The sequence below is a fragment of the Macrobrachium nipponense genome, chromosome 14 (genome assembly GCF_015104395.2).
Source record: "Macrobrachium nipponense isolate FS-2020 chromosome 14, ASM1510439v2, whole genome shotgun sequence".
Lineage (NCBI taxonomy): Eukaryota > Metazoa > Arthropoda > Malacostraca > Decapoda > Palaemonidae > Macrobrachium > Macrobrachium nipponense.
This window is the reverse complement of record NC_087207.1, coordinates 14,831,378-14,975,556: the sequence shown is the minus strand read 5'-3', so window position 1 is coordinate 14,975,556 and position 144,179 is coordinate 14,831,378. Positions and strand designations below refer to the sequence as shown.

The following is a 144,179-nucleotide window of genomic DNA, read 5'->3' as shown; positions in this document are numbered from 1 at the left end:
GGCACAGGGGAAAAAGTCACAGGGAAGAAAGGCACAGGAAAAGTCGCAGAAACAAAAATTCACAGGGAAAAAAGCCACATGAAAAAAGGCACAGGGAGAAAGGTCACGTGGGAAAAAGGCACAGAGAAAAAGTCACAAGGAAAAAATTCACAAGGAAATAAGCCACGGAAAAAAACTCACATGAAGAAAAAGTCGCAGGAAAGTCACAATTTTAGCTAGGAAAAAAGTCACAGGAAAAAAAGTCACATTAATTTAAGGTGGCAATGAAAGCATTTAAAGTAATGAAACTGAGGATCTTTTTCAGATAGTGCCCGCCAACCGCCACCCCGCCCCCACACCAAGGGTTTTCGGCAGTCGTTATCTTAGACTAATTTCTTGGGGGTCATTATCATTAAAATATTTACAGTTTTGTTTTTTCTTTGTTTTTACGACAACTAAACACGTCGCAAAGGTTGATACATACCGGGTTAAAACCCTTTGGGGTTGCTACCTATGAGAGATTAATGACTTTTTTTTCCGCCGTGTGTTTTTTCCCCTGACTTTCTTTTGTGGAAATTGCGAACCGACACTTTGGAGTGTTGTGCGAATGTAAACGTTTTCTACCTGTTCATTGACAATAATAATAATAATAATAGTAATAATAATAATAATAATAAGAATAATAATAATAATAATAATAATAATAATAATAATAATAATAATAATAATAATAATAATAATGGAGAAGAACATTCTGAGGGCAGTGACTTTGCATAGAATAGCTGTTTGCTCGATCCGTAATTTGAGCATAGCCTTCTCTTGCTCGTTGCAACCTCTTGATTATCGTGTAGTTGGTATATTAGGTTTCTCAAGGTCATGGAAAGATGTTCTGTTTTGGTAGTTTAAATATTTCGATTTTATGTAACCAGAACCAAGGTTTTCTTAAATCAACATAGTTTTTAAAACGGGTAGGCCTATGGTATTGTAAAGAAACACACATACAAAAACTCGAAAAACCACCCTCCATTCCAATCAGGGTCATAATTATAAGAAAGAAAAAAAGAAATACGTTTTTCTTAACGAATTTTAACATCACTGCGGAAGCTTTGAGCTTCCCTGAGAGCCAAAACGCCAGAGAGAACTCTCGACGTCGATTGAGACTTTCAGTTTGAATCAACGTCAGTCAGAGAGAGATAAAGTCCCCAGTGAAGGGTGCTTCGACCTCTATAGCTTGAAGACACGGAAGAAGGTCAATCTGCAGACACTTTTGAGTGTTGAATTCGGAATACCTTACCAACACCTGAACCAGCACTTCCGTGAGGGGTTGTTATCCCCCCCCCACACCCCCCCACAAACACACACCCGCTCCTCCCCTCCTCCGCCAACGCCCACATTTTTTAAAATTCTTCTGGTGGTTGGCTGCACTTGTGCAGGGTGGTGGGTGGCATTGCCATATATCCCTGCCCATATGGTGAAGGAAGGAAGGAATAGGAATTTTCAGTCAGTGGACTAGCGATGGGACCTATGAGGTCATTCAGAGCTGAAAGTGAAATGAACAGTAGAAAGGTTTCAAAGGTGCAACACGGGGGAAAACATCGCAGTTGCACTATGAAACAGTATACAGTTAGGAGAGGGTGGACAGCAAGATGGAAGAGAGGATATGAGTGGAGGAGATACAGTAAAAGGAATGAAAGGGGTTGCAGCTAGGGGCCGATAGGACGCTGCAAAGAACCTTAAGTAATGCCTACAGTGTGCCACGTGAGGTGCACTGTCGGCAATACCCCACAGCGGGAGATAAAAGGATAATCTAGGAGACCAGCTCTGTAGATCGAAGAATCTCTGCTTCTTCCATGTTCCTTAACAAAGTTGGGGCGGAGAATTAAGGCTGGTTGTACTATAAGTACGTATAAGGGATTAGGGCTTTGCTTTGTCAGCTTCTGAAAGTTAAAAAAAAAATGGAAATGGGGCGGGCTGGTGTCGGGAGTGGAATAAAGGAAGAGGAATTGAGTAAGAGGGAAACTCAGATGGTTTTGAAGGATTTGGTCAATGAAAACTGCGATTGTGTGCAGGAGAAATCTACCCCAGGGCATAGACTCGTCCCCAAGTTCATTTTGGATAGTTTTGCATCGCCATTCCTACCACTGATTATGCTATATATCTCTCCCAATCCCCGGTAGGAATCGGTGCAGTCGGTTAGGCCTTTCCTTCGTAACTAAAACAAATTGATGCAATGAGCTGTTGGAAAAGGCTCGTTAAAAGCTATGACCGGAGAGAGAGAGAGAGAGAGAGAGAGAGAGAGAGAGAGATAATCATCCCTTTGGTAAAATGCATGCAAGCGCTAATACCGTTTAATTCTATTTAGCTACTGAGCGGTGTTACTGGGCGAATACCACAATAATATCACAGTAATTTAAGGCAGTGTGTTTTTTTTCTTTATAAAATAGAATGAATTTAACCATTCCATATTGAATGAATAGGTGTGTGGCAAACGGTTTGGATCCAAGATTTAGAAACGGGAGGGAAATTAAAAAATACGCCTGAAAATTTTTGCAAGCGGTGCGTGTAAAATTACTAAAGTATCCTATAAACTAAGATTTTATCGTTTTCTATTACTCGTGTTCATAAGAGAAAACGTTATTAGCACAACTATTTTATACGTGTAAAAGGAAGAAACTCTCTCTCTCTCTCTCTCTCTCTCTCTCTCTCTCTCTTCTCTCTCTCTCTATCTCTTCTCCGCTGGTGCTTTTATTGATGTTGATAGGGGGATTTTTACGTGCTTTTGCAAGTTTATTTATTGACGTTGGTAAGAGATTTGCAACTGCTTTTCCAAATGCCTTTATTGGCACTGCTAGGGGGATTTGCAAGTTGATAGGTGGATTTGCAAGTGCTTTTATTGACGTTAATTGGGGGATTTGCAGGTGCTTTTATTGACCTTAATAGAGGATATGCAAGTGCTCTTATTGAAGTTGATGATTCTAGTACCTGAGAAGTTTCTGGCCACGCAAACTCATGCGCAAGATGTCCAATAATAGCCCAAAGAGTCTTTTCAATGTGAATCACACACGGGACTGTTTTTGCAGTGGCAAGAAGTGGTTGTCTGCCAATGTGACTGGTATTTATTTTGAATACTGATACAATCATTGTCTTTTCCACAAATTACTCAGCTAATGATTCATTATTTATTCATGCTGGACTTTTAACTTGAAACCCCTATTCACTTACTCTGACAAGGGCACTTTATGTATTGTACTCCTTTTCATCTAAGTTTCAAATATCCTTCAACCAACAGACATTATTGAATTTCTGATGCCCACAACGCTTTTATAGTGTCTCTGGGCCTGAGCAAGACTGGGGTAAAGTAATTACAAAACTTTGACACAGTATGTTCAATAAAAGATTTTTGGTACTGAAGCTTGCTTTGCAATGACTATTGCTGAATAAACTGAGGCCAACTCTATTGATGCCTATACCAGCAGCATCAGGAGACCATTACCCCACATCGTGAGCACCCACATTATCTTTTCACAGCTTACATCACTTGATAAAACCTAGGATGGGTCAGAAGTAACTGTGATATTGGCTTCCAATGCCGGTGGATCCAATCTGCTTATATCGCTCATGCTTAAGCCTCTGGTGGCAGAAATCTTCAGAGCAACCTTCAGTACAATGACTAATCCAAAGTTTACTTGACAAGGAACAAGAACATTGTTTTAATCTGCAATGTGAATCAGAGAGGGAGACTGACAAATATATTTTCACTGCATCAAGCTCCTGAATCTGTTACTCCATGGAAAAGCACATTAAAATCAAGTGCTTCTACATGGAAAGGAGTTTGTGGAAAAATCATTGAATACCTGAAATCAAAATAAATACCAGTCATGGTGGTAGACCAACCACTTCTTGCCACTGCAAAAACAGTCCAGTGGACTTTTCTGAGTCACATTGAAAACTCTCAGGGCTATTATTGGAGATCTTGTGCATGAGTTTGCATGGCCAGAAACTCTTTGCCAGTACTAGAATCATCAACTTCAAAAAAAAAAAAAAAAAAAAAAAAAAAAAAACTCTTACAAATCCCCTTATCAAATTCAATTACAGCACTTACAAATCCCCTTATCAAATTCAATAAAAGCACTTACAAATCCCCTTATCAAATTCAATTAAAGCACTTACAAATCCCCTTATCAAATTCAATTAAAGCACTTACAAAGCCATCCTATCAACTTCAATGAAAGCACTTGGAAATCCCCCCTATCAACGTTAATAAAAACACTTGCAAATCCCCTTATCAAGTTCAATAAAAAAAAAAACTTGCAAACCACCTTATTAACTTAAAAAAACACTTGCAAACCCCCCTATCAATGTCAATAAAAGCGCTTGCAATTTCCTTATCAACTTAAATAAAAGCACTTTTAAACCCCTCTATCAACTTCAGTAAAAAGCACTTCAATAAAATAATTTGCAAAACACTTGCAAATTCCCCTTATCAACTTCAATTAAAGCACCTTTCTCTTTCATTTCTTTTCTATTATTTCACTATTTTTATATATTTTCACATATTTTATTTTTCTCTTTTTACTTATTTTTCATTAATTTTTATTTTATCTTATTGTATCTTGATATATCTTCTATTTATTTTCATTTATTTTAGCTGGAGAATAAATGGAACCATTTGGCAAATAATACAACAATTTTATGGCCTCTTAGGAGTGCCAAAGACTGATACATTCTAAATACTTGTGTATATGTGTGGGTGTGTCGTAATATAATGGAAAAAAAAACTATGCAATTGTAGTTGTGCAACTTTAAAAACTTTGTGTTTCTTTCTGTACTAGTCTTTATAAGGATGAAATAAGCGGTAATAAAGTTAATATATTTAATGTTAGCAAAATAATATAAACATGGAGCTGACTAAAATTTAATGTTCAAAATTCGTCTGCCTTGCGTAGTAGGAAGACTGGTTATTCTTTTTTAATTACCAGTCATTGAATCCTCTCACTTTTACTGGAAGCGTTTCCATGAAAAGTTTTAAAAATGCGTCTATGTTAACTCCACTCTTACGGTTCTGCATATCCTGTCAACACTGTAACATTAAAATCGTGATAATTATAATAAATTCTATATATAAAAATTGTTATGCTATTAACTAACCACAAAGTATTTTTAAATCGTCCCGAAATAAGCGAAAATTTCCCGAAATAACGTCCACTCAAAGCCAAAGACAATACACAGTAACATTACTGGAACCTGGTCACGTGACTGAAGTTGACAGCAGTCACAGCACTGATGTTTCTGAAGTTCTGAACTCATTCTTTTTCCTGAGTTCCTGTAAACAGCCAACGCTTCTTGACATATTTCGGTTGTCAATTACGGCTAAAGTGTCGTTTATGCTTGCTATGACTCGTGTATATACGCGATTACTTAGCCGTAGACGTTAAGTAAACGTGAAAGTTTTAAAAAAATTGTTAGTTGTAACTTAAATTGGAATTTTAGTGAAATCGCCTAATGGCAATTGGGAGAATATTTAGCCAGCTAGGTATAACATTTCCCCTTTTATGTTGGGCAAAGGATAATGAAAGACCAAGGTTGGATATTTTTTATAAAATTTGTTCATTTTATTGTACGTCTTTTACTTACTTCATTATTAGATTTACCACCATTTCACCATTTAAATTTCAAGTACCCTAGTATTTAAGTGGACTACTGGGCTGGGTAGTATAGCAATAGCGAGATAGGCTAAGGTTACTATGTCATTAGATTGAATATTTTACGGCCTGAAAAGACATAACATTTTTGTTGAACTATTCCGAGGCATTTTAATGTTAATTCTAATTGTTTTTGGGGGGGCTAATTCTAAGTATTAATTCTGCCTGTAGTATGTTTACCTACGAAATTTATTTTTCCCACAGTTTCAATACTTCTGATGAATTAGTTGTAGTAGATAACCTATCTTTTGGCGGTCAACTGCTATTTACCTCCTTCCTATCTTTACCCAGCAATGATGGGGGACTTTGGAAATTCGGGGTTATGGTAGGGGGAGAACATTTAGGCTATAGTAGTAGCAGCCATTTTTGTTCTGGAAGAGTTCAATGGATACGCAAACCATCGGGGAGCCATGTGTTACATATCGGGAGAGGTTAAGAGAAGGAGAGGAACGGTCTAGTTAGAGCGGTATGGGGGCTTTGCCCCCTTGGACCCTCCTTAAAAGGAAACATAAAATAAAGGTTACCTAGGTATCATGCAAACCTAACCGAACCTATCCTAGTAGACCACGTTACCTGGTGTAGGGATATGCCCTTTTCAACCTCCCTTTTAGGGAAACAAAGGTTATACTAACCTACACTACCTAACCTGATATTACCTAGTACACCATGTTACCTGGTCAGAGGCTTTGCCCCCTTTATAGAAATAAGTGCATGAAACACTGACTGTAATGGAAACAACAGAAAGAAAGGTCATCAGGAAACATAGATGATAATTTACGAAAAATTGAAATGTTTGTAACTTTGTAATATCAATATATAGTTATTATTGTAAGATGATTGGTTGAAGACGTATTTATGCACCTTTGTTCTCCCTAGGTCCCTCACCCATTTGCTTCACTTAGAAGTTGGTCTTTGTACCAAAAGCTCCCTTATAACAATGCGCATGTGCAATAGAACAGAATAGTATTAGTGGTAGTAGATGGGATTTGCCTTTGAAACGGCTACCCTTCTTGTTTTATTCCTCCTTTTTTTGTGTTTGTTTTTTTGTCTTTGTAATGTCATATAGAAAAAGAAATGCCACAATAACATGCTATCACCTTCTCCAGAACTTTGCTTTCCCTATGGGTCCCCTACCTTGAAGGATAGTAACAGAACCAATAAGAGAATCGGCCTGTTCCCGTGGTCTACCCTACCCAGAACCCTGCTTTCCCTAGGGGTCCCTTACCTAGTAGAATGATAACACGGACATGCCTGAATCAGCCTATACCCAAGGTCTGCCCCACCCAGAACCCTGCATTCCCAACACACCCCTTGTTAGTTATGAAACATACAAATGGATTAAAAATTTGTCATGTTAATTATTGTTGACCTCCCAAAAATAACAGCAAATTTGCAATAAACAAGAAAAATACTTTAGGAAAAGTTATCTTCTTTTGAAAATAACTTTTCCAAAAGCGGAGTTGATACTCAGTTCAACTGTTTGTGATAAAATATTGGTAAAAGGTGCAGTGTACCTATTTCTTAAATTGAAGGGTTTTTGAAAATTATCTTGTCGAATTTTGGTGTTGATATGATGTTGAAATGGTGCAGTGTACATTTCGTAAATCAGATTATTTCTTAACATATAAAATTATTTTTATTTCAAAAGGTCATGCCTTTCGAATGTCTTTTATAAACTCATTACATATTGATATTGTTTCCATTCTCATCATATCACTGAATAACCCTATGGGTCCCAGTGCTTGGCCTCATGCCGAAATTACGTATATTTCATTGCAAAGGTTACACTGATATTAAATGTGTACAAAATTGTTGTACAAAGTTGGCTATAGTTAACCGTTGTGAGGACTAGCCTTATATGAGCCAGTTTGGTGTTGAATTCAGCCGTGAAATTATTTTGGTGAATTTAGGCTGTTAGAACGTAGGCTATTAGAATTTTGGTTAAAAATGAACTATAAATGAAAAATATCGCAACCAAACCTCTTACCCTTAACCTGACTTGACCTAGGCCACTGTGCCCCATTCTGCCCAAACCTACAAGATTTTCAGTGTTTTTGGCCTTTTCTGAGATGTTTTATACCCCCTCCCCCGCCCCCACTCCATTTGTAGTCAACTATTGGTTTCTTACTAACCTTGTTGAATTTACTGAACTTAACATACTGTATTTGAAGAGCTAAAATATTATGGCTATGCTGGATAAAATATTATTCAGTGGCTAATATACTGTTTGATGTGGCAAAAGTAATGAGTTGGTTAAAAACTGCTTGTCAAGGCAATATTATTCTGCCCCAACATATGTTAGAGTATTTTGTTTGACACAGGGCTACATTATTGTGCCCCAAAGGCTACAAAAATTAACTGAAATAAAAATGTCAGTGAAATTCATATTTAATCCACATTGAGGCCCCGAGAATTATTCTTTATATATTCCTGTTTTGTACCATCGGATCTTATGTGTCTTTGTCTTTAGTCCCATCTCTTGTACTTTGCATTTCTCATTCTGATCCTCCCTTGTTTTCTTGCTTCTAAGCCTCATTTCTGCCACTGACTTGAAATTCAGGCTTCCAAAGAATATGGTGTTCAGAATTGCAGACAGAATAGGTCACTTATTGAAAAAGAAAAAGTAAATTAAATGAATAGTTAATTGCTGTTTGGGTGTACATTCATCTTTTGATTTATTTGGGTTCTAAATTTAATCAAAATTGCTCTTAGTTTTGATCAAATACTGTATGGACATTCTTTCTTTGCAAGTTTGCACAATATAGTGAATGACCTTTCTATTTCCATGAGAATGGTTGCCTAGTGTTAAGAATAGTATTAAAGTGAAATCTATACTTAATTCAACTTCAACTTAGAGATTTGAATGCACAAAAGGAAGGTGTTGAATATTTTGAAAACCTTTTTTTTGTAATACAGATCTCCATCCGCGAAGAACCAGTTGGACAAAATTCTCAAGATGTTTTTAGACTCAAGACTGAAATGTTTCAACCGTAATCAAGTGGATACAGTTTTCTCTGAAAACTCTTCAGACTACAAATAACTGTGGGGACTTCCAATGTTGTTTGTTGGAAGTTTAACATAAGAATATGTACGTATAGCATAAAAGCTTTTACGCAGAATTGTGCATTAACTAGAAATGGTTTTGACATTACCCAAAGAAGGGTTGAAATCAGAGTTCCAAAGCATTGAGATACTCATACCAGGGGGCCCTTTCTACTTTCATTTTCATTAAATTTAATAGATGCGCTCCCGTACTAGAAGTAACAGAAATAACAAAATTCATTCCATGGTTATTTGACAACTAGTAATCTATTCAGTTTGGCTTAGCACCCAAGTTTGAAATTCCATATCTTATCAGCTTGTATCAAGTATCGGAAACATGTCAGATCTTCATTTTCTATTATCCAGTTATTATATTTGGAAGGAGTTGCAACATATTGAGGCCCAATGTAGTGAGAGTTAATGTCAAGTCAGTGGTTTGGTTCAACTATTCACATTACATAGTACTAATACTTATCATTGAAACCATCGATTTAATTCTGTTCGTGCATTCACCAACAACATTTGCCCTCCCATGTCAGCCAAACTACAGTAATGTCCTCCACCGATATCTACCATCACAATCATTGTACTACTCCCCCTCTTTTTATAGTGAGTGGAATCATAATTATAATGTTGAGGTGACAATCTGAAAGATTGTTATCCTCTCAGTCCATCTGTGGTATATTTAGGCTTGGTTTCCATTTAATTTAGATAAAGCATAAATTATAAAATTGCTTTCGATTTTGTTAAAAATTTTACCACATTACAAGGGAGAATTCTAGTTATCATTCTTTATTGTAAATTCACCCACAATGTCTTATAAGGGTTGAGGGGGTTCTGTTCATTATTGTTGTTATATTATATATTATTAATAATAAGTAAATTAGCCAGACTACTGATGAGCCAACATATTTAGCTCTGACAGGACTAGACTGAAGGAGTTGTCACTATTAATGAAAAGGTTTGGATTTGATTTATTAAATTGGAGACCTCTGTAAAATTTTATAATTTGGTTAATTGAAAAAAATTAAGATTCTGACAGAATTTTTAACTGCAAGAGGTTATTCTCCAGTATGTACGCATAGGAAAGGTTTTTATTCGTGATTGTTTTGCGTATTGATTTCGGCAGCTGATGTACAGTAAGTTCCAGGAGTGAAGCAACAATTTTCAGAGGATTTCGATCGAAATTTACTAACTGGCAACTTCAACACGTAGCTGAAAAACTTATTTTTTTTCTACAGTGAAAGCTGTATCAAGCAAAATAAAGCTAACATATGATGCACAAATATCAAATCTATTATATTTATAACAATCATAAGAAAAAATTACGGTAAAAGTATTTCAAAGTATAGTAATTACTTCAAACTAAACAAACGAAACAATTTTCGTTCAACACAGGATTACCAAACCAACAATACCATTGTATATTTCGAGCAATGTGGAAACAAATATTTAATATCATAGCGAAGATGAATAAAACCATGCAAGTATCAATAGAATGTATAAGGAAAATCTCCGCAACATTAAACATAATCAACCATGAATGTACCTAGATTCAACAGAAAAGTTGGATGTGGTTGGTAGTTCTGATTTTAGCTTCTTTGACCGAGAATAAAACACCACCTTCGAGAAAGGCTGTAACTGCTGCTGCTACCTTCAGCAGGTGACTAGGCCTAGTTCCCGGCATAGCAAGACTTACAATGCAGGGCCACTGTCTGTTATTTAGCCAAAGATAGAACCACTACGGCCGACACCAGGACCTGTCCTTGCACCTGGGAAACAGACTCGCTATATAAAAAATAAGAAAAACGGTCGCAAGCAACCTGAACACCCGTAAAATCACCACCTGGTTAAATAGGGAGACTACAGACCCCAACCAGCACCCCCCCCCCCCCCCCCCACCCCCTCTACCTCTACCCACAATCCTAACTCCACCTTTTTCACTTCAACCTTGTACCTCAAATCTTCTAAATATATTCCAACCGTGAAATTTAAGACTGAACTTGCGTAAGTGTCACCCAAATTCATATTCCACGGGCAACCAGTAATCAGTTCGATCCAGTCAAGCATTATTGTATAACAGAAATTCATGAGTTTTGGGGGGATATATTATATATATATATATCTATATATATATATATATATATATATATATATATATATATATATATCTATATATATATATATATATATATATATATATATATATATATATTATATATATATATATATATATATATATATATAATATATATATATATATATATATAATATTATATATATATATATATATAGATCGAAACCCGAGCATGACAAATAGGCCTAGTGCTCGATTCTTAAAACAGGCCTCTGGTTATTCTTGACTATTTTTTTTATAGATGAATAGGTCCTCTGAGAGAGAGAGAGAGAGAGAGAGAGAGAGAGAGAGAATAACAGGAGATACTCGAATTAAAATAATGCTTGCCAAGCATATTCACACTCCGGATCGTATGGACAAGAATAGTCTCACTTATGTACTGGAAAAAAGGGGCGGAAACCTACGATAATACTTGTTTGATGCGACCGTGAACACAATTCCACATGCAAAAATTTGCAAAATTGAGGAATTCGATGAAATTATTAAATAAGCTGGAAAATATATTTCCTTGATTCTTGAAATAGGCCTAACCATATAGCTATAATGCTAATCGCGCATATAAATAACTTGGATTTCGTTTTTTTTTTTTTTTTTTTTTTCACACCAACTTGTCTTGTTTATATTTCATGCAATCAGATACTAAACTTCTTTCTGCTTTATCAAAAGAAATCATAACTTTCGATATGACGCTATAAAAGTAGAAAGTTAATTTACAAATCACATAAGGCCAATGCTTATGCACTCGGTTCCTGCTGCCACTCAATGGTGAAACACACGATATCACACATTGAGATCCGCAGATGTTTCTATTGGGATTTTTTTTTTTTTTTTTTTTTTTTTGAGGGGGGATTATTTTTTTTTATTTTTAATAGACAGTTATTGAACTAACATTGACCATTCTCTGGCGAAATACCTTCTGTGGCTCTACATTTAATCACTGACACCTATTATCAGATAAAGAGGATGACAATAATTGGAATAAAATATGCTAACTAGCAACCCCACGAGTTTCTAAAGAAGTACGATCAATTTTGAAGTTTGTCGCTTCACTTCTAGAACTTACTGTACATCATGAAATTGTTGGAAAACTCTTAAGTTCTATTTAATTTCTTATCTCTGGTCTTGGTGTTCATCTCTGGCACTGTCATTCATTTGACTCACTGTGCATACTGTATCAAATTTTCCTGATAATGATCATCATTTTCATCGAGATCTAAACTGTTAATTCTAAGTCTTGCCTTTTTTCTGGGAGGCTCAGGACGACCCATATGTTCTAGTTCTATTCCTATTATGACCAAAGTATGGAATGATCTAACTAATCCTACAGTCAAATTGTTGGAACAGAAATTCAAACTAGAGGCAAGTACTTTTGTGTTGAGCTGACATAAGTCTCACCTCATAGTTCATTTATTACATATTTGTCTTATTGTTTTGTACTTTGTTGTTTAGCCTCTTTGTTTTTCTTTGTTGTTTCTCTCTTTTAACATTTTTTTTTCTATTATGAGCTATTTTCCAACAGGAGTCCTTGGAGATGTCTTAAACTACTGCAATGTAAACATGGAACTAGATTGGATCCCTGCCTAAGTGGGCAAAAATAAAAGAAAGGGTGATGCTCGAAATTTTTCTGCCTAGATTTAAAAAAAAAAAACATTCTTATCAATGAATATTTAACATCACTCAAACAGCATCTCTTACAGATTTTTATGGTGTCATGAACCGACAATAAATGAAAACAGGTCAAACCTAATGCAGGATTATGACATGGTCAGAACTAAGAAAAGTTCCCCAGAGAAATTCTACCTGTCTTTGAATTGGTCACACTCACCGGAATCGTGAATATTTAATTTGATAAAATAATGAACATGACTCAGTCCCTTTATGGGTGAGTGCAGGCCTATTTTGACAAACACATTTTCTGTAAATGCCAAGACTACAACCAACAGCAAATGTCAAGTTTTGGAAGCAGAAAACTTGTCAATGTTCATCAGCTGTAAGTTTGCAATTGCATACTTTTTAAAGAACTGCAGTTTATTACATAAAACTTGAATTTTACCATTAATTATTATTTTTCAGGAGACAAATTACAATTCATGTGCACCAAGCCCCTATAGTGGCCGGTTGATTTGAAATTCAAACTTCCAAATTATATGGAGGTCATTTGAAAGAAGTAACAGAATGTAATACGAAATACAAAAAGAAGAGATCAATTATTAGAATAGGAAAGGTAAATTACCGAATTAAAAAGTGAATAGATAAAAATGTAAAATTATTACAATTATTAAAATACAAGAGGAATTATTCTAGGGTGGTAAATGAACCTTTTACCCCAAAAGAGTTGAGAATTTTGTTCTGTGAATTTGCCCAGTCTACCTAATACGTAGTAGTACTTTACAGGTTGTAGTACTAATTCAAAAACTTTACCCCAGGGCATGTCCTGGGAGGGTCTAGCAGTGTGCCCTTGTGTTTTGGTTATAGGCTAAGCTATAGTACGTATACGTACTATTATAATTGCAAAGATGCCTTCTCTAACATGTTTGTGATGGAATACCTGTAGGCCTATTATATTTTGTCAATATTTTTGTTAGTGCAATATCAAGAGCATTTTCTCATTTTTGTGTTAATTTTTAATGATTACTTTTTGTGTGGGCACTTCGGTATTATCTTTTCACATTTTATTTCATCAGCCGTAATAAATCTTAAGTTTTGTGATTTTTTGGTAAGTTGTGTACATACTGTACATTTTCAGCTTTGATGGTTTGTCAGCTGTATATGTGTATGGCATAATCCTGAGTTTATCAATAATTATGAGTTATAGAACACTTGTTAACTGTCAAAAATGGGTCAAGGTATGTACAGATCTTTCGTGTGCGGTTTTAACATTATTTCTTTGAGCAATAGCAGTGTTATCAATGTCTCTCTATTAAAATGTGGTATTTGTTTAGTACAGTATTTACTTTTGATTACTGTTCACAAATGCATTACATTGTTCAGGCCTTATTTGTAAGACTTTTTAGACACTATAATCCACTGTGGACGAGCAAAGAAAAAATACTGGGTCTTAGTAGCTGACTTATGTAAGCAAGATCCTGCAGAGTTAATATTATTGCTTTGCTGTTTTGACTGTGTGGCGGGATAACAAGAAAAAAACAATCTGGCAAAATCCCCCCCACATAAACCTAATCACTCCAGCTGCCCAACTCACCCCAGTCACACTTTCCTCTTTACACTACAGCATACACGCAGGACAATTGATCTACCTACACACAGAACAAAAACACAAACTCAAAAAACAAAAAACTCAAAACACATGTACTTACCCAACTCCAGATACTCCAGGCTATCCTGTGCTGTCTGCTGGTCGAGGTCGCTGAAACATTAACAACAACAAACCAAGAACCACAACCCAACAACTCAATATCCAAGGACTGCAATCCAACAACTCAACCACAACTCAACAACACAGCAAACAACCAAGGAACACAACCACAACCTAACAACAGAGCAAACAACCAAGGAACACAACCACAACCTCACATACATCAACACAGCAAACAACAAGGAACTCAACCACAACTCAAGACCACTGCACAAACAATCACCAACACAAAAAACAACAACACAAAAAACCAACCGACTTCCAATGCCTCCAACACTACTTCTTATCACAGGCTCTCACCCTAGACTGACCAAAAACATTCACTCAAAACACAGAACTCTAACAAGAACAGCACCAACAGACAACCCAGAACTCTCTAACAGCCAATCCAACCATTAACCATCCAACCACCAATTACTCTCTCTCTCTCTCTCTCTCTCTCTCACAGACATTGTCAAATGGAACTTTTAACTCCTCTATATTTCCTCCCCCTACATTTGACAACGTCTCCTTACACTCACAACACCCACACTAAATAGCCTTCCGCAACACCCACAGATGCTCGGACACAGGTCCCCTGGATCTTGTTAGAGGGCCCTCATACACACACTCAGTTACACCACCATCAACTTCTCCCAGACCACTTCCAGTCAGACTACCATTACCATCTCCTTCACTACCATCCTCCCAAATCCTGTTCACTATCTCATCTACCCCCTCTAACTCTTGTCCGAACATCTCTCGTAACTCCGCCACCAAATCACTTACCTCATTTACACTCCTGCCAAACTCTCGAAGAGACTCATTCATACTACCAACTACATACATCCTAACCACCTGATTCCCTTCCTCGTGAAGCTTCACCAATCCCTGACAATTCAAACCCACACACACTATACATATCATTCCTCCCCTCAAAGTCATCTGTATTACACGCCTTAGCCACCATTTTTACCCTAACACTAACCCCTCTATCATGCAGCTCACATTTCTCCCTTTCATTCCCTTTCCTTATCTTCTTCTGCTTTCTTCCATACTCAACCAACACCAACTGCCGATCTTCCAGACCCATTTGCTCATTGATGCTCGGCTCACATTTATTCACCCCAAACCACTCTCTCAACACATTCTCCCGAACATACTGCTGCACACTAGAGGACCCACCCAACTGAATCCCCTTCTCACCTAGTTTCCCAAATTCCCAGCCAGACTCATCCTCTTTTGCCTACACACACTCGCCATGTGACCTTCCATTCCACATTCAACACATTTCGCACGCTGTTCTTTACACATCCTAGCATAATGCCCGTTCTTCCCATAGTTGTCGCAAACTATGTTCATACGGGTACCCCGACATCCACTAGCTATGTGCCCTGCCTGTCCACACCTGTAATACTTAATATCCCTATCTTTCTTACACTCACTCAGTAAATGCCCCGTTTGCCCACAACCGAAGCACTCTCCTAACTCCCACCGACATTCATTCTTCCTGTCCTGGCTTACCACATCTATAACACTGTTGCTCTCGCTCACAACTAACTGACCCCACTCTTCCAACACTCGCACTCCTATCTCTTTTAGGGCTAACTACACTCACGTTACTTCCCCTAATGCTCCTCTCTACCACTCGCTCTGGCATTCGCCTCGGCCCTTCCAAAACTGCCTCCCTATAGCTTTTAAACTCTGGTACAACCTCAGCTACTTCAGTCCTAACACTAACACTTCTACTCTCTTTCATACACCTATCTAGCTCGCAATCTTCTACTAATTCTAAAATGTCGTTCCACGTCAACCTTTCATTTGTATATCACATCTTCTCCTCACATTTTAGATTTATAAACTCATATACACTCTCTGGTATAGTCACCAACAACTTTTGCACTAACTCCTTACACTCATTTATCCCTTCGTCCCCAAACTTTTTCCTGGTTAATGTCTCTAACCTACAGACATACATTGACAACGACTCACCAACATTCATTCTTGCCTCTTCAAAATCTTGCTTTCTCCTATATCTAACGCGACTCTTTATCCTCTTTGCCTGTTCTACAATCCTAGCTTTTACACTTTCATACGGCACATTCCCTACAATCATCATTACCCCATACATGCTCAACAAAAATCCCGTCATAAAGCTACCTAACTCTCTTGCCCAGACTCTCTTGTTATCCCCATACTTTGCCTCACAATACCTCTCAGATCCCTTAAAAAAGTCCCCTATGTCCCTACTACCATATTCCTTGTATTGTGCACATCGGGGTACCTCTCTCATATACACAGCCTTTCGTACTTCCTGCTCACTCTCACTTTTGCTACTTCCATTCTGACCGTTCTTTCCCTCTTCCGAATACAGCGAATCCACTTCCATACTAACATCCATACTCTTGACTACACTCTTCTTACCCTTCTTCTTTTTACCAACCTGTTTCCACTCACTGCTATCCAAATCACTCTCAGCCCTTTCCCCAATGTATTCTGTCCTAGTCTCATCCTGTCCATCACCCTTACTAACCTTCTTTCCCTTAGTCTTCTTCTTTTCCTCAGCCCCCTTCTTATTCTTGTCCTCAGGTTTATCCTTATCCTGTGTCTTCCCCTTCTTTCCCTTACCTATCACAACCAAATCACCTTTGTCACTTGTACTCTCATCCACTCGCTCTTTCACTTTCTTTACCACTCCTGGCCCCTCACAAGACCCGGTAGGCCTACCTCCTACAGCTCCCTCTCCCATGAATCCCTTCATCATTTCCTGCATCATCTCTTGCACTGCATTCATCATTACCCCAAATTTTTCGTCCATTTTCTTAACCATTCTCTCTTCCGCTCCTTTCACCTCTTCTTACATTTCCACTTTCGCACTCCTTAGCATTCCTCTCATTTCCTCTAACTCGTTCTTCAGCTCCTCAGACTCTACCCTCAACCTCTCATTCTCCACTTCCAACCTTCCCTTAGCTTCCCTCGCCAACCTCAGCTCCTCCTTCAGCCTCTCTATCTCCTTCAACCCTTCTATCCTCACTTTCTCCACCAATCTCACAACTCACTAGCCCAATTGCCCTACAGCTGCCACACCAACAGTCCCTGTTCGGGCGCCAAAAAATAATGTGGCGGGATAACAAGAAAAAAAAATGAGCTGGCAAAATCCCCCCCACATAAACCTAATCACTCCAGCTGCCCAACTCACCCCAGTCACACTTTCCTCTTTACACTACAGCATACACGCAGGACAATTGACCTACCTACACACAGAACAAAAAAACACAAACACAAAAAACAAAAAACTCAAAACACATGTACTTACCCAACTCCAGATACTCCAGGCTATCCTGTGCTGTCTGCTGGTCGAGGTCGCTGAAACATTAACAACAATAAACCAAAAACCAAGAACCACAACCCAATAACACAATACCCAAGGACTGCAACCCAACAACTAAACAACAACAACCAAGGAACACAACCACAACTCAACAACACAGCAAACAACCAAGAAACACAACCACAACCTAACAACAGAGCAAACAACCAAGGAACACAACCACAACCTCACATACAACAACACAGCAAACAACAAGGAACTCAACCACAACTCAAGACCACTGCACAAACAATCACCAACACAAAAAACAACAACACAAAAAACCAACCGACTTCCAATGCCTCCAACAGACTCCTCCAACACTATTACCTATCACAGGCTCTCACCCAAGACTGACCAAAAACGCTCACTCAAAACACAGAACTCTAACAACAACAGCACCAACAGACAACCCAGATCTCTCCAACAGCCAATCCAATCGTTAACTCTCTCTCTCTCTCACACACACACACACGTTGTTAAATGGAACTCCATAGCTCCTCCATAACTGGAACACATGATAATAGATAAGTAGTAGGCCTCATGAACCCAGATGCTATAGCTGCTAGGTAACCTCATGGCTAACTTCTGATTTTGCCTTCTCAGATTCTCTTCAAGTTTCTACTGCCCTTCAACCCTTTTAAAAGGCATATTTTTTTTATACATATTTTTTCCAGAAAGATTCAGTTATCCACTTGTTTTGTAAGAATTACAGTCCGGCTCCTGACCCCTTTTCCCCTTGAAGTCAAGAGTTTCTTTTTATCTCACTATCCAGGGATCTACATTGGTCTGTTCAGGTCCCTTGCACTTGGTCGAAATTATAGCTGCTCAGCAGTCTTGCACATAAGATTTTAAGTAGTAATATATTAAACAGGCTGTAACATATTTCATCAAGAAAAGATCCTGTGGACTAGTCCTTTTTGTTTGCATTTGCCAACCTATGGGACCAAGCTGTCCCTTTTTTGTCTACAGTGTATTATGGTGTCTGGAACTTGCACTGCATACGAAATAGGCCAGGTTAACTTACTGGGTTAGTGTAGGAAAAATATTTCCCATCCTCTATGGATGACTCGTAAGAATATTCACGGGTGTAAACGTACATTTTAGCACTGCTTTCAGTTTTAGTTGGCGATTTCTATTCTTGACGAGTTTCTCTCACGTAAGCGATAAAGCTAGGGAGAAGAAGACGAGTTTCTCTCACGTCTTATTAGAAAATGGGTTTTTCAGTATCCGCATAGAAAACAGAACAAATAAGGGAAAGACGGTAACGAAGATAAATATATCTCTTACGTATCAGCAATCTGACTGACTTAATACCGGATAAAATTCTTGACTTCAATAAGGTTAATTCAGGCTATTTTTCAAAGGTGTGTATATCTAAGTTAATTTAATTTTTTTAACGTGCATTTGACTGAAATAACTTTGTACATTCTAAGTGTCTCACGCTGCCTGATAACTTGACATGCTTTAGCATTTTGACATCGTTTGATATGAAAATGTCAATAATGGTGGCTAAATTGAAGTTTAATCATGAAGTAAAACACGAAACTTCAATTTAGCCATAAATATCACCATTTCGATGTCAAAGATAAGGTCCTGTTAACACCTCATCCGATGTAGAAATGCTCTATATGCGTAACTTCAAATTCATTTATTATTAGTCTCATTTAGCTGAATCTTTAAACACTGAAATTATTCATTTTTACTTATTTCTGGCATTAGTTTTCGTTCCTTCAAATGCAATTGCCTGGCGAATCTTTTTATGTAAGTTTAATACAATACGTTCAATCATAACATAAAGCACCAAATTCCATAATTATAGGGGCGTTTTTTAATAACATTAAATCGTTTTACATAAACTTTCAAGTGACTTTTTGGTGATAAGTTTCAATTTTTGTCAAAATTACATACTTGCTGCATCTTCGTATTCTATAACTTTGCTTTAATTCTCTCGTTGAAAATTTAGCCTAATTTCAAATTATTTCAATGGGATTTTACTGGATTGGCCAAATTACTTGATATGCACCAGAATATTAAATTATCCAAAGCTGAATTTCTATTGAACTTCAAATTCTCGTCAGTAATTCAAGACATTTTTTTAAAAGTTATGGTTATTTTGGAGCCATTTTCATTTTACATAATGTTTTCATCTACAAGATTTATTTTTAAAGCATAACCTATTCGTTATATTATGAGATGTTTCTGAGCAAAAGAATTTTACACGAATTTCACAAAGATACCAACGAAAATGTAATTAAGTTTATTTTACTTTGAATCACAAGTCATCCTCCAGTCTTCTGTTACAACAAAAGCAATTAATTACACCGAGACACATACAGTCCCCCAATAGCCGACAAGTGACCCAAACCCCTTCAGGTGGAACAAGCGTGCCTTGAGGCACTCCTCCCTCCCAAAAATACCACAAATCTGTCTTACAGACCTAAAATACCATTCAATGTAAGTGATTGAGTCGGGTAAATGGTCAGAGACGTGCAAAGCTACTATCCTCCTGCCCCGTTCTTCCTCCCCCAGCAGGACAGCAGGTCGGACTTAACGTCAACCTTCATCGTACACGTGGACCACCAAGCCAGTTTAGTGTCTGTGTAATAAGCCTTACAAAAATCCACCCCATTGACAGTAATTAGGGTTAGGGTTAGACCACTCGACTAAAAAATTGCCTAAAAATGAAAATTGCTGTTTGATATGACACATGAATATATCGAATTACTGTTTCACATACCAGAACAGGACAAGGTACCGAAAGCTGTAACTGTATTGATCGTCTGTACAGGTCTACAGAATAACTGACATTGATGTTTCATCTTGGACCATATGGAAGAGCTATCATTGCTGCAGTCACGCCTGATGAGAATTCCAAACTATTAGTTTTAGTAATTTTTTTTTTTCAGGTTCAAGGTTACTCTAAATCTTAACGTTTTATCTTATTCTTGGTGAATTGGTCATCTTTTATATCCAGAATTTTCAAGTGAATACTAAACGTCTAGTCTTGCGAGTAAAGCTCAGGCAAAAAACACACCGTAACTTAGTTTCTGCGCCTAAAAAACTACATTTTCTTGATATTTAAAAAAAAATCTCTCCCATCTGTCATGCTTTGTAGTAGCCAAAGATCTCAATCAAACAGGCTTTCTATACAAAAACCGCACTCCAGGTAAAACCAAATTAGATTTTTATAGGCAGAAAGCTGGCGAAGTCACTTTTTTTTTTTTCTTTAGACAAGTCTCACTCTGACTCTGACTCCCGAGCTGACAAACTTGGTAGGTCTATAAACACAACTTTCTGGGCAGAATCAACTCTGGCTCCCAAACTGAAAAATTTTGCAGGCCTATAAACTCCACTTTACAGGGCAAAACAAAATTCTTCCCATACTAATAAACTTTTCAGGCCAATAAACGAAAACTTTTAACAGCAAAATAACCCGCTAAGAAGACTTCCTTAGCAAAGATAAAGAATATGTTGATACTTGGAAAACTTGCATACCAACAGATTTCCAGGCAAAAAAATCAACCAAATAATTTCCAGTTAAAACAAAAAGCTATGCCTCGAATCACCAGACTTTCTTCATTAAAACCTCACCCAAACAACACACTTTCTAGGTAAGAAAAAAAAATACTTCCAAACTTATAAGAACTTACAGGCAAAACACTTTCAAGAACTTTCACCAACTTCTTATCTCAAGGAACTAGAAAAAATAAAAATAAAACAAAATTCCTATAAAACTACAAAACTGACCCATAATCATTTGAGAATAGCAGAGAAAAGGTAAACTAGTCATCAAAACTTCAAAATTTCATAGTAACAAGATGTTTTACACAAATCTTAAGAATATCTGAAATAAAATGCAATCTTTCACAATTGGAATGGAATGAGATACAGAGTTCAGGCCAAAGGCCAAGCACAGGGACCTATGAGGTCATTCAGCGCTTGAAAGGAAACAAGAGTAAGTAGGTTTGAAAGGTGTAACAGGAGGAAAACCTCAAAGCAGTTGCACTTTGAATCAATCGTTAGGAATAGGTTTATAGCAAGATGGAGGAAAGATAGTATGAATAAAGGTATAGCTAAAGGAATGAAAACCTTTAGTAATGCCTACGGTACACCCCGTGAGGTGCTCTGATGGCACTATCCCGCTACGGGGTCCTTCATTATTGACTGCATACGATTTAAAGTATTTTCCAAAAGGGTAAAACTTGAATGTTAAATTACCCTACAAACAATAACTTTTACTTCAAGTGCATCACTCATGATTTTTGACCAACAGTCGTAAAAATAAGATTATCAACATTTGATAAGAGAGTGTTTTAAAGCAAGAAGAATTTTGTACCAGCAATGCCAATACGCCCTTTGTTACCGAAATATTTTGTCCAGATATCAATAACGAAGTGATAAAAAAACAAAGTTACCCACTGCATCAAGTGGAAAAACTCCCAGTGCAATTAAAACACTTAGAAATCTAACTTCACATTAACTGTGCATGACTAACATAAACCTTGCAATTAATTTATCACAATAATTCTTTTCCTGTGGATAATTACACACACAAACCATGAAAGCAATACCACCACATTAGATTAATCCAATATTCTACTTTTTTTTTCTTCAAAAAATCTTTTGATAAAACCAACATTTGGTTGAAATAATGGATACTAAAATGGTGGCACACTATTTCTTCAGCTCCATCCAAAACTCTTCGAGAATTCCTGCAACAGATCAGTATTCATTATCATGATACGCTGGTTTCCATTGCTGAGAGCTAGACTAATGCACAAATAAAGTATATTATCGCTCAAATAAAGTATATTTTCGCTATTCATATCTACAGTTACACTGTATGTAAATCACATGCTTCCGTATCTTTGATCTGGCAAAAAAAAAAAAAAAAAAATGTAGTATACACATTCCTTACCGTTCAGAAGTCAAAGTGGCCACACGATGGTATTTGTCGTAAGAAAATCGAAACGTGAAACTGCGTTGTAGCGGATGTGACGTCATCAGTTGTTCGTTACGCACAGAGACCTAAAGAAACACGAGATTAATCATTAGTTTGAAACTGAAATTGACTGTAAAAGATCTGAATGGTGTATCAGGAGGAAAACCTCAAAGCAGTTGCACTGTGAAACAATTGTTACGAGAGGGTGGGAAGTAAGATGGAATAAAGAGAATATGAACGAAGGTACAGTAAAAGGAATGAAAGTAGTTGCAGGTAGGGGCCGAAGGGGCGCTGCAAAGACCTTAAGTAATGCCTACAGTGCACCAAATGAGGTGCACTGACGGCACTACCCTCCTACGGAGATTAATCGTTAGTGGTTTTAGTTAAATCTATAACTCAATGCATAGTAGAGGGATCAGACCGAAGTGGTATTTAGAAGTCAATCATCTATGCAAATACAAGAAAATTGTGCCGTGGCCCATGTTATTTCTCTGCATGTTTTAGAAGAGTGCAACGCTAAGAGCTGATACTGGACAAGTCAAATAGGCTGACTATACAATATACGACACGTGCAAAGCAATTATAGCACAGTTATGTTATAGGCGAAGATTAATTCAGGAAGAAGTGTCACTGAAAAAACACAACTGGACTTCACTGACAGATGTATAAAGCCGCTTCCACAAGAGGGGCAAAGACACGACGGGCACTCTGATTTGCCCGTATTTCTCTCGCTTTTAAGCAAGTGTTACCAGATGAAAGAGTTCAAGGCAGGCAGTAGATACAGGTAGGCGAAGCTATGATTTGGACCACACTGGTTTTTTGGCTGTATGGTGCTTTTACGTTGCATGGAACCAGTGGTTATTCAGCAACGGCTTTACGTGACTTCCGAACCACGTCGATAGTGAAATACAGAAATACACATCTCTCGCTCCTCATTGGAATGGCGACCACCGAGGTAGGACGGCAACACAAAACCAACCACGCCACTGAGGTCTTGGAGTCCAAGTGTGGTCCAAGTCAGACTTGGACCACACTCGTGGTTGCCATCCACCTGCAAAATTGGCAACAGTGCATTTACCCCTCGTGTGGAAGGGGCGGGGCTTAAAGAGTTGAGTGAAGGAGGGTGCTACTTAGCCTATATATAATAATATGATTAGGGATCTGCAGGTACTTTGAAGAGCAGCTGTCCCAAAGGGGTTCTTGGAACCTTTCAGTAATGCAACAGAATCCTTCCCAACACTGCCATGACTTCAAAGTCTGGTATATCAGGCTTACCTTCGCTCGGAACAGAGGTCTTGCTATCTCTGGAAGCCAACCGATTTCCAGTTTTGTGTTAATTTCCTGCGAATACTTAACTAACGTTATTTAAGTTACGACTGTATAATTTGACATAACACCTCTGGTGAAAAGTTGAGACTTCAGTCCCGCGCAAATGCTATTAAATTATTTCTACTCAAGGTTCGTACTTTTACATAGGAACTGTATATATCAATGTGTTGCAGAGTTGGTATTTATGATGAATAATATTTACGTTATTTTTTACAAATTCTATACGATTTTGCACTCGTATCGACCCCTTTTGTCATCGACAGATTAATTGGCTACTTTTAAATTTAACTACATAAAGCAACTTACACAATTTACATATCTTGAATTTATATATTTTGAATACGGCAGTAATTAACAGAGAAACAGGACTATATAATTCCTTAAATCAATACGGTTAAGGGGCGATGAAAATCACTCAATGGTTTGTTACATTACAGAACTGAGCTATTCTTAAGAATAAGAATGACCTCAATAGTGGCTCTAAAATGTTGCACTATATCACTAGGCAATAATTATAGTTATGCCGTCCTCTGGTACTGAATACGATTCGAGTTTAATGGTGAATATTCTGGACAAACTGACAAATTCCTTCATAATTTCTAAAAGCAATCTTAATTAACCTCCCGTGTGCCAATATTTGACAGTGTTTATTTCAGCGGCCTAATGTAATGATAGGATATTGCGTAGAACATTAAATCCCAGTCAAGGAACATCCCTGCGATAATAATAAAATTCATTCAGCAAAACATTTTGCCTTTTTCTCGAGGTTGTCACAGCAAACAGTAACAGTAAATAACCGATAAGCCGACAACTATGGATGCTCGGAGAAAACGCCCGTTAAGTTGGTATCGTGGTATTTATGGTAATTTATAGGAGTTGAAGAAATAGTAGCCTACTTACTGCCTTGTGCAAATGCATTAGTTTCTCTTATAAGAATGTCTATAACTATTTAGCTTTGTGATAAGTAAATTCGACACGTAAATAAATACAGAAGCTAACGTTCAGTGTAGCTAAGTAAAACATCATACCCACATGGTCTAGACATTACCGCCACTTAAAACGTGATATGCAGCGCCATTTCTCTATCAACCGTCGAAATGCCTCTTGAAATGTATGACTAAGATACAGTTTTGGAGTTTCAGCTAACTTTGTGAAACATGCGGAAGAACTCCTGCGTTCAGCTCAAAATGTTTCGTGAGCGATTTCAATTAATCCTCTGCCGTGGGTTAGACCACGAATGAGATTGACTTCGATTGATAACGACCTGATTTCAGTCCTAATGACTTTTGTAACTAATAGGAGTTATTCACTCTGTCTACAGCAAGATTTCGGAATATAGCTGAAATCAAAGTGTCGGCGTTATTCTTCACAATTATTACACGTTCCCACTCCATGGTTTTTGTTGTTGTTGGTGTTGTTATTTTGTTTTCAGAATTAAACTTACATTCTTGCCTTACTCAAAATAATGATAAGTCTCCCCTCATGCGTAAAATGACGCCAGATAAAGAGACCTGCCTGTAACGACAGACAAGCCTGGTGAGAGAAACTGCAATATTGTGACAAATCCGAAGTACAATTCCCCATTTTAGAAAGCAAAATACCTAAAAGACCAGCGACAATCAGCATTCTATGACGAACTAAAGCAATGGTAAGGAACTAATTAAGTTAGTTTCATTTACTTAACATCCGAGGTATATACCATCGTTGTGAGAAGTTAGAGTGAGAAGTAGAGTGAGGGAATTATCTCAATGCTACGGTCGCTACCCAATACTGGTGTAACACCTTCAGTCTGGGAAGCAAACCGTGACCCTATCATTCCTCTGACCCGTGACCTGGAGCCGAACGCTGTTTACAATCTTGATTGGTTACCGACATTCAGTGTGGAGCAAATTATTCCTTTTCTATCGATAATAGCAGTCCTAAAAATGAATCCCTGCTTGTCTCCTGCTACCAGCCCACTCCGTCAGTAAACGAAGTATTCAACTCACTATAAATTTTAGTCCTTCGTATTCGAGGCTATTTGTACACATTTCAAGTTATGACTGCCAACTAATAAACCGCACTTTAAAAACTGGTAAAAAGACTGGTCAGCTATGCACAAACAATTACAGAACCTATAGGCCTTACAAGCAGTCACCCAAAGGTATAGGATCCCCGCTGAAAACCACTCATATAATAATAATAATAATAACAATAATAATAATAATAATAACAATAATAATAATCATAATAATAATAAATAATAATAATAATAATAATAATAGGTCTTATGAAAGATATTGCTGCACCAGCTGCATTCAACTTGTAAATAGTGTTCTCTATTTTTCTAATAACTGCTTTCTCTCTGCTATTACAACTGGTGAGTATTGTGCCGATATGATTTTTCTTAAGCAATATACCTGAAATTGACTCCTCTTGATGAATCATATCGGCGCATTAGTCGCCAGTTGTAATAGCAAAGAGAAAGCAATTATTAGAAAAATAGAGAAGACTATTTACAAGTTGAATGCAGCTGATGCAGCAATATCTTTCAATAAGGCTTGTTTGAAAGAGGGTCTCCTTCCAATAATAATAATAATAATAATAATAATAATAATAATAATAATAATAATAATAATATTCTTTGGAGGCTTGAATTTCAAGTCAGTGGCCCCTTTGGGGGGTTTGTTCCATAGGACCTCGGGTTCATCTTCTGAATAATAATAATAATAATAATAATAATAATAACGACAGCTTTTTAACCCACAAACAACGTACAATAAATCCAGTTCCCAGGCGAACAGCAATTCTAGGAAAAAAAGTTGTAAAACTGTGATAAAAGACTCTGAGCTTATCTATATTCCAGTTTCAAAGGCGACTGGCAAGTGTCAGTCAAACTGGAACACCTTTCCGTGGAGTACTGTATTCTGTTCACCTTTTTACCGGACTTGACAGCACAAGCAATGGGCAGTCCTGTTTAACCGTCCATATAGCATTGTTTCTTAAAGTGAGGTCTGTGGAATGTTGCTGCTGACTTCTCTAAAATTTGTCTGCAAATTGCAAAATTAATAAAGTTGTGAAAGTTATGTTAAGTCAAATGTAAATATTTATGTTGAAGATAAGCCATTCATAAATAATTCAGTAGCAATTTTAGTACTATATATTATGCTCTGAAAACTCTTTTAAACCCAAGAGGGAAATAATCATAATAAGGGGTCTGCTGCAAGAATAATTTTAATAAAAGGTTGTCCGCTGCACAAGAAAGTTTAAGAAACACTGGCCTATAGCTACGTTCCACAGTATTAGTACTGTGGAACGTAGCAATAATCATCGCAATAATTATAGCAATAATCATCGCAAAACCTACCGCTTCATTTCTCATCACTGTCAATATATAGAAGCTTGAATGACACCAACATTCATGGTGTTGTCATCTTGAACAGCCACAGAATAGACAAACAACTTCCTTAACGATATGGGCTACCATAGGAACTTCATATCACGCCAAAGATACGGGATTCACTCCATTCAGCCATATCATCCCAAACGGAGGATTACTTAATCAATTTACCTTAGATCGTTGTGTGATAAAGGTGGTTAGGTTGAAGGTCAACTGATAAGATTTTTCTACCCTTTGGTCAATTTGATGGATACTGGGGCCGAGCACATGGTATCTTGATCATTTACTTATATTTTTTATTTATCTAATTGTTAACTTATGTTTTTGTAATTATATTTTCCCTTTACCCTCTGTCACTTCTTTCGAGTAAACACCTAAATATTCTCTGGAAGCTTCAATTTAAAGTCGATGACCCCTGTAATGCCTGTACTGGGCTTCTTCCATATGAATCGGGTTCATCTTCTAAATAATGATAATATAATAATAATAATAATAACGTTGAGATATCGTCTTAACAGCAGCTTACTGGAGGTCTCTTGGTAACCATAGTCTCTCTCTACCTCTGGTCTGTCAGGCAATGAATGGCAGAAAGGACACCTTTACAAGGAACAGAATAATTACCGACAGAAACAAATTTGTTTGTATGGTGTTTTTACGTTGCATGGATTAGATTAGATTATAAAATTTTTGGCACATAGCCAAGCGCCGGAGCCGGGGCCATTCAGGATATATATATCTTTAAAAAAAGACTATCGCACAAACAAACATGCACACAACCGACCTAACATACAATTCATTCATTCATAAAAAGTCGAACAAGAAACCTAAAACAATTAAGAGATTCATGAAAAAAGACCAATATTTTTTTAAAATGTCATAATTTGCTCTTGCCTGAGCACCTTCACCTAAAATATCGGCAAGAGTCTTATTTGCCAGCAAACAAGCTCTACGCTGTTTTCAAAATGAGGGCACTCCACCAAAATATGCACCTCAGTCAAATCCACATGACAGGTGGAACAGCAAGGAACCTGCCTATCCGCTCCACTCATCATTAGATACCCGTGAGTATATTTAGTGTGGCCAATACGCAATCTAGCTAAAACTATCTCGGACCCTATATCCATCCGGCTATGAGGCCAAGGATGAACAGTAGGCCTAATCGACTTTAATTTAAGATTATTATCTAAAGTAGACCAGTGGGCCTGCCACTGGTCTCTACAATAAAATCGAATGGTACTTTGAAAATCAGAAACAGGGACGTCCATGTTGGAAATGTGCCTAAGCCTTAGCTGCAGCATCGGCTCGCTCATTCCCAACAATTCCAACATGGGACGGAGCCCAACAAAACCTAACAGAAAAACCTCTTCAATTAATTAAAAGATAAAACCAATCTTGTACTTATTGCTCTAAAGGATGGCAAGAGACCAGGCTTTTAAGAGATGATAAACACTCAAAGAGTTGGTAAAAATGGTAAAAACCTTGTTAGTACAAGAACTATAAAAAATATATTTAAGAGCAGTCAATTAGATGGACGCTTCTTTTTAATGATATTATCACTTGTCACTACAGAGCAACCAACAACATCAGAACTCCTGGAGCCATCAGTATATTCATGATAAGAATCACCATGTTTGGAAGCATGGTCCAAGAAACTTGCCCTCAACTGATCACCAGAACTGTTGCTCCTGCTGTCCCTAATTGGGCAGATCTCTAAGCATGGTCTATTCCAAGGAGGAAACTTCGAGGCCGAAATTTCTGCTACTGCAGGAGGTAGCAATCCCACCTCCCTGGCAGAGCTTGCAAATCGAACTTCAAGCGGCTTTGACAATCTAGGTCTATTTGGGGCTCTATCACTTGGTTCTTTAACGTACTTATAGTTGGGGTTCAGCTTTGACGCAAGTACTCTTGATATGCATCTCAAACCTAATTCCTCCCTACGGATAAATAGTGGGGGAAAACCTGACTCAACATATAGGCTTTCTACTGGTGAAGTTCTATAGGCTCCTGTACAAATATGTAAAGCCATATTATTGACAACATCTAATTTCTGCAGTGTTGTCTTGCATGCACAACCATAAAAACTTGACAACCATAATCAATTTTGCTTAGGCATAAAACCTGGTACATCCTTAAAAGGGTGATTCGATCTGCCCCCCAATTAAAATTTGACACAACTTTACGAATATTAATACAAAGCTTCACGTTACACACAACTTCCTTAATATGTTGAGTAAAAGTTAATTTTTTATCAAATGTAACACCTAGATACTTAATGCTATCTTCATAAGGTAAAATGGAACCATTTAAAAACAACGTAGGAATCTCTTCCACTCTTCTTAATCGACAAAATCGTTTAGCTTTGGTTTTTTCTGGTGAAAATTTGAAATCTTTAGCACTGGCCCATAATGTTGCAGCATTAATAGCAGTCTGGATCTTTTGACAAGCTTCAACAGCTGTAGACTTACTAGAGATTATTGCATAATCATCAGCAAAGGCCAGACCATGCACCCCAACAGGAACTTGTTCTAGTAGACCGTTGACAGCTACATTAAAGAGTGTTGGACTAAGGAAGCTTCCCTGAGGTAACCCTTCTTCTTGAGGGTAAGCAGAAGACATGTAAAAGCCCACTCTTACTTTCAGGTAACGTTCTGACAAAAAATCTTTAAGACAATAGAACAAATTACCCACAACACCCTAGTCAACAAGTTGCATAAGGATGCCCCCTCGCCAGGTAGTGTCGTAGGCTTTTTCTAGGTCAAAGAACACTGCAATAGTCTGGTTTTGCACGGCAAAAGCATTCTGTATCTCATGAGTAAGGAACATCAAAGGGTAAGAAGTACTTCTATTTTTCTTAAAGCCAAACTGCCGATTAGATAAAAGATTCTTTGACTCCAAATACCACACAAGTCGAGCATTGACCATCTTCTCATATATCTTGCTAACACAACTAGTTAGAGCAATTGGCCTCTAGTTCTTAGGAAGGAAGGAATCTTTAAAAAGTTTTTAAAACAGGCACAATAATAGATTTCTTCCAAGACTCTGGTGAAGTTCCTGAAAGCCGAAAACTATTTAAAATGTCTAAAAGAAATTGTTTTGTGCTTGTAGGCAGATTAAAAATCATTGTTTACAGTATATCATCTTCCCCAGGAGATGTTGGGGAAGATAACGAGATTACATGATCTAATTCTTTCATGGTGAAAGGAAGATTATATGACTCTGAATTTAAACTAACAGGAGGAACAACCGTGGTACCGTCCCTAATATTCCTGAATGCAGGAGAGTAATGTAGGGCACTAGATATATTGGAGAAATGTTTACCAAAGGTTTCTGCAACTTCTCCAGAATCAAATATGAGGAAGCCATCAATTTTCAATATAGGCAAGGGAGGTGGAGAAAATTTCCCTTGCAACTTTCAGATTCTGTTCCAGACTAATGACATAGGGGAATCATATTTCAATTCACTTATGTATCTAATAAATTATTCCCTCCTTGCTTGCTTAAAGATTTTCTTTTGGTTAGCAAGAGCTCTTTTACAGATAATTTTATTGACTAAGCACGAATATTTACGATATCTCTTGTAGCAAGTTCTTGTTATCTTTCGGCTCAAGGCACATGCATCACTCCACCAAGGTACCACAGGACGCTGAGGTTTATCAGATGTTCGAGGAATAGACAGCATGGCACCACACAGCAATATACTGATTAAATACTCATAAGCAGATATTGGGCTCTGAAAATCATTTATCTCCTGATCAACTTCAGTAGATTTTTTTAATAATCCCCAGTCAGCCTCCCCTACCTTCCATTTTGGTAAACATGGAGATGGAATATATTTCATACACTTTCAAGTGAAGGGGCCAATGATCACTGCCATGATTATTCTGGTCTACTACCCACTGGTAATCTAACCTCAAAGACGAAGAGCAGATAGTGAGGTCAATGGCCGAGTTAGTATTGTGAAAAACATCATGTCTTGTAGGGGAACCATCATTTATTAAAGTGATGTCATTTAAGTCAAGCAGCTGTTCTATTATTAAACCCCACCGGTCGCAGTTTGGCTCTCCCCAGAGGGTGTGCTTGGCATTAAAATCCCCCATCAGAATGAAGGGTTTAGGAAGCTGGTCTATCAATGTCTGTAGATCGTTTAATTTTAGCTGACTGGGATTACCCTGTGCATCATGCAATCTATTTTCTAATGATGGATCAAGGTATAGAGAACAAATAGTGATCCATTTATAACTGAAAATTTGAACAGCACAAGCCTGCAACACAGTGTTCAATTGAACAATCCTGTGATTAACAGACTTGCGGGCTATGATGCCTGTGCCTCCTTGAGCATGTATACCTATCAAGAGTGGAGACCTATGAAAGGAATAATTAAAACCCAAGTTGGGAGTGTGCTCTCCCAACTTTGTCTCTTGTAGACACATCGTAGATAGATCATGTTTTTAAACAGAACCCGAACTTGCTCTCTATTTGGTATAAAGCCACGGATGTTCCACTGCATGAGAGCCATTATTTAGAGGATGAAGGGATCTTAAAATTCTCTACTAATTTAGAAATTTATGTCCTGGCGAGAGAGATCTTATAAGTTTTACCAGTACTTCTTGATCTAGATCTAGGTGTTACAGATCTTTTAGATGATGGGCTTTCACTTGGCTGAGTGACCGTGAATGAGGCAAAGAGGGAGAAGGGCCCTCTTCTGACGAATAAAGAGGGCCTCCATCTCCTCAGCATTATCTCCACGGTGCACTGTAATGTCAGGATCAGGTGAGGGCTCAATGTCAGGCAATGTCCCTGACAGAGAGAAGTCGTCAACATATTGAGATCTGGCTTGAACCCTTGAAGGTCCCCTGGCTTGACCAGAGTCTCTGCAACATGGAAAGCCCCACCAGAGGGGGCATGGGAAGCCCCACCATGGGTGGCGCAGGGTGCTCAACTAGAGAGGCGTAGGAAAACCCACTAGGGGGACCCCGGAGAGCCCCACCAGAACGGACCCCAGAAGTAGCAGTATTCGATTGTTGTTCCTTCAAGGCATCTGGATAAGTTTTCCTTGCCAACAGCTTCTTGGCCTGTCCCACACTGATGTGTTCAGCAATAGATTTTAGTAATGCCTCTTGTTCTTTCTTGAATGCACTACATTTCATATCACGGGCTCGATGTTCACCCTTACAGTTCACACAAATTACCAGTCCAGAACATTCCTCATACTCAGGCTGGCCACACGATTCACAAAGTTTATTCCTGGTACAAACATTAGAGGAGTGTCCAAAACCAAAACATTTAAAGCACTGGAGAACTCTCGGTCTATAAGGACAAACTTTCATAATTTCACTTTCAAGAACCATTTCTGATGGCAAAAAAGAACTTACAAATGTTAAAATAAGCATCGATGAGCTGGGCACTTTGAAAACCTTCCAAACCACATCTGGACACATTTCCAAAATTTCCTCCTCGTCCATTTCATGTAAATCTTCATTGAAGATAACACCTTTCACATAACTAAAATTATAGTGAGGTTTTACCTCTTTTATTATACCCTCGGGATCAAGCTTCAAATTTAGGAGCATTACCGACTGAACATCTGTCCTGGTATGAACTAAAAAACTATTACACCCAAAGCGAGTTACTTCTGGGCTCCCAACATTGCCGATCTTCTGGCTTACCAACCTCTTCACCTTGAAGGGGTTGCCTCTCTCACCATGCATTGTAATAATTAACCACCTAGCTGGGTCTGGTGATCTGGAGGTTTTACTTATTTTACTAGGATCTTTTGTTTCATTTGGTGGTCTATAAATGTCAAGATACCTAGGGACCTCTTCTGCCTCTACAAGTTCAACACTCATAGAATCTGACCTGAACTCTCTGTAGGCTCTGTGAGCTTCCGATTCATTGTTGAAAAATATCCAGAATTCAAAAAAACCATAATTTTTGTCAAGTCTATTCCATATTTCTTTAATGTTCTCAAATTTACAAAATTCATTAAATAGTGTGTCATAATTCCAGTCTAAAGGGACTGGTTTCACATACAAAATTTTAGTAATAAGGAGCTCATTTGAAAAAGGCTCCAAAGTCACAATGGATGAATTACCAGAATTTTCTTTGTCCTTATCCTTGCCTAAGTCATCAACAGAAGGTTTTACTAATGTCTCCATAAGACGAAGAATTGATGATTTGTCCTGCTAGCACCCCACCCACCATGGAGCCAAATTTAGAGGGCAGTGTTATCCCATACTGGGCTGCCCTAGGAGTACCACCTCAGTGCTTAAGGTGTCATGATGTCCGTCGAGATCAGGCCCAGCAGTAAGAGCAGGGTTTGAAATCTAAACTTTCCCCTCGCTTGACCACGTTAAGTACTCGAGTTCTACGGGTGAAGTGTCATGCCAACCATCCTCACCCTCCATCAAAACCAACGAACAAGTTCAAATCATGTCCAAAACCAATCCAAAAGTCATCAACATAAAATCCATACCTTATAGGGGGAGGAAGCAGAAGGATGAAATGTTTTTGGTAGCAGGAAAAGGGCTGACTTATTTAGTTGGATCAACAGCTGGGCACCAAGGCCCAGCGAGAAAGCAGTTCCCACCAGGCATCAGGGCCCGGCTGCTGAACCCTAAGCCCCCCATCCTCGGCAAGGCTTGAGCATCTGGGGGGATGTTGCATGGAACCAGTGGTTATTCAACAACAGGACCAACGGCTTTACCTGACTTCCGAACCACGTCGAGAGTGAACTTCTATCACCAGAAATACACCTCTCTTACCCCTCAATGAAATGCCCGAGAATCGAACTCTTAATCACCGAGGTGGCAGGCCAAGACCATACCAACCACGTCACTGAGGCGCTCAGAAACCAGTTGATATCCTATTTAGTTCACTTTGCATGAAAGCACTAAACCGACCTCACTTTTATAAACAGGTATCAAAGACAAATCAGAATCACAGGATGAATAACCAGATAAAATCGACGCAATGCGTCAAATCTACTACTAAGAATGAAATCAGAATCCAAGCTTGAATGGAATTGGGTTTACGAGAACATTCCTGACCCTGTCATTGTATGTTTGAGAAGACACTAAGTTTCAGACTTTGTCCAGCGCAAACTTATCAGTCTATTCCTATTATAAAGTTCATACATTTATATACGAAGTATATGAATTTTTATCACATCACCGTGATTCATATATGTGCATGAAGTTACAAATTTCATTTAATATCCAATTCGTTCTACCTCAGAATTAATATATTTTCATATATGTTAACCGAACGGGAATTTTTTAGTTGATGATAATTTCGTCCTCTCGTGGATTCGAACCAGTGCAAAGAGGAGAAATCAGGACTTCAGTGACGTCTTGAACCGACCAGGCAAGTTGTATCTTAAAAGGAAAATTGTGGCTTAATGCATAAACTATATATAAAACATTCAGTAAGGCGGCAAAAAGAATTTAAACGTTTCTTATTAAACGTTAATATTTGAGCATTCATGTTGAACACCTTGAGTTCTTAACAGATTATTTGGCTCTTCTTGGGGATTATCTAACCAAATGAAAACCTTACCGAGTTCAGCGGTCGAATCCTGTCTGCCATGAATGTTGAATAGCATTTTACCATCGGCGTCAGCTTCCGTACTTTGGTGTGAAGTTTTGTTTGTTTGTACAGTGTTTTTACGTTACATGGAGCCAGTGGTTATTCAGCAAAGGAATCAACGGCTTTACGTGACTTCCGAATCACGTTGAGAGCGAACTCCTCCGTCGTTTAGGTACAAACAAAAGTCGTTTCAGTACATCCATAAAAACAGTTTGATACATTTCAGCTCGTTACTAGCCAACCACCGAGATTGATTTCTTCAAACATTTGCGAGTTTTATTATAGAAAATGTCGTATTTGCGTTATATCTCTATAGTCACTAATCCGGCACATACAATTATATCTCTTGCAACGAAATCGAAGTTTGTACATTTCACTTATCTAGTTCGTCTCGCAACTCTGATAATTACTCAATTATTTATTTTGTATTACTCTTCATTTAGTCATTCCAATACAACTACCTTAACATGCAGTGTTGATTTCGCAATGTTAAATCTCTAAGAGTTTAGTCCATCTAGTTATTTGATTTCTCGATACTAGCTTACTAACCAAGCCAAAAGATACTACGTAAGTTAACAAGCTTAGCCAAAAGGTTCCAAAAAGCTGACTGACGACAAGTTATTGGCAATAATACACCAAATTCGCTTTATTGGGAGACATTTATTAGTAATCTCGATTTTTCTCTCTTATTCAGTAACTAATGACTTGGAAGATCTAAATAAACAAATAAAAAAAGACCCTTGAGTTATATCGAACTGTTTTCATGGATGCACTGAAAATACTTTATTTGAAATGGCCGTAGGCCCCTTTAGTGACACCTCGTCTGTAAACGAAAATATGTCTACGTTAATTACTTACTAGGAAATAAGTTTGATAGTACACATAATTATAGATAGGCCTAAAACTACAAAGGAATTTTACCAGTGCATTCCTCAAGTCACATAAGTTTAGATGCAACGAAAACCATAAAATTTCTCCCTTTACAATGCACGACAGGTGTTGGGCAACGTAATATCAGCAATGTTTTAAATGCCATCCAGCAATGACCAGTGCAACTGATTAATTGTTCTGTTGCTAGTTCCTGACATTCTACACGGCTGGCCTATCTAAAAGAATGGTAAGCAGTGTGCCATTTCCTTCTTAAAATGATGCCATAGGGCATTTTTTAAATCCAGTACGTCAAGATTGAATTGCGTTTATATAGAGTAGTACTTAATATAATAAAATGAAACTAAGCACGTTTCACATTCAAACATTCACTCACCAACAAATCATGAAAATTCTCTTTTGATTTTTCCTTCGCTTGGCAGTCAAAAGATAGTCCCCCCCTCTCCGCCCCCCTTCCCCCAAAACCAGCGGCCCCGGCCCCGAACTCCCCCCATATTTTGATGCTAAGTTTAATATGCTCATATAACCTGGAGACCTCACTCGTGACTTGGAATACTGTAGACGAGTTTATCATTGATCTGAATTTAACTGTAACAAATACTGAAATAGACGCTTGTCTATTCAGTCAACTGATAAACCCCAAACCCTTGATACTTCAACTTAAAAGCTAATACAAATTCTTGTCCACTCAGCCAACGCTGGATAGCATTAATTTTCATGGAAGCAAACAAACTCCAAACCTTAATATTACTTTTGACTTGAAAAATAGACAACTTTGTTGGTAACGTTAAGTTCAGTTATATTTCATTCCACGTTTCACTCGTTCCATTAACAAAAAAAAACGGTAGTTAGAGTTAAAACAAAAATTGAAACGTAGAAAACACTTTTACAGCCAATGTGGCAGTACATGCCAGAAATAAATTAAGTTTCAAGACTACAGCGTGGCTGAAATCTCTTTATAAAAACATTATATATCTCCTCTTAACACTTGAAACGCAGAACGATGACTTGACTAACCATCTAACAACCTCACGTTTATTCATGTCGATTCAGCTTGGTCTATTGACTCAATTAAACTGAGCTGGACATTGCGAGCACTCGCTTAAAAATACCTGCGTTTTTGCCAGGACCCACTTGGTCCTGGTACTAGTCAACCTCCTTTCCCATAAATTCCAAGACCTATGTGCTTTGTTTGGACTAAAACAATACGTGTTCATATCTCCTGTCCTTGGCAGCACTCGGGGCTAGAACTAAATAAAAGAAATATGCAAGAATCACTACACCTGTATTGAAAGTCTCGTCTACATCTTCATGTCTAGTTTATGGCATTCAGTATCTTCTGAAATAAACTTACACTCTCGCCCTGCTAAAAAAAATATTGCTTTCTTGTTCTCCGAGTGTTAAGATGGCGTAGAATAGACCACCATTATGACTCGCACATTATAATTCTTCTTGTCTCCTTGTGTCATAGTAATTGTTGTATAGCAAAGAAAGATAAAGAAAAGGAAAACGCATCTTCGAGAAGTTCTGCAGCACGGAGGATTTTGCGCATGTGTTGGAGGCGCCTGTTCTCATGATGGTTCTAGAATCGGCAGGAGTGTTGTGGAACTTGAGAGGCGCCGATGTGACGTGAGGAACGCCGCGATTTCTGATGCAATACTTCGTCGAGATTCTTCCAAGAAGTTCCGGTAATCTCGGGAGTCTGTGACATTCGCTGGTAAGCCACGCCCCCAGGTTGCCGTATAAATACGACAGATCAGATCATCAGTCACAGATCAAATCATCAGTGAGAGCTCAGCAGCAGAGATCAGAGATCATCAGAGAGAGATAAGAGAAGAAAGAACAGACAAAGGATCAGAGAGGAAAAGGTGCTCGAGAGTTTGGTCGAATTCTGGTCAAGTTGTCGTCAGGAGTGGACGACCGAGGTTTTTTCGACGTTGAGTAAGCCTTGAGAGAAGAAAATTCCTACAAGAGGTTTCGAGGAGTTCCTGCCCTTCGAGTATCAAAAATAGACATTATTTTCTGCAGTACGGAGTCAAGAAGACGACTAAAGTTCCACCGTTCTCCTTTGTGAAGCCAGCGCTTCGAGTCACAAAACTGGCCAGCAAGTATTTGAATTACTTCACTTCTTCCACAGTTCACGCATTGTAAGATTTTACTTGTGGTATGTAAATAGGAGACACCATTCTACATTTATCTTTGTTAGTAAGCTTGTAAATAAACCTTTGTACTGTTAGTGTTTCTTTATATATTCGTATCCCCAGTTTCAACTGATGGTGTTGAATTCTTTTTGTTTATCATAATATCGAACTTGGAGCGGACCTCTCTCTCGGGGTTCGTAACACCTTGCAAAAGTATGTGACAAATAAATGGGTGGGTCCTTCCTCATCTGTCAGGTAACCACAGATAAAGCTCACGCAATACACACCACTCTATGGTAAAGCTCACACAATACACACCACTTTACAGTAAAGCTCACACAATACACACCACTCTACAGTAAAGCTCACGCAATACACACCACACTATGGTAAAGCTCACACAATACACACCACTCTACACAGTAAAGTTCACGCAATACACACCACTCTACAGTAAAGTTCATGCAATACACACCACTCTGCAGTAAAGCTCACGCAATACACACCACTCTACAGTAAAGTTCACACAATAACAGACCAAACTCTAACCGTAGAAAGTTTCCACGAAATACACACCACTCTACAGAAAAGCTCGACGCATACACAACCACTCTACAGTTAAATGCTCACGCAATAAACACCACACTCACAGTGATAAAAGTTCACGCAATAACACAACCACTCTACAGTAAAAGCTCACGCAAATACACACCACCTCTACTACGTAAAGCTCCACGCAATACCACACCACTTCGAACAGTAAAGTTTTCACGCAATTACACCACCACTCTACAGTAAAGAAGCTCACGCAATTACCACCACTCTACCAGTAACAAGCTCCGCAATATAAACACCACCCTCTAAGGTTAAAGCTCATGCAATACAACCACCAATCTAACAGTAAAGTTGCCACACAATACACACTTCTACAGTAAAGCTCAACGCAAATAAACACCACTTCTACGGTAATAGCATCAAACAACAATTAACACACACTCTATCCAGTAAAGTTCACGCAATACAAACCAACTATACAGTAAAGTCCACGCAATACACACCACTCTACAAGGTTAAAGTTCCACGCAGTACCCACCAATTCTACAAAGTTAAAGCTCCACGCAATACCCACCACTATTAAACAAGTTAAAGGTTTCACGCAATCCCACCACCACTTCTTACAGGTAAAGTTCACGCAATACCCAAACAAATCTACAGGAAGTTCACGCAATAACCCACCACTCTAACGGTAAAGTTCAACGCAATACCCACCCACTCTACAGTAAAGCTCACGGCAAATACACACCACTCTACCAGTAAAGTTCACGCAATACCACCACTCTTACAGTAAAGCTCACGCAATACCCACCACTTCTACGGTAAAGTTTCAACGCAATACACAACCACTTACGGTAAAGTCCACGCAATACCCACCACTCTACAGTAAAGTTCACGCAAATAAACACCACTCTTACGGTAACGTTCACGCAATACCCACCACCTACGGTAAAGTCCAACGCAATACACACCAAAACGCGCCAATACCACAAACTTCTACGCGTAAAGCTCACGCAATCCACACACCACTATACGTAAACCTACGCAATCACAAACCCTCTCGAAACAGTAAAGTTCACATGCAATACCCACCACTCTACAGTAAAGCTCACGCAAACACACTCACTTTACAGTAAAGTTCACGCAGTACACACCACTCTACAGTAAAAGCTCACGCAATCACACCACGCTACAGTAAAGTTCAACTGCATACACACCATCTAAGTAGAGCTCACGCAATACACTCACTCTAAACAGTAAAGTTCACGTAATACACACCACTCTACGGTAAAGCTCACGCAATACACATCACTCTACGGTAAAGTTCACGTAATACACACCACTCTACGGTAAAGCTCACACAATACACACCACTCTACGGTAAAGTTCACGCAATACACACCACTCTACAGTAAAAGCCTCACATCAATACCACCCTCTACAGTAAGTTCACGCAATACAGTAAAGCTCACGCAATACAGCACCCACCTGACTCTACAGTAAAGTTCACGCAATACACACCACTCTCCTAACGGTAAAACTCACGCAATACACACCACTCTAACGTAAAAGCTCAACAGCAATAAACACCACTCTATGGGCTACGGAAAAGCTCACGCAATACCATCCACTCTATACGTAAAGGCTCGACACGCAATACACACCACTCTACGGTAAAAGCCTCCGCATAAACCCACTCTACGGTAAAGCTCCACAATACATACCACTCTACGGTAAAGCTACGCAATACCACCACCATTCTACAGTAAAAGTTCATGCAATACCCACCACTCTACATAAAGTTCACGCAATACCCACCACTCTACGGTAAAGTTCACGCAATACCCACCACTCTACAGTAAAGTTCACGCAATACACACCACTCTACAGTAAAGTTCACGCAATACCCACCACTCTACAGTAAAGTTCACGCAATACACACCACTCTACAGTAAAGTTCACGCAATACACACCACTCTACAGTAAAGCTCACGCAATACACACCACTCTACAGTAAAGTTCACGCAATACACACCACTCTACAGTAAAGTTCACGCAATGCTCACCACTCTACAGTAAAGTTCACGCAATACCCACCACTTATACAGTAAAGCTCAAGCAATACACACCACTCTACAGTAAAGTTCCCGCAATACACACCACTTATACAGTAAAGCTCACGCAATACACACCACTCTACAGTAAAGCTCACGCAATACACACCACTCTACAGTAAAGCTCACGCAATACACACCACTCTACAGTAAAGCTCACGCAATACACACCACTCTACAGTTACAGACTGCCACTGTAAATATGTCCAAATTACCGTTCCTCATCTGTCAATGAAACCAATTAGCAGAAATGAGCTTTCTACAACCGATTGTTGGCTACTAAAACTGGGGCCACAGTATTGCACAAGGAACTGAAGGAATAGCAATGTACTAACTAACTACTGTGCATTTCAGGGTCGTGTCTAATTGATTTTCGTCGATAAAATCTCACCAAAACATCGGATATGGATCGTATTTTGGAAATAGCTATTTGAAGCCACAGCCTAATTAGCAAAAATATGCAGTGATGTCTTATTTTGATAATTATGGCACTTATCAGAGTAAATCAAAGAAATTTAAAGGGAAACTTAGCTAAATCTAGCAGGCTCGTACATAGAGGCTAGTATAACGTCATTACTAAAGACCCTCCCACTCATTGATACTGTAGTGACGTACGTTACTAGATACCCCGCCCTTATACTTTACGAATGAAGACTCAGTGTTGGTAGTAGTAGTAACAGTAGTATATGGAATTCTTAAATTGTTTCACACATTCAAACTCCCAAGTAGAGTACAATTAAGGAATAGGCATTGAATGAGAATATTAATTTTGTAATGAAGTTCCATGGCGCAATCCACGTTTCTGTTGATTTGAAATATGCACCAAGTCTCACCCACTCTCTGTGAAAACCATTGTTACCCTGAAGTTTCAAGGATACGTGAAGGATCGTTCTGATACCAGCGAAATTTGCCAAACGGTCTTAGGGTCTATGTGGATAAAGACCAGCATTTACCCAATGAATAAAAACGCATTATTTAACATACTTTGTTTTTCCTATGCACACGGGCCAGAAAGTGTTGATAATGATATTATTAATCATAATGATAATAACATGAATATTAATTTCTGTTATCATTATTCTTGTTATTAATATTATAATCATCATCATTATTATTATTCATACTTCGACATCAGGGAAGAGGGTGATAGATCATACAAATACATATCCCGTATACTACATACACATACAGATATGGTACATAAATTAATGCATAAACACATAATACATATGAAATATAATATAAATAATATATATATATATATATATATATATATATATATATATATATGTGTGTGTGTGTGTGTGTGTGTGTGTGTGTGTGTGTGTGTGTGTGTGTGTGTGTGTGTAAGGAGGTCAGTAGAATAGGCAAGTTGTTAAAAATTTTTTGGTCGTTGCAGCAGCCAATCAGTGAGATAGTTTATTAGTCAAGCAAATTTTGCCATTGTTTAATTCTTGGCCTTAAAAGTTAGAAATACGTTGATATAAACAAAATGTTTGTATATATCTCTTTTTCATACTAGTCATTCTAGTATTATCCCTATAAAGGTCCCCTTTGTCCCCTTGTCTAAATCGTTTGGTGTTTGTGTATAGCCATATTAACCACTTACCTGTTAATAATTAGCATATGAAGCATAGGATTATTTCTTTGTTGCATACTGCAAAAAACACGCAACACGAAAGCAATCTTGAAGCCATGAGGACAATTTGCTAGGCTTGTCATAGGTGAAGCAGCATAACGTATACCCTGGCTTTGACCAATGATGATCGGCTGCCCTCGCTCTGCTGTCGGCGATATTATCTAAGGCTGCCAGGTACTACATTAGGGCAAAATATCGTACCAACCACCTCTAAATGATCGTGTTTTCGTTTCAATATGATTGTATTTCACCAATTCCAAAAGTCTTGTACAGCTGATAGTCAAAAGGTAAATAGAAATAGTGTTATAACTGCTATGTATTCCTATAGTCAACATAAAACTGTAAAATGAAAATGTCGGTATTGCCATATGCATATTTACCAAATCCCCTTGCTATATTATTGTCATATGTATAATACCAAATTCTTATTCAGTACCGTGGTATCACCAATGGAAACCGTAATATTATCGTCATTCTCAACAGTGATTTGCCTAGCCTTTCCTTTAATATTTGTTTTAAAAGAGGGTTAATTATTTGTGATTCACACTACTGGGAACCCTGCTATTATGTCTGATGTCATAGTTTACATCACAACTAGCCTCTCTCTGGGTGCCAATTAAATTTAGCTAAGTTTCCCTTTACATTTATATGATTTACTCTGATAAGTGCCTTAATTATCCACATTAGACACTACTGCATATTTTTGCCAATTAGGCCGTGGTTTCAAATAGCTATTTCCAAAATACGATCCATACCAGATACTTTGGTAAGATTTTATCAACGAAAATCGATTAGACACGGCCCTAAAATGCACAGTAGGCTGCATTCACGAATTATCCGAGATCCCGTCGTCAACTTATTATTATAATAACGATTTGAGAGGGATCACATCGGGCATTCTAATTTTTCTGGAAAACTTTTCGTACGGTTTAGTGAGCAATGAAACTATTGTTATTCTCACTCGTGAGATATCGAATCCTAATATTTTTACCATTAGGAATGTACCATAAAGTTGACAGTCTTTTGTATGAGTGGACACCTTTTCCAAGCTTCGACTTCCGTAATCGAGCCTAAAAGGAACTTGGAATGTCTGGTAACCATGCTGAAACGATTATGTGTTATGCCATGTCCTTTCAAACAAACGTAGAGAGAGTATTGAAAGGCCGATTTTGAAAAGGCGGTAATTCTAGGCAATAACTCCGCGTTAAACGTATTTCGACGTGTTTAGTACAGGCCCCTGGGGGTTAATTACAGTCGACCCTAAAAAAATAAGGGTAAATTGTTAATAAGCAACCCAAATACTATAGGAAACTGTAATTTCTAAAAAATACCCGGCGCGGAGTTATAACCTACATTTACCAAACTATTTTTGAGTGATACAGTGAAAACCATTTATATCGATATCTGGCTCGTCGTGTATCCGTTCAGCCCAAGATTTATTGAAATTGCAATCATGCAACATCGAGCAGCGCTGAATGTTAGATATGATTTATCACCAAGTTTCGGTATTACTATATAAGTATTCCGCATCGTTCGTCCCCGCGAATACGAAAGCCACCAGGAATTGGGGTGTCAAATGTATTTCGCCGTGTTTAGTACGAGCCCCTGGGGGTTAATTACAGTCGTCCGAATAAATATTACTTAAAATTCTTGTTCAGGAAGTAATACCGCATATGCCATAGTCTAGGCCGCCGCGGAATAGTAATATAGATCTACCCAAGTTACAATCATGTTTCACTTGGGAACATTTTAATTCCCCAGGTAAAATCCCTCCTTAATTACCAGATCATGTGTTGATTCTGCAATCATTCAACATCAAACAGCACCTGATAACATATTCCTAAATTATAAACACACACACTACTAGGAACACCTACTTATCAGAGAGAGGCCCTAGTAACCAAGTCTTGTCACTTTCCTATGGACGAAGAGGCCAGTATATCGCAAAATATGGCGTTTACCAACTCCAAAATTTGTATGAACTGGTCCCCACGAACCTTGACATTACAACGGCCTCCTCAAGACTGAACTACTAAGCTTCTAGGTTCTCCACCACTGGCTGGTTGTAGGCCAATTTCTTAGTGATGATTGATACCTTCAATGTGAATAATATCAATTATACGAATGGATAATCTTTCCATCAAGAAGGTCGAGTATTTAACTTGCCAACAAGACTAAGGATGCATTCTGAAGAATATTTTAATAAATATACGTTTTTCTCCATGTATTGAAATATTTTGTTGTTTTATACACACACACACCCATAGACAACATATTTACGTACACATACACATTTAAATTTATATGGTTTCACTAAGCGCACATCACAGGCACATAGAACACATGCATACATGCATGCATGCACAAGCAACCACTACACGAACAGTTTTTTTATTTTTATTTTTTTTTAGTCATACTAAATTCCAACTCGAGAGCACCAGTACTGTATATCATTGTTTCTCAAAACTTGAAAGATTACTGCCAGATATCTTGTGTTACTCCAATTTCAACTTTCCACCTCTGATCTCTTTTTTAATCTTATGAAATCTACCAGAAGTAAAATAAAAACAAATTTGCTACGTACGTAATTTGTGGTAATGAGGCCTCTGCTCAGACATTTGTTGAATAAGTAACAGAAAAAAGGAGACTTTTTAAGCTGCAGTTTATTATGAAATATACAAAAAGATTTTGACTGGATGCAGTTAAAAGTTTAAGGCGAGAGAACTGAAGTATAAGCTAACGTAGAGAGAGAGAGAGAGAGATGGCACATTTATAAATGCAGCTTGTCTACTTATTCCCGCATTAAGTTACATACAATCAAGATTGGACCAATTTAGTCTGAAAGTAACCCATTTAATGGTGATCTCTTCAGTTCACCGCAAATATATATTATTAAATTATTTGCGCCTGAAATTGGTAATTTTGTTAATCTAGGTCCGAATGTCACCCTTGACTCGAGTGTTTGAACCTTTCTCTACCCCAGCGGAAGGGTCTTATAAAATGCCCACCACTATTGACAGAAAATACCCGCAAAAGTTAAATGGTCATTTTTATCTCTGGAAATATACAGAATCTTCTTCAATCGACTGAGAGGAGCATCATAGGTCTTCTCCGATAAGGTGCTCTCTGCTCGGTGATCTTACACTGTGCTAAGCTTCCAGATAAGTATGGCATCTTAATATCCCACTGTGACTGCAATTATGAACAAACTAGAGCTACCAAGAGCATCTACGCAGAGCTGTACAAACACAATTGTAGGTATCATCCTTATGTAAAGGGGACATAAAATAGAATAAGATATCAAATTTAGGCCAAGGACCAAGCGCTGGGAACTAACAGGTCATTCGGCGCTGAAACAGAAAGTGAGAATAAAGATTTTAAGGGTGTAACAGGAGGAAAACCTGGCAGTAAATATTACCATTAACAGCCTCTCTAGAGTTCGCTGTGAAAGGGTAGTCTCCAAAGGTATATGTTACATATTGCCAGGGTAAACAGTAACGCTGGGAGAAGCGCAAGCGGCGCTGGGCCGTGAGTCAGCACACGACCTTGACGATTGAGCATCAGCTGAGAGTTCTTGTGTAGCAGCAGCAGCTGCAGTTGTAGGAGGCAGTGTCGACGACATGCAGACGAACAAACATGACACATTACTCACACGACCTGAGAATTTATACCCTTTCTTCGCACTAGCAATTTACCAATCCTTACTAAATACGTATTCACCTGCTGCTTCATATAATTGACTCACTAGTGTTTTTCAACTATCATGTCATTGAAGTTTACCCTATGGTATTCTTTTCCAAAAATGATGGGTCATATGTATACAGAAATTATGTTTGATAAATTCGTAAAGTAACAGTCTACGGGCATAACCAGCCTGTTTTAGGGAATCCCTTCTCACCCCCACCACTTTTGTAGGGGGGGGGAGGTAGGATGAAACCCCTTTATAAACCATCGTGGGGGTCCCCACTATAACCCTGCCAAGTTTCATGCCCTTCGGACCAGCCGTTTGGCCGTGATTGAATGACAGACGGACGGACAGACATAACGCCCATTATAGTATAGTGAGATGGGGGAACCGTAAAAAAGAGACTGGGAAGTGTTATGAAGGTGCGATCACGACAGAAAATGAACCTTTCATTGGCGGGTGAATGAAATCCAAGTTTTGATTTGCCATCGTCCAACCCTGGGGGGGCAGCTCTCTCTCTCTCTCTCTCTCTCTCTCTCTCTCTCTCTCTCTCTCTCTCTCACTGGCTCCTACGTATCCGGATTAATTGATATGATGACAGCCATTGGAATATTGTAATGACAACGGAAAGGCTAGGCTGAGAAAAATTCCAAAGACATGTGGCAGTAGAAAAACAAAAATTTGAAATACTTTTATTAAAACGCACGAAAAAGTAAAAAAAAAATTGAATTTAGAGACAATCCAGGATTTTCTGACAATTAATCATGTCTACAAAAATAAAAGCGTGGACGCCAAACATGGAAGGGAATAAATAGTATATTGGGACATGTCATGATTTTGGTAGTTGATGCAGCTTTTTGGGCCATATATGAACAAGAAAGAGCATTGATGTGCTTTAAATAATTTAAAGATCCAAGCAATACTGAGCAAAAAAAAAAAAAAAAAAAAAGATTCAGGAAATGAAATACAGTGATTAAGAACTCAGATACACTCAAATATCTAGTAAGTATATTTACAGAGGTGATATGAACAGTGAGGAAAGCTCGGGGAACATATCTAATGATGACTGACACTTATGCACCAAAAGACGTAGAGAAAGCCATATTCGAAGGATTCCTCCAATGATGGAAAATGAAAATGATGAAATGAAATCACAATTAAAATGTTAAAAGAGAAACCTGTCATAAACTAGATGTTCAATCCTAGATCATCTTAGTTTTTATTCAAACCTCTCAAAAACCTCACTATTTCTGGAGCAATAAAATATTCAGAAGCCTTTTCTGTATCGCCTCCGAAATAAGCCTTGACAGGTTTTGGATATTGGCCATCGACTTCCATACCTCCCACCAAAGAACGCTGCTCTTCTATCAAACACATTCTCTCAAACACTGACTTGACTCTCTTGAGAATCTTATCCTTTGTCCATTCCTCTTCGTTAGTAATACTCTCAAGTTCCTGGAAAAAACAGTTCTTTAGGGCAAAGCCTCCTTTTGAGTGGAGAGAAAACATCCGGCTGTCCCAATACATAAACTGATTCTTTATTTCAGCGGGAACCCAGTTCTCCGTTTTGAAAGCAGCCAAGATCATCTTGCAAACCAGAAACACATCTCTCTTGTTAACACTCAGACCTCTCATAATCTTAGTTTCTGTAGGACCAAAAGATAGTCTCCATTCGTCTTCACCAACATTGTTCAAATAAACCTCCTTCAGGTGACGCCTGTCTAGACTGCAGTTGGGTTTTGGAAGACCCTCTGGCCATGGGGCTCTCACAGTAGGAACGAAATCTATGTCTATGAAGAGCATGGGGTATTCGGTACCTAACCACAGGAATGATAAATTTATACCAACTTGTGTTCTCTTAATTCCTGGCATTATTACCTTCAACTTGCCACCATTCAAGTCCATTTCAGTCAAAGATTCCCTGGCAATATTATAAAAACTATCTAAAAAACAGGTTCCTTTCATCAAACTTCTGAGATCTTCTCTGACTGGCTGTACTTTCAAAGACTTTTTGTGGCCATATTGTATGGCCTTTGCTTCATCAAGGTCAATAACTTCAGCTTTCATTTCTCCATCTGGATATGCACTGATTTTCTTCAAAAGCAGATTACAGTCGTACTCATCTGGACAATATAAGCGAACGTTATCTTCAGAACTCCCGACAAATCCTATATCTCCTTCAAACATCTCATTCTTTAAAGATATTTGTTCTTTCAATAAGTAGAGGAACTGAGCTACAGCGTCTTTGATTTCACGAGCCTCGCCATCTGTATAACTGACAAGATTTTCTGTTGCGAAATTTTCCACGCCTTTCTCTACCAATTGTTTCTTGATATGATCAAAACATCTAGTAAGCAATTGCTCATATGTCTGAACATTCACATACCTTGAATTTCCAGTGTCACCACGACTGAGGCCATAAGAGTCTAGGTACTTATCATAATATTGTGAGTAAGTTTCTTGTAATTTCTTTTGGTTGTTCTTTTCACTATCTGTTGCCAGTTTGCTGATGAGGATATCTCCTGTTTCCCCGTGACTAAACATAGCAGCATACTGAATTGGCAAAAAGCCTGAGCGATCCTTGCTAAGAGGAGATGCCCCGCACTCTAGCAAATATGCAACAGCGGAAGAATTCCCACTTTTAGCCGCATGGTGGAGGGGCCGAGATTCGCAAACTTCATTCAGTATGTTCTCGAGATTAGGACTTGTAAGTGACGTCAAAAGATGTAAAAATAATGGCAAAGGCTTTTCACAGCACACTTTCAAAGCCTTTAGATGCAAAAGATTTGGATCTTTAAGATCTTTATCAGAATTGAAGTTCTTAGGTGTTGGAATCTCAGTTTCACGAAAATTAATTTCCAGTGTTGAAAAAAGAATGCAGAAATAATCATCTGTGCTGTCTAAATCAAGTTTCTGTGGAATTTCATCAAGTCCAATGTCTTTCTTGATAAGCGAAATCTTTGACTCAACATTTTCAGGCTTCTCAAATTTGATTCCGTTAACTCCCTCATCTACAAGAACACTGCTGAGAGAAAGCATCCACTTACAGGATGAATACAAAGTCTCCTGTCTCTCTATCCTTTTGTATGCCTTCAGCACTAAGTCAAGGAAGGATTTCCATCTGTTAGAACTGATCGAGACACCACCAATGGTATACTGAAGGAAAAGCACCACAAGTAAAAGGATGATTTGCTGAAGCTCTCGTTTATCATCTTCATCTTTGAATTTTTCCGCCATCTTGTCAAGGGCTCGATAATCCTTCCCCAACATCACCTGTGGAAGAAATGCGCAAAAATATGAAAAATTATTGCAATTGCCTTAGAATGTTCTTTTAGCATTAGCTGTACTTACTAAGGAAAGTTGGATATTTTCGAATAATGAATATTGGTAATTGTCTTATATGGTATAGCATTAGATTCCACTACATCTATAACACTGGTTTTCAAGGTCTAAGATATAATACCTGCTTTTTGCCCAGTTTTTTTGCACTGAATTCAAAATTCATGCTCATTTTACTCAATCAGATCAAGTTCATGAAATATTAACACATTAAAAATATCCTAAATTCCGATCTATTTGTCGGTGAATGAAACACAATATTGAAAATATTAGACCGATTTATTCACAGAAGTCTTACAAAATATTTTGAATAGATAGCTAGAAGAGTATAATGAACTAAGGAAGCTACTCATGGATAGAGCGCTCACCCTGTTCTTCACTGAAGTCTCCACAATTCTCTGGAAAATAGTCCAGATGAGACTGGAGGAAGTGCATTTTCACTGACATGCACGCAAGAAGTTGGCAGAAATTCTCGATTAGCTCATCAATCACCTTCTGATACTGGGAACTTCTGTGGTTGCCAAGGAAGTTTGCAATGACTGACTTATGGGACAACCAGGCAGAGTTCAAAAGGATTCAGTGCATCATCAAAATTGGCATCCTTGATGAGTTCCCTTATTTGAGGACCATTAAATATACCTGCCTAAAGTTTCTCCATGCTTTTTTGTTGAAACTTCTGATGGAGGAAAGCAAATCCTCTACCTTTCCTGCCCAATGCCTTTACAAAGTTCTTCATGAGAACGAGTTTGATGTGGAGAGGTGGAAGCAATATCTTGCTCTGTTCAACCAGAGGGTTGGACAGAAAGTTGTGTGACCCAGGTTTTAATCCTTGCCTAGATGGCCACTCTTGTCTGACATAATGCTGGTCACCAGCACGGCTATTCCATAAGCACAGAAAGCATGGATACTTTGTGTAACCACCTTGAAGTCCCAGGATGAGTCCAACAACTTTAAGATCTCCACAGATCAACCATTTATGTTCCAAGTGGTTCAGAGCAGACAACAGACGTTCCATGCTCTTGTGGGATTCTTTCGTTTCAACTGAGTGCCCAGCAGGGATCGATGAAAAATTATTTTCATTATTCAGGGGGACTGGCTTTATAGCAGAAGGAACATCAGGGTATTGAACATGGTGCTTGTTCTTGGAATTGATGCCTTTTAGATTTGTCATGCAAAAGTAGCAGTCAGTAACGCGATCTTTCCGTTCCCTCCACACCATTGGGACACCAAATTGCATACTCTTCCTGTTCTGGTTTCTCCAATCCCGTTAGTTCTCTACACTTGTTTTGCAGCAGATATGGGGAGCGAATGGCTTATCCTGGCCCCCTAGTTTGACTCCAAAGTAAGCTTGATAAGCCTTCTTCACAAAATCCCTGATTTTTGCTTGACGGTCTGGAAGAAGCACATGTCCACAGATGTAACAGAACCTATTAGGATGATTTTTACACTTCCAATCCATTTTTATACATATCTAGACTTGAAAAGAGAAATAAAAATAATTATTAAAGGTTACCCACGACCCGAGTTTGCAAAAACAAAGCCCATAAATGCTTGGATGATTGCGATATTTTGGAAAAATATGCTGGAATAGAAATAGACTATATCTTAGAAACCAGACCTGACCCAAGAAAATGAACTGTCTTTTTGAATTCAGCATGCAAAAAGGGTCCTAAATCAGTTGGAAAACCTTTGACCTTTGTAAAATAGCTTTGAAACGCAGGCGAAAAATATGAACGTTATTATTTTGCCCATTGGCAGTACCCAACAATGACACTTAGGATGAAATATGAATGAGCAATTTGTATTCATGAAAAAAGATTATTACTTAGACCAATAATTATATCAAACACTAAATATTAACCCTTAAACGCCGACTGGACGTATTTTACGTCGACATTTTTTGTCTCTCGGGTGCCGACTGGACGTATTTTACGTCGACATACAAAAGTTTTTTTAAAAATTCGCGGAAAAATACTTTTAGGCCTACCAGCCAAAAACTCTTGAATCACGCCCCTTGGGGGATGCTGGGAGTTCACGGATCAAGGTGTTGTTTTGTTTACAATCATTACGCAGGCGCGCAAGCGCGAATTTCTTTCTTGCCGCACTAAAAAGTATCTGTGACACATCTCTGAAATTATTTCGTCACTTTGACATAATTTTTGTACCATTTTAAATTAGCCGTTACATGGATTATTATATATGAAAATGTGCGCATTTTTATGTAAAATACAACACAAAAATACTCATGATTGTAGCTTTTATCAGTTTTGAGATATTTTTATATAAATAACGATAAGTGCCAAAATTTCAACCTTTGGTCAACTTTGACTCTACCGAAATGGTCGAAAAACGCAATTGTAAGCTAAAACTCTTATATTTTAGTAATATTCAATCATTTACCTTAATTTTTCAACTAATTGGAAGTGTCTAGCACAATATTTCGATTTATGGTGAATTTATGAAAAAACTTTTTCCATATGTCCGCGCGGTAACTCTTCCGAAAAAAATCATACATGCGATTGTGGTAATGTTTGCACCATTTTAAATTAACCGTTACATAAAGTTTTATATATGAAAATGTGGGCAATTTCATGCACAACACAACTAAAAACAACCCATGGTTGTAGCTTTTATCAATTTTGAAATATTTCCATATAAAAAATGATAAGTGGCAAATTTTCAACCTTCGGTCAACTTTGACTCTACCGAAATGGTCGAAAAACACAATTGTAAGCTAAAACGCTTATATTCTAGTAATATTCAAGCATTTACCTTCATTTTGCAACAAATTGGAAGTCTGTAGCACAATATTTCGATTTATGGTGAATTTATGAAAAAAATAACATTTTCTTTACGTCCGCGCGGTAACTCTTCCGAAAAAATCATACATGCCATTGTGGTAATGTTTGCACCATTTTAAATTAGCCGTTACATAAAGTTTTATATATGAAAATGTGCGCAATTTCATGTAGAATACAAAAAAATAATAATTGAAGGTTATAGCTTTTCTCATTTTTGAAATATTTGCATATAAATCACGATAAATAGAAAAAAAACCACGTTCGGTCAACTTTGACTCTACCGAAATGGTCGAAAACGCAATTGTAAGCTAAAACTCTTACAGTCTAGTAATATTCAGTCATTTATCTTCATCTTGAAACAAATTCGAAGTCTCTAGCACAATATTTAGATTTATGGTGAATTTAAAAAAAAAAAAATTCCTTCCCTCCGCGCGCGGATTCTCCGCCACAAATCTCCGAAATGCGTACGTACCATTCTCGGAATATTTGCTCCGTTTCATATTACGCATTTCATAGAGTTTTATATATGAAAATGTGCGCAATTTCATGTAGAATAAAACGAAAAATATTTGAAGAATGTAGCTTTTCCTATTTCCGAAATAGTTGCATATAAAAAAAATATATATAAAAAAATTTGACATTCGGTCAACTTTAACTCGTCAGTTATGGTCGAAAACTGCATTTGTAAGCTAATACTCTTACAGTATAGTAATATTCAATCATTTGTCTTAATTTTGAAAGAAATTGGAAGTCTCTAGGACAATATTTAGATTTATGGTGAATTTTTGAAAAAAATATTTGTTTACGTCAGAGCGTTACGAATTCATGCATTATTTTGTGATAATATTTTCTCTGTGTTGCTTTTATCGTTTTACAATGTGTTATATACCAAAATGATCGCAATTTAGTGTACATTACAACGAAAAAAAAGGTAACTTGTTACCTTTAACCGTTTTGCGCACAGCGCGATTTGAATACAATTATATATGAAATTTCGTTTTTGCGCTATCATATATCGCATTATTTATATATGATAATGATAATTTTTTTCATTTCTGATGGTTGCATACTAAACTTCAGCCAATGACAAAAAAGGAGCCAAAAATGAACTCTTAATCTTGAAAACTAAGCGCGCTGTGATTTTTTGAAAAAAATATTTTTTCCGCTTCCGCGCTCACTCTGAAACACCTCCGGCACATGGGAGACATTTTTTTTTTACCGCTTCGGCGTTTAAGGGTTAATGGGAAGTAATAGGGACCAGAGAATTGCAGAGCTGGGAACTTTAATTTTAGTTTGAGAAATTCCAAAAGCCAATACAAACCTCCAGGAGATATACTCGTAACTTTTCAGGAAACAAATCGATGGGAAGTTCTTGCCCTTTATTCTTCTTGAGGAAAGGATTAGCATCCATATCTAGGACTAGGCGTAATGCAGTTGAAAAATGCCCTCCATCCAGAGCTGCCTCTAAAGATGTACAGTCATAAGGCAGCTCTCTATCATAGTTGCTTCCGCCTGCCTTCCAGATGTACCATGCTGTTAAGGTAGCACCATATCTGCATGCTGTTACGTACAGCTGCGTCAGTGAAATAGCTTTTGAACTAAACTGAGCTTCCCGAGGCTTCTCTTCAGATAATTCAAGTATCAGCTTATTCACATTTTGTGTCAAGTTAACGAAAAAAGAATATGACGTTACTACGTTCTCCAACAGCTTATGTTCATACCTGAGAGTATTGATGACAGCCTGAAATCGTAAATCCTATTACTGAAAATATAACTCAAAGGCAACATTATTAAGGTTTGGATTAAGACAAGTTTTTCTATGAGGTTTAGAGACTGGTAGATTCCCAGACAGTGTTGGATGCTGAAGGATGTGGAAATTTCCATAAAATTAATTTTCATCTAAATCACTAACTGAAGTACTGTTCTCTGTGAGAGTTTTAAAAATCTGCTTTCATTAAGAGACTCAAGTTGCAGGAAAAGAGACTGTACATACATTTAGTGTGGACTGACTCACTGTTTAGCACTAAAATACATTCATTTCCTATTTACTTCAAATTTAAACTGACTAAAATGTTTGTACCCACTCTAGTTGTATGTATGTCAGTCAATAAGTCACAGATTTATGCTGTAAATAAGATCATAGGAAATAAAGCATACCTGTAATTAAATATTAGAACTACATTTTATATGAAGTGGAAATCAGTTACCCTATAGAACTTGAAGCAGCAATGAAATTTGTCTCTGCAAGACTTGCCAACTATAAGCTTGTTTCTTAACTGTCTCTAACGCATGATGACACTAAGCTTGCATTAGGCACATATGCTTGATTGTGGAATTTAACCTTTTTGAAGTACAAATAACATCTTCAGAAGGAAAACCAAATTTCATTCAAAATGGCAGCTCAACACCAAACTTTAAACAATATAGTTACTCTTGCTTCCCTTTGTGGGTGTTTTTGGCATCTGGTGAAAGTTTAATGGGGAATTCATCAATTTCCATGTCATGGCGCACATGACATGGATCTACATAAAAGAACTGGAGCATACACAAGAAGAAAAAGCTGGGTATTGATATTTGCAAGAATTCATTATTCATGGCGGTAATGAAGGTAAGCCCCCTTTAAATTTGCATATATAATATATATATATATATATATATATATCTATATATAAATATATATATATATATATAAATTACTAAACTAGATAACAAAATCTGCAGAAACACTGGCAAAGATTAATCTTTTGGTTTTTCTCACGAGATGCATAAGAATACTTCACTGAAACAATAGGTAAATTGCACAAAAGCAGATAATCGCCATTAGCGTTATTTGTGCATCACTATGAGACCGCAACCAAAAGCTTTGAAAACCCTAACTTACAAACTAAATGTTGAGGAGCACTTACCCTTGTTACTATCATTCGAACCCAAATGCCAATATCAGGGGTTAACCATACTAACTGGACAAGGCCAAGTCCTGAGTCTGCAGTGGTAAGTGGAAACCCAGCAGCCAGGAGCATTGGCAGCAAAGTTCTGTTATTGGTTGTAATCGCCAGTGGCAAGATGAGTCTCTGGCAGCTCCCTAGACGCTCATGAGGCACCCCCCAGGACAGCAATCTACCCACACTCTTTGTGACCTGTAGTTTCCATTTCTGCACCATTCTACTGTCGGCAGCATCAATACCAATAGTTTGGGCAATGATATTCAGCAGAATCGAATACAGTTGTGACCTGCTTCTGCTGTCTAGCTGAAATAGTAAGAAATAAGTCTTTCAGTTTAACAATGGAAATATTTTTCAGAGAAAAGAAACTTTTGCGAAAAGTTTTCTCACAGGTGATATCCAGCTTTCCTAGTTTCAAGAGATTAAATATTCAGTTTAGTGAAAATAGAATATTATCAACTAAAAACGCACTCTTCAATACGAAATTATTAGATATTGCTCTATCCAAATGCTTATATTTAATTACCTGATTACAAAACTAGACTACAAAAACTCTCATCGTAGTCTATTACATAGTCTACAGCTTTTCCAAGCTTGATTACAAAGGCAGCCAAATTAGAAGTGAATAAATCCCCATAGGATTGGGTAATCTTCACCAACATTGAGTTTCAACGGCTACATGCTGAAGGGAATACTGAATATAAAATGAGTGTTTTGGAATACACCACACTAAAGAAAAGAATTATAAGTCAATGGTAGAGCTGCATAGGTCTACCTACTGAGGCCGCAACAGCCATTACCTTGCTCTCCTAGTTCTCATTTGAACAATCTTTAATCTTTGAACTTTTTTATATGAATAAATATTTAGATGTTTGTACTGACTACGCCTACAAAATCTCGAGACTCACCCTTGTGTCTGGCTTGTCAGGCAGATACTTTTGTAAACTGATGCCCCTTGTGTCGGCAATATTTCTCGGCGTCAGATTCCTATAGTTTCGCGCTTCCAAGAGGGCTCCATCCTCGATAAGAGAGGCCACGGTATCTTTATTACCACTTCCTACAGCTGCATGAAGGGCAGTGTTCCCCTGTTCATCCATGTAATGCAGTTCTATCTGTCCTTCTTCAATATTCTGCGGCGCTGAAGATCCTAACCAATGACCTTCTCCAGCTTCCTTAATGATTCTTGACTGCTTTTCATAGACGCTCTGGCAGTATTTCTGAGAGAGAAAAAAGAGGGGTAATGCACAAAACTCGCAGAGGTAATCTATTGAAAGTTTCAGATATTCTTATTCTTATTAAAAAAGCGCAATAACTTGAAGAAAATACCTTAATATATCGAGAATTCTTTCACATTAAAATTCCAATCACATTTTCAGTAAATCAGTTATACGTTTTAATTATCAAGATGTCTTTGCATCAATAACATGCTTGTGAATTTTTCACACTCAAAAAAAAGTAAAAGCTACGTCAAAACCAACCAAATCAAAGATTACGTCAGAATTGATATTTATGCATTAAACCTTAAAGAAACCATTAGTTTGACTGAAAGAACCACTTTAAATTCCATTACAAAACATGACATTGCTAACCTTTTGAAATATGCTTCGTAGACCACACCCATATCACTGTCATAAAACCTCATGTCCTCTAAAGACAAATGTTATATCAGCGTAACTACTAACTAGCAGTCAACTGCGCTCAGCTAAATAAATAATTTTGATTTTTTTTTATGGTGACCAACAATTACTTCGTCAGTTGTAGGAGAAACTCGAGTCTTTGTGCTTTGACCTCAAAAGACTACCTTTCTCTTATGAAAAGACCCATATTCTGAGGAACGTGTGTGTGTGTGTGCGTGTCTAGTACAGGTTCAAAGACTCACACTTATTTGACAGTAAATCCTTTCCCAAAACTTTTACGATCTGGATGATTGCAGTTTTCTAATAAACTAACCTACGGCCTACAAACTGATATCGACCACTAATATTATTTTTTTATCTCCCAGTGAAATGATTAACATAAAAGTAATACATCACAATTTCATTTACTAAAAACTTTAACAAATAAGTTAATAAGAGAAAGAAATTAAAATATTTGCTAAAAATATTCCGACCAATTGTTGAGTGGTACCACTAAATCATAATATTTGTAGCCAAATGCCTTTTAGTTAACTCTAACTTCCTATTACCTAAGGATTTCTATCTTTATTCTTACAGTTAGGTTTTAACCTTATTAACTGAATATTTCAACTAGAAACGCTTTACCACATTTATACCATATTGTTTTTAAATCTAGCTCCATACGTTGGTTTATCATCACATCAATTTGTTGTCTTTGTCATCTTTGATTACTAAACAAGAAGAAAAAAATTGGCTCGTGTCTTTCTGAAATCCTTATATTTGTTGTCTTGAAACCACATAAAATGAGCACAAGGTTCTTGATTTAATGGCATTTGGTCTATGTTTTCCAATACCAATACTGAAATTTGAAACTGGAAATTAAATAAAGAAAAGATACTGCCACAGTTAGACTTAAAGTAATGTTGGGGAGTGCAGATGATGGCATTAGTATTGGTAGCAGTCAGTGAAAGAGGCAAAATCACAAGTATTGTAGCCGATACGGGAATTTAACTGTGCAACTTAATCTTATAATAGATACGAAAAAAAGCTAGAGTAGCAGAATATTTACATAATGTCTGGTACGAAAGTGCATGTAATAAACTACATTGTACATTATTATTGTTTCTTTAATACTTACCAGACGACTTAAGGATGAGTCACATATCCCTGCTTTTTTAGAAATTTTCTTGATTAGCCACCATGCGCACACACTGCTACCAACAATACTTGCATGGTCTGCTACCATGAGGATCCTGTATTCTGACAAATGCTCGATTGTATGGGGAAATTTTTCGAAGATAGCTTTAATTGTGTCTAATCTGTTTCCGAAGGCTGCAGCCTCCAACGCATCAAAGGTATGTTCAGGTAGATGTTCCTCGTGTTGACGATTCAAAAGCTCAATTACAATATTTGCCTGTCCACAGTAAGCAGCGTACTGAAGAGGAGTTTCCCCATTCTCATTAGTAACATTCAAATCCACATCTTTATTGATTAAGAGTTCCACTACTTCTATACAACCACCCGAGGCTGCTCTATGAAGCAATGTGTGTCCCTTTTCGTCTTTGCTGTTTATGTCTAGCTGCCCTAACTCGAAAAGATTCTCCAGGAAAGCACATTCCCCACTGAAAGCTGCTTCATGAGCAGTCATACGCTTAGCTTCAGACTGAATATCTTTCTCTTTCTTTGCAAAATGCAAAGATGTGATTTGTTCTCTGTTCTGAACATTCACTGCACCCCCATCCTCAATGAGTTTAACTACTCTAACATTTTGAGACCTGATAGCAGCATGCAAAACCGTGTTTCCCATGTCATCTTCGGCATTTACATTTGCCCCTTTACTGATCAAGAGATGCACTAATTTGCTGTGACCTTCCTGAGCTGCTAGATGAAGTAATGTACAGCTAATTTCATTTCTGCAGTTCACATCAAGTCCCAACTCTAAAAGAACCTGCAGACATTCACATCGCCCACTGGAAGCTGCTACATGTGCAGCCGTATTGCCCCTGATGTCTATGTGACTTATATTAGCTCCAGCTAGAATAAGCTTATGCATTTTACTAACATTCTTACAATCTACTGCCAGATGCAAAGGAGTTTCTTTGTCCTTATTCTGAGCATCTACTGAAGCCCCTATGAAGAGGAGTTTCCAAACTAGGAATTCGTCACCTAACTTAGCAGCAATATGTAATGCTGTGTTGCGTTTGTCATGTATGGAACGCATATAAGCAGCATTTTCGATGAGTAGCCTCATGACACTTGTATAAACATACCGAATTTCTACAAGACGTACATTGCAGCCACATGTAGTTCTGCATTTCACACCAAATTCCGACTCTAACGGCTCCATCATATCATAAACTCCCCCATTGCAAGTTTTATCATGAAATAATTCATCTTCATATACGTCATCATTGGCTTGAATAATTCTTTTCTCAACAGGAATATATACCCATCTTCTTGTAAGATGGAAGGGTTTGGGTTTTTTTTTTACTACTGCGTCTGCAACCTCTATGAGTAACTGAACATAATCAGCGTCGTTAAATTCAACATTACTAAATAATTTTTTCTTAAAACATTTTGTGAGTGGCTCCATGGCATATTCAAGAACTCTCAAATCTTGCACAACGAAGAATGAGATAATATATCCTGCTCTTCATTTTTCTCTGACTCATCAGTAAACTTGTCGACTTCATGTGCAATTGTTCCAGCATCCAGGAATTCCTTCACAGCTGCAGTATCTTCTTTGTAGATAGCATTAGGAAGGTCCCTGTGAACTACGGTGAAAATAGTTAGATTAACATATGATACAGGTTATATTACTTATGAATGACTACAAACTATACATTTGAAAGCTCTAGTCTCAAAAGCCTATTGCAAATCTTTTAGAAGAGTTATTTTATGTTTATGCCATATAAAATCAATGATTATATGCATGTAAAATTGTTTATGTAAATGTTACAAGTCAAAGTTTTTTTCTGCTTTTTACGGTTTCAGTTCAGGCCATCACTGTTCTCATCTCATTTATGTATTGTAGCCTGTTACACTGCTTCCTGTTACACTGCTTCCTCAGTCAGTGACATTAAAATTTCCACCCAACTAAATACTAATGTGAGTGAAAGCACATTTTACTACTGAAGAATTCAGGGTTATAATATTTTTTCACTGACTATAAACTACCCTAACAATATTATGCTCTAGTACATTTTCCAGTTGACTCTTCCTTTCATGAAGTAAGTTTTCCACAAACTACCAATCTACCATTTAGTTACTAAGACAAGTTTCTCAAACTAAAAATACTGAAATATGCGAAACAACATTTTATTCATGGAATTCATTAAAACAATGCATAGTGGCAAAAAGCTTCTTAATGGTTACACATGCGTTGTTATATATATATAAAAAAAACTTTAAGTAAACCACATTACTAGAGGTGTAAGAAACGAAAAGTGTGTAGTGTAAAAATTAGAACAATGAATGACACCGAAAAAGGCAGAGCTTCAAATCAGTCACAACCTCCGGATAGTGCTCAGATGGTGTTTCAAAAGCTTTGGATATTATGTAAACTGGAGCCGAACAGAAAGAAGAGGTGACAGGCAGTAAAATGAAGACTGTCATGGAAGAATTGGCTCTAAGCATTGCTGGTTCTCTGCCTAAGAGAGAAACGCTTGGACGAATGGTAAGTGAAGCGAGCAGAAAATGTTGACGAGAGTGAAGACTTGTTCAACATGACAACAAGTACAAGTGGAGAAAACTTTCGGCTCTATGAAACTATCGCTATTACTATTTCTGCAGCAGAGAAGAATTTGCACTTGATTTTTACGTGTTCACATTGTAAATCCAGTAAAGCAATCCATTACAAAGTTGCTGTACTTATACCTGTAATTACCTGTTTCATTTCCTTTCATGTTCATGTCTGTCCGGCATAATAAGATTTAAACTGCATATCCGTTCGACGTTATGTTTGTTTCTATGGTGTTTTTACGTTGCATGGAACCAGTGGTTATTCAGCAACGGGACCAACGGCTTTACGTGACTTCCGAACCACGTCGAGAGCGAACTTCTATCACCAGAAATACACATCTCTAACCCCACAGTGGAATGCCCGAGAATCGAACTCGCGGCCACCGCAGGTTACGTTGAGGTTTCCTGAGTAAGAAACAAATAATACCTGCACTCATATGTTTACCAGTGTTGCATTGTGCATCAAATATAAAATAAGTCAGTACTATGATCTTCCACCCTTGCTAAAGGTGATTGCATTGTAGCGCAGTAATTCAACTAAGTGTTTGGTACAATGTACTATTAAGCACAGGGCAACTGGGAGTATCAACACTGGAATTTTGCAAAGTCATTGTCTATACTGAGCAATGCATTTGTAAAGCAAAACTCATTCATACACAATGCCATTCAGCTACTTAATTAAAGAAAAATTCTCACGCTATCTCATGATGTCTTGCAGTATTTCTTTGTAGAAAACACCCGCAAAGAATGTGACCTAGCAAAGCAGGTTGCAGAGTTCAACCACAACCCAATACCCTCACATCTCAACTTAATGCTGCCATGCTCAAAATATTTTTAACTAATTCTTTTTCAAATATTTCTGTGGAGGAGGACACTTTACTTCTTCAGAATCTGCGCAGTTGGAACCTCATTTGACGTCGTCATAATCTCCAAGAATTAATTTTCTATTGCATATAAATGGAAGCTGTTATTGGAGGGTGAATCTTTGCCTCCACTTCCTCATTAAATTTGCTCACCTGGAAATTTCTATATACTTTAAAAGCTCTGTTTGGATACAATAATGCTTTATTATCAAGTGATTTAATCCGTGTCACCCAAAATTAGCATTACTTTCATGGTTCTGGGACAAATAAAACCGGAAAAGGAAAAGCTCCAACACAAAACTCAATGCTCTTAGAAGCAGTTTCATGTTACTTACTTGGAAGTCCAACTGGCTGTTCAGTGTGATGACAGTTTCATCACACGCCAGTACTAGAACTGTGCTGAACATCTTGCTATTCTTTTTCAATCTTCTTTAATCTAGAAAATCTAGACAGATTCCTTCAGTACCCAAATGCTCCCCTGCTGAACCGGTTTTATCTCCCTCTTGTCAAATTTCCGCAGTCATCAGGACGCCACTCAACACACGAGTGCTATAATTTTCAAAGTCTTTAGTCATCTGTGAATTACACTTCCCTGAAACGACGCCTCTTGTGATTTACCTACAGTCCTCATATTTCCTTAAACCTTCACTTAATAACTGATTTCCAAATTTTTCATAGTGACTTATTTTCTGGGTTATGTTACATAAATGATTCATCGCTGAATAACCTTCACGTTGGTGAAGATGAACATTAGAGTAACACCTACGAGAAATGAATTCATGAGATACATCAGTTGACTTTCTTTTCACTCTGCTTCATTTCGTTCACAAGGAAAGAGATGTTTTGAAATCTTGTGGAATGCGGATATGGTCATTTAAACAATACAGGCAACGATGCATTTAATTAAAAAAAAAAGTTGCAACGAAAAAAAAACTTTATACAAAAAATCAAGTAAATAAATAACCTTGGGCACAGTTGCCATCACATATTGTGTGTGATTATGAGAACAGTTTTACTTTTCACAACAAAACTTCTCAAAATCAGTGTCATTAACCGGTACCGATGGCAAAATGCCTGTCGACGTAACACAGTTGTTTTTATGGGTATTATAGAACAAGCCGTTACAGGTGATACCACACCTACTACTACTAAACTGCTACGCCATCTATGACAATCCGCACCGTTACTTGTCACTGACTTGGCCTTCAAGAGGATGACGCTTCTTGCTCTTCAATATTTGTCAAAAAGACATAAATCATAATTTCGCCTTCATAAGAAAAAACCCTGGGAAATGTTGGAGTTGCACTGGCAGCCACTCAAAGCAAATGTCAATGTGGGCCTTAATTAAGGTTCTTTGCAGCGTGCCTTCGACCCCTAGCTGCAATTACTTTCATTCATTTTATTGTGCCTCCGTTCATTTTTTCTTTCTACCATCTCACTGTCAACCCTCTCCTAACAATTGTTCCACAGTGCAACTGCGAGGTTTTCCTCCTGTTACACCTTTCAAACCTTTTGCTGTCAATTTCCGTTTCAGTGCTAAATGGCCTTAGTTGCCCCAGTGCTTGGCATAATGCCAAAAAGTCTATATAAATCAAAATCAAAATCAAAGCAAATGTAGTGTTTAAAATATGTCAAGACTTATTCAGCTTTCAAGACAGGATGTCCACCGCCACCACCATCCTTCGTTTCCGGTGTTAACAACAATAAACCACGGTGATCTATATCCATCTATATATATGTGTGCGAGTATTTATTAATTTACACGGAGAGATAATTTGCATCCAAATGGCTATTATATCTATAAAAGGTCCAAGAGAGGAGTTAGAAGCCCTTGGGAGCAACAGGGTTGTGTACGGCATGACAAGAAGGGGAAAAATAGACTCCAGAAGCCATGACGTCGAAGGTCACGTGATCGGCCGGGAGCCCTGGGCGTGGGCCACAACAGCAGTGTTGCCAAGTCAATCGGGCATCTGTTGCTAGTATATCCCTACGCAGAATGTGAAATGTCCCTATGTTTCTAGGGATTTTCAAAAGAATGTCCCTACGTTTTTCTTTGGCATAATCGACCAAAACCATTAGTTTGCACATTGTTTTACTTATAAATATTAGTAGAAATAGATGAAAACGTAATGTCCAAAAATATATTCTCATACTGACAAAAAAAATGGCATTATCTTATTTTCACTAGTACTACATAAACAAATTCACAGAAAAGAAAAACAAATGAATTTTCAGATTTGAAATGCTAAGTAAACATATACTGCAAAAATAAACATATATATATACTCTCATTTTCAGATCCTAGAATCTTGGTATGAACTATATATATATATATATATATATATATATATATATATATATATATATATATATATATATTCAGCTCTTAGAGTAGGCTCGCATGGAGACACAGAAATGCACACGTTGATAACATCTTTGTTGATTTAGCTTCTCCTGAGCTGATCCTGAAAAATGTCACAGAAGCTTCTCGCAACGGAAGTTGGTTATGCGACGGTTGGTTAAATGTGCTCTGTGCTGAAGTTGTACGGAAGTATGTCACGTACGAAGTTGGTTATGGGCGTGCTGTGCGTGAGTAATTGGTAGAGTTGTTAAATGGGCGTGCTCTGTGCGTGAAGTAAGCACGGAAGTTGGTTTGATGGGCGGAACGAGTGAAATAGATTTTGATTTCTGAAACAATTATGATTATTCTGGGAAAAACCAAGTCCAGGTCTCGGACTCCTGGCGATTTCCAGTAAGGTGAGCCACGAAACAAACACTATTTACATAAACCATTTGAACTTTCTCATTTTTGTCACAATATATATATGTATTATACAGTGATCTTTTAGTATTATTTGCCATATATGCATAAATCGGATCTGTGTATTTTGCAGCAATTTTAATCCTTATATTTCTCAGGTTTTATTCTTGTATATTTTATTTGTGACTAATGTGGGAAAATCCCAGTTATTATTCCCTGTGCATATTTCTAAAAATGTTCTCTCTCTCTCTCTCTCTCTTTGTGTCTCTGGATGTCAGTGAGAGATCACAAGTATACAGGGAACATTGACATGTCAGACTTTTGTGTTGAGTTTTTGGACTTAGGTTTTATGAGTTTGCTTATTGGACTTAGAGGCATAATGCTTGTAGTGAGGGGGGTGGGGAATGACTTATGATTATCTCATTCATTACAACTGAACCATATTCATTTCCTTGTTGGTTTGTTTCCTGTACTTCCTACTTACGTTTTAGAGAGAGAGAGAGAGAGAGAGAGTGTGGAATGGTAGACTTGGAGACTATATTAGTTGTTAATTTTTTTCCCTTTGAGAATCTGTGCCGAGGTTAGAACCTCGGTAACATCATATATATATATATATATATATATATATATATATATATATATATATATATATATATATATGTGTGTGTGTGTGTGTGTGTGTGTGTGTGTGTGTGTGTGTGTGTGTGTGTGTGTGTGTGTGTGTGAAATTTCTACTCTTTTCTAAATCCAGTTTTCCTGGAGGAGGTTTTTCACTTTTTAAAGTTCACCTCTTCTCTGCCTTGTTTTTCTTACGATTACTTGGCCCAGCTTCAGTCATCGTTATTTAACACAAGATCTTAAGCAAAGTTCTTTAAATCAGAGCAGTGTAAGAGGCCGAGTATCAAGCCAACTACAAGCACAAGAGCTTCCACACAAATCACTGTATAACCACACATTTTCATTATAACCGCAAATGAAATATGCCCACATCATCTCTTACTATATCTCGTACTATACAGGTAATAATGCGATATTGCTTTTTAGCGTATCAAACTACTCATTACACAGAGAACAAGCTGTCCTTGTAAAAGCAACGTTCAGGAATAGATTGCTTATTCATGAGCGGAAACAGTAAAAATTGGTACTATTCCTGTTTGATTCTTGTTCTCTGTAATATTTTCTATTAAAGAGTGAAAGACGTCTGTGGTACTATGGCGACGTTACTGTCACAATATAGGCCACATGATATCTTTTAAAAAGGATATTATTATAATATATTATAAAGTTGGGAAACTTGACTAATGTCACTACGTTTTTGCCATAATTTATTTGGGCGTTCCTACGCTTCAAATATTTGTCCCAAGTCCTTAAGGGCACCATAGACGTTACGACCGGCGGATCAGGTTCCGTTCTGTCTCCGGCATCTGTGTTGCCCATAGACGTTCAGATTCACTTCAGTTTGCCGAAATCTGGTAGTGACGACATGGCCGCTCCGCTCAGTGATGACAGCTGAAATGAAATGAATTATCTCACAATTGTTTATTTCATTAACTGAAACTTTACCCTGGTGACTGGTTCGATTACCTGGAGGAGCAGACCGACATGGAATTATTACATATAACGAAAAAGAAAAAAAAACCACACACACACACACACCACAACCAAAATCATTGTACGAGAGGTTGCTGGACACACTTCGCTTACACGCTACAAGTCGTTCCTTGGGGCATAATAATCCCAGAGATATGCATAGCAATTATTCAGTTATGCAACACGAGTTTACAAAGATAAACAGTAACTATGTTGCATACACAGCATCTTTCATATTCTAGTGGTATACAGCCTGGTGTAGGTACAGTGGGTCTAGAGTTCCGTTAAAGCAGAGTAGGCCCTTTAACCTACGGTTCTGTACCCAAGTAAGAATTCAAATTTCAGATCTTTTCTACACATTTGTGCGACAGATAACAATGTAATTTAAACAATAATACTAATACATACTGATATAGCATACAAACACAATACGTAAATACATAATATACTCACACACATGTTATACATACGTATATATAATATATAATATATATATATATATATATATATATATATATATATATATATATATATATTAGGGCTTGTGCCTTGTATGATAAGGCGCCCTATGAGGTAATGTTAGACTAGCGATAATCTATACGCTAAGTCGGTTGGTATTGCACTTCCATCTTCAATGGAGTGTCTGGGTTTTGTAGATCACTTACGAAGTCGGTATTATCTTTACGACGATGTGTTGAACTCATGGTTCGGTGAGGTTTCTTGTAGAAAACACAAGGTATAAAAATAGTATATTCTTCTGAAGTTTTACATGATGAAGATCAGGTATGATCGTACAAGTCTTCTATAGGACGATAGCTTGATCGCTTCTCTGCCAATGATGATGGCTAATCCTATCCTCTACATGATAAAGCTTAGGTAAAGAGGTACAGGTCTTCTAAAGACGATAGCTCACTCTGTTCTGCCTGTCTACCATCTCTGTTACAAGTTATGAAGGAACAGACAGTAGTTCGAACATATGAACATACAATCGAATGAGACACGCTACAGATCACGTAGGCCGTTTGAATAATAGGTCGGGTAGTTGTCTCAAGCAGGGAGCTTGGACTAATGTATAAACAATTGAATGACTACAGGTGACGGCATGTTATCTTAGCCTACATACTTATTGTATACGTTCATCTTTAGCGTCTCTAGTCTGATCACATTCCTGCAAGCAATCTGGTTGACCTCTTAGTTTTTAGTTCTTTTGATATATATGGACTAACATTCCATATTTTTTATTATAAAGAAACTTACATCAGCTCGGTCAGCTACCAAAACCAACCACTGAATATACTCAAACTTGACTTGCATTTGACTTATAGGAGTGTGATACAGACCACTATGTGAATATATATATATAAAGTAAATAAAAATTCATTGTGTACATGAATTGATTCAAGTAATAAAATATAAAACAATGATATGGTAATAATAGTGATCACATGATATATATAATGATACAGTTTTTCACTTCATCTCTTTAAGATACTTATGCTACAGAAAATACTAATGTACTCTGATAATTGCATAGAATGAAGATTAACATGATAAAAAATCATATTTTAAACTGATAAAAATATCATATATGAATTGATAAAATTATTAATGTTTATGCTGTATTGATTCGTTGATTTTTATGCTAAATGTTATATATCTGATTCATTAATCAATATACTAACTCATAAATACTGCAGATATGGTAAGAAAAAAAAGGTCAACAGATTGATTATAGGCTACCTGATTGTTTATTACATATTTTGTATATTTTGGGGGATTCATATAATAATGATTAATATATGTGCACTTTAAATAGATTCCTATTGCTACAGCAAAGATATATTGATTCGTTATTTATGACATTTATATAAGAGATTCCTATGCGCACGCAAAAAAATATATTTCGATTCTGTTATTTATGATCATTATATATATAGGATACATGACCGAGGTTATACTACTCACATTTAACTAGCTTTCGAACCACTTTTCGTCCATTACACAGTTCCAGACAACCACCTTTAGCCACTGAAACGGCCTTTTTCAATGGCTTAAAACAAGGGGAAAATTTGCCTGGGCGGGCCAACGTTCTATTTGCGCTCATACTTATTCTCTGCATCCTAAGCTACACGATTCCGTTCGATGAATAGATCATCCAGCACGAGTCCTTCGCCAGCAAAGTAGAGTTGAATATCCTTCGGGTCGTAATTGTCGGAAGTATGTCCCTTTTGTAGTCGAATTCCGACAGCCGCCGGAGCGTTCCGCATTTAAAACGAGATTAACGACGAGATACGGTGTCGGTCGAAGAAGTCCATGAAATCCTTCCTTTCACATTGTAGGCGGTTGTTACTTGACTGTAGTCGTCCGCTGCGACGAACGATTTTTTGAAGTTGCGATGTAGAAAACTCCTCGTACTGCAGGATACTGTAACCAGTTCCATTAATCAAGCCTGCAAAGTGAAAATTATACTTGTCACAAGGGCAAAGTAAATTCAGACGACATCCAAATACAGGGGAGGGGAGGGGAGAGAGCCATTTAGACCAGACTTAACCCACATGAATTCGCTGATATTTCGGAATTCAAAGAGTCCGCTGTACAAACTTTTTTATCCATGGCATTAATAATGAGTGAACCTATCCAGGTCTTATGATGACTTGTAAAAATATCCAGAATTATAAAAAATAAAATAGATATCATACGAATCTCAAAGAAAATTCGATATTACTGGTAGTAAGTTACTAGACAAAGAAGTGGAAAACGGAGCTAATTGTAAGATTGCAGGCAACATAAGAGTCAAAGAGAAGATTAATCATGATTCTATGTGCCCTAACAAAAAGTTTCATATTCAATTTTCTCGTGCGCATCCTCTGAGGTTAACTTTTAAAAACATTATTAATAGGTAGGAGATGCAACGAAAAACCCACTATGTAACTAATTTCTATATAAACTTTGGGTTTTTCAAGAAAATGTGACATTTTCCCATGATTGAATTGTAATAGGCTAATGTTGCAAGTAAATATTTATTATCCACAACTTGATAATTCTAAATGTCCGTTTACCCCATGTCATAAGCTGAATTATTGACTCTAATTGTCTATGAGGTTCAGAAAAAAAAAATTAATTCATTTTGTTGTTATAGAAATCTATTTGCTTATATTGTTCATTAATTTTAAAATGATTGCAAGTCCTTAACTACTTGCATTACACACACGGATAAGAATATGTTATGTGGCCGTCATGGTGACCTATGAACCACATGTGAAGTTCATGAACTAAGCATTCCTTTCTCCAGTCAATCTGCTTTTGCAAGCAGAGACGCACACAGATGAAGCTGTGTAAGCAGATTATTGAGGTTAAAAGGAACAAATGCTGATACGGCAATGATGACGTCGTCACTTGGCAGGAGATTGCTCTCAGCCAGCTAAGAGTTACGTTACTTGCTGTAAGAGATACGACTTTAGTATTTTCAAATGATATTTTAGTGTTTTAATTCTCCACCGCATGAGAAGAATGTCTGAAAAAAAAAAACAGTACCGAAAATTGAACAATATATTAGTTTCATGTTGGCATTATGTTAAATAAAATATTCCTTATCAAACTATGAAAAGGTTTCCATACAAATTCTATATATATTATTAGCCCTGTATAAGATTCATATAGGATTATTTCATAGATACATTTTCACTTCTAGACTTCCTGACTTTAAAATCTCTTTTATTTTATTTATTTATTATTATTATTAGTTTATTTATTTATTTATTTATTTAATTTTTTTTTTTTTTTTTTTTTTTTTTTTTTTCATTGACTACGATATAAATCACCGGGGACAGACAATATGTCAGTAGGTTTTGGATATGTGTTTGAACTTTTAGCTTATTTGTCATTACTAAAGCGTTTAAGTTAGAGTTCAAATCTTTACGCATATATATTTAGATATTTAATTAACCTATGGTTACGTTTTGCTTATTGATTTTATCGTGATTCCTTTTTTATTATAATTTGTAACCCTTCCGACTTTCTTACGGAGTGTATTATATTGACTCCACTTGTATCCATATTTTATTTTATTTTTTTTTTTTATATTTATTTATTTATATATATATATATATAAATTAAATGGTTGGCTTGAATATGTGGAAAAGTGTTCTAGCGGCGTACCGTATAAGGCTACTTGCGGCATCAATTCTATAGATACATGATATAAATGATAAAGGTATTTTAAAACCGCGAGAACCGCTATAATCCGGTCGGATCCAAATATCACGAGTTGTAACTCGTAAGACATTGACACTTCCTATTTAATTATCCGTTATTCTACCAAACCGATTGACTCTGGGTGTATAATATATTATTGGTTTTCTTAATGGAAAGGAATTCACACAACGTGTTAAGGAGATTATATGATTTACACCACCCGAGTCACAGATTATTATGTGTTGAATTCCATATTTATTGATTAGCACTCATAAATATTCGTAACGCACTCAATTGCGGTGTTGTTTTTAGTGCTATTAATTCTATATAACGTGTCAAGGAACTATTAACACTAAGAAGTTTATTCCCTCTGTCAGACTCGTAATTCTGTTAATAATTCTACGTATATTCTTTCAAGGATTGATTTGGCACAGGATAGGCTCCTAAACTGACAGGTGTCTTAGTGTATACCCTTGTTTTCATGACACATGTTACAATTAGTTATGTGCTTTTTATATCTGTAAGCATTGTAGGCCAGTAAAATAGTGGATTTGGACTTTCTGTGACATCTATGGAACCCTGGATGACGGAATGCAACCAGTTTTATGACGATTGGTATTACTACCTGGTCGTTAGTCATCTGCTGTGTTCTTCGGGTTTTTTTCCTCGTCACAGACCCTACATATAATATTACATTTGATTACTTATTCTGATACACATACTTTTAAATGTACTTTTGCTTTAGGGTTTCTGCTCACAAAAGTGTTTATTGTTTTTGCTTAGCCACTGACCCTGTTTCCGTTTCGAAGTGTTTAGTGTTTGTGTTTATTGCTGCTGACTCTGTTCCGTCCGAAATGTTTATTGTTTTGGTTATGTCTGTTGACTCTTGCTTTGTTCAGTTTGTAACAGTTCTGCGCTCCGACCCAGATATTCAATGCTCGCGATCTCTTGGGTTAAGGAATTTCTTGTTTAGATACGGTTTTAACAATAGGTACGGATGTTTCTATATTCTTTTAGTCTAATTAATGGTCTTTGCTGTATTGTGCGGGATTGCGGGATAATGCGTCAGCTATGATTATTGCTTTCCCACGGTAGATATCTTATCTTGGCTCCAAAAGAAAGACCTGAATGATCATTGTCACCGAGTTCCTTTTGGACTGTGATTAAAGCCTTTGAAAAAACTCGGTAAAGGACTCATGTTCAGTAAGGGACTTATCAGGATAGCCATAGATTATGAACTTAAAGATGTACTAGTGAGTTTAAAGATACCTAGCCCTTCCTTGCCTAGTTACTGCATATTTACTTTCAGAGGGCTTTAGTTTACGTGAATAAAAAGCTATAGGGAAGAACTGTTTATCATATTACTGAAGTAGTATCCTCTTACCCCTTGGTCTGAGGCGTCTGTTGCAATAAAAAAAAAAAAAAAATTCCTTATTTAAATCAGGATTTTTAAGTTAGGTAAGCTGCATTATTCCGCTTTAAGATATCGAACGCCTGTTGATGCTTTTTAGACCATAATCAATCTACGCTCTTCTTCGTAAGATCTGTTAAAGGAGCTGTCATGATTGAAGAGTTACATATTTACATACGATTGTAATACCCACTACAGCGCGAAAGTGCTGTATCCCCCTTTTACGTTAATAGGTACCGGAAGTTATGAATAGCCGACACCTTACATGGACTACTTTTAAGACCTGACCAGACACATAAAACCTAGATAAACATGTTCTTTTGGTTTTGAAAAAAACTCACATTTAGATATTTTACTCTGAGATTATTTGTCTTTGTCTCTGTAGCACTAGCTCTACTTTATGTGAATGTACTTCTAAGGTATTAGAAAAGATTACAAGATCCATCCATATAGGCATGTAGGTTATCCCCTATAAGTCTCCAAACACTATATTGTAATTGGGGCGCAACGTAAGCCGGAGGCATACGTAAAAAATTGATAATGTCCCCTGGGGTGTGCTGAAAAACGGTGTATGAGGTACAATCACTTAGGTAATGGTATCTGGTAAAAGCATTTAAGTAAGTCCAAGTTGGTAAAAAAATTTATTCTAACCTAACAGAGATAAGATGTCGTCGGTACATCGCACTGGAAACTAATCGGAAGTCGTTTCCTTGTTTAAGCGACAGAATCTACGCAGATACGCCAAGTCCGATCCTTTATGACATGACGTTTGAGAAGATTATATGGGCTATTTGATTTCCTAATGACTCCTATTACTAACATTTTTCAACGTCGTCATTTATTTCTATTTTGAAATTTCATTGGGGTTCTACACGAAGGTACGTATATAGCTTTATGTTTGTCCTTAGACCGTATTTTTGTTTTCAATGACATCCGTTTTTCTCCAGAGATCACTCGCTAGTGGAGAAACTTCCTGGTATTCAGGTAGAAGATAAAAAAAATTCTGCTGAATCACCTCTGCTTGAATGACTTTACGGATATTACTTTAGATAGATTATCAGAGAGATTCATCCACGACTGGTTGGGCGTGATTAAAAAACTAGCAACAAAATAAAAAATGCGATATTTATAACTTCCGTATCCACGATATGTATACTTTTTAGGGCTTTGTTCGCGGAAATCGTTATATTTCAGAGTGTCGGGAAGGATTAAAAATTTCATTTCCCAGCAAAGTCTTTTACACGCACTAAGACATTCGAGGGTTGCATGCTTCTCGAGATTTTGCGTGCAAAGTACGACTGCGGTTGTGGGAGAATTCTGTTGGGTCATTTGAACAATGTTTACGATTTATGAGACAAATGTATAGTTCCTTTATATAAGTTATTATTTGTTTAACTGTCTCATTTTTGTTCAAACGGATTTTTTAATATGTTTGAAGGTTTATAGGATTTTCCTTTGATAAACACGCCTTATTTTGCAGGATGTAAGATAATATTTTGTATACCCCTAGATGAATCTTACAATTACACTAGATACAGATCAATGTTTTTTATAACTATAGAGGTATCTGGTAAACGCTCGCTTATCCGGACTTCTCATTAGGGAAGTTTGAAGTTCGAACAACAGACGGTGAGTCCGTAATACTGGTAATTAATTGTACTAAAGGAATAAATAAGATATTCTAATTTTTACGGCGCGTACAGTCGGGCTTAATCCACCACTACTCATAATAACTTATGTATTAAAAAAAAACGAAAACCTGCTCTGATTACTTATACGGTCGTGTGTTTCATAGGAAAAATCCTTTTTAATTCAAAAAGATATTGGTATGAACCAACATCGCTTTTCCCCACTCTGCTAGAGTCGCTTATTGTGTGGAATTTGCTATGCTTTGAACACTTCGGCAGTTTTTTGACTAACCTTGACCGCTTGACTAGGTGACACAGTAACCGAGTTTGCTTGTTTGATTCTGAAAGGCTACTGTTTCTATTTCTTATTGAATAATTAGGATCCTTCTCTTTATTACCATCGCAACGTATGTGTGTTTTTAGCATTATGTTGCTGGTTACGTTATACAGGCAATGAATGACGAACTATTAGGAACTGAGCGATTACTAATAAGACAAGTTATCACTACTGCATACAATTTTAACTGTTTGTACTTCATTCTTTGCTAAAATTTGAAATAGTGAGGGATCCTGGTCAGCGCATTTAGCCTGATGAAAGTTTTTTACAGACATGTTATTCCTTGCAATCCAGCCGTATTTTTAAAGTTAAGTTGAGTCATTGAGGTTCGATATTTTATATAACTCAAAAACTCAAGGCTAAAACTGCGATCGGGACTTTGTAAAGGAGCATTTATTGTCATGACCCGAAATAGTGTTACCTCTAATTTATAGATTTGTACGGGTGTTCCACTTGTGTTTTTTGTGTGTTTTCTAATCACTACGGTGCTTAACGACCTATCATGCATCTGTATAAATACAGACGTCCACTGCGTAAACGCATATTCACTGTTTAATATGATTTGTTACGTAGGGATTAATAATCACCCAAAATGATAAAATTAACATAGTATATGATTATGATATTTCAGTAGAACTTCTGGAAACAGACACTCAAAGATAAAAACTCGCAGTAGCGAAAATCTCAATGATGTAGATAATTTCTGTAAAAAAGTAGATTAGAATGTCTCGTAACTTCAGCCACAGGAATAAAACGAAATTCGACCTGCAAAGGAACACTCAAAGTTACTCCAAATGAATAAAAAAATTGTACTTAGCTTGCTTTTGTGGGAGTCACGGTGTTCCGATAACGACACACGGCCCTTGGTCCTCCTCTCTATTTTAGCGGACGACCTGGTTTGGCTTCAGTTTCCCCCGTGCGCGTTGTTTCGATGATTCGAGCCCTTGAAAGATCCGATGCTGCAGACGCGTTCGGTTTGTTTTTCTTGCAGTGCCGGAAACGCTCACTAACGATGTTTTCTTGAATGATTCTAATGAGAGACGAAGCTTCCGTTGCCGTAGGAAAAGGACACGTCGGTTTTGTTTCTTGAAGTTATTCACTAACGATGATACTAAGTTGCTTGACGAATCTTGTTGTTTTCTGAAGTCGCTCACTAATGATGATACTAGGTTGCTTGAGAATCTGCTGCTTTCGTCGTCGTTGACTTCATGATTTATTATTCTGTTTTTTCTTCGTAGGACGTTGTAGAGTTCTTCTGGTCCGCTGGCCACCAAATATTAAGGCTTGTGCCTTGTATGATAAGGCGCCCTATGAGGTAATGTTAGACTAGCGATAATCTATACGCTAAGTCGGTTGGTATTGCACTTCCATCTTCAATGGAGTGTCTGGGGTTTTGTAGATCACTTACGAAGTCGGTATTATCTTTACGACGATGTGTTGAACTCATGGTTCGGTGAGGTTCTTGTAGAAAACACAAGGTATAAAAATAGTATATTCTTCTGAAGTTTTACATGATGAAGATCAGGTATGATCGTACAAGTCTTCTATGACGATAGCTTGATCGCTTCTGCCAATGATGATGGCTAATCCTATTCCTCTACATGATAAAGCTTAGGTAAAGAGGTACAGGTCTTCTAAAGACGATAGCTCCACTCTGTTCTGCCTGTCTACCATCTCTGTTACAAGTTATGAAGGAACAGACAGTAGTTCGAACATATGAACATACAATCAAATGAGACACGCTACAGATCACGTAGGCCGTTTGAATAATAGGTCGGGGTAGTTGTCTCAAGCAGGGAGCTTGGACTAATGTTTATAAACAATTGAATGACTACAGGTGACGGCATGTTATCTTAGCCTACATACTTATTGTATACGTCTCTTTAGCGTCTCTAGTCTGATCACATTCCTGCAAGCAATCTGGTTGACCTCTTAGTTTTAGACTTTTATATATATGGACTAACATTCCATATTTTTATTATGTAAACACTTACATATATATATAATATATATATATATATATATATAATATATACTTGGTGTGTGCGCGCGTAGTACTATTATTTAAATTACATTTATTTTCCACACATAAAATAAAATAAAAGTCTATGACAATATATTCAATAATATTTCAGTGTTCCATGACAATACCTTCAATAATATCTAAATTTTCCTTGGTTAAATAAAGAATTTTGTGTAGAAAAGATCTGAAATTTGAATTCTTACTTGGGTACAGAACCGTGGGTTTAAGGGCCTATTCTGCCTTAACGGAACTCTGGACCTACTGTACCTACACCAGGCTGTATACCACTAGAATATGAAAGATGCTGTGTATGCAACATAGTTACTGTTTACCTTTGTAAACTCGTGTTGCATAACTTGAATAATTGCTTTACATGTCTCTGGGATTATTAAGCCCCAAGGAACGACTTGTAGCGTGTAAGGGAAGTGTGTCCAGTAACCTCTCGTACAATGATTTTGGTTGTGTATATATGTTTTTTTTTTTTTTTCTCTCTTTTTTGTTTTTTTTTTAATGTAATAATTTCATGTCGGTCTGCTCCTCCAGGTAATCGATCCAGTCACCAGGGTAAAGTTTTAGTTAATGAAATAAACAATTGTGAGATCATTCATTTCATTTCTTCAACCAGAGTTCAATTCAGGCTCTTCTTTGTCGCTGGGGGTTTCTAGTTTCAGCTGTAATAGCGGTCTATAGCGTCAACACTGAGCGGAACGGCCATGTCCTCACTCTACCAGATTTCGGTAAACTGAAGTGAATCTGAACGTCTATGGGCAGCACAGATGCCGAAGACAGAACGGTCTGAATTAACCAATGAGCACGAGGACATTCACAATCAGAGAGAGCTATGGCGTGAAACGATTTCCTAGGTGAAACTAATAGTGAACACACGGATTTTCCTGAACGATTTGCTCACAATATCAAGCGCACTCCGGACCACTGTGACAGTCGTCTCTCATCTTCCTCTCGGCTCTCTTTCTGACTGAGGCAGTGATGCTAACCCCTCTAACCCTATGGACCCTACAGAAGACAAGAAATTACCCTACATAACTGGAAATTACCCAACTTTCTGAGGTTGTGATCATAAAAAATAATACTAATAATGATGTTGATCAATACAGGCATTGTTACAATTACCCTACATTTAAAAATATTGCCCTAAGGTCTAAAATATTTGGTCCAATTACCCTACGTGTAGGGGAATTACCCTGCGGTTGGCAACATTGCTCTGAGCCGTGGAGAGAAAACGAGTCGCTAGTCACTCGCTACCGGAGTACTTAACGTGACTAAGCAGTTCTGCCGAAATTTTCCTAGTTGCACCTACATTTGCACTATTTAACCGTATATTTTGTTATATATATATATATATATATATATATATATATATATATATATATATACATATATATATAAGAGATCCCCACGTGAAAATGAATGGAGGAGGTACCAAGACTTGCAACTTTTATTCCAAAAACCATATTCTTGGTACCTCCTTTCATTTTCACGTGAGGATATCGCATATACTTCACCCACGGGACCATTGTGGAATTGCAATATATATATATTATATATATATATATATAATATTAGATAATATATATATATATAGATAGATATTATAATATATACTATCTATATATATTATATCTATATATTTATATATATTATATATAATAATTATTATATATATATGTGTGTGTGTGTGTGTGTGTGTGTGTGTGTGTGTGTGTGTGTGTAGTATTATTATTTGTGGTAGGTCCTAGCTATCAAACTATTTCTTTATGTTGTTTTGTTTATTGTTATGTTTTCTAATGTTAATGTTTTGTAGCATGATTGTCATAAGTTATGTGCTTGTGTTCATGTGTGCATGAATGTTGTTAGTTATTGTTGTCTGTTTTTCTATTTCAGATGTGGTAGTTTGGTAATGTGTTGAATAAAGCTTGGAATCTGTCACCAAGTGTTTACTTTCATTACATTTTATTCAGCAACACTACCTATCATGGCCAAGCTGCTGAAGCCGTCCAGACTGACACGATCCCAGCTCACCCACTGCAGCCAAAGAATGGAAGCACTGGCTTAAAACATTCACCAACTTCATAGAAGAAAGTGGAGATGCTGCAGCAGACAAGTTGAGGGCATTAGTGAATTGTATGTCCCCGAGTGTGTATGAACTCATTGAAGACTGTAGTACTTTTGAGAGTGCAATCGCCAAACTGGAGAGTGCTTATGTCAAGTTGCCGAATGAAGTTTTTGCTAGGTATGTTTTGGTGACACGACGACAGCAGTCAGGAGAATCCCTTGACGAATTTCTGAGGGAACTACATAAGCTAAGCAAGGATTGTAACTTCCAGGCAGTCACAGCTGAGCAATATCGGCAGGAGCTAGTACGTGATGCATTTATCAATGGTATTGCCTCAGCATTTATTCGTCAGCGCCTACTAGAAAATAAGTCACTGAACCTGGAGGCTGCACACAGTCAAGCTCGTACATTGGATCTTGCCCAGCGTAGTGCCGACGTGTATACATCTCCACCCATTCCTCATACTGCTGCTTTAGTTCCAGAGCGGCAGGCACAGCCCAGTGGTGACCAGCAGCAGCCCAGCCAACAAGAAGAAGCAGAAAGAAGTTCACCTGGAGATTCAGCTGTTGCTGCTGCTTACTTATCTAAGAGGAAAGGCTATTTTTGTGGTAATGCACTCCACAGTATAGGTAGAGTGAGTTGTCCTGCACGTACTGTTAAATGTAACAAATGTGGTAAAACAGGTCATTTTGCAAAAGTCTGTAAATCAAAGGCTTCAGGTAGTACTACTGCTGCATTGTATAGCCCCACTTTGCTTACAATAGCTGCCACTTATCCAAAGAATCTTTCACATGCAGCTACAAACATCACTGTAAATGGCCATTCATTGAAGGCACTAATTGATTCTTGTAGCTCAGATAGTTTTATACGCGAGGAAGTAGCACAGAAACTAAATTTGACAATAGTTCCTGTAGGTACAGCAGTCTCAATGGCATTAAAATCTTTAAATGCTAGTTCCCCTGGGTTTGTTACAGCAGACTTAGTGCATCTTGATCAGAGATATCCTCGTATCCAGCTCGGGGTCCTGAAGGATTTATGTTGTGATGTTATCTTAGGTTATGACTTTCAAAAGCAACACCAGAGCGTAACTTTTCAATATGGAGGGAATAAACCAAGTTTAAAGATAACTGGAGCTAAACCTGTCTGTGTATTAGCAACAGCTGATATCGATGAACCGTCATTGTTTCCAAATTTGCCTCAGCAGTGTAAACCCATTGAAGTTAAATCTAGACGCTATAGCCAGGATGACCAGCTGTTTGTAAAAGACCAGATATCACATTTACTATCTGAAGGTATCAATGAGCCAAGTATATCCCCTTGGAGAGCACAGGTTGTAGTAGTCAAAGATCCACTTGGCAGGCACAAAAAGAGACTTTGCATTGATTATTCCCAGACCATTAACCAATACACAGAACTAGATGCATACCCCCTCCCAAGGATAGAAGATATGGTGCATGACCTTGCAAAATATAAGGTGTTCTCCACATTTGACTTAAAGAGTGCATATCACCAAATCAGCATTAAAGAGAGTGAGAGGAAGTATACTGCTTTTGAGGGTGCAGGGAAATTGTTTCAGTTTTGTAGGATTCCATTTGGTGTCACGAATGGTGTAGCTGCATTCCAAAGAGCTATGGACAAACTAGTTGAAGATGAGAACCTCAAAGATACTTTTCCATATCTAGATAATATTACTGTAGGTGGATTAACTCAGGCTGAACATGATGAAAACGTTCAAAAGTTCTTGGAGGTGGTTCGGAAACGGAAGCTTACCCTCAATTAAGTGAAATCCGTTGTGTCTGTTCCTACAATCAATGTTCTAGGGTATTGTGTCGGTAATAATGTGATAAAGCCTGACCCTGACAGATTACGTCCCCTTCAAGAATTGCTGCCTCCCACAAATATGGGGTCTCTGCGAAGAGCTCAAGGGTTGTTTGCATATTATGCCAAATGGATCCCTCGTTTTTCTGATATGATTCATCCCTTAGTGAACACAAAAACTTTTCCACAGAGTAAGCCAGCACTAGCTCCTTTTAGTCTCCTTAAAAAACAACTTATGGATGTTTCACTACGGTCTGTGGATGAGAGCCTTCCCTTTGTTGTGGAGTGTGATGCTTCGGAAGTTGCTGTTTCAGCAGTCTTACAGGGTGACCGGCCGGTAGCTTTCATGTCAAGAACGCTCCAGGGTAGTGAGTTGCATTATCCAGCAGTGGAAAAGGAGGCTACCGCTATTATTGAAGCTGTTCGCAGTGGAGCCATTTCTTAGCGGACAACATTTTTACTCTGATTTACTGATCAGCGATCCGTGATGTTCATGTTAGACAGCAGGAAGAGAACTAAAATAAAGAATAACAAGATACAAGAGTGGAGGTTGGAGCTGGCATCGTACAGCTATACCATACAGTATCATCCTGGGAAACAGAATATTGCACCGGACACCCTGACTCGTGCCTATTGTTGTTCTATTTCTTTAATGTCGAATCTCACTGACATCCACGAGAACCTCTGCCATCCTGGGTCACTTGTCTTTTGCACTTTGTGCGATCCAAAAACCTCCCCTTTTCACAACAGATGACGTGAAAAGAGTGTGTGCTTCTTGTAAAATCTGTGCACAACAAAAAGCGCAATTCCATCGTCCAGGAAAAGGAGTCCTCATAAAGGCCACCCAGCCAATGGAACATCTTAGTATTGATTTCAAGGGGCCTCTGCCCTCTACACGAACAACAAGTACATTCTTACGGTTATTGACGAGTATTCACGTTTCCCCTTTGTTTGGGTTTCCCTGTCCAAACATGCATTCTAAAACAGTGATCAAATGTCTTGAATCTATCTTTAGCCTTTGTGGAATGCCTAGTTTTTATTCATTCAGATCAAGGTCCTTCTTTCATGTCCCAGGAACTGAAAATGTACCTTTCTCAGAAAGGGGTTGGCAACAAGCAAAAAAAAAAAACAACACCTTATCAGCCGATGATAGGTTGAGAGATACAATGGTATTATTTGGAAATCTATTCTTTTAATACTTGAAACTCGTGACTTGAAGACTCAACACTGGGAGATAGTACTTCCTGAGGTTTTGCATTCAGTTAGGTCGCTCTTATGTACAGCAACCAATGAAACCCCTCATGAACGTTTCTTTAGGTTTCAGCGACGCTCTAGTCTTGGAAATACATTACCATCATGGCTTTTGACTCCTGGACCCGTACTATTGCGACGACATGTTAGGTCTAGCAAACATGAACCGTTAACGGATCAGGTTCAACTCATGAATGCAAACCCAATGTATGCAAATGTCAAATATCCAGATGGTAGAGAATCAACTGTGTCTACTCGTGACTTAGCTCCAAGTCCTGAGGGTGCAATGATTCCTGTACACCAGGTTGAATCGTTAAGAGAGATGGAGTCCCCAAATACACCTGGAGTGCAGGATGCACAAACTCATGTTACACCTGAAGTGCAGGATGCACAAACTCATGACAGTTCACAAACTCATGATAACTGTGATTCTCATGTGCCCAGTGAGCCCACTGAGCTAAGAAGATCCACTCGTGTGTCAAGGCCTCCTGATCGCTACGGGTGGGATTAAACCAATACATTTGTTTAGTTTAACAGTGAATTTTTCTAGGAGGGGAGAATGTAGTATTATCATTTGTGGTAGGTCCTAGCTATCAAACTATTTCTTTATGTTGTTTTGTTTATTGTTATGTTTTCTAATGTTAATGTTTTGTAGCATGATTGTCATAAGTTATGTGCTTGTGTTCATGTGTGCATGAATGTTGTTAGTTATTGTTGTCTGTTTTTCTGTTACAGATGTGGTAGTTTGGTAATGTGTTGAATAAAGCTTGGAATCTGTCACCAAGTGTTTACTTTCATTACAATATGTGTGTGTGTGTGTGTGTGTGTGTGTGTGTGTTCATCTTATTACAAACGTAAATATATTACTGTTCTTTACATACCTTGCAAACTCCTTCATTCTTGGTAAAGAAAAACTGCTTCATTGTGTTCCCTTAGGAAAAAAAAAACTTAACACTTGCACTTGTGAGAATAGCATGAGCGGTTTTTCGTAAGATTCCAACGACGGGAAACAGAGGCGTCTCAGTCAGTACGTACACTCAGAATGTGTCGAACAAAACGTATCAGCTGGACAATACGTATCAGCTGGACGAGAACGAATTGCCTTGATCGCGCAAGACACCCCAGCTCTGTCCTTTCGCCTGAATTTAGAAACGATGTTGCAGCCAGCTTCCTCGTTGTCGGTCAAATCTGTGTACCTATATATAACATTTCATGTAAACGCTCCAACTTCCATTTGATGGAGTTCCTGCAATGACCCAGTCTTCGTTGTAATCTGAATTTACTTACAACGGGGAATTTCCACAATGTTTAAAGAAGAAGGCGGCTTATTGAAGCAATTTCTTTACTAGTTAATTCAATCATTGTGGCTCTTAGAGAGCAAGTCATCAGTACAATGAGAACGCTTATTACCTTTTTAACGGTAAAAGAGATTAGGAAAGTGTGCATTATTTTCACTCTGATTCGAAAAAGATCAGACCTTAGATTCACCCTGTGATTGAACGTCACTGAAAAATCATGGGCACACAATAGGAAGCTGTATAAGCTTTTACTGGTCTAGAAAAGCATTTGACTCAGTACCTAGAAATGAATGATTGAGATTTTTGGGAGACGTTAATGGTTTGGATGGAAGAGCAAGAAAGAAAGCACACGTGCCATGCATAAACAATGTGAGGACAGGATACGGGAATGACATACAATTAGTCACAACGAGGTTAAACAGGGAAGTGTTCTTTCTCCGCTGTGGTCTTGTTCACTAAAAGGTGATACTGATACATCATCTCAAGGATCTGTCATGTAGGAGTACAAACGTACTTTTTTTTACAACATTTGAAACAATAAATATTAGGTAACAAGCTGGTTAACTATTATTATGAATGATCAGGCGGTTGAGCCCTCGTCCTTTCCAGAATTCGTCTTGATCTTCGTGGGGGAATGTTTCTATTGTTAACTGCTTGTTCTATGCTGGTTGGGTGGTTTGTTGGAGAAATGACCTGAGTGTAGTAAACAGGAGAGGAAGCAGCATCATCATTGGCACATATATTCCTAAAGTTTGAAATTTTCCCTTTTCTACATATATTTCGTGTAAAACTACATAAGGATTTTACATCATTGTGGATTGTATCCCCATATATAGATACATGTACAATATTCTTCTGTGCATTAATACAATTAATATCAGGAACTCATGTGAACTGGTTGGTATTTAGCGGAGATAGTTGTTCAAAAAAAGAGCAAGAAAGAAAGCACACGTGTCATGCATAAACAATGTGAGGACAAAGGGGTTAAACAGGGAAGTGTTCTTTCTCCCTCTTATTTGTTGCGAATTTGGACAATACGGTAAAGGACTAAAGAAAAAATCAGTATATTAGGAGATATCGTGATTTTTGCAGTTGATGTAGCTTTGGGGCCATATTGAACTACAAAAAAGCATTGGTATGCTTTAAATGATTTCAAGATGAATATGCAAGAAACAGACGTATTAACAAATACCAAACAACACAAAGCATAAAAAAACAGGAAATGAAATACAGTGGTTAAGAATTCAAATACCTTCAAATATCTAGGAAGTATGTTCACAGAGGTAATATGAACAGTGAGGAAATATCCAAAAGGACCAAGAAATTCAGTGAATGCTGTGGGGGACTTTATCTCAGACACTTCTGTACTAAAAGACGTCAAGAAAGCCACATTCGAATAATTGCTGCTATGATGGATAATGAAAAGGAAAGCAGAATAAAAATGTTAAAAGAAAAACCTGTCATAAACTAGGTGTTCAATCCTAGATCATCTTAATCTTTATTCACATCTCTCAAAAACCTCACTATTTCTGGAGCAATGAAATATTCAGAATTCTTTTCTGTATCGCCTCCGAAATAAGCCTTGACAGGTTTTGGATATTGGCCATCGACTTCCATACCTCCCACCAAAGAACGCTGCTCTTCTATCAAACACATTCTCTCAAACACTGACTTGACTCTCTTGAGAATCTTATCCTTTGTCCATTCCTCTTCGTTAGTAATACTCTTAAGTTCCTGGAAAAAACAGTTCTTTAGGGCAAAGCCTCCTTTTGAGTGGAGAGAAAACATCCGGCTGTCCCAATACATAAACTGATTCTTTATTTCAGCGGGAACCCAGTTCTCCGTTTTGAAAGCAGCCAAGATCATCTTGCAAACCAGAAACACATCTCTCTTGTTAACACTCAGACCTCTCATAATCTTAGATTCTGTAGGACCAAAAGATAGTCTCCATTCGTCTTCACCAACATTGCTCAAATAAACCTCTTTCAGGTGACGCCTGTCTAGACTGCAGTTGGGTTTTGGAAGACCCTCTGGCCATGGGGCTCTCACAGTAGGAACGAAATCTACGTCTATGAAGAGCATTGGGTATTCGGTACCTAACCACAGGAATGATAAATTTATACCAACTTGTGTTCTCTTAATTCCAGGCATTATTACCTTCAACTTGCCACCATTCAAGTCCATTTCAGTCAAAGATTCCCTGGCAATATTATAAAAACTATCTAAAAAACAGGTTCCTTTCATCAAACTTCTGAGATCTTCTCTGACTGGCTGTACTTTCAAAGACTTTTTGTGGCCATATTGTATGGCCTTTGCTTCATCAAGGTCAATAAGTTCAGCTTTAATCTCTCCATCTGGATATGCACTGATTTTCTTCAAAACCAGATTACAGTCGTACTCATCTGGACAATATAAGCGAACGTTATCTTCAGAACTCCCGACAAATCCTATATCTCCTTCAAACATCTTATTCTTTAAAGATATTTGTTCATTCAATAAGTAGAGGAACTGAGTTACAGCATCTTTGATTTCACGAGCCTCGCCATCTGTATAACTGACAAGATTTTCTGTTGCGAAATTTTCCACGCCTTTCTCTAGCAATTGTTTCTTGATATGATCAAAACGGCTAGTAAGCAATTTCTCATATGTCTGAACATTCACATACCTTGATTTTCCAGTATCACCACGACTGAGGCCATAGTGGTTTAGGTACTTCTCATAATGTTCTGAGAAAGATTGTTCTAATTTTATGCGTTTGCTCTTTTCACTGTCTGTTGTCAGATTCCTGATGAGGATGTTTTCTGTTTCCCTGTGACCAAACATAGCAGCATACTGAATGGGCGAAATGTCTGAGCGATCCTTACTAAGAGGAGATGCCCCACACTCTAACAAATATGCAACAGCGGAAGAATTCCCACTTTTAGCTGCATGGTGGAGGGGTCGAGATTCGCAAACTTCATTCAGTATGCTCTCGAGATCAGGACTTGTAAGTGATGTCAAGAGATGTAAAAATAATGGCAAAGGCTTTTCACAGCACACTTTCAAAGCCTTTAGTTGCAAAAGATTTATATCTTTATCAGAATTGAAGTTCTCAGGTATTGGAATCTCAGTTTCATGAAAATTAATTTCCAGTATAGAAAAAAACAAAAAAAAATCGTGGAGAAATAATCATCTGTGCTGTCTAAATCAGTTTCTGTGGAATTTCATCAAGTCTAATGTCTTTCTTGATAAGCGAATCTTTGACTCAACATTTTTAGGCTTCTCAAATTTGATTCCGTTAATTCCCTCATCTATAAGAACACTGCTGAGAGAAAGCATCCACTTACAGGATGAATACAAAGTCTCCTGTCTCTCTATCCTTTTGTATGCCTTCAGCACTAAGACAAGGAAGGATTTCCATCTGTTAGGACTGATCGAGACACCAACAATGGTATACTGAAGAAAAAGCACCACAAGTAAAAGGATGACTTGCTGAAGCTCTCGTTTATCATCTTCATCTTTGAATTTTTCCGCCATCTTGTCAAGGGCTCGATAATCCTTCCCCAACATCACCTGTGGAAGAAATGTGCAAAATTATGAAAATGATTGCAATTGCCTTAGAATGTTCTTTTAGCATTAGCTGTACTTACTAAGGAAAGTTGGATATTTCTAACAGTGACTATTGGTAATTGTGTCTTATATGGTACAAGATTAGATTCCATTACATGCGCAACAGGTGAAAAATATGAACGTTAATTATTTCTCCCCACTGGGCAGCCTCCCAATATGACAACCATGAATGATTGCTGCACATTTAACCCTTAATGGACGGATAGGCTCTCAGGAGTAGTATTAACAGATTGTGGATGATGGATGGACTGATCTTGGAGAGAAGCAATACTGCGTGTCTTCGATTTGAAGGGAATTGGGCAGGAAAGGTCGAGACTTCCAGCGAGGATGTACGGCCTTCTCTGTCTCACATGATGTCTTTTTTGTAAATTTACTCATAAATATACCAAGGGGTTGCTGTTGGTTTTAGTTCTTATCTTTTATAATAGTATGTCCGTTATAAGAGCAATTTTGCAAATAAAAGTGCAAGGCAATATTAGAAAAAACATATAAAACCATAAAACTTACAGCATCTTCGTATCGGTAAACTTACGTAAATATTTTACAAATATGCTCAGAATTTGTTACTAATTTTATTTCTTAGCTGCTTAGATATTGTGTGATCTGTAATTATAATTTTACAAAATATGATAAATTCATTTATTACAAAAATCATGTATAACTTCGTAAAATTTGCGATCGATTTGTAAAAGAGGCCCCACAACGGGTTGTCAAGAGTCAATTTCAACTTCTCATAGAAGGTAGGGGAATTTTTTTTATAAATTTTTTTCTCACACCATGTGCATTTAAATATCTTCCTCTTTCCACTGATGATTTATTTATTTATTTATTTATTTATTTATTTATTTTTTTTTTTTTTTTTTTTTTTTGCCAACCTCAAAGTTTACCCGGTCTAGGGCGCTGCACACTGATAAATTACCCCCTCCAGTAATTAACGGGATGAAATATGAATGGACAACCTGGATTCATGAAAAATGAATATTATTACTTAGACCGATAATCGTTATAAAATGCGGATTATATCAAATACCAACACTAATGGGAAAAACAATTTTAGGGACCAGAGAATTGCAAAACTGGGAGCTTAATTTCAGTTTGAGAAATTCTAAAAGCCAATACAAACCTCCAGGAGATATAACTTCTCGGAAACAAATCGACGGGAAGTTTTCCCTCTTTATTCTTGAGGAAAGGATTAGCATCCATATCTAGGACTAGGCGTAATGCAGTTGAAGAATGTCCTCCATCCAGAGCTGCCTCTAAAGCTGTACAGTCATAAGGCAGCTCCCTATCATAGTTGCTTCCGCCTGCCTTCCAGACGTACCATGCTGTTAAGGTAGCACCGTATCTGCATGCTGTTAAGTACAGCTGTGTCAATGAAGCACTATCTGGACTCATAAATTGAGCTTCCCAAGGCTTCTCTCCAGACAAATCTTCAAGTATCAGATTGTTCAAGCTTCGTGTCAAGTAGAGCAAACAAGAACCCTCCACAGCTTCATCCTTCAACATCTCAAGCAGCATCTTATGTTCCCACTTGAGAGTATTGACGACAGCCTGAAATCAATAAATCATAATGCTGAAAATATAACTCAAAGGCAACATTATTAAGGGTTTGGATTAAGACAAGCTTTATAATAAAGACTCGGATTCTTAAGCACGTTCAGTTTTTAACTGAAAAAGTTTCTACATATAATTAGAAGCGCCCGATTTTGATTTCACCAGAAAATGTGTGTTGCAGTTTCAGACCATATAAATAGCATGTTCAGGCATCATTCTCAGTCCATAAATGCAATCATCGCTTAAGCAGGCTCAACTTTAAAATAAGCTGACTAAAATGGCCACTATCTACTCCGTATATGTAAAAGTGTATCATTAATACTTTTTCACAACACCTTTTTAAAAAGTCACCTCAATTTCATTTAGAAGAATATATGAATTCTGAAAGAACTCTCAAATACGGTTATGGTTTTGGACATGTCATGGAAAGGTTCAGGAAACAGTCATTCATAAAATTAAGGGACTCCAGATGAAGCTGGAGGAATCCTAGTAGGACCCAAGAAATCGTTGGAAATGGCCAAGAAGAAACAGAGGCATTTAAAGAAGGAAACAGAATAGTGACAGAAATATGAAGCGTAGAGCAAATGGCAAGGCAGAGAAAGAAAATGAAATTAACTTACTGTCTGGAATAACAGCTACCAGGCTCAACAATGCCAAGGAGGAATCAAATTCGAATAGTCTGGTAAGACACAGCGTTATTGGATAACTGGGTAATTTTTATAAGATCTCAGTAACTGGAATACTAGACCTTCTTTGTTAACAGTAAGAGGTTTGCTTGCACTTGTCCCGTTGTTCAAGTCTAGGGTAATTTAGAAGAAAATTCATTGCACACCACTTGCTTATCACAAGACCTATAAACTGCCTTATCTGATACATCAGCTGATTTAAATATTAAAAATCCATGTAAAACTAGATAGACAAGACACTAAAATTCTAAAACATGTCAGCATCTGCACTGTTAATTAAGGAAATAAAAAATTATGAATTCGAGAAACATTAGATCAATGCATGGCAACATCAACCCAACATGCTGGGAGTCAGATCCTCACAGTGAATGAGAACGATGCCAGGAAATGCCACTTGCTGGAACAAGCAGTGTTGCTAGCCTGCTACTAGCTTGTGGGTTACACTGTCTAGAATGCATCGTTGAGTTAAAAAAAAAAAAAAAAAAAAAGAGTTTTCTTGTATCGTGAAACTTAATCTTCTTTTATTGCAACTGAAATCTTGATAACAATCAAACTCTTATTAAAAATGGCTGACCAACACCAGATCTGGAAGAGGCAGGACATGAAAGAACGAGAATTAATAGAAGATTTCGAGGACTGGTTAAGCACTTGTGCTGCAACAAATACTCTTACTCTTCATGCTGGTTATGTTTTGTACCAAACCAAAGATACAAAACATAACCAGAGCACATTGAACAAGAGCAGTTTTGTCAATGGAGACTAAATAATGTGAATTTAATAATCTGCCCAACACTAATAAACACTGGCCAAATACCTGTAATATATGGATTAGACCAACTGACCTGAGTACTGTTAAAAGTACACAAAACAAACCCAGCATGAAATTCTCAAAGAATTAATCTTCTTTTATTGTGGCAAACTAAAACTCAAATCCCCTTTAAAACTGTCGAAAATAATTTCTACAGTTGCTGAACTACATGGCAGAACCAGAAGAAGACTCCTAGCTAGAGCAGATGCCATCCATTTTTCTAGCTCTTCTAAGGATTTCAAAATTACTTCACTAAAAAAAATAAGTTCAGTTGTATGAAATAGTACTGAAGCAAGGATGGCAGTACGGTACGGTACGGAAAAAGTATCGTAATCCCGATAGCTTGAAAATATCGTACCGTAATTTCGTACTATACCTAAAGAACCGTACCGTATTGGTAGATAAAAGAAAAATTTCGTACCTGATTTCGTACCTCTGCCATTACATTTCAGTGAAAATTATCAATAATATTATCTTGGAAACAATTCCTCCTCCAGAGAGAGAGAGAGAGAGAGAGAGAGAGATGCGAAGGCTGCAAAACTTTATTAGGCACACAGACAAAATGAGAGTGAAAGGCGGGTCAACTAGAATGCAATTATTTTGCATGTGCAGCCCTTTTGAACCTACATATAATATACACATTTGCATTTTTATCATAGAATTATAATTAATCAAAGCAATTAACCTATAACAGGCTACAGTAATAGGAAATACTAAAGAGATGTCAACATTGGCCTCGTACTTTATTATGAATGGACTATAACTTCCACAGATATATAAACAAAAACTATTATCATCATTCACTGATTTTTTTAAATGAACATTAATTGACATTAATAAACATAAGTCTTTTTATAACATTTTTGGGTGTAGAGATATCATTTTGAAAAATTTAGCTTCCACATACAGATGAACAAAAAGATTCATTATTTTCACTCATTGTCCTTTTAAGTAAAAACAATCTCACATCCATAAATTGGTCCTTTGATTATTTATTGGGTGTTGCAACGCAGAAACATGATAGATTCAACTATATCCTCTTTAAGCCCTAGCAGAAGTTCATCGAGGAGGATATACCGTAAACCTGAAAAAGTACGCTCTGCACTAGCCTGAGTGACAGGAAGAGCCACTGCCACTTCGGCCAGTTTCTTCAAGTCTTGATGTGGATGACATTGTCACCATTTGAAAATGTCTACATTCCTATCTACTCTCTTACAGCTGCCAAAGTTCTGTACCACTTGCCTTATGTCATACATGCCAGTGCTTACTCGCTCACAGGCTTCACTGTCTTGGTCACTTGTATTCAAAAGCTGATCAATCAATTGTTTACCTCTTTTTCTATTTCCACTTTTGACATCCTTCTCCACAATTCGCATAGATGCTTTTGAGCTATTATCCTCTGTGGCTGCTTATTAAGCAGCCACAGAAGATAGGTTACTTAAAAAGTCAATATTTGTCATCTGGTTTATCCGGGATGTGGGCAGTGTCTTTGGAATAAATAAGTACCGAATGAGTACGGGAAAGGTACGGAAAAATAACGTAATTTCGTACCATACCGCACTTACAAAGTAATATAGTATCGTAATTTCGTACCGTTCTTGCAGGTGGAAAAATACCATACCGTACCGTAATTCCGTACCATACCGTACCGTACTGCCACCCTTGTACTGAAGAGATCACCCGAATCACATCCTTTACAATGGAAATGGATAAAGCGACTAGTATCCCAAACAGACCTCAGTATTTTACTGTTTAAAATCAAGTAATAAATTCTGAACTGAGGGCAGCTTTCCTGTCTGGCAAAACTTTTAACCAAACACTTTGAATGCAGTGTGTGTGTGTGTGTGTGTGTAATCTTTTCCAGAAAAACCGAGAGTTAACATCTGAGAAACTAATGACTATAACCTTCAGTTTTCAGAAATTTATTTTAAAACTATAAAATACTTAAAAGACTTACCCTTGTTACTACCATTCCAACCCAAATGGTAATGTCCGGAGTTAACCATGCTAACTGGACAAGGCCTAGTCCTGAATCTGTCGTGGTAAGTGGAAATCCAGCGGCCAAGAGCATTGGCAGCAAAGTTCTGTTATTAGTTTTAACGGCCAGTGGCAATATGGGCCTGTCACAACTTCCTAGACGCTCATGAGGTACTCCCCAGGCCAGCAATCTACTCACTGTCATTGTGATCTGTACTTTGTTTTGCTGGACCTGTCTATCTAGATTATTTTCACTTCCTGTAGGAGATGTTTGTATTCTTCTGTCAGGATCATCAAGGTCAGTTGTTCCAGCAATGATATTCAGCAGTATCGAGTAGAGTTGCGAAGCTATTCTGCTGTCTAGCTGGAATGACAAATGAAAAGGATTTCAGTATAACAGTGACAGTATCTTTCATAGCACAATAAGGAAATTGACTTTACTTTCGTTCCCACTTCCTTTCCTTCATCTTGCTGTCCTACCTCACCAACTATGACTTCATCTCATTTACCTTTCAGATCTATTTACCTTTGGGTCTACCAATCCAAAGACCTCTTTACAATTTCTTAACCACTCAGTGGCTGAGAACGACAGAGCTTGGCTCTATAGCCTAAACTTCATCATTTTTTCAGACACTGAATGTAGTCAAAAAGGATCATAACCTAAGCAATGTAGTCCCCAAAAAGAAATCAGTGAGATGCTTGTAAATAATTATGTACTTATAAGTGTAGACTACAAGATTATTTCCGAGGCTGAGATAACAAGGCAGCCAAATGAATCTGAGCTTCACTGCCTGCATGCAAAAGCAATAAATGAAAATGGAATTTATATTCTAAGAGTCCACTGGGATTACAAAAATAAAGACCCAAAATATGTGAAGAATGTGCTCCAAAAATATACCTCAAAAAGAGCCACTGGAATTAAAAAAAATAAAGACCCAATACATGTGAAGAATGTGCTCCAAAAATATACCTCAAAAAGATTAAATATACGCCAGAGCTCAAAAGAATGTAAGTTAATAGACCAAGATTTATCAAAGATACTGGGACACAGAAAACTTGAATTATATGGCACCCAGATTATTCAACCAATTTGACCAAAAAACTGGAAAGATGTAAAAATGAAAACATTCAAAAAGAAACTAAAGACATGCTTTCACAAAACCAGTTATATCAAGAAGAGGGTGTCATATAAGAAAACCATAAACTGGCAAAGAAATGGAAACCACTGGAGACACAAATGGAGGGATGATGGGAGTGTTTCTGAGAAACATAGAAATGATAAAAACAATCATAAATTACCTTTAAATCAGAATAACTCGCTTTTACAGCGACATCCCCAGTAAACTAATATTTGAAATAATGTAAAAATGGCTTAACACTGAGTCTTGTATGATGACCTTTGACTTATCCTTTGAAGTTCAAGTGCTCGTAGGCCCTTTGAAAGTCACATGGACTCTGAGCTAGTGCAAAGTTCACTCAAGTTCTGAGAATAATTTTCTTTTATTCCCATTATCTTCATAGATGAAGTTGATTTTTCCATTGGCCATTACAACAGAAAGATAAATCACGTCCAAACATAGATAGATCACATTTTCTAAGTATCACTTACAGACGCTCTAGTTTAACCATATGCGTCTAAGTCTGGCCCTGTTTGTGTTTTGGTCCTTAAAGACCTCTCTGCTTTCCTCTTCCAAGTAAATCTCAATCGAGTGCGGGCTTGTTCATGTTTGCAGTAATTTCTACGTATAACATTGTTCCTGTGTCGTTCACCTAGAAGTCGATGTGCTCTGTCAAGAAAGCTGTCCAAGCAGGCTGAAAATCCATTATTGTAGTACGAATTTCACATAGCTGTTAAACCCTTTCTTGACAAAGGCTTCAGTGAGAATATGGAAAAATTAAAATTAAAAGCACATTACATGATATCAAAATGGATCCACAGCAAGTAACACTAAACAGTTTATGTCTTAAAGCCAATGGAAAAGTTGATAAGCTTTTGACCTTTTACTTATAGTACTAGTATAGGGACTAGAGTCTACCAGACACGAACATCTAGGCAAAGATAATATATTTCCATGGGAAAAACAGCAGACAACTTTTTTTTAAGTGCGTCGTCTGATAGATGATCTTGCTTTTCTCAGCTTCGTTTCTCTTAACTTCTGCTTCATTATCCTGGAGTTTCCCTAGTTAGTGCATTTTTGCAGATGGCTGCATGCTGTCCATGTGACTGCTTTCACTTCTTGTGCAAGGAGATGCCTCAGTTATTAGCATTCATCGTTGCATTTTTGGAAATGGGCAGTGGAAATGGAGGTTTGGTCGGTAAAAAGAAAAACAAAACAAAAACAGTAACATTTATTCAGAAGGTGCTCTTGCATTGAGAGGACGCTTTTGTAGTGCAACAGGGAAAGCATCAGCTACCACAACATGGTGTATCTTTTCATCTCAATAAGTTGCATTCTAGAAAACAGTGAAGTGGACAAAGCTAAAAGGTGAAACCAATTCACTGAACAAGGCAATAGAACCTCCCCATGGCTGCCTGCCTAACACCAAAGAAAGAATATGAATGAAAGTATGATAACAGAAGAAAACAAGAACTTTAAGTAAAGGAATTTTCATAATAATCCACAAAGCTGCTTTTACTCTGTCATTAGCTTGTTCGACACACCTTTTGAAAAATAAAAAGGAAACTGAGAAAAGAACGAAGTGAGCATGCCAGCAATACTGTAGAAGACAGTTTCAGAAACCATGGAAAGTCCCACACGATCAGCATTGTAACCCGAAATTTTGATTCCAAATTTAGGCGCACCACTGTGTAAGAGACCTTGAATAGGCACTCGAAATATTAATAATCATGCACATATTTCAAGAGCCTAGCTAAGTCTTATAGCATGCTCCAGTACTATTCTGTTCTTGACGTTGTAGTTCCATTAGTAGACTTAAGCCAACTAAGTGTGACGTTCAAGAGGAGCAAACTAACACAAATTGCACATGGATACTCCTTCAATAATGAAAAGCTTGATTAACAAGAGAGCATGTTGTTTCTCTCTCGTAAAAGATGCAGCACTTTCCCCAAGACAAATAAAACAGGAAGGTCAGCATAATATGAGAAAATGCACGCTATCATACATGGACAAATTTTTTTTAAATGGCTGCATCAAAAATAGAATAACACCTCCAGAGGTGTCTGCAGCACCATAAAAAGCAGAGACCAAACTTCAGCGTTTCAGGGAAGGAATTATTCTCAAAATGCCAAGATTTGACAGAATCATTATTGCTGAGACTTGCAATAGCTTTGAAGAAGCCACTCACGAGTGCACAAACATCTGGTTAGATTTCCTTTAACCCACAGCCATAGATGATCCACCTGTGCTATGTAAGGAATTATCATACGCCAAAAAATTAAGTGGTCGCTCATAGAAAATGGGCAGGGCAATATCAGTGAATAACAGGACAAAAATAAATACACAGGAAAACCATGAAAATATGAATGAGGAATAAGCAGCTGACAGTGACTTGATCAATGATAACTTCTCTGCAAGACTATTTTCCCTGACGCCTTTTCTTCAGTGACTACTGATTCAGAAAACTGTTACGAAAGTGGAAAGAGCTATGCGAAGTTATTATAGAATTATTGCCTTCATAATTCCCTGGAAATTACGACTTTCCTTCAGTGACTACGGATCCAGAAAACTGTTACGAAAGTGGAAAGAGCTATGCAAAGTTGTTATAGAATTATTGCCTTCATAATTCCCTGGAAATTACGACTTTCCTTACCTTTCTGGCTGCATGAATAAGGAAATTAGAAGCAGAAAATATTCACCACAAAGTAAATTGAATCAGGAAGCACTTTTTAAGCTGACAATTGTACTAAACTGATAATATGAACGATACGTGTATGCAGTAGCATATGGAGAATATATGCAATATAATGCCTACATTATACATGTAAAAATGCTAAGATCTCTGTTTTGCATCCGACTTATAAATCTGAAGACTCACCTGTGTGTCTGGCTCCTTGGGCAGATAATCCTGCAAACTTGTGCCCATGCTGTTGGCAATGTCTACTGGTGTCTGGTTCTGGTAGTTTCTGGCTACCAAGAGTGCTCCAACCTCGATGAGAGATGTCACAGTATCTTCGTTACCGCCTCTTACCGCTGCATGAAGGATTGTGTCCCCCTGTTCATCCATGTAATGCGGTTCTATCTGTCCGTCAGTTGCGCTTTTCTTCAGCCATTTAGCTTCCCGCTTACCCTCCATTCCAGCTCGCTCAATTATGTTAGATCCGCTTTTCTCGTACATTTTCTTGCTGTCATCCTGGGAACAGTGCAGATGCATCAAACTCACAGAGATCATCTATGGATAGCTTTAAAGATTGTTGTCCGATAAGGAGAAAAAATAACATAAACACATTAAGTATGATTGAATGCGTATTAAGTAATAAAACATTACGTTATTGAATTTGAATGGAAATGAGAACTGTACGAGAGTAAAATAGAAAACAGTATTTGAGTAGCAAGAAATCATAATTCATGAAGAGCACAAGTTACACAGAAATTATGTGAGCACGTATAATCTGTTATACATAGCGTAATCAACAATATACCCACTAAAAAAAATTGAAGGAGCAATTTTTTTCATCTTTGCTGTATAGAGTAAATGACAGCAAGCTAGGAAATATTGTTACTGCCTTTAATATCCTTGCTTTCTTTATAACTCTAAATGTTTTCAGCTCCTTCCTTATCTTTGTTGTGAATTAGGAAGCCCTTCAGTTCAAGTATCCCTCATTGATAACTAGCTTTAGGCTGCAGTCTGTATAGTGTACTCTCAAACTTACTGCCACAGTGAGTTTCTTCTTCATCTTCCTATTGATGCTTTGCCCTGCCATGCTTGTAGAATGTGCTAGGGCTGTCCAGATGTTGGAGAATGGACTTTCACTAAGGAGTGTAGCCAACAGGCTGGGTATGTCCAGAGGTGTTGTTGCTAGGCTATGGTTGAGGTATTAAGAGACAGGAAGGTATAGTAGGCTTCCTGGACAGGGTTGCTGACGATGCACAACCCCTCATCGTTGATATCTGCATACGTTAGCTCTACCAAACTGTCAGTCAGCTGCTATTGGCATCCAGATTGCATTCCATCAGGCTACTCAAAGGTGTATTAGTGATCAGACAGTGAGGAACAGGTTGCATGAAGATGGCTTGAGAAGCACAAACCCCTTAAGATGCCCAGAACTCACCCCCAACACCGAGCAGCCTTTCTGGCATTCGCATGATCACCAGAATCGGCAGTTGCATCACTGGCAGTGTGTTCTCTTTACCTGTTATAATGGACAATGTTGAATGCAACATATCATTCATTCAAGTGTCTTCACACTCTAACACATCAGTCACAAGTAGAAACGGGGAATCTGCTCTCATCAGTAAAAAGAACAGACCAACAGTGATGCAATTACCAATTCTGGTGATTATGTGTAAATGTCAGATGAGCTGCCCAGTATTGGGGGTTAGTTCTGTATCTTGCAGGGCGTCTGCTCCTCATGCAACCAGTTCCTTACTTCTGGTCACTGATGCAACTCTGAGTAGCCCAATGGAATGCCATTTGGATGCTTCTAGCAGTTGACTGTCAGTTTCGTAAAGCTAACATATGCAGATATCGATCCTAATGAGGGTTGTGCATCTTCCAGGAAGCCTATCATACCTTCCTGTCTCTTGATACCTCAACCATAGCCTAGCAATAACATTTCTGGATGCACCCAGCCTGTTGGCTGCATTCCTTTGTGAAACACCATCCTCCAACGTCTGGACAGCCCTTGCTACCTTCAGTCCCTCTAAGTACCGCCTAGCACATTCCACAAGCATGGCAGGGCAAAACATCGATAAGACGATGGGAGAAGAAACTCATTGCGGCAGTCATTCTGAGAGCACAGTGTACAGACCGCAGCCTTTATAAAGCTAGTTACCAATGAAGGTTACTAGAACTGAAGGGCTTCCTTGTTCACAACAAAGATACGGAGGAGCTGGAAACACTTGGAGTCATAGAGAAAACAAGGATCTTAAAGGCAGTAACAATATTTCCTAGCTTGTTGTCATTTACTCTATATAGCAAAATTTAAAAAGGCACGCCTTCAATTTTTTTAGCAGTGTAACTGAGTGTGCATGTACAATAAACGTATATATTGCACATGGGTATAGTGATATACTTGTTCAATTCTTCATGTACACTGTACACATAGAACACATTATAATTGTATTCTACAATAAACCCTTTCGGATTGAACCATCCCATTTACGTTTCACTGGGTCACTGTACTTATTTATGCTGCTTTAATACTCACCAGACTACTTGTGGAAGGACCACATATCCCAGTGTCTTTAGTCATTTGTTTTCTTAACCACCATGTACAATCATTGCCACCAGCAGCACTAGCATAGTCTGCTGCACTGCGGGCAAGATACACTGACAGAGACCTAATTGTAAGGGGAAAATCCGTGAAAACAGTTTGAATTGTGTGAAGCCTGTTACCCAGAGCTGCCTCGTGCAAGAAGGACACGCCATCTGTTGACTGATGCACCTCAGGTTGAGCTTCTAGCAGCAGAGTTACAATTTTAGTATGTCCAAGGTAAGCAGCACGGTGAAGGGGAGTTTTTCCAGCTTTATTGATAACATTGATTTCCACACCTTTACTGATCAAGAGTTGCACTAAGTCTGTGCGACCTTCACGGGCTGCCAAATGAAGCAATGAATGTCCTTTTTTGTTTTGGGAGTTCACATCAAGTCCTGACTCTAAGAGGATCTCCATAACTTCACAGTTGCCATTAAAAGCTGCATGATGAGCACCCATATTGCCACTAAAATCGATATTATCCCAGTCAGCATTAGCTTGAAGAAGTATTTCCATTATAGGAATATATCTTTTCATCGTTGCAAGATGCAAAGGTGTGTGTTGTTGATTGTTCTGAATGTTGACTTTAGCCCCAATCTGGATGAGTTCCTGAACCAAATCCCCGTTGTTAGAGTTAACAGCTCTATGTAATTCTGTGTTGCCTTCTTCATCTTGCGCATCTATGTCAGCAACATTTCCTCTTGGTAATTCCATGACTTCACCAACTTGCTTACTTGCAAGATGAAGAGTGATAAATGATCTTTGCTCCCTGCACAGCTTCAGTACCTGTTTTAAGAAGTATCGTTACACTGAGATGATCACACTTTATTCATTTTGGTTTATCAAAACTCTTTTCTTCCTCAGTATCCTGAAGGGCACGAGGAAGTCTCGCATCACATCTGGTGTCCTCGTACGCAGTTGATCCACCATCCTGGAGTCTCTTCACAGCTGCCGTGGCATCTGCTTCATAGACTGCATGAGGTAGGACCCTATGAACTGTGGAGAAAATATCCAGTTTAGCATGACGGTACAAGTTCATATTTCTGAAGTTTTATTGACAAATTTACAGCCAAAATTTTCATCTCAAAAAACCGTTCAAAGTTTATATTCTGATAAAGTGTTCAAATGTAATTGCAAAACGTTTTACATATGCCTTGCATATGTATATATAAAATTATTCTTTTAATACTGTAGTCCTGCAGCCAAATACTTATTTTTTCGGTTATTTAATGCTTTCGACGCAATAATTCCCTATTCTCCCATGAATTCCACAGCATGTATTGCTAGCAACTTGGTCGTAAAAAATACCCAACGGCCAAAATACGAATATGATTGAAATTGTATTCAACTACTGAATGCTTCAGGAAGTTAGTCATGTCTGAAGTACCCAGGTTAAAATGAACCTACAGACACTCTCTTTTTCATCTTCATTGCACTGATCATGACTTTCTCAATCTAACCAAAGATATTAGTCCCGTGTTACCAGTAATGAACAATAAAATAAATAAATAAAAGGAAAAATAGAGCTAGTGTCGGTATTTAAATGAAATTTTTATTTTTATTACTAAAGATGCTCTTGGCATGTGTGGGAAATTTTAGGAGGTTGTATTAAAAAAAACGGAATTTTACCTAAATATGACAGGTTTTCTCAGCCATTTGTAAGAAAATGGAGTCTAGATTGATCACCATCTTTAATCTCACAAATTTCTGCAGTAAGATTTAGCTGTCAATAATTGAAATGAGTTTTAAAATCTTTTATTGTGAAAATAATTTCAACTTCCTATAAAAATTAGAAAAATGTTAGGAAAATTGTTAAGATTTAGCTGGCAATAATTGAAAAGTTAAAAAATCTTTTATTGTGAAAATAATTTAAACTTCCTATAAAAATGAGAAAAATTTTAGGAAAAATTGTTAAGATTTAGCTGGCAATAATTGAAATGAGTTTAAAAATCTTTTATTTTGAAAATAATTTCAACTTTCTTTAAAATTGCGAAAAAAATTAAGAAAATGGTTTTAAGATTTAGCTGTCAATAACTGAAATGAGTTTAAAAATCTTTTATTGTGAAAATAATTTCAACTTCCTATAAAAATTAGAAAAATGTTAGGAAAAAATTTTAAGATTTAGCTGGCAATAATTGAAATGAGTTTAAAAATCTTTTGTTAGGAAAATAATTTCAACTTTCTTTAAAATTGAGAAAAAAATTAGGAAAAAATTTTTAAGATTTAGCTGTCAATAATTGAAACGAGTTTAAATATCTTTTATTGTGAAAATAATTTCAACTTCCTATAAAAATTAGAAAAATGTTAGGAAAATTGTTAAGATTTAGCTGGCATAATTGAAACGAGTTTAAAACTCATTTATTGTGAAAATAATTTCAACTTTCTTTAAAATTAGAAAAATGTTAGGAAAAACTTTTAAGATTTAGCTGTCAATGATTGAAATGAGTTTAAAAATCTTTTATTGGGAAAATACTTTCAACTTTCTTTAAAATTGAGAAAAATTTTTAGAAAAATTGTTAAGATTTAGCTGTCAATAATTGAAATGAGCTTAAAAATCTTTTATTGAGAAAATAATTTCAACTTTCTTTAAAATTGAGAAACATATTAGGAAACATGGTTAAGATTTAGCTGTCATTAATGGAAATGAGTTTAAAAATCTTTTATTGTGTATCAGGTATTAACGTAATTGTCATTAATTCTATTTTAGTCTCAGCCTTGTGATTTTCTTTAGTTGTTGATTTATTTAAGGTTAAGTTTGGTTTTGCTTGTGACAAGGCTGTGTTGCTAAAGACATTTTGTGGCCTCCTCCCGGCATTGCAATGTGTAAAAAGTTTACTCCTAACTCCCTCTATAGTTTCTTTTTGGTGTTGGTGAGAGCTGCCATGGACTCTGGAGTGTTGACTGGCAGTTTCATCTCCTGTTTTTACTGTGTTCGTCCTTGGAGACAAAAGTTTTCTTCGGAGGGTATCCTCCTCTAATTAGTACGGGCCTGACTTGCATGCCTCCCACACTTTTAAGTTGCTTATTGGATTACCTGGATTACCTTTTGTGCTGTGGGCTCAGTTCCTGTGCCACCCACGGCGTTCTGAGCTACTGTAGCCTACCCTAGACTTGTTTGTGTGAGGTGTGGACTTCCTGCGGGCTCAGGACGACGCAGAGGAATTATTCCCGGCCGAGTGGACGCAGGAAGGGCGCCTCTGCATCCTCCAGGACGTCTTCTTCGCCAGTGCGGCAGTTGTGGGGGCATTGTGGCCCGAGGAGCAACGTAGGGAGTCTGTGAACAGGTAATATCCTTTTGGTATTTATTTCAGGGTGGCACTATTAGTAGTATACCCGTTGCTACCCGTGCTCCAGAACTCCCTCCGATAGCGGTGACCTGATGAGTGACGCCGTACCTGGTGGCTTGCTGTGAGACAGTGCCAGAGTTCCCCAGTGCTATGACCCTCAGCCTGGCCCCTTTGGACGCCAACAAGTGTGGATGCAACCCTTTGTTCCCTCTATAAACTGTGAGGAACTATTCCGTAGTTTTAGTATTTTTGAAGTTGTCTCATATAGAGAACATTTTATTTGCCCCTATCCTAGGGTGTTTGTTAAGTTTAGTTTTATAATATTAGGTAGGAATTTAAGTGTTTTCTTTCTGTATGTCTACTCCTTCCTTCCTAACCTTATTTAGTTATAGGTATGTTATTTGGGCCCTTTATTTACTGCTTGTGTTATTTTTCTACTGTCTTAGGGATGCAGTTTTAGAGGTTAGGTAATCCTACTGGATTTATTTAAAGGACTGCATATTTGTCCTGTAGTCACAAGGCTGACTGTTTATTTTCTTGCTTTGTGTAATAAATATAAGTTTTCTCTCGTGTTTTAGTCTCCATTGACCTTTATTTATTGGACACTGTATTACTGCCCTCTCTTTCCTGGTGCTTTAAGAACTTGCACCAGGCCCCACAAGGGTCGTAATATTGTGAAAATAATTTCAACTTCCTTTAAAACTGAGAAAAATACTAGGAAATTTTTTAAGATTTAGTTGTCAATAATTGAAATGAGTTTAAAAAATCTTTTATTGTGAAAATAATTTAAAGTTTCTTTAAAATTAGAAAAATTTTAGGAAAAATTTGTAAGATTTAGCTGTCAATAATTGAAATTAGTTTAAAAATCTTTTACTGTGAAAATAATTTCCACTTCGTTTAATCTTGAGAAGTATTATGAAAAATTTTTAAGATTTAGCGGTCAATAATTAAAATGAGTTTAAATATCTTTATTGTGAAAATAATTTCCACTTCCTTTAAAACTGAGAAAATTAAGAAAAATTTGTTAGATTTAGCTGTCAATAATTGAAATGAGTTTAAAAATCTTTTATTGTGAAAATAATTTAAACTTCCTATAAAAATTAGAAAAATGTAAGGAAAAATTGTCAAGATTTAGCTATCAATAATGGAAATGAGTTTAAAAATCTATTGTGAAAATAATTTCAAAATTTCTTTAAAATTGAGAAAAAATATTAGGAAAAATTGTCAAGATTTAGCTGTAAATAATTGAAATTAGTTTAAAAATCTTTTAATGTGAAAATAATTTCAAATTTCTTAAATTGAGAAATATTAGGAAAAATTTTTAAAACATTACATATCATACTCCTTTTTTCATAACTATGGAACAGTTAATACCAGTCACATGGAAACGACCTGAGTAAGTACTTTTTAATACAAAGGAGCAGAGGCAACCTGAATGCTGAAAACTTGAGATCACTCAATCTAGACAACTCTTCTCTATTCACCCCAAGTGTTCACACAATATTGATAAAACCACAATACTGTAGGTACCCTTCAGTGATGCCAACCCCTCTAACCCTATGCGTCCTACAGAAGACAAGAAATTACCCTACATAACTGGAAATTACCCAACTTTCTGAGGTTGTGATCATAAAAAATACTAATAATGATGTTGATCAATACAGGCATTGTTACAATTACCCTACACTTAAAAATATGGCCCTCAGGTCTAAAATATTTGGTCAAATTACCCTACGTGTCGGGCAATTACCCTTCGGTTGGCAACACTGGTCCCCTTGCCTGTCTTCCTCTTCCTCCATAACCCATACCTCATGCTGACTAATAGATCTCGCTTTTCCAATCATTGCTCTTGCCTTTCACCATCTATAAAGTAAAGTGTTCTTCAGTTATGACATTTTTACATTTGTTATATTTCACTTGGACTTCACTCTATCAATATCATCTACAGAATCATTGCTGGTGTTAATTGTATATGGCGTTAAATATTTTAGTTATTCTGTTTTACTTCACCATGAAAATTATAAACGTTTTTCTTTCAAGAAGTTAAAAATTTAGTCCTCAAAATACACTTTTAAGATTGAGGCCAAATGGAGAAATTCTGGAAAGCTTTTGAGCACTGTTAGGATCAATTATACATTTGTGTTATTGATTATGAAAATCTAATACCACATAATTACTATTATCGAAAATCAGTGCATATTTTAGTATACTCCGCTTTTCACAGATCAGGAAAGAATCAATAGGCCTAGCCTTACATTTATAGGTTAATATTCAGTATCCTTCTATTTTTGGATATGCCAGATAAACAAAATGTAATAAGCAGTTTTGTTTTTTAACGATGTATATGCAAAACATAAGACCTACAAATTTTGACAAAAAAAAAAAAAAAAAAAAAAAGATAATAAAAACTAACTGGCCAGTCACACAAAAGAAATCATTCTTTAACAAATCTAACAAAAGATACCCGAAATCATTCTAATTTCATTCAAATAGGATTGCTAAATAGCTCGGGTACCGGATACCCATGGCCGGAATAGTCATATTTCTTTATCGTGGGAATAATATCCAAAAGCTAAGAAAGAAACTGTTACCATGACACGTTACCTGCGCATTGACTGGTGGGCGTTTGTGTGGTTGTGCGCATGCGCCGCCCGGAAAATGGTTAACTGATATCGCCAGCAGCTGAATACTGCACCGCTTTTGTCTGAAACATTGAAGGAAATGATACAAATAGCTCGTAGCGTGATAAGACCATGATACCTAACGTTATACCTATATTGTTTATCAAAAAACAATACCATTGTTCGCAAGAATTTCCTTACTTCTGAGAAAAGAGTTTTATTGTTAATGAGCATGTACAATGGAAGACGTTACTCCACACAATAATTGATTGATTGTGTCTATTAAACCTGGCGGTACAACATCTAGGTTATTGACACCGAAATAATATTAAATAGAAAAAAATAAAGTTAAAAATAGTTCATATTATATAATATATATATATATATATATAATATATATATATATATGTATATAAAAATGTTGTTCATATATATATAAGTTCTTACATAGACAATCCATGTATAATTTAAATTTGGTTGAGGAGGCCCGCCTCCCCCATAAAGATATATATCTGCTCTATATTACAATCCTTTCCAAGAATTGTAGCTAGAATAAAATTACCTACTCTGTCACGACCCAAAGACAGGAACCTATGTCTCAAATTCCCGAATCTAGGATATTCAATCAGAAAATGTTTCACAGTCTAGGGCACAGCACAGTTCAGTTCTCGCAAAACGGAGACATCAAGAACCCATGGGTGAGTCTTGAATGTCCAATCTTCAGTCTGCACAACATCGTTTCTTGTCTCCTTGGCATATACGGATATGACCAAGGAGACACTGATGACGTGATACTGCGCATTTTTTGATTAGTTAAAATATCCTCCCACTGGGACTGCCAACATTTTTCAATTCTCTGACCTACTAGAGGATATAAATCCCGATATGGTAGTAGGCATCTTGTCAGGGTTCTGGGGAGCTGACTGCCGACTTTGCCAGTTGGTCAGCTTTCTCATTCCCAGCTACCCCAACATGGGAAGGTACCCAACAGAACTTTATTTCTTTCCCTCTTCTTTTCAGTAGAAGCAGCCATTCCATTATATCTAAAATCAGAGGGTTTAAAAGGTTAAAAGATTCCAGCGACTGAAGAACACTTCTTGAGTCACAATATATAATAAAATTATTTTCATTCCGAATAAAAACTTCCTTTAAAGCCTTTAAAACTGCAAATAATTCTGCTGTAAAAATCGAGGTAACAGATGATAACCTGCCGCTTCTCTCTAAATCTGGGAAGACTACTCCAAAGCCGACGCCAGCATCTGACTTTGAGCCGTCCGTGAAAACTGCAGTGGAGTTATCATGTTGCAAGGAGTGTTCTAAAAATATTGACCACATGGCCTCACTGGACAATTCTGTCTTGGTAAAATTAGAATATCTACAGAATTTTACCTCTGGAAAGTTCCAGGGGGGACTAACTGAATATTTTGCTGGTCAAATCTCGATCCTTGGCATATTTATATTCATGGACAATAAAATTTACTCTAAAACCGAATAGATGAGGTTGCTTGGGATGACTTTCATAAAACTGCCAATACCTTTCCTTTCTCATACAAATGCTGGTTAAAGACTTAGGTAGCCTTTGGAATCTATACCAACTCCGAACCAGCAGACGCTTGTAATGAAGATCCAGTGGCACCTCATCAGCATCTACAATCATTCTCTGTGGGAGATGATTTAAATGCTCCTGTACACAACCGTATTCCTCCATGATGAATTGAGTTGAGCATTTTAAGGCTATTTGGCTTCGCAGAAGTGTACACCTCACACCCATAACTTAATTTTGAAAAGACAAAGGGTTTATATAATCTCAACATCTGAGTTCGGTCTGCACCCCACGAAGTGTGAGACAGGACTTTCAGCAAATTCATTGCTTTCAAGCATTTTGCCTTAATATATCTCAGATGTGGAATCCAGGTCAGCTTGCTATCAAAAATCAAACCAAGAAACCTTGTTTCACCAACATATGGAATTCTCTGGAATGAATGAATAGATCTGGATCAGGGTGGATTCCCCTTATTCGACCAAAGTGCATAGTTACTGTTTTACTGGCAGAAAATCTAAAACCATTAACCTCAGCCCACTTTACTATATCATCAATGCAGAGCTGAAGGCGGCGTTCAGCCACTGCCATCCTTGATGCTGCAAAGGAAATCGACAGGTCGTCAACAAAAAAGGTCAATGTTATAGCTGGGAGAATTATTTTAGAAACCCCATTGATTACCAAGGCGAACAAGGTTACACTTAAAACACTTCCTTGTGGTACTCTTTCTTCTTGATTGATTACATCTGACATTGTTGCTCCAACCTTAACCTGAAATAGCCTGTTTAAAAAAAAAAAAAAGCCTTAATAAAGAGGGGCAAATTGCCTCTCAGGTTACATTCATAAAGAACCCTCAAAATGCCATATCTCCATGTTGTATCATGTGCCTTCTGTAGATCAAAGAAAACAGTGATGTGATGCTGCTTGTTGGCAAAAGCTTCACATATTGAAGATTCCATCAGAACCAATACATCAGTTGTGGAGTGCATACTTCGAAAACTACACTGAGCAAGTGACAGATATTTATCACGTTCCAAGTACCACATTATGCGTGTGTTTACCACTTTTTCCATAATCTTATACAGCCATGATATCAATGCAATAGGACGATAATTTTCTGTCTTGAATGGATCTTTTCCAGGTTTCGCGAATGGCATTAATTTTAACATCTCCCAAAGCTTGGGGAATATATGTTCTCGGTAAATTCTGTTAATAAGGCTTAATATGAAAAGTCTGGTATTTTCAGGGGTATGCTTAATCATTGAATATGTTATATCATCCAGTCCAGGAGCCAGTTCATTACATTTATTCAAGGCCGATACAAATTCTCTCATAGTAAAAGGCGCATTGTATTGCTCATGTCTTATTGTATTAAAATCAATTTCGACCTGTTCCATTAGCCGCCTTTGAGCTGAATAGGGTCTATCATCATTTTTCTTCGCAACATTAGCAAAATGATTAACAAACTCATTTGCCACTAACTGGGGGTCTGCTACCTCACAACCATTGATCTTGATAACTGGAGGTTGACAAGGAGTGAACTTGCCTGCTATTTTTCTAACTCTCTTCCAAACCAGAGTCAAAGGAGTTTTCGAATTTAGTGAAGATATGAAGATTGTCCAAGATTCTTTTTGTGCTTTTTTTATTTCCATGCGAAAATGAGCTCGTGCTTTTCGAAATTCAACACGATAATACTCACATTTTCGTCTGTGGTATCTGGTGAAAGCAGATCTCATAGTTCTATGAGTTTCCTGGCATTTACGAGCCCACCAGGGAACTGGTCGGCGGATAAATATGCCCAAAGTCCTAGGTATAGATTGAAGACCAGCCGAGAACATTATTGTATTCAAAAAGTCAAGAGCGTCATCTACACAAGGAAAGTCATCAGCAAAGTCATCTATTGAACTGTGCTCCTGGAATGTTGACCAATCAGCTTTACCAATGTTCCATTTAGGTAGCCTTGAAGATGGAGGACTTAATGCTACACTCACCACTATTGGAAAATGTTCACTTGTAAATCTATCATTTATAGCTTTCCAATTAAAGTCAATAAGACAGTCATCACTACATAGTATAGATAAATCAATTGCTGATAACGTGCCTGTTTGAACAAGAAAATGTGTAGACTCCCCAGAGTTGAGGATCCCCACATTTTCATCTTCTATGATAGAACCTAAGCACCTTCCTCTTTGATTGGTGATGATGTCACCCCAAAGAGGACTTCTGCTATTCACATCTCCCAAAATAACAAAAGGGCGTGGTAACTGTTGAATAAGAAATTTAAATTTATTGATGGGGAAGACTTCATTAGGTGGTAGATAAAGAGAGCATACTGTATATTTTCTTTGCAAATGGATCTGCACACCTATCACTTGCAATGCTGACTGGATACTAATAGGATTTTGTGGGGTGTCATTTCGAACATACAAAGTGACACTGCCATGCCTTCCAATATTCGAATTATAGTTGGAGGGATAAGATGTATATTCTCGTGGGCTGGGGCACGTATTATTACAAATCATAGTCTCCTGCAGAGCTATACAAGCAGGAGACACTTCTCATATGAGCAGCCTTAACTCTTCCCATTTAGCTCTTAATCCCTGACAGCTCCACTGGAGGAAATTAATGAATTTTACTTTCCTTTAGAGGCTGTTAGCTTGGAGCCTCTTTTAAGAGCTTTCAGCTTACTGACTTGCTCCTTTTTTCTGGGAGGAGACCGATTATTTATGGCTGCCTTCCTTTTCAGAGGATTATCAGTCTCAGGAACACCAGACAAAGCTGGTGCTACCTGAGGAGGGGTGTGACGAACAGACATTGGTGCATCCTCCAAAGGATCAGAAGCACCATTTAAAGCTGGTACAACCTCCAGTAAGGCGGGAGTGCCAGGTACACCCAGCACAGCCTGCAGAGAGGCAGGAGTACCAGAAATCACTGGCTCTGCTTCCATAGAAGCAAGAGTGTCAGAATCAACTGGCACTGCCTCCAAAGAGGCATAAGCGCCAGCAATCACTGGCGCTGCCTCCAAAGAGGCATGAGTACAGGTCGTCACTGGTTTTTTATTTACATTATCCTTGGTAACATTGATATTTCTTCTTTGGTTGGCAGCAACACTGGAAAAGGATATTCCTGGTCTAACGTACTGATTCAACACTCTCTCTTTTGCCTCTCTAAACGTGATACGTTTGGTTACCCTTAATGTTTGAATTTCTTTTTCCATGATGTATACATCACAGGTAAGTGAAGATGATGGATGATTGTCTCCACAATGTATACATCTGGCTTGATTATTATATATGCCATGCTCTGGTTCACTGCATTTAACACAAGTGGCAGGCTTACCTTGTAGTTTCTGTCTACAGGACACTAACATATGTCCGAATTCTTGACAATGGAAACATCTCGGTCTTGGGATATACGTATTGTTTAACTAACCTTGAAACGTAACCAGGCTGCTTTCACTATACTAGGCAATCGGGTGGAATTGAATGTAACAATTAAATTGGGAAGTGGGACAAGGACTCCATTTATCTTCTTCTTCATTCTTTCAATTCTTATTACACCTTGGGGTGCATATATCATTCCCTTGGAGTAATTCCAAAAAGCATGTACTGCACACTCAACTTCAACTCCTCCAAGGTGAGATAATGTTTTTAGTTTGCCACTTTCTTTTGCTGTGGCAGATTCCACTGTCAGCTTTCCTCACCCCTCAGAAGAAATCTTAGGCTCTCGGCCACAACACTTGACAATATCTCTATATACATTAAAAATGTCACAACTAGAGTCTTCCAAATTAAAAGTCAAATATTTATCATAAGAGTTTTCAAATATTCTGAGTCCTATTTCAGATACTATATTTTTGCTAAATTTCCCTTTACTCAGTACTGGAGCATAGGGTTTCAGTGTAATTACACTGGAAGGTTTCATTGATTTTTCCAGAGGAAGGTTGTCAGTGGAAGTTCCTGCAGTCATCAACTGTGCCGATTCGCTACCATCAGAGGGCCCAGGGGCACTTGAATCTTTATTCATATCTATCATAAAGATTAAAGTAAAGGAAAAAATAAATAAACCTGAAAACCTTAAAAAGATATCATCAGCCTTTCATGCAGTTTATTCTCCACTAATGGCACAAGTGAGAACCGACTCCCAAATGTCCGCGTCCCTACCTTACCCCACAGGGGATGGCACAACATGATTAGAGTGGCCCAAGTGTAAGCCAAACCCGCTTAATAGGACAGAGTATTACCAGAATACAATCATCCCCACTCTAATCACATTATAGGCAAACTGGACAGAATACCGAGAGTCCTATCCGCAAAACTAGACACCCCTGGAATCCGTGGTCCAGCCCTGCAAAATAGTTCAGCCTGATATCACTCAGTTCCAAACATTATCGGGCAGTTGATGGTCCTGCCACGGTTCCCACTATTTAGCTTCAGATATAAAACCCAGTCCCAGCTATGATATCTTTTCTATTTAACAGGTCCAGTAAATTTCAGCAAAGGTGGAAAGTTCCACAAAAATTAATCCAAATATTTAGAAATATAGGATGTTTGGGACTCTCGGGTTTGAAATCGGGAACAAATTCCTAGGGTTCAAGAGCCCCCTCACCACGTCAAGGTGGTCCCAATACGAGGGAGACTCCAAACAATAAACTCTGAATCACTTTCCTCTGATTAATTACACTTTTCTCCCCATGTCACAAGTAGCTTTTCTCTTTAAGTCTGCTGGAGTGTAGCTACACTGTCAGTCTCCCTTGGTCTCTCGTGTAAGAATATCAAGGGATTGAAAAGGAACAACCATATGCAGCCATCTCTACAATGTTCATTTTTGTACGATGTGGTCAAAAGATCGACCTTAGATTACGCCAGCCTTGTGCTGGCACGGGGTCTTGCTTCACAGCAGCCCGTAAAGGTCAAAAGATTTCCATAGGGGAAAGTTCAAACAAGTGCACTGAGGTCTAATGTCTTACTATCCTATATGAACTAACGTCCAGTCTGCAAAAGCTACTAACGACTATATTTCCTCTCTTACTCGTGTTGGGTCAACTCATCTTCAGGCTTTCAGAAATCATACTGCCATCACTTTTGAAGGCTTGAAGCCTCTGGTAGGGCTGTTATACATATTACTTTTGCAATCATAGTTTTGGCAATCAGTGTCGAGGTACGGTGTCGAAGTAGCCAAATATTCAGCTCACTCGTAGCTGCCCCAGGAAGTGTACGTAGTACTGGGTGGTTCAGCGTTTCTGTCTACATGAGCAAGTTCCGAGCACAGCTTCGGTACCATGCTTCAAAACCATCCTTGGTCAAGCATCCTGTATAAGAGCCCTTACAGGAATACAGGTATCATTTTGACCCAAAACCTCTGACAGACTTCGTGCATACCTCTGTACTCCTCTCGGTTAACTCTTCTTCTTCTTTATTTTAGTAAAAGATCTGGCTTCTCTTACTAGAGCCAATGTAAAATCAGATCAGAAATACAAAGATTTATAGGCATGCTAACTTTTATTATTTCTGATCGTGCAATGAAACACTTCCTCTCTTCTTTCATCCTGCACAGTTTACCGAGGTTCTGCACTTACCTTACTGACCTTACATACCTTAAATCTTGTTCGGGTTGCCCCAGGTCCCTCAGTGTGAGGCACCTCTAATGTCTCCCAGAGAGTTGCTAATGCATCTTCAGGTATATTTTGCATCTTCCAATCTTAGATGGTCTGGGATGCAGCTTAGATATTTGTCAAGCTTTTTCTTAAACACATCTACGCTCACTCCTGATATATTCCTCAGATGAGCTGGCAATGCATTGAATAGATGCTGCATTGTCGATGCTGGCGCATGGTGGATTAATGTCCTGTGTGCTTTCCTTATTTTTCCTTGTATAGTTTTGGGCACTATTAATCTACCTTTGCTTGCTCTTTCTGATATTTTTAGCTCCATGATGTTTTTGGCAATTCCTTCTATCTGTTTCCATGCCTGAATTATCATGTAGCATTCTCTTCTCCTTGCTAAACTATATAATTTTAAAAATTGTAGTCTTTCCCAGTAGTCAAGATCCTTAATTTCTTCTATTCTAGCTGTAAAGGACCTTTGTACACTCTCTATTTGTGCAATACCTATAATCATGTGTTCAGCTTTTCTTGTTTTGAAGTGCCATAACAACATTCCCATTTTTGCTTTACATTTTGCCAATAGAATTGCTATTTGATTATTGCAAAACATGTTCCTATTCAACATCACACCTAGGTCTTTAACTGCTTCCTTATTTGTGATTGTCTCGTTATTAGGTCCCCTATATGCATATAGCTTTCCTTCTCTATCTCCATAGTTTATTGATTCAAATTTATCAGAGTTAAATACCATCCTATTTACCTCTGCCCATTCATATGTAATAAATACATTCTTTGAAACAGATAATTACATATCTGTAAATAGAACCCATGACCTGAGGGGTCATTGGTGAATTAGGAGCGTCCTACGTGACAATCTCAAATCTAGATCACGTTGTGCAATGCTTGCAGTAGCCTGGTTTGCATTTGGACATCTCATCATATTCCTGTTTACAAACAGCCAACAACACCTTCCATGGAAAGCGGTTGACCTGTTAACCTGCGCCGGAAACTTGTGACTTCCGAGCCGGCGGACTAATTATTCTTTTTATATGAATCGCTGAGATAGCTAGTGTTTCGCTATCGACACGATGCTTTGAAATGTTAGTTCTATTCCAGTTATCAAACGGAGCAATCTCCTGACCAAACCATCTCTCTTGTGATGGAGTTGAGAAATAAAGCTGTTTTTAAGTTATCAACTTCTCCGTTTGAATCATCTCCCTTATTCTAAGAAGAATCAACTTTACCAAGATATAACGTAGGCGAGAAGAGAAGTAGAACCAACAATGCTTACGAACAACAGTCGTAAGAAAAGACAAACAGTCTTTCGCCAAAGCGGAAGAACACAATAATGGTGGCAAGCGGAAACCAACTTACAGAAGAACCATATAAGCCTACCGAAGAATTTAAATCATCGAAGTCCAGCTATAAATCAATAATAAACTGAGGAAACGGGATCTTCAATCAACATGCAACTGTAAACATCCTATGAATATGTCATTAATTAAGACTAGTTCGAGCATTAACATCGACGTTTGAGTGACTGTTATCACATATCTCCAAGAATCAAAAACCGGACGGGAAGGAAGAAACCAACATAGGAAACAACGCGCGATCACATGCAAGGACGTGGAGATTAGGCCAAGAGGAAGCGACACGAGAGAGGGAGGGAGGCTGTGACGTCATCACGACATTGACTTCTTCCTGCAACGCGAGAGAGAGAGAGAGGCTGTGACGTCATCGGACATCAACAATCTTTCCCCATATAAACCAGAGCTAAGTAGAACTTTTATCTATTCAGGTTTTTTCTCAGTGAAGTGTTGTACATCAAGAGTCGATCGTCCAGTATTCCTGGGGTGAGTTATTTAGTCTTAATCTTCATTCATTACAGGAATCAATCTTCAACTACGAGTTCTCGCCCGTAGATTTTTTTTTCTCGTTGTTGCTAATCGCTTTTTCTTCCAGGAGTTCTCCGTATAATATCTTTATCAAATTATCTGTATTAATAGTATCTTTTTTGGGGGATTTTCCTATTATTTGCAACACATTTATACTGTATATTGCATATGCGTTTACGTAGTGGTCGAGTGTACTCTTATAGATATTTTGATAGAACCGCAAGGAATAGGAGTGATAAGAAAAAAGTAAAAGTTAACATGGCAACTACTGCGGCTGGCAACCCGAATGTTGTGACGCTCGTCAGCGCGAGGTCAGCAATTGTCCCTTTTCAAGGTCGGGTCAATGGGTTCATGCCTCAAAACGTTGAGGCATGGATCTCATCTGTAGACGCTCATTTAAATGCAAAAAGCATCACAGCCCCATCTGTACAATTACAGGAAGCCAAAAGCTTCATAGACTTTGCTAAAGGAGACGCAAGTGCATATCTAAGAGGTGTTTCTTTCCAAGAGGCGGCTAAATGGGACGAGTTCAAAGTTAGGTTACGTGCCATGTATGGCAGTGAAGAGGCTTTAGACGTAGTACTAGCTTTAAGGAACATCCTTAACCAAGCCTCTATGACTCAGCTTAATGTTGTAGAGCGGGCGGCGCTAATTGCCGACCGGCTAAATGAATATCAAGTAAATTTAAGGAACTCCGGGTGGGTTACAGGTTCCAAAATCGCCGTGAAAGATTTTATATGTCTCATTTACCTCACGAGCATTACAGTCATGTTGCCTGAAGCTTTAGTGCGGTGTTTTGACAAAAAGCTGCAGCCCAACAGCACGGAACTAGATGTGTATAAACAGATCAAAAAACACATGTCTAAATGTACTGACCTTGATCCCTCGCTTACTCAAGTTTTTGCAAAAAATAAGAATAAACCACAACAAGTAAACGTGGTCAATAATAATCAAGCTGCAGGGATGGTTTGTTATAACTGTAAAAGACCAGGTCACATGATTTCAGACTGTCGGACGCATTTTTGTTCTATACATAACAGTTCCACTCATTCATATAATCGTTGCTTCTCGCGGAATCAACAGCAGAATCCTAAAAACACGCAAACAGTTGCCAATGAAAACAAAAAGAAGGGTGGTCCTCAGTACTTTAAAAAGGAACAAGCGAACAGTAATGCTGCTCAACAGCAGAAACAAACAAATCGTGCTTCAGGTACCTCTGTTCCTGGGCCGTCTAGCCAGAAACGGCAAGGTCAGACGAATTTTCCGGGAGTGCAAAACAAAGCAAATACCACGTAGTAAGCTCCAGGGGGGGAGAGGACGATGTTGGGTCATCCATATCAACATCTTTTGTATCAAATAATCAGTTTAATCATTTATCAGCTCATTGTGAGGCAATCGATTTTCCTATGCAACACACGGCCGAATCCATAACATCTGTGCAGGCAGGTTCCCGTAGATTTGCAACAAATTCACGCAATTATAAGTCAAGATGAGTTACGCCCAACCTTACATGCAGTAAATTTGGACCATAAGTCATTTACCTTATTCTTTGATTCTGGTAGTCCACGTAATATCATGGATTTGCGGACTCATCATTTACTTTTTTCGAACTTCCCTATAGAGAAGTCCGGAGTAAGACTCTCCGGTATAGGAAATAATGAATTAAATGTGGTAGGAGTAACTTATGTTCAGTACAAGGTCGGTAAGCGCACGTTTTCCGATACCTTTATCGTTGTACAAAACATTGTTATGTATCCCGCTGTAATTATAGGATACCCGTCTATGGGCAATCAAAACATTACCTTAGCCCCTGCAAAACACAGCGTGTATATCAAAGGAAAATTCTATAAGTCTTCTAATACCCTAAAATCAGTTTTAGATAATAAGGAGACAGAAAATAGAGTAGTAACATATATCGAAGAACCAATCACTTGCCTCATGAACCAAGAAATAATCCACGAGACCCAACAGAATTCTCGCTCACCCGTAATATCAGCTTGCACGCAAACTCTCGAACCGAACGTAACTTCGAACATATTAGTGCATGTAAAGAAAACCTTGCCGGGATCTGAAATGTTAATCCTTTCCGACACTCTGAAAACACACGGATTATCCGTCACACAAGCCATTTATACAGTCGGCTCACAACAACAATGTAACATCGAAGTCTGTAATCATTTGAATACCACTTTAGTAATCCACAAAAATCAACATATCTTGGATGTGGAAGTTTATAAACATCGCATTCTTACCATAGCTGAGATCAATCACGCTCAATCAGTTAAAGATGAATCCCTTTTGCAATCTATAAAAAATAAAATCAATAAAGACATTCAAGAAGAAGAAATTCAGCAGAAATTTTTGAATCTTTTAACTGAATATCATGATGTTTTTTCCACTACGGATTGAACCTTGACAAAAACGGATGTCATCGAGCATCAAATAAGGCTAAAGGACAAACAGGAAGTTATCTATTTACCTTCGTACAGACTTCCTATGAAATTCCAGAATGAGATAACTGAGGAAGTAGGTAAAATGCTAAAAGAAGGAGTCATTAGGAAATCAAACAGCCCTTATAATTTTCCGTTAATAGTAGTACCGAAAAAAGATCGAACTTGGCGGATATGCGTAGATTTTCGTCGCTTAAATGAGGAAACAATCCCTGACCGATTCCCAGTGCCATGTACTGACGATATTCTATCTTTACTAGGTCAGAACAAATATTTTACCAGTTTGGACTTACTCAAAGGCTTCCATCAGATTCCGTTGGAAGAAGAGAGTATCCCATACACTGCCTTCAGCACAGCCAGGGGACATTATGAATTTTTGCGTATGCCTTTTGGTTTACGTTGTGCTCCTATAACTTTTACTAGAATGATCAACATTGTGTTTGGAGACTTGTTAGGAGATATCCTACATGCCTATATGGATGACCTTGTAATCTTTTCTAATACCTTAGAAGAACATCTACGTAAATTAGAGTTAGTGCTACAAAGACTAAGGCAGCATAACCTAAGGGTAAAGATAAGTAAGTGTGAATTTTTTAAAACAGAACTAGTCTATTTAGGTTTCACAGTGTCTAGTCAAGGTCTTAAAGTAGTCCATGATAAGGTATCGGCTATCCGTAACTTTCCGATACCTACTAACGTCAAGGGAATACAGCAATTTCTAGGGTGTAGTGGCTACTACCGCCGTTTTATATGCAACTACTCAATCATAGCCGCTCCCCTAACCGATCTTATAAAGAAGGGCATAGATTTCATATGGTCTGAAAAACATCAACAGGCGTTCGATACCTTGAAAGATGAACTGTGTAGTTCTCCTATCTTGAAATTTCCTGACTTCGGTAAGGAATTCTTTATTGCAACAGACGCCTCAGACCTAGAAGTAGGTGGTGTATTGCTTCAACAATATGATAAACAGTTTTTCCCTATAGCTTTTTATTCACGTAAACTGAGACCTTCCGAAAGTAAATATGCAGTAATAGACAAGGAAGGGCTCGCTATTGTTAATTCACTAGTGCATTTTAAGTTCATAATATACAGTTATCCCGTCAAGGTTCTCACTGATCATAAGCCCCTAACCGACTTCTTTAAAGGCTTTAGTCACAGCCCTAAGCGAACTCGGTGGCATATGATCATCCAAGACTTTGGCGCGAGGATCGGGTATTTACCTGGGAAAGCAAATATCATTGCTGACGCATTATCACGCAACCCCTCGTCATCTTGTACGGAGCCATTAGCTGAATTAATAGATATATCAACCTCCATGCCTATTGTTAAAACTATATCTTAACAGGAAGATCTGGGCTGGAGTGCTGAACTATTACAGACGGAACAAAGAAAAGATCAGCAATTAGAAAAAATCATAAACGCATTAAACGGAAATCCGAAGGAAAAAGAATATATAAAGTATAAGCAGCAGAATTATATAGTCAAAGATAATATCCTGTGTAGATCCGTGACGAGGAAAACCCGCAACACACCACAGTTGAATAACGACCAGGTGGTGGTACCAATTTCACTCATACCCACTGTCTTAAAATGGTTACATGCAAATCCACTGCATGGACATCCGGGTTTTTCCATCATGTCACAGAAAGCCAAATCCTTATTTTATTGGCATACGATGCTTACAGATATAAAAAAGCACATAGCTAATTGTCGCACTTGTCAAGAATACAAAGGGCACACGAAAACACCTGTCAGCCTAGGGGCTTATCCCGTGCCAAATCAACCCTTTGAAAGAGTACACTTAGATTTATTAACAGGGTTTTACAAGTCAGACGAGGAAATAAGCACCTCCTAGTAATCATAGATGCCTTGACTCGATATACAGAACTGATAGCACTTAAAACAAAAACCGCAGTCGAGTGCGCTAGGAAGTTTTACGAGTGCTACATTTGTAAACATGGAATTCCACACATAATCATATCCGACTCTGGCGGAGAATTCAATAATCACTTCCTTAACTCCTTGTGTGAATTCCTTTGCATAAAGAAAATCAATACCATGATCTACAACCCAGAGTCTAATGGGCTCGTGGAAAGGGCAATTCGTAAGGTTTTAAACATTTTAAGGGTCACCTTAGGGGGGATGGACCCCAACTGGGACATTGCCATACCTGCGGTACTAAGCACTCTTAATCACTCATATCATGTATCTATTAAAATGTCACCGCACGAGGCACTGTACGGTATCCCAGCTAGAACACCTTTCCATGTATTAACGCCTACAACCAATTATCAAATCCTCTAAAGGAAAAAAAAAGGATGTTATGGATGCAAGCATAAGTCGATATAATATACTTCGTAAGAATCTAGAAGAAGCACAAATTATAATGAAAAGAAATCATGATAAAATAGCTAAGCCAACCAGAACATATGCCGTGGGCGATAAGGTATACATACAAGTATACGTACGTAAAGGTTTAAACTACAAACTGACACCTAAGAAAATCAATACCATGATCTACAACCCAGAGTCTAATGGGCTCGTGGAAAGGGCAATTCGTAAGGTTTTAAACATTTTAAGGGTCACCTTAGGGGGGATGGACCCCAACTGGGACATTGCCATACCTGCGGTACTAAGCACTCTTAATCACTCATATCATGTATCTATTAAAATGTCACCGCACGAGGCACTGTACGGTATCCCAGCTAGAACACCTTTCCATGTATTAACGCCTACAACCAATTTATCAAATCCTCTAAAGGATGTTATGGATGCAAGCATAAGTCGATATAATATACTTCGTAAGAATCTAGAAGAAGCACAAATTATAAATGAAAAGAAAATCCATGATTAAAATCAGCCTAAGAAGCCAACCAGAACATATTCGATGTGTGTGCCGTGGGCGATAAGGTATACATACAAGTATACGTACGTAAAGTTTAAACTACAAACTGACACCTAAGTTTGAAGGCCCGTTAACATTTTAGAAACATTAACGGCCAATAGATTTAGGGTTCAAAACGTATCCCAACCCACTGATATGAGAAATCGTTCCATTGGCACATATCAGAAACTAAAGAAGGGTAGATGGAGTGAGGGAAATTTTTGTATCTATTGAAAACTTGTATAATAACTTATATATATATATATTAATATATAATATATATCTATAGATAATATTATATATCATATTTGTATGTAAACATATTCATTAACATGAGTTATTACATATATTTTACTCATTACAGGTTTCCAAAATGAATCTGTTATTGTTAGGAGTGATATTGTTCGTTCAAACATCTTTGTCGTGTGGGAAGAGCGCTAACAAAAACGAAAGAATTAGAGTTTAATCATGGCACTATTATAGAAAAGAACAGAAGACGTTTTCATTACAGCAAGTAATATAGTCATAGAAGTAGACATGCAGGCGATATTCTTGCCTGAGGGATGACGTCCTTAACCTAAAGAAATGAAAACCTGTTGAGGTTTGCTGTTTCGTTAAGGGAAATGCACCAACGTTATTTTCATGCTAACTCAGAAATTTCGCTAGCTCAAACCCTAAACGTCGCGGAAATGTTATCATATGACTTGCAGAATAAAACCGCCGAGGCAGAAGAACTTGCTCGAGACCTGCTGATGTGGTCTGTGCGGCACAATACTCTCAAACGTCGCAACCCGCTTATATTTACTGGATTAAACATCTTGGGATCTGTTGCCAGTTTAGGCTTAGGAATTTCAAATCGCCTTAAGATAAATAATCAAAATAAGAGAATTGAGTTTTTGCAACATAAAACCGAAATAGCTTTGTCCGAACTGCGTAGCCAGTTATCCTCAATCAATCAAATTATGAGTTTGGTGAACGAACATTCTAGTAATATCGATCAGATTATGGAAGTTCAACACTTGCTGGCTACGTTAGCTTATTATAGTTAGAAAATAGATCATATCCGTACCAAAATATCACATTTTATTGAGAAATCAAAGGACTATGTAGAAGCTATTACGTTAGCAACAAAGGGTGTGTTATCTCCACACCTTATGCCTATTAAGGATCTGACTTTAACTTTGGAGAATGGACGGGAGAAACTAGGTTATATTCCTTTATTAGACGCCCATAAAATAGAGTTTTATTATAGCTTAATATCGGTAAGCGTTGAAAATTACAGGATTATGATCACTATCCCCTTTGATTCTTCTGATGCCTGGCAATCATACAAAATAGCACCGTTCCCAACTTTCATGACGAATAACTCAAGTCCAGTAATATCCAATTTGACGGGACAGGTATTGATTTCCTCTGATAAGAAATCATATACAGTCATTAAAGACTTAGATAAATTCACTCACTGTTCAGAAGCCATGAATAATAAAGTTTGTACAGCTGACTCTTTTGAATTCCATCCTATATCAATGGATTCATGTGAGTTAGGCATAGTGCTAAACGGTTCTCTCTCCCATACACGCGAAGGTTGTCTGAAGAAACTTTATCCCTTTGAAGTAATAAGTTCAATTACAGAATGAACAACGGCTCCTGGATCCGATACGACAAGGAAGGTTTTCAAGTGTCAAGTCCGGACGGGACCACAGCCCAATCCCAAGTCTTTGTCGCAGCTGACGGCTGTACAGGGACATCTACAAACTACACGGTCAGAGGGATCCACACTATAATACGTGAGAGGTCCTACTTCGCGAACTACACCTGGGCGACTACAATTATCCCATCACTACCTCTCCCATACAACGCGCGGGTGGCTCATCGTTTGACGCAACTGGCTGAGATGGACCACGCGTTACCGACTTATGCAGGAGGAGAAAATCTTCCTTACTACGTGCTGCTAGCCGTGTTTTGCGTTACGGCAATGTTTCTTATCGCCGTTAACATCTTTGCTTGGCGTAGGTTGAGGCGGACACAGAAGGATCTTCAAGGGAACGTTTTGCCGCGTCCAGACGACACTCCTGTTGCGTTAAAAGCATATACGTTCAGGCCATCTGAAACTGGCCATTTCACCTGGTTCCTAGGAAAACTGTCTGGAATTGTGTTGTGTGCGAAAAGCGGTCTGTACGCTGGCAATATGTAGGACAAGAGAGACTCCAAGCCTTTGCATTTTGAACAGTTAAAAGTATCTTTCGGGCACCTAATAAAATATTGTAGCCCAATATATACACTTAATCACTTGTTATGATTATATCTAAATATATGTTACGAGCACACTCCTAAGAAACCATCTTAAAGTAACTTTTGTTATTCAAGGCTTGAATGGTAGCTGTCCGAGCCTAATGTAATAAATACATTCTTTGAAACAGATAATTACATATCTGTAAATAGAACCCATGACCTGAGGGGTCATTGGTGAATTAGGAGCGTCCTACGTGATAATCTCAAATCTAGATCACGTTGTGCCATGCTTGCAGTAGCCTGGTTTGCATTTGGACATCTCATCATATTCCTGTTTACAAACAGCCAACAACACCTTCCATGGGAAGCGGTTGACCTGTTAACCTGCGCCGGAAACTTGTGACTTCCGAGCCGGCGGACTAATTATTCTTTTTATATGAATCGCTGAGATAGCTAGTGTTTCGCTATCGACACGATGCTTTGAAATGTTAGTTCTATTCCAGTTATCAAACGGAGCGGTCTCCTGGCCAAACCATCAACTTTACCAAGATATAACGTAGGCGAGAAGAGAAGTAGAACCAACAATGCTTACGAACAACAGTCGTAAGAAAAGACAAACTGTCTTTCGCCAAAGCGGAAGAACACAATACATATACTTCGTTAAGGTCTCTTTGTAGCACGTTCCTATCTTCATCACAAGTAATTTCTCTACTTATTCTTGTGTCATCAGCGAAACTACTCACTACCGAGTCCTTAACATTACTGTCTATGTCTACAATCATAATAACAAACAGCAATGCAGCTAGCACTGTACCTTGTAGTACACCGGATATTACCTTAGCTTCATCCGATTTCTCATCGTTTACAATAACTATCTGTTTTCTGTTGTGTAAAAATTCCTTCATCCATCTTCCTACTTTGTCCACTATATTAGGTTTTCTAATTTTCTTCGCTAATATATTATGATCTACCTTGTCAAAAGCTTTTGCAAAATCTAGATAAACCACATCTGTTTCTTTTCCGTTTTTCATATTTTTATATATGTTCTCACGGTGGACTAACAGTTGGGTTTGGGTACTTTTTCCGGGTACAAAACCATGTTGTCCTATATTAAACAAATTATTTTTTATTAAATGTTTCATAATATTTTTCTTCATTACCCTTTCATACACTTTCATAATATGTGATGTTAGACTCACAGGCCTATAATTACTTGCCTCTAGCCTTGATCCACTTTTGAAAGTAGGGGTAATATATGCTAATTTGTGCTTTTCATAAATCTTGCCTGTATCTACACTTTGCCTTAATAATATTGCAAGGGGCTTTGCAATAAAATGAACTAGTTTCTTTAACAAAATAGCAGGGACACCATCAGGCCCAGCTGCAGCTCCATTTTTAATTTCATTAATAGCCTGCACAAGTACAGGTCAATGCAAAAGATAGTCACAGAAAATATGGACTTCCAGAATTTTTTTTTTTTTGGGGGGGTTGGGGTGAACATGATGTGGCAGATACAATGTGAACGTTTTTTCAGTAGTTCTTGGATGAATGTGTAGGAAGTACAGTTTTTCTTTTTTTCTTAAATGAAAAAATTACTTTTCCGTAAGAAAATGCAAAACACTTTATATATAATATTGCTACATATATGTATATGCGTGTATATATATATATATATATATATATATATAGATATATATATATAATATATATATTAAATATTATAATTAATATAAGTATATCTACCGCATATACATATATGTATATAATTATATAATATATATATATACACACATATACATATAATATTATGTAGTAATATTATTATATAAATGTGTTTTGCATTTTTTCTTACGGAAAAGTAATTTTTTCATTAAGAAAAAAAGAAAAACTGTACTTCCTACACATTCATCCAAGAACTACTGAAAAAACGTTCACATTTATCTGCCAAATCATGTTCAAACCACCCCCAACAAAAAAAAAAATTCTGGAAGGTTCCATATTTCTGGAAGTCCATTAACTATATATATAATATCTATATATATATATAATATTATATATATATAATAATAATATATGTGTGTGTGTGTGTGTGTGTGTGTGTGTGTAAAAGAGTAGGAACTGGTGTATTTTTACTGCGGTCTAATGGTCCTCTTTGAAAACAACAGGACCATAAATGCTAAATTAACGCATGAAAACTACCATATATATTTCGGTCGATACAGTTCAGCCATGAATTTTGGTGAGAGTGGACTAAAAAATAGACAAGTACAAGGCTCTAATAATAATGATAAGAGTTTTTTTAAGCCGAACGGTACTACTCACTAAACCGATTCAGAAACACATTTCCAGTAATTTTAGGATGAAACTATTAACTAAATAAACAAACAACGAGTACACCATACTATACTATAATACTGTAATTGCAATTATGCAAGCAACCATTCGTAACTGTAGAGCAGGATACTATAATCGATTCAATGTCGTGACGTGGCAAAATACACTAAAAGAGTATAAAATCTGAGGAATGTTGGGGAAAAGGGGAGGTTACAGTTCAAATTGTACAGGTAAAATAACATTCGAAGAACGGCTGCAACAAAAACGAATCACACAGGTCATCGATTATGCCTGCTGGTGATTATGAAAAGAAGGCTTGGGACGAACAAGTATTCTTAAGCTATTACACAAAGGGAAAAACAAAAGACATTACCTTTACGCAGTACGTGATTGTAGTACACTGTTGCTGTAAAATCAAACTGGTTTTGCACCAAAACAGATTCTTCCTTGTTTGTGCAGGCTGTGTGTGTGTGTGTGAGCTGTACCATGTAGGCGTCACAACATGTTGCAACCATGGGAAACCAACATCATCAAATTATATCGATGATCAGCAAGAGGACTGTAGTAAAATAATTTTGGCGTTTATACCAAAAGTTGGATGAAGTGAACAAATTTAACTTCAGCGAAAAGTTTGGCATAATTATCAAACTTAAAACCTCACCATCCGGCGCAACAGTTGCATCCAATAGAAAAGTTGTTTCAGCTGTTTTCTCAGTGCCAATGGTTTTTATTATCGAATAGAAAAGCACCTTAGATCACAGGAAAGAATCATTTCTTTCGCAAAGCACTCTCAAGCTGCTCAAAACCCAAGGCCAAACTGAACAGTTGCCAGACATTTGTTTTATAAACGCGCAAACAGTTGGCTTAGCCCCGAGGAAGTGGATCGATGCCATATGGTCTCTATAAAGTTGTCATTTTGCACCTTCCAACATACGCAAGACAAAGATTTCTTGAACTACTCCATTTTCGCGATAGGGGAGTGGGGCACAGAGGGACAAAAAAAAAAATACAATTAATTGCCAAAAATTTATCTTCAATCAAATTTTAATGATAATAAGTACTGTTCCAAATCTGCAGCTTTGATTTCCATCTGCAATAAAATGTACTGTAAAAAAAATTGGGTGAAAACTAATTAACGTGTCAGGGCAGCAAAAGATCTTTTTTCTGTTTATCATGCAATGTTTACGTGGCAGAAAGGTTATCAGTAAAAAGTCCTAATCTTGATCATAATAATAATAATAATAAAAAACACGTATATAACATGGTATTAGACTCGTATACCAGTGAGATATCTTTTGGGTAAATCAAAATAAATTTTATCGCACGAAATGTTGACAGCAATGCTCTCGCATGTAGCAGGCTAGGTAGGCTAAAGGGTGAAGATGCAAATGAGAAGGCAGTTCAAATACGTGAAAATTAATGCACCGTCGCTAAAACCAGTCTGTTCAGTCTGAGTTTTAATTTCATTTTGATATTGATTATGTTAGTGGCTTTATTATTATTATTATTATAATTTAGTTCATCATTTTATCATGATTATTCCTGGAAATGTGTTACAGAATCGATTTTGAAAGTACCTTTTGGCTTAAAAAAGATCTTATCATTTTTATGAGATTTGTACCTATCTATTTTTTCAGTCCAAGAGCGATAAGTTGCACATGATAAGTTTGTTCCATAAAAAAGGTCAAACAGAGTAGCCATATCTTATATCTATCTAGTCATTTAAATCTATCCTTCAACGTTGATCCATTGCATACGGTTATGCCTGAGACCAGTCATGGACTGTGTCATGTATGCAAGACGTTAGTAACGAGCGCGCGGGAGAACGTAGCTCCCCAGACACGTTCAGTTCAGAGCTATTGCACTGTGTTGCATAATGCGTAAATGTTATAAGTATAACCAATTATTATTGTGTTAGTATCGAGTCCGACACACAGGCTTCGATCTTATAAATTCTATCTCATGTATGCAGGATATGATTCCTTATTGTGTATAGAGCTTCGATGCTCATATGTTTGTTATGATTCTATTATATACGCTTTTTGTATTTTGTATATTCCACTACCCGCCTTCTTCAATGTAGTTTTAGCCAATAAACATAAGCAAGAAGATATTGCTTTATTATCGCCCTTCATCCCAACCTCGTCGCCTTTAGTTATATGACCCATACGACAATTCTTCACTCTTACCTGTAGGTAGAGGGAAAGATGGTGTTTTAGTAATGGAGATAATATTCCATTTCTCGTCGCCGAGGTTCTGGTATGAAGGGCGATAATAAAGCAATATCTTCTTGCTTGTGTTTATTGGATAAAACTACATTGAAGAAGGCGGGTAGTGGAGTATACAAAATACAAAAAGCGTATATAATAGAATCATAACAAACATATGAGCATCGAAGCTCTATACACAATAAGGAATCATATCCTGCATACATGAGATAGAATTTATAAGATCGAAGCCTGTGTGTCGGACTCGATACTAACACAATAATAATTGGTTATACTTATAACATTTACGCATTATGCAACACAGTGCAATAGCTCTGAACTGAACGTGTCTGGGGAGCTACGTTCTCCCGCGCTCGAAATGGGTACACAAGTGCGAACCGAACCTTGTATTGTAACTGATTCTTGTAACAAAAACGCAAGTGTAGACGGTTCCTCGAACCCGAACCCCGAACCCGCGAGGTTCGAGGCTCCGTTCGCCCTCCGTCCCGGCAATTGTCGGTTTTTAGGCCCCGAATCAAATGGAGGTCTCTTTGCACGTCACGCCATGTGTGGACGGGACCTGTATTACACGCGTATCAACAGAGGTTGCTTGACACCGACTATGAACAAGCCCGTCCATAGTAAAGTCCCTTGTTTTGGTCAGTCAGTACGTATATGTCTAACATGGCTGATTGGAGTTAGGAAGAGGTCCTTCAATTTATTAGTTATAACGAAGAAAAGACTTTACTGTGGCCAGAAACTTCTTGGAATCTCATGTCAGCAAGTAATTCCCGACCACTGTATTCTACCCTTCTTGTATATAACCTTGATTGCCACCATCTTCTTTTATTTCGCTTCATCTTCGTTAAATAATGTGTATAAATATATGGGGCAGCTGCTACTTGCATAGTGACTATCGTCGGTAAACAACCCGGACAGAGACAGTGGATCGCAGTGGATTGTAATGAAGTTACGTGTTTAACGTGGTTACGGTTCGTCCTCAACATTTTGACACCTTGTAACCGTATATGCGTGACTCGGTTACACATACAAGGTTCGGCTCTCACGTATGTAACGTCTTGCATACATGACAGTCTCCTCCCCCGTTACCTGTGACTAAGAAACAACTGTGCCTCACAATTACAAATCTAATCTTTCAGGTGGTTTTCCTCTACTCATTCTGTTAGGGAGTACTATAGGTGTGTTCTGAGCTGCTGCATGATTTTCCTCTCTATTTACAGTTGGTGGTAAAACGTCATGTTGATCAGTTGCAGTCATTTAGTACAAATCATACAGAAGTACAAGTTTCAAATACCTCAGTCCAAAAAGACTTCCCCATGGTGTTGCTAGCAGTCCAGCAATATGGCAGCAAACAATGAACAAAATATTTGCAGGTTGTCAGGAGTATTCATTTTCATTGAAAAAAAAAAAAAAAAAAAAAAAAAAAAAAAAAAAAAAAATAACAAAAAAAAAAAAAAAAAAAAAAAAAAAATATTAGTCGCTGGCAAAAACGAAAAAGAGCATAGAGAAAGATTACGTGCAGTTCTAAAGAAACTAAAGGAACACAATATCAAGGTCAACCAGAGTAAATGTATTTTAGAAGTTGACTCGGTAGAGTATTTAGGCTTTATTGTAAATGGTAAAGGAATTCATAAGAACTCAAGATAGGTAAGCAGTGCAGTCAGCTACGTACCAGAAAATGTCAAGGAATTGCAATCATTTTTAGGTTTAGTAACATTCTATGGTAGTTTCATTCAAAACTTAGCAACAATTGCACACCCATTATACAATTTGCTGAACAAAGATGTAAAATGGAATTGGACAAAGGAATGTCAAAATTCTTTTGAAAGAATCAAGCAGAAGTGACATCACCCACATTCTTAGTACATTATCAAATGGATTTGCCAGTAAAGCTGGTTTGTGACGCCTCAAACATAGGATTAGGTGCAGTACTAGCACATGTAATGCCAGATGGTACAGAAAAACCAATAGCTTTTGCCTCTAGAGTATTGAACAAAGCAGAGAGAAATTACTCACAAATAGAAAAGGAAGCATTAGCACTAGTGTATGGAGTGAAAAAGTTCCATATGTATCTGTATGGCAGGAAAAGGTTCACATTAGTTACAGACCACAAAACATTATTGATGATTTTAGGGCCAAAGGCAAGTTTACTGACGTTAGTAGCTGCAAGACTACAACGTTGGGCAATCATATTAGCGGCATATGATTACAACATAGAATATAGACCAACATCGAAGATGGGTAATGCAGACCGCTATTGTTTTTCGAGAGTTGCCTGTAGACAAAGCACCAGAACAACATGAAGAAAGTATTCTTTTGATTTCTCCATATAATTTACCTATTACAGCTAAGGAAATAGCACAAGGTACAAAGAAAGACCCAGTACTTTCAAAAGTATTGCAGTCTAATAACCGGCAGAGATATTTGTGCAGAAGATGCCAATTGTAAACCATACAAAGAAATTTGGAATGAATTGAGAGTAACACAAGAATGTATTTTGAGAGGATCAAGAGTAGTGATTCCAAATGCCAAATGCATTAAGGAATAGAGTTCTATCAGAAATACATGCAGACCACCAAGGTATTGTCAGATCAAAGTCAATTGCTAGAACTTATGTTTGGCGGCCAGGTGTTGATAGGGACATTGAAAATTTGTTTAAGAAGTGTATGAATTGTGCATTGCAGCAAAATAATCCAAAACCAACACGAATGCACCCATGGGAATTACCCAGATTCCCGTGGCAACGTATACATGTAGATTTTGCAGGTCCATTTTTAGGATACTCATATCTGATATTAGTAGATGCATATAGTAAGTGGCCAGAAGTTATACCAATGCAAACAACTTCATCGGTAGCAACTATAAGATCACTCATGCAAATCTTTGCAACGCATGGTTTACCAGAGAGAATAGTGAGAGACGATGGCCCACAAGTTTACTTCACAGGAGTTTAAGGGAATTTCGAATGTAAATGTATGGACAAACATCATTATCAGAAACTTATCATCCACCCACGAATGGTGAAAGCAGAAAGATTTGTTCAAAACTTTCAAACATAATATGAAGTGTAGACAAGCAAATAAATGGTAATGTAGCCTCATTCAAACATTGCAAAGTTCCTGTTATCTTATAGAACAACCGTACACAATACTACGGGTGTAACACCATCTTATTTGTTGATGGGGAGGAGGATCAGGAATAAATTAGATTAAATGTATCCAAACTTGCAGAGTCAGTTAGAACAGAAAGGTTATGATCAAGAAAAAAAACTTCCCAATGTAAGACATTTCACTCCTTCAAGTTATGTCATGGTAAGATCATACAATACACCAGAAAAATGGGTACAAGGAGAAATTGTCAGGAAGATAGGTAATTTACATTATGATGTTAATGTTGGTGGAAAGATTGTAAAACGTCATGTTGATCAGTTGCAGTCATTTAGTACAAATCATACAGAAGTACAAGTTTCAAATACCTCAAACTTAAATAACTCAGATGTGGAAACTGCTCACCAAGATGTTCAACCACCAACTGTAAATAGAGAGGAAAATCATGCAACAGCTCAGAACACACCTATAGTACTCCCTAACAGAATGAGTAGAGGAAAACCATCTGAAAGATTAGATTTGTAAATGTGAGGAACAGTTGTTTCTTAGTCACGGGTAAAGGGGGAGGAGACTGGCATGTATGCAAGACGTTATGTAACGAGCGCGGGAGAACGTAGCTCCGCAGACACGTTCAGTTCAGAGCTATTGCACTGTGTTGCATAATGCGTAAATGTTATAAGTATAACCAATTATTATTGTGTTAGTATCGAGTCCGACACACAGGCTTCGATCTTATAAATTCTACCTCATATATGCAGGATATGATTCCTTATTGTGTATAGAGCTTCGATGCTCATATGTTTGTTATGATTCTATTATATACGCTTTTTGTATTTTGTATATTCCACTACCCGCCTTCTTCAATGTAGTTTTAGCCAATAAACACAATCAAGAAGATATTGCTTTATTATCGCCCTTCATCCCAGAACCTCGACGACGAGAAATGGAAAATTATCTCCATTACTAAAACACCATCTTTCCCTCTACCTACAGGTAAGAGTGAAGAATTGTCGTATGGGTCATATAACTAAAACAGACCCAAAATAATGACGACAAAACAGACTGTAGTTTCCGATTTGGCTTTCCCTATAACTAAGGTCTGAACTAGAGGGTATTATTCTTCAGACCTGAAGCGTCCCTTCGGTCTTTAGCTGCAACCCCTTTCATTCCTTTTACTGTACCTCCGTTCATGTTCGCATTCCTCCATCAGACTTCACACCCTCTCCTAAAACTTATTTCCTAATAATGCAACTGCTTTAAAGTTCTCCAGTCCTGTTACGCCTTTCAAACCTTCTCACTGTCCATTTCCCTTTCAGCGCTGAATGACCTCATAGGTCCCAGCGCTTGGCCTTTGGCCTAAATTCTATTTTCCAATTCCAATTCCACGTCGCAAAATCTGAGGTTTGGCGCAGCAAGTAAAAAATTTGCCACATCTTTTTTTGTATTACTTATCCACCCCACCCTAGCGATCTGGGGTGTCGACAGACTATATTTAGCTGCGTTTATACTTCTGAAACTTGTAATTTTCACCATTGCACTTCTTGTAGCATTAAAAAAAAAACTGCTGTGTACATATAAGCACGTGCACATCTGTACAGCCCAGCCACACAGGAGTATCAGGAAACTGGTGATCATATTTTGCTCTTGACTTACTTTTCAAAGATTCCAGCTCACATTAGAAGTGGTCTCTCAGCACTTTCCAGTCCATGGCAGATCCAATTTCATTTCTGTAGGCTTTCAGTCCAGCGACACTGGCGCATTTCCTGTGCCCCCAATTACTGCAAAACCTACATCCAATACAGGCTCTGCCTTCGTCATCCCCACTACTTTGGAGCACTTTGGTGACATCTAGTAATTCTTTACCTCCCTCTGGACCTTCTGCTCACAGCAGGTTCCAGCCAAGTCCTCTTCACTCCTCCAGAATCCAGGTAAGAAAAAAAAAAAAGTCACAAGGAAAAAAGTCGCGAAAAAAAGTCACATCAATCTTTCTTAGATTGTGACCCCCAAGGATTTTAAACCCGGTATCCACCTTTGCAGGGTGTTTAGTACAAGCCCGTTGGGATGACCGTTAAAACATAAACGAAAGACTGTGAATATATTAAAGATAATGAACCGCAAGCAATAGATCGCTGGAAATAAAAGCAAATATGTAGTAATGTGACCATAACTCACCTCCTACTGAATGGATTTTGTTTCGTTTACAAACTTCAGTTAGCATTTCCGTTTTTACCGAGTAGTCCGATGCCTTAATTACCAAGATCCACCGATGCTAATGAATGGCCATTAAGAAAATACTAGTCTTAGGATGAGTCTTAAACTGGAGAAACAAATCCACAATTATGTAACTGTGCAAACAAATTCACAAATAAAATTTTACAGATTGAAAAGGAAAATTGCACAGATTCTCACAAGCGCTCTTTGTTTTATCTTTATATATATATATATATATATATATATATATATATATATATATATATATATATATATATATATAGATATAAAAGCCTAGATGCCGCATCGGGCGCTAGCTGAATAGGCTGGCGCACGTCATCAGGGCCCGCCCCCATCTTGGGGCGGTAATTCAAACAAAATGCAGCAGGCTGCAGTATATGACGTTTTTTCGCTCCACTATGTTCGCTTAATATTTGCACTGGAGTTTTCTTGTCTGGATGCTCGATTAGCAAAGCTTACCATAATTCCCTACAAGGATCTAATAAAATAAAGTTGTTCCTTATTGTTTGAAAGTTAAGTTACAATGACTTTGTTTTAGCAGGTAGGGGGAACGGGGGCTAGTTGTACACAAATGTTAATATTTACCCATAACTATTGCTGTAAACAATAATTTGATGCTGTGATAAAGACAGCCTACGAAAAAAAATGGTTAAAAACAATATTGTTAAGGGCCATTAGGTCCAATAGGGTAAAATGTGGACACTAATTTGATGTTTCTAGAATTTCTTTCACTGTATTATAGCTATGTAATATTAGTGTTAATCGGTCCTTGTAATAAGAACTAAATGGCCAAGCAAGGCACATAATGATTTTTGTTGATGTTTTGATATAGCCTGCTGATTTCAAATCAATGCATATAGATTATCATTACAATGTAGTATCATTAAACCGGTTGGAAAACAGCAATGAAAAAAACTTGTTTAAATTGCTGGGAATATTATAATAAATGCACAGATAAATGTTTATATATACATGCAATGTAAGAACAAATATCATGAAAATAAATCATTGTGCAATACATTTTGAGAGTTGTTACTTCAAAGTATGGCTTAATGACCCATAAGGCCCACCACCCCAGCTTTTAAATTTATACATGTGTGACCAAACCAATGAACAGTTAGCTGAAAAAAAATTAGACTGGCCTTATGATTGTGGTCTAGGCTGAAAGGCTCGGTGGGGGGGGGGGGGGGGGGGGGACGGTTACTATGACCGGGTATACAGGGTTGCTCGTCAGGATTGGCTCAGTTTGGCAATTTTGGTCTATAGAATATAAGAGATGGCCCAGGCCCTTATCCCAAATAAGGTATAATAATTTGGGTCCTTGACAACACAGGTCTAGAGATGAGCTATATTGAACTGTTTATGCTTGCCATAAATGATATATCTTAGTCTGAGCAAATTAAAGGTAGTTTTGTGAAAAATTTAAGTTCTATATAATTATTTCACCATATAAAATTAGGTCTAGAGATAGGTCACTTTTGCCACTAGACGAGGTCTCTTGATACCCGCTAAATTTTCCAAAGCCAGGTCTAGAGGTCAGAATTCACTGAGGAGCATCCCGTTCCAAAAAAATGGAAGAACCCCCACCCCACCCAGGCTCAAAGGAGCAGGCAGAGATGCAAAGGCTAGATAACACAGAAAATCCTAGTTATTCTAGGGCATACTGTAGTTTATTTTAGGCTCAACCCTACAGTTTTATGACTTAAACTTTTAGGCCTGTGCCAAAAATTATATTGGGGGATTTTTAACAGAGCACTTCGAGAGACAAAGATTTTACTTAAGTTGCACAGATCCATAGCTGTAGGCCTACTTTAGTCATCTGTCTTATCCACAGCATTTCAAATTATTGTTTACAGCAATAGTTAGGGGTAAATATTAACATTTGTGTACAACTAGCCCCCTCCTTCCCCCTACCTGCTAAACACAAAGTCCATTGCAGTTAACTTTCAAACAATAAGGAACAACTTTATTTTATTAGATCCTTGTAGGGAATTATGTAAGCTTTGTAACGAGCCATCAGACAAGAAAAATCCGTGCAATATTAAGCGAATAGTGGCGGAAAAAAAAACGTCAGTACTGCAGATGCGGCATCTAGGCGTATATCATATATATATATATATATATATATATATATATCTATATATATATATATATATATATACAATATATATAAATATATATATATATATATATATATATATATATATATAAAGATATATAATGTAGGTACAGTTACATAACAGTGGATTTGTCAACAAACTTTTCCGATTTTTTTAAAGCTTTCTTTCATGCATTGCTCATTAAATGATATTCAGTTTCATCTAGCACTGTCGTCATGCAATTCTTATGCAATATATTTATGAAAGCTGTTGCCATTAGATCGACCACCATTGGGATTTCTTCATCGGAACCATTTTTGTCTTTGGTGTCTCAATCCGTAAGATTTTCAGCAAATAAAAAATCTCTCATGGCTCTATATTCATAGTCACTCCAATTACAAAGGGCTTTGCTTTTACCTCTGATGTCAAGTCTTTTATTTAAAAAAAAAAAAAAAAACTTGACGTCTATCTTTTATTAAGATCTCGGGTAAATAAGTCACCTATGTCAGCTCCAACTTGTCCACAAAAGTTATTTAATATAATCTAGCCTTCTAGTGAGCGGTTCCTATATAGGTCTAGTTCCAAACGGCTCACCCCAAAAGACACAGTTGCGGGCCCAATATGCTGTACGAGTTAAATGCAGAGCTATTTAATTTAAAACCATTTTACTTATCTTTCATTTTGTTAATCCACTTTTCCATGGTACTGACCTCCCTTGTTAATTACTGTTTCTCTCTTTTCTAAGCTTCTTTTTTATTAATTTCATTAGAACTTCACTGCTTTGAGTGTTTATTTATACCTCTCCTGGTTCGTCTCACTTTTTTCCAGTTAGCTGTTCCGTCTGCAGTTAACTAAGATAACCACGGGAAAAAAATAGTAATCAGGGCAAAAGAAAAAGAATCATACGAAGACTGAGCTGTTCACTGTTTCGTTTTCCTGCTCGACCACCACGCTCATCCGTCACATACAGTACTAAGTAGTACTCAGTACTAATGTAGAGGGAGTTTCTTTCATTTATGAGATTAAAGCTAGAGTTTAGTTATACTCTTCTTGAAGCAAATTCATAAATGATTACGATATTCGCAGAGATGGTATATGAAAAAAATGACAGATAGCAAATGATATGCAGAAGGGTCTAAGAAGTCAGAATAATAACAAAATAATCAAGAAAATGGGCATAAAAATAACTGAAAGCCTGACATTCTTAATAGGAGATGTGGAAAAATAGTTAAGCACTCCGGATGAATGGGAAGAATGGGAAATATTATATGCACAAGAGGGCCAGCAAATTAGAATGGGAAAACATGAGACGGATATTCATTACTAGCAACAAAAACAAGGTTTTTGAAGTGAAGATGGAAATAAAGAAGGAAAGGATAAATCAGTAAATAAGCAGTTTGCATTGTGGCGAACTATTTTTAAAAATCCACAGTTGATCATTTGCTAACCTTAACGAAGTGAATGCCTACGAAACAATGTTATAGGCGTCCCTATGTACCTACACCTGGATGGTTCGGGGATGCATATTTAATGCTTTGAAAAACTAGCCCTAAAGGACTGCATCAAAGAAATGGGGGTTTGAAACGGTGGAAAGATGCATTGTTGATACAAAAGTGAATGAAAATGGCAAGGTCGTAGTACGACGCCCTGCGCAGGTAACAAAAACAACAAAATTGACAGAAATGTGAGACATAGCCCAAATCTGCTATGCAGCAAAGCGGCAGATAGGGTGTATGAGATACGCAGAAAGAACGTAACAGTCATAAGAAATATAAGAGTCCTAAATATCTGTCGATGATATAATGTTCCCCGCCAGCAGGAAAGAAAGAATAGAAATAGTATACAGCAGGTCTGCAGCAAACATGAACAGTCATTGCGCCCGCAACTGTGTTTGTGGAGTGAGCGCAAGGGAATCATTCAGGGACAAAAGGCAGCTTCTGTTGTTTATTAGATTCAAGCCAGAGCATTTGTGATACTGTTCATGAATTGTATCTAGAAGTGAATACGATGTCCAAAGAGATGGTACGTTAAAAATCTGAGATTAATATGTAGCAACTTACAGTCCAATGTCGCGACAAACGCCCTGTTTTTGTTCCCTGAACGCACAAGCGTTAAGTGTAAACAGACGTCTAATACCTGTAGGAGTTGGACTGGTTGTCTTAAGGTTGAGACATTTCTCTAGGTGAGAATTCCATCATGACAACACAAAATTCATATAGGTACCTTTATTCTGTGAAAACTAGGATGGATTTCCGGCATCACATCTGCAGGGTTATTGTTCTGGGCCTGTCTGTTAAGGGAGGCAGATGGGCCCCTGTCGTAGCTATCTGATGGATGACTCAGCTCTTGGCTATCTCTTGCTTGGGTTTTAGGGGTAACCTTTCCTGGTTAGTTTGCAGAAAGACCGCATCAGGTTCTAGCATTAGGTATCTCCGAATGGAAGCTTATGTCCACCTTTTCGATGGTAAGGTTAGCTATACTCGTTTTTGTTTTTTTTCATCTGTCCATCCGCCTGTGGTGTTTTTGTATGGCAACACTGCCTCCCGGGATTTAGATAGTTACATTCAGCCTACATTCAATGATTATAATAATATCCTATTTCGAATATTAACGGTGTAATTCGCATACAGTAAATTATTAAAACACTTTTCAGTTGCAAATGTACACCCAAATATCCTTTTACTATTTACCTAAAAACTTACGCATAGCGTTACTATCTAAAACCCCGGGACGCAGTGTTACCATACAAAAACACCACAGGCAGATGGACAGATGAAAAAAAACAGAGTAACAGTGGGTTACTTTGCGAGTCAGGGCACGGGACCCTAAGTGGTGGGCGGGTCGCTATTGTAGAACGACGAGGACAAGTTCCGTAGACGAAAATCAACTTAACCTCTGATAGAATACCATGTCTTACCTTAACCTGACCTTAGGTACCTTCCTAACCTCATTTGGTTGTGCCCTGATCTGGGCCCCTGGACCCCACAAATCCCTAGGTAACACACAACATTGGAAAGGCTTGATCCTGTCGTTCTGCAAACTACCCCAGTGTCCTAAGTCGGGTCAGGAAAGTAATGGTAATAGTTAATTTCCTGTCCGAACACCAGTTCCACAAAACAAACATAGGTACCTAGCCATTTTTTTTGACAGTTTTCCTGCTGTATTCTAGCTATTGTTGACCCAGTCAAGATTTCCCAAGGTTTCAACCGGAAATCATTCATTGTCAATATAGGGTAAAAAACCGCATGGTACAAGGGTGGGCCATGTATGATCAATGTGTACAACCCCAAAAAAAGTACATTATAACACGTCCTGACATCGGAGATGGGCATCAGACGCGACTTCTTGTTGGTGAGAAACAGAGCTGAAGACCTCTACTCCGGTGTCAGGACGCGTTATAATGTACTTTTCTTGGGGTTGTACACATTGATCGTACATGGTCCACCCCTGTACCATGCGGTTTTTTACCCTAGTACTATAGGTATAGGGTAAACAACTGCAGTAGATCCATCGTCATCGCATGGCTCGGCCTTAGCCTATTCACTCGATATTTAATTGGTGAAACAAGAATGCAATTAGGGTAAACAACCGAGTGGACGGGCCAACTCACCGACTACCATGGTTTTGGCCACCCTCCGAAAAAGTACTTTTAACACATCCTGACACCAGAGATGGTCATCAGTCATGAGTTGTTGGTGGTGATAACAGGAGCTCAAGACCTCTGCTCTCCTTTCGAAGTAAGTATTGTTCCGACTAAGTACAAAACCGTCGGTTGTCTAACAAAAGGATATCCTGCGGGAACGCGCCGCCGCTTACCGCATACAAAGAGTTCAAACTGAATCGCTTGTACCGGGTCGGGGTTCTCCAAAGTTAGAAATTAAGGCCATATTTTAAGATTTAAACAGGGTAATGAAAAGTGTGGCCAATGCAGTGCACACTACCCCAAAACGCTTTTGAAATTTTTACTTACAAATCAAAAAGTTTAGAAGATTGACGCCATCTCAGTGTTTGGCGGAGTCGCTTGTGTCAACAAACTTTCCATTTCCTGTGCTAAATCCACACGCCACTTGTACCCAAAGATACTGCGGCACTTTCATCACAACAATCGTAACCCCGACCTCTAACCAGTACTTATTCAAGGGGACTACAGCATTCTTTGCAGCATTTTGCACTCTTCAATTGTTTATCAGTTGTCAATTGGTATGTGTTTACCCTCCAAACTGGGTATAAGACTTACACAAAACCGGGGAAATAAGTGAAATTAGTGTATCTAATTGTAGCATATATGCATATTACAGAAATTTTATCATTACTGTATTACTATGACAACTAGAATTCATGGAAACAGTTTGTAAATGCATTGGCATATGTGTGTAGCTCTACTAGATTGGCAACGATGAGTCTTTTTGCCGTCGTCTGCTCGTACTTCAGAAATATCTGTAATTTTTCGGGGTTAATTTGGTTGCAAAAAAGGGATAATAGACATGAATTAAATAAACATTGTTCCGATACGTAATACAAACCATCGGTCCTTTAACAATAGGAAGTAGCTAGCGGCAGCTGGAACGGTCGTAAGCTTTGAACAAGGGCAGAACGGTAGGTTAACTGCGTTGTCCGACAGTCGCGCGCCGCGCGACTGGGAGGTAAACAAATCACTTTTGCTTTCGCCGCGGGTGTGAAGGACGTGTTCGTCATCGCTCCTCTGCCCGCTTCATCGTCGTATGCTTTGTTTATATTGTGTTTTCTACTAATGGTTTGTTTGACTTGAAAATGAAACTGTAAGTACACTGTTTTCATTTTCTTACTTAATTATGAACCAACATGGAGTTATCGCCGTAGATGCGGCGATTTCCTCTCTTTTCATGAATTGAACCCTTGAATTATGTCTCGGTGCCGAGGGCGGGCAGCGCTCGCGCGAGTCATGTATTTTGGGCGAAAGTGTGTAATTGAAAAATGTAAGTACTCTTGTTCATTATATTTTTGCCCTGTGCGTTCGTTACCGAGAGTGTGATTGCGCTCGGCACGAGCCTTTTAATTTTGTATAATAGAATGCAATGAAAGTGGATTCGCAATTGCAATATTCTTTTCATTTTCATTTATTTATTTGCATGAAATTTAATTTGGATCAATTTTCGTTCTTACCCGGGAATTGATCCTTACGATTATTTTATGTGAAATGAAATCGCAATTTTAGTGCAGTATTCTGTTTCATTTTCATATATATTTTATGATAGCATCATATTATTGGATCAAGTTTCCGTTCTTACCCAGGGAATTGATCTTTTCCCCTTTAAGTTCTATGAAGTGAATCGCAAGGGCAGTATTCTGTTTCATTTTCATATACTTTTCACTGCTGTGCGGGGGTAGGGGGAAGCGAAGGTCTGCCAGGAAGCCGTCGGAAAGTCTCCCGCCGACTCCCCCTTGGTATCCGATTCTTCGTCTTCCTCCTGCCCCCCGCTCAGCTCTTCGTTGTATTTTGTATTTGGGGTCTTCCTTGCGTTCGGGGTGGGGCATGTCTTCCCCCCGTGCGTGAGGGGAACCCCTCTTACTAATCTCTATGTTACCGCAGTGTCTTGCTACATCCGTGGGAGACGACCTTGGACAGGTATGGACCACCGCGGAGGCAGGGCGTGCCTAGCATCCACGGGCTGGGCTGCTGCAGCGTCTAGCGAGGTCTGGGGCGGTCCTCCACTACTACCACGGCCGCTTATGCTGCTCCCCCCTCCTGGTCTACACTCCCCATGCTGTGTCGATGACGCCGTCTGCCGCTACTAGGGCCGCAGCCGTACCGAGGTGGGGTTGCCGCCGCCGCCTGTTTTCTTCGTGTTGCCTGCCCCAGACTTCCGCTGTTCCAGCAGCTCGCCCCTTGACGGCCGCCAGGACCCAGGTTCCGCTGGCTGCCGATGATTCTACGAGGCGATCGCTGGGCTGCCGTACCTGCCGCTGATGTGATTCCCGCCTGTTGGCTTGGCTGACCCTTCTGGGTCTACCGCTGCCGCTGTTCCTGCCGCTCCTGAGCTGGTTGCTGTTCCTGTCGCTCCTGGTTCCTGTGCCTGTCCATGCTGGTCCTGCCCACGTGTGTCTTCCCCAGTCCCAGGTCCTTCCGGACAGGTGCAGTCGGGCCGTGTTGCTTCGGCAATAGCCCTGGCTCCGGCCTGGATGGAGGACCTGACGACTGTCCTGCGTGAGCTGACGAGGAAGAGAGAAGAGGAAGCTGTCATCTTCGTCTTCATCGTCTGCTGCTGCCTCTTCCCCTTCGACTTCTAAGGCCCATAAGCCGAAGAAGAAGAAGGCTGCCTTCCCCCCTAAGAAGTCTCCTTCGGGAACTTCTAAGGGCCCGTCCCACCTCGGTGGGACGGGGGGTCCTTCTGTGGTCCTCCTGCTCCTTCCTTGGGAGCGGGGCCCGTCTCCCCTTCCGTAAGAAGAGATAGACGGGGACCAGAGGAGTATCGGTTAGCTCTGGTACTCCTCGCCTGGTGCTAGCGGCGATGCCGCTACGCCAGGTTCCGGCTCGGTCTCTCGTTCGCGAGAGATCCCGAGTGTACGTTCTCCCTCGGGAGACCGTGCAGCCAAGTTCGGCGCCAGAGTTCGCTCGGCGCAAGACGCGGCACGGAGCAGAAGGATGGTGAGAGACGCTCAGGTGACTCTTGCCAGGCCAGCGGCCGCTCTTGCAGCGACCAGCTGGTAACCCGGGGTTTTCCCCCTAAGAAGGCTCCTTCGGGACCTTCTAAGGGCCCGTCTCGCTCCGGCGATTCGGGGAGCTCTTCTGCTGGTCCTCCTGCTCCTCGGGAACAGGGCCCGTCTTTTCTTCTACCAAGGAGAAGAAGACGGGGACCAGAGGAGTACCAGCTTCGGCTGGCACTTCCTCGCCTGGTTCTAGCGGTTCTGCCGCTAAACCAGGATCCGCCTCGGCTTCTCGTTAGCGAGAAGTACTGAGTGGACGGTCTCCGCGGAGGGAGGACCGTCCAGCCAAAGTCTTGACACTCGAGCTCGCTCGCCGCCAAGACCGAAGCGCGGTGCAGAAGACTGGCGAGTGTCGTGCAGACGACTCTCGCTAGGCCCAGTGGACGCTCTCGCAGCGACCAGCTGGCTGCTCGGTTGACGTGACGGTCGCTGACAGCCACGGGTTGAGGCGAGGAAGGGGTGCCCCCGCGGTCGTCGGTACCAGCCACGGCTGGTACCAGCGGCTCGACGCGCCGAGAGGACGCTCGCCGGTCTCACCGCGACAACGAGCCTAGCAGGTCACCTGACGCCGCTCCCATCGGGACCGGGCGGGCGGAGACGGTAACCAGCAACAGCTCGCCTGACGCTAGAGATCAGCGTCGACGTTCTCAGCCGAGCCTCTCGACCCAGGCGCAGCGGCAAGGCTAGGCCTGCTGCTCGATCGCCACTGCGGCGTGGACGATCAGCAGCAGCCCTCCAAGCACGCTGGTCCTGCCAGCGAGCTAGGGTGGGGGGAGCGTCAGGTCTGCCTCTCTGTACTTCAACCTCCTCGGGCTACACCGGGAGGAGCGAGGTACCTATGAGTGATGGCGAGAGGTGCGCCGCTCGCGATCCCGCTATGACGCCGTATGGACCAGGCACGGTTCTAGGACCGACCAGGACATACGCGCAAGTAGCTGGAGGCGACCGTCAGGGTCTGCCGCTGTTCCTCCTTCTGAAGGAGGAGTATCTCGGGATCTGTTCTTGTTGGAGGGACTGGACGGTCCTACTCCAAGCAAGACACGGTTACTCCCGAGATACAGAGGAATTTGCAGAAGTCATTAAGCTGATTCGTCAGCATAATGACCTTGCGGAAGGATTGCCGCTCCCACCAGCAGAGCCCACGTCTCTGCTCGAGTCGTTTTGGGGCCCGAGAGGGAACCCAACAAACCGACGGTGGGTCTGCCGCGATCGGAACTTGCCGATTCTGTCTCGAACCAGAGTCTCTCGTCTCGGACAAGAAGGCTCTCTCAGTTCTGGCTGGTCGATCAAGCTACTTCCACCTCCTCTACTGCGACAGCGGCGTTTCTACGTGTCTTCGGACACCGTATTTGAATACTCCTTCGGTCCTCCTGAGAGGTTTCGACCTCGACGAGGACTGGAATGAGTCGGAGACGGTATCGGCTCTCTCCTGTCAGGTGTCGATCAGCCCCACCCAGACGACGTTCACAGTGGCGGCCAGACCCTTACCTACAGTGAGAGTCGTAACCCTCGCGGGAAAACGTTTTCTCCTGACGATACGTTTTCCCAGACTCTGAGAGGCCATCGCCGCAAGGCGATGGCTGTTCCTACTCTTCTCCAACTGCTAGTTCCACTGGGAAGGCGAAGGCGAGCGGAGTATCCAATTCTCCACATTCCCTCTCTCCTTACGGTTACGAGGTGGGAAAAGGGGAGGGATCCTACAGAGATTTCTCTGTAGGATCCCACGTCGGGACTGCGCTACCGGGGGGACCGACCCTTCGGGTCCTACCTGATGTAAGCCCCACCGGTCGTGAGGAGGAATACCCCTGCCCCATTCTCGATTTCTACGGGAATCGAGAGGACCACCAGCCGAGATCGTTTGACGAATTCGGTGGGGGTTTCGCAGACTGCTTAGAATTCTACGGAATTTCTAACGCATTCAGTGTTCGAGTTTTACGATCTCCAAACACTTACGCGGAGACCACGGTCCAAGTGAGCGAGACGAGAATCCCGATATACACGATAATCGGGGAACCTCGCCTATGCTCGAATTCCTGGAATTTCTAGCATTGGAAGAAGACTGCTGCTGAAGAAACTATCTCACAGTAGGCGACCAACCTGGACTAGAGAAGATCGGACAGGAATATCCAGTTTGGCTTGAACTATCGTCTTAGTATTCTGTTCACCATTGAAGCTTTCCTTCGAGGAAGACTTCTCCTTCACTCTCTTTGATAGAGATGGAAGGTGGTCGATCTCCAATCCTTATTTTGTTTTCTTGAAGGAAAGAATTTAGGATGGAGATCGTTGTTCAAAGAAACCTACAAATATACTACGTATATTAACCTCGCGACATGATTCTACTAAGCAGTTGAATTGTCCGAGGGGTAGGCGCATAGCCTAGTTAATCTACGGATTGCGACTTATAAGAAAGTATTCTAATTGAACTGCAACTCGGGGTTGCCTGCAACCTCCCAGGAGTTTTCAGTTTCAATTTTATATACTTATGGTTTTGTCACGACAACACCATTTCAAACTTTTATATTTACCGAAATTCGTTTCGCCTAAATATAATTGCTCGAGCATATCTTTTATGCTCGGTAGTTCTAGCCGAACGCATTCCTTCGTGGAATAATGGATTACCTGGCAACTCAGGATGACGAGTCAGCGAGAGCCCAGGCTCAACACTGCGTATTGAACTGCCTGATAGCAGCTCAGTATCAGCTGGGCCTCCGATATGCACGGTCATGTATGTCTCTCTCTGCCCTGCTTTGATTGACTACGAACCGTATCTCTGCCCAACAATCATGGACTTAGGTCTCTGATTAACGGGGATTCTCGCAATAATGAAGGACCATCTACTGCTGTGACGCTAGATTCCATCGCCTTCGACATGCGAGAATTTTCAACAGAGATATCTCTTGGACTCTTTCATCTTTCTGTTTACCGCACGGTAACAGAAGTCTGTACAAGTCTCCCGCTGCATCGCACTGCGATAATGCGAATGATTTTGCAGACATCTGAGTTTGTCTTCAAAATATCTCTTATTCGTAGGTGTACAATTGTTCATTGTTCAACCGGAATTACGAGATGTGTCAGGAAGACATCGCCTACTCTCCGACCTGACAGCTCTACTTCCAAATGTTCAGCCCATGAGAAGCAGTTCTTCAGGCGGCTTTCCCCTGTGTTTTCATTACTGAAGAACGCCCCGCTTTCATTGCAACTACGAATTCTCACCGGACAGCAATGAAATAGCGGTTAGCGTTTTCAGTCATTTGTAAGCACAGGTTATGAATCTTGAGAATCCTTCTCTCGATTCATCTGTGAAGACGTAGGTTGCATTCAATATCTACCTTCGTCTTCAACGGTACATAGTGTTGTTTCTCCTTAGCTGAGATTCAACAACCACCGAGATGTTTTACCTTCAGGGACCTCGGTCTCTAGAAGGCAATTGACTTTCGCCTGTTTGGGCACATGCCTTAAGAGAATCATCACCTCGCTGTCGGCATTGGTAACAAACAAATACATTATTTGTTTGGTCTCTCGGCTAACCCTTTAAAGGCGAAGGTCACGTGACTTAACTCGGATGCTTTGACAACTTGCCTCCTACCGAACGCAGTCAGTCGGCAGCTGTCAGAGCGGCCGAGTCAGTTACGAACTACGCTGTTGACTTAGTTCGGTTGTTACAGAGCAATCATTACTTCGTTTTAATAGCTTGTCACAGTACCCATACCCATTGACACCCACCATGGAGTGTCGGTGTCCTATCCACTACCGAGAACTTCGCTGCATGGGGGATAGGAGGATGCGAGAGACTTCGTGGCAAACGGACAGACCAGTATGGGTACTGGAACATCACCGAGTAGAGAAGAGGGATAGGTCATGCGACTATTTCCTTCTTTTCCTCTGAGGAACTGCATGACTCTCCTGCGAAGTCAAGCATCCAGGGGATGGGGATCCGTGACGCTCGATTTCGTACCGAACTTCGTAGCGCAAGACTCAGAACCCTTCGGTCCCTGACGATTGGTTCGAGTCGTTCACAATCCCCTCCCTAATGGACTTCACCGCCTTCGATGCGAAGGAGATGCTGCCTTGTCCGCAAGAACTTCTCCGTGGCGCAGGTACTGAAGGCAGGGGTCTGGTCAACCAGACCACATGCCCTTCCTTCTACCTTCGGGATATTGCCCACAGGTCCTTGGATCTTTTTCCTTGGGACCCGTGGTGGCTGCTCAACACGTTGTGTAGCGAACCCAGACCCTCGCAGGCTGAACAGCATCGAGTCCTGGTGTGACCATAAGAATGGATGAGTGAATGAGAGTGTACTGGCTCCTCATTCCCATCTTTTTCTTTTTCCCCTCTACCTGTGGTTAGAGGGACACGGTCGTCACCCTGCTGGATAAGGACAAGATGCAGGTGAGCTACTCAACAGAGCCCCATCCATCCATCCCTTTCACTAGGGATAGGAGCGTATATCCACCACTTCCTCCAACAAGGGGGAGGAAGTGGATGCCAGCTTGAGACAACCCATACTTTATGTTGCCTCTTGCAAACAGGAACAAGTTCTTGCTTGCTGGTACGAAGAGATACGCTTGCCTCTCTCTTAGTACTCGGCCCAGAGGTCTGACCATTGATCCTGCGGTGCACACCCCGATCAATCGGACAGAGGCTTGGATCCCTCCCTCGCTCTTACGACCAGGGAGGCATTCCAGGGATGGACGAACACCAGTCTGTTCATCAAAAGACTCAGATTCCTCCCACCAAGAAGTGAGTTCTTCTATTGTTAAAGGACCGATGGTTTGTATTACGTATCGGAACAAATTGACAATTTGTCGAAATTGCATTTGTTCCGATACATAATACAAACCATCGGCTCCTTTAACAATAGGAAGTAGCTAGCGGCAGCTGGAACGGTCGTAAGCTTCGAAAACAAGGGGAGAACGGTAGTTAACTGCTTGTACCGATCGTCGCGCGCCGCGCGGACTGGGAGGGAAACAAACCACTTTTGCTTTCGGCGTGTGTGGATTAGGACGTGCTCGTCATCGCTCTGCCCGCTTTGTCGTTTGCTTTGAGTTTTTGAGTATTTGCCCTCTTTTCCTGTGTGATTGAGAGTAATTGTAAGTACTTTGCATTTCTTTGTTCATTATGATGAGTGAAGAAGAAGAAATGGAGATTTCGCCACGCCCTACGGTCGCCCGTAGAGTGTGTTCCCGGGCTGGAGGGCGTAGATGTGGAGGATTCAGATCGTTTGTTGATGTAGATCCTCACGAGGTTTGTACTCGTTGTCGGGGGCGAGAGTGCTCCCGCAACGAGCCATGTGTAACGTGTATGCATTGGTCCGAGGCGCAGTGGGTGCTGTACGAGGGCAGGAAGAGACTTAGGCCGCCCAAGAAGTCATCGGAAAGTCCAGTGACTCCTTTGGTAACGGACACTTCGTCCTCTTTCCTGCCCCCCAGGCCAGCCCCCACGTTTCGCGCCCCTTCCCCTGCGGGGGGGGGGTAGCGGAGTCCTTCTCCTCTCTCGATCCGTCGAGTGTGGAGGAGGGCGCCCGCTACCGGACGTCCAGTTGTACTCGGGGTCTTCCGTCCGCTCTGGGTGGGGTTCTTCTCCCCCCAGGCGAGAGGAAGCCCCTCTAACTAACCCGACTGTTGCTTCCGCAGGTGTGCCATCAGCGAAGGACGACCTGGGACAGGTGTGGGAGTCGCTGGGACTGCAGGAGTGCCGAGCATACAGGGGTTGATTCAGCGGTTGGCGGGGGTCGGCAGTGGTCACTCATGGTACGGTAACCACTAAACAACCACAATCTCGACACCAGCATATGAGATGCCACCCGCACCTGGTGTACACCACATGTCATGTCGGTAACAACCACGGCGGCAATTCAGAAACCCAATTCCTGCCGTTGCCAAAGAGGACGGTGCCACCGCCACCTGGGTTCTTTGTATTGCCGACCCCGGACTTCCGCTGCCCAAAGAGTACCCCCCTGGACCTGCCGCCAGTGCCGAGGATGACGGTTAGCTGCCGACAGGACGCCTGGCTCTCCTGTGGTACCTGCCGTGCCTGCCGTACCTGTTGCTGTCCCAGCCGCTCATTCCCTTTCAGATCAGGTGCCTGCTGCTCATTCACTTCAGATGTTCCTGCCGTTCCTGCTGTTCCCGGACCTGTTCCTGTTGTTCCTGCTGTTGGTGGTGCTGTTACAGTCTCAGGTCTTTCCTGACAGGTGCAGTCGGGCCCTGTTGCTTCGGCAACTGCCCCAGGCTCCCTCCTGGATGGAAGACCTGACGTCTGTCCTGCGGAGCCTGGCGAAGAAGAAGAGGAAGAGGAAGAAGGTGTCGTCGTCGTCTTCGTCGTCTTCTTCGTCGTCTGCTGCCTCTCCTTCCCCTTCGACTTCTAAGGCTAAACAGCCGAAGAAAGAAGAAGGTTGCCTCCTCCCCCCCTAAGAAGACTCCTTCGGGATCTTCTAA

At 38.6% G+C, this 144,179-nt stretch overlaps 3 protein-coding genes across 7 annotated transcripts; 1 reads left to right on the top strand and 2 right to left on the bottom strand.

Annotated features, from left to right (window-relative positions):
- Positions 1-46,533: 46,533 nt before the first annotated feature.
- LOC135226353 (uncharacterized) lies at positions 46,534-76,068 on the bottom strand. Of its 5 annotated transcripts, none has more exons than XM_064265796.1 (8): positions 76,001-76,068; positions 61,482-61,908; positions 60,429-60,688; positions 57,681-59,316; positions 55,835-56,143; positions 54,891-55,232; positions 53,306-53,725; positions 46,534-49,117 (listed from the first exon to the last, which is right to left on the bottom strand). In XM_064265796.1, exons 4-8 carry the CDS (start codon positions 59,133-59,135, stop codon positions 47,057-47,059), a joined length of 4,587 nt encoding a protein of 1,528 aa, XP_064121866.1. In that variant the 5' UTR covers positions 59,136-59,316; positions 60,429-60,688; positions 61,482-61,908; positions 76,001-76,068; the 3' UTR covers positions 46,534-47,056. The 5 variants fall into 5 exon arrangements, with proteins under 5 accessions (XP_064121866.1, XP_064121867.1, XP_064121870.1 ...); XM_064265797.1 differs by having other exon boundaries at positions 61,482-61,738; positions 76,001-76,053; XM_064265800.1 differs by lacking the exon at positions 53,306-53,725.
- Positions 76,069-77,234: 1,166 nt separating this feature from the next.
- Positions 77,235-78,944, top strand: LOC135226140 (uncharacterized). Its single transcript, XM_064265581.1, has one exon. The coding sequence runs from the start codon at positions 77,235-77,237 to the stop codon at positions 78,942-78,944; it is 1,710 nt and encodes a 569-aa protein (XP_064121651.1).
- Positions 78,945-82,506: 3,562 nt separating this feature from the next.
- LOC135226139 (serine/threonine-protein phosphatase 6 regulatory ankyrin repeat subunit A-like) lies at positions 82,507-122,226 on the bottom strand. Its single transcript, XM_064265580.1, has 8 exons — positions 121,766-122,226; positions 102,433-102,532; positions 96,494-97,537; positions 94,162-94,476; positions 90,146-90,529; positions 86,260-86,691; positions 85,000-85,083; positions 82,507-84,666 (listed from the first exon to the last, which is right to left on the bottom strand). The coding sequence occupies exons 3-8, from the start codon at positions 97,253-97,255 to the stop codon at positions 83,023-83,025; spliced, it is 3,621 nt and encodes a 1,206-aa protein (XP_064121650.1). The 5' UTR covers positions 97,256-97,537; positions 102,433-102,532; positions 121,766-122,226; the 3' UTR covers positions 82,507-83,022.
- Positions 122,227-144,179: the final 21,953 nt, after the last annotated feature.

Excerpts from the sequence above, each read along its gene's own strand:
- LOC135226140 (XM_064265581.1), top strand. The coding sequence starts at position 77,235 with ATGTCCCCGAGTGTGTATGAACTCATTGAAGACTGTAGTACTTTTGAG.
- LOC135226353 (XM_064265796.1), bottom strand. The coding sequence starts at position 59,135 with ATGGAGCCACTCACAAAATGTTTTAAGAAAAAATTATTTAGTAATGTT. Across the intron at positions 55,233-55,834 it reads CTGACAAGCCAGACACAAGG|CTAGACAGCAGAAGCAGGTC; the intron begins GTGAGTCTCGAG and ends TTACTATTTCAG. Across the intron at positions 53,726-54,890 it reads TTCGAATGATAGTAACAAGG|GCTGTCATCAATACTCTCAG; the intron begins GTAAGTGCTCCT and ends TTACGATTTCAG.
- LOC135226139 (XM_064265580.1), bottom strand. The coding sequence starts at position 97,255 with ATGGAATTACCAAGAGGAAATGTTGCTGACATAGATGCGCAAGATGAA. Across the intron at positions 85,084-86,259 it reads GTTATATCTCCTGGAGGTTT|GTGATGTTGGGGAAGGATTA; the intron begins GTATTGGCTTTT and ends TTTCTTCCACAG. Across the intron at positions 84,667-84,999 it reads ATAAACGAGAGCTTCAGCAA|ATACTGGAAATTAATTTTCA; the intron begins GTCATCCTTTTA and ends TTGTTTTTTTCT.